Genomic DNA, 137,527 nt, shown 5'->3' with positions numbered 1-137,527 from the left:
AGGTAATCTTTCGTCTTCTTTCCTAATTTTGATTGGCTTACAAAAATTAGTGCTGATTATGGAATTCGATCTCGTCATGGAATTTTCATTCGCATTCTGGTTTTTCATTCGATGAGAATTAAAGTTCGAGTAAAACGAAGATGAGAAACGTACGATTACAAATACGGACGAATTTCTCTATTCTGTAATGCGAATGATTAATTTAGGGATTCAGTTGCAAATCAATTCTTGATCTTTTATTTTTTCCCGAGCTTTTTGTGTGTGGGCTGATTTTTTTTTTTTTTTTTTTTTTTTTTACTATGGTTTGTCGAATCTATTTGTCTGCAAAATTTTAGCTTTGACCAAAAACATGGCAATATGCAGATCCAAAAACATAGCTTAATACCAACTTTTTATGTAAAAATAAATATAATAAAATGAAAAAAAAAATGTGGTTTTAATATAAAAAGAAAACATAGAGATAAAAAAAAAAAAAAAAAAAAAAAAAAAAAAAAAAAAAAAAACAGAACAATGTGATTTGATCTGAAATACGAAGAATTTAGCGATTCGGTCGCGAAACAGGTGTGTTCTGATAGTATATCCGACTTGGGGTTTTTTTATTTGATTTTTTCACGACCTGTTCTTGCTCTTTTTCAGAAGCATCAAAACGACGCCATGATCAAGTATGGGAATTCGGAGCCCATAAAGCGATACACATTGGGAGATCTCAAAACAATCAACATTTTTGAAGAAGAAAGGAAGACCAGCGAGCTAATCCGTGCATCGAGAGCTAAAATGGAATATATATGGCCATGTGAAGAGGTTGAACCCGATATTGAGGACGGCGTGGCTGAATTAACAATACAGGAATCTCGCCCCAGGCATTATGGTCCAACTGAATCCGAAAAGCCGATTATATTGGAAACGTATTATGCGCAGGTCAATGAATCTGAGGTATGTTAAATTACATATTACATTACAGTACTTGTGTGTGTTGTGTAAAAAGTGGATGATTCCGAATATTTGATGGTGTAGAGATCGGTTATAAATACGTATATATGTTATCATATCATTTGAAGACTATATTACCACCCATTGACACAAATATATGAGGAAAAAATTAAATAAATGGACGTGATTAATGAGGCAAAACTTAAGCATACAAGCAATTGATTACAACATTTGAAAAATGAATAACCAAACGGCGCTCCAAAATATCGCATAAAAGAAACTATGCTCTAAAAAAAGATCACAGATAAGAAATATAATGATAATAAAAAAAATTAATCTCTAAAAAATATTCTCTAAAAAGATACATGATAATTAATGAATCTGAGGTATGTTAAATTACATATTGCATTACAGTACTTGTGTGTGTGTTGTGTAAAAAGTGGATGATTCCGAATATTTGATGATGATGTAGAAATCGGTTATAAATACGTATTTCATTCATTCGTTGGCGATTGAAATATAATGGTTTGTTTTGTGAATCAAACAGGGATTCCGCGTTAGCCCTTCGGTATCAAGGAGAACTCCCCTTATGTCTCGATTCGAGGCGTTCCCGGCGGATCGCGAGAGTTTGACAGCCGCCGCCTAGTACGCGATTCAAGTTCACAACAAAAACCAACAGGTTTTTTTTTCCCCGCTTATTCTTATCCCATTATATGTTAGATTTTGGTGACTCAAATGGACAAAATTGTGGTGTATTTTTCTGAATATTGTTTCCATTTATGTATATCTGATCATGTTTGATAGGGCGAAGAAGCTTTGGAGCTGAAGAGGGTTGTGAGAGCAACTGGAGTGGAAGGTGTTATGTTCTACTTGACATTGGAGGCCACGAACGGAAACTTCTACGAAACCAAAATACTATGGGCTTCTTACTATCCTGTGAAAGAAGAAAACGTCCAAATGTTTAGGCCTGCGCTGTATTATCCGAGCCTCCCTAATATCCCCTGATCCTCATATCACTGTGATTTGCTTAAAAATGTTGTGTTAAGTTGCTAGAAATGCAACTAGTTTGAACAATAAATGGAAGAATAACACAACCTTTTACTGTGGTTAACTCAAACCAAAGTTTGAGTTGTGTCCTCGTTCAGCTCCGAATCTCCGAATCGGAGAAGTATTAATTGTGCAATAATCCTCGAAACCGGTTATACCCTCATAAACCAATCCTCAACGCAATAATCTCACTCAAGGACTCTACAAGCTCTCATGCTATTCACGATAAGGACGATTAAAAATTTACAAGAATTACTCGAAAAAGAACTATAAGAGAGTTTGCTGATTCATCTGAATAAATTACGCTCTCTCTTTTAGGGTCTTCATACAATATTTATATAATTTTGTATATATAGGATAATTTATTTAAAAAAATATTTGAATGAAACAACACAAATGCAATAGGAGGGGAAAAAAAAAACAACAATAGCAACATAAATAACATCAGGTGCTTTAATTACTAATAAATGAAATGGCATTTCTTATCCCTACTTACCAAACATATTTCTAATTTACATGACACGACTTTGGTCATCAATAATGTTAAACTCTAGTCCCACTAAGATCTAAAACCCTAGTCTAATCGCAGCTTCGGATCTCCAATGCCGTGCGTTCTCAAACCCATTTGTGTAGTTTTCGAAGTCTTCGATCGTTTTATCGATTTCCGCTTTAGTGTTCATCACAAACGGTCCAAGTTGCGCAACGGTTTCACCGATTGGCTCGCCTCCCACCAAGACGAAGCGAACGGGTTTGGAGGACTTGTTCCAAGCCTCCAAACCGTTCCCGGATCCAAGAAGAAGAAGATGATGAGGTGTCACTGGCGACGACTTCAAGGTTCCAAAGACTCCTTCGCCTTCTATGACGTACACAAAGGCATTCCATGAAATTGGTATCGGTTGTCGAAGATGACTTCCTGGCTTGAGCGTGAAATCTAAGTACATCGTTGGCGTTCTTGTGTAGATCGGTGACTTGGTTCCCAAGGCTTCTCCGGCTATAACTCTAACCTTGATACCGTCTCTCGATACTTCAGCGACGTCTTTACTTAGCATTTCTTGATACCTTGGTTCAATCCTATTGATAACAATAGAATAATAGGTGTAATTGGTTATATTCTCGATTTGTAAAATTGTAGTACATACAAATATTAGTTACACGTAGTAATTATAATTTATAAAATATTCCTTCAATTGTCACATGATTACATTTTAGTCCCTAAACATTTTTTTTTCATTCACCTCCTTCAACTTTTATTTTTTATTTTCGGCCTTGTCTAAAAATTTCCATTTTTATTTTCAACAGAATTTGCACATTAGGAAACCACATTTTTATTTTCACTGTATCATTAAATCTTTCATCAAATATGTTAATAAAGTACAAATTATTTTGTAATCATATTTGTCGGGATTTTTTAATAAGATATTTAATGAAATAATATATATTAAGAGTTAGTTATGTTTGGTAATATGCAATTTGTGATTAGTATATGAACCACAAAATTTAGTGCTATAGATGCTAAAAAAACAAAAATAAATTTTTTTTGATCCGTTAAGTATGAGTAGTGCCACTTTGAAAACCGTTTTTCCAATATCCTATCTTTAGCAAAGTTATATTCTTATTTACGTTTTATTTATTTTTTTAAAAAAAAAAACCCAAAAAAACTATGTGTTGGTGCGTAGAAGATTCGTTGTTGGTATTTGGTATATTGAGCACATAGTTTTTGAAAAGTTTAAACCACATTTAGAAACATCATATCTTCTTGAATGACATAAAATAAAGTTCTAGCACATAAATTCGTTTGAAAAGTTTGAAGAACATTTATAATGTCGTTGCTATTAAGCAACTTTTTATTTTATTGTTACCCAAACTTTTGACACGTATACTACTTTGTGACATCAAGTTAACGTCATGCTTTCACTTTCTTGAATATGTACTACGTAGTTTATTTATATTCAACTAAGTTTCATAAGAATTACATAAAATTAATATTCATCTTATGGTAATTATATATATATGATTCATTTTTCCATTATAAAAAATTACTATTTTCATTCCTAAAGCGGATATATGTATAAAAGTTAAAATTAATTTCAAATTTTAGTATATATGTGTATATAATAAATATAATTATAAAAATAAAATAAACAGAAAAACTCACATTTTGTGTTTGGAAGGCAAATTAATCCATAATTGTAGACCTTTTTGTGTTCCATGAGAAGAAGGCATTTCAGAATGAACAATTCCTCTTCCTGCGGTCATCCATTGCAAATCGCCAGCTTCTATTGTTCCCTTATGTCCTTCAAAATCTTCATGCGTAATCGACCCCTAATTATTTCATTATTTATGAAAAATTAATTAATTAACAATGATATATTATATCTCTTGCCTGCCAAGCCAAACCTAATAATTCTTTCTTGTTGGCTATGTGATTGTCATGCCATATTGTATATAATTTTTTGAACATATTTATCTATTCTTATTGCATCCAATTATAAATTAGCTCTTAGCCATTAGCTCCACAAACATTTTTTATTACCATTTTACCCCTATCTACTTTATTACTTATAATGTAAAGCATGACTAAGTAGTTAGTACATGCATTATTTTCTTTGTGATATAAAGTTTAGCTAAGATAGTTTCATTTATAAGAGGGCTACACATATCATATATATAAGTTTATACCTGTAACATGTACGTCACCGTCTCAAATCCTGTTTGATAAAAATAAAATAAAAAGAGTAGTTAGAACTTAGAATATAAAATTGTTTTAAAATTTGGCCGTATAAAAAAATGAGGTAATTATTTTTAGCAAATTGAATTGATGTTCTAGAGAGACCTCTATGTGGGTGATCAGGGAACCCAGCTGGAGCAGTAACTGCAAATAATAGCACAATAATACAATAGAGGATTAAATTAAATCAAACATAAGATGAAAAATAAAGTTTTAGCAATACCAAAAAAATAAAATAATAAATAAATAAATTAGAGACCCACCTGAGAATTCATCCAAAGCAAGAAAAGGATCAAAGTATTTCAGCTCAAATCTGATGAAACCAAATGAATAAACCCATGAATTACTATTCCAAATTATATCTCATAGTCATAATTATCCATTAATCATCAATAAATATGGATGAATAGGAAATGATCATATATCTGTATTTTTTTTTTTTTTGTACCTTCCTATGCTTCTTCTAACTGTTGCCCCTAAACCTTCAAGTTGAGGCCTAGCCAAAAACTTCTTCACCACATTGCGAGGCTCATCAAAAACATGATCATCAATCACAAAATTCTCTCTCTCCGGCATTATTTCTCTTTCTTTCTTTATGTCTAAGCAATTCAACTTTGGAATCAGCTTTTGTGTCTTGCGTAGAAGTTGTGAGAAGAGAAAGCAAGATATTTGAAGGCTATATATACACGTTTTTGTGTGTGTGTGTGTGAGAGAGAGAGAAGTCATTTGTAAGGAAAAGCACTTGAAAAATAAAAAGAGAGAAATAATAAATGAAAGGTCAAAGTGTTTTAAGTGTTGGCGGCCAATAAGACCCACATGGACTTTGCTTGAGATCAGGGGATTTACATAACATACATATATATGATGTCATCATAACGTTGTGATTATGCAATGCCTTAAACTTATATAAACATTTTAGTTTAGGACAATTTTTTTTTTCAAGCCTAGCTAGCCGTTGCACTGCAATTTGCATGCCACCTTTATTTTTATTTTTATTTTTATTTTTTTTTTAAACTTTCCTATCAAGTTCAGATAACTATAAAACAATTGAAGAAAAATTTGACCCGGATAATTATCTTATAGGGAATTTTATCACAAGTTATTAAAAAAAAAAACATTTTGTCGTTTGAATTGATGGTTTATGATGAGAAGATTTTTAAATAATATCCTCCCCGTTTTATGCACCAAGATGCGAAAAACGCAATTAAGTTGAGAAAGAAGAAAGTGCTTACCAATAGTATTTGGTCTAACGAGACATATCTTCCGAATTTCATATTATCATTAGGATATAATCCAAATTTCTTGGTCATATTAATCCAAATTAACTTTTTATATTTGTCTCCCACATGATGTTATATTGATCGATTACAACTTTCAGAATTAAATGATAAACCTATATCCAACTTTTAGAATTAAATGCTGAACTGTCCCAAGTGCCATAGTGAGTATTTTTTTTTGTTGGTATGTATATTATCTTTTAGGCCACATTTCTATCTCAATAGGTCCAGGAAGTATATACCAAAGACTACTCTTTCTTTTTTTTTTCTTTTTTTTTTTTTTCTTTTTCGTATACATTTCCATTGAACTTATAAAAATGAGATAGTTAGAAAATAAATTTGTAGATATCTATGTTTTGCCACTAGAGCAGAGATATCTAGAAGAACACTCAATAGAGTAGCATAGTAACGGAGTTGTTGAATTCTTTAAAATTCATTTTGTTTTAACGCGTACAAAGAAAAAATAAAATAAAGCAGAAGAAGTTGCTCCGAAGTATACCACAATATACTTCTCCTAAACCTTTAAGAGAAAAATAAAATAACTAATATCTAATCCCATAATTAAGTGTCGCTGTATTTGATTGCCTATTCATAAAAATTGATGAAAAAAATAAAAAATCAAAGTAATGTTGTTTTGGAAGGTATTTATTTATTTTTATTTATTGATGAAAACCACATTCCAACTACATAAAAGAGGGAAAAATATTCAACAATTTCATTTTTGTCCATCAAACATACTTCACTCACTACTTTTCTTTTTGAAATAAAGTTCACAAAGTATTTGTTACCTTACAAAAAAGGGAAATGTATTGTGACCATGAAATATTATTAATGGGACGGCGTGAGTGAGGGGCGAGCAAATATAAAACCAACTACGAACAATTTTTTCTTATAAATATAATAATAAAGATTAGCTAAGCAATCGTCATCAATTTTAATGTTGGCTTAAGATAATTAGTGGCCCAATTTTTTGGTGAGTGGACCATATTGAAAATTTGAAATTGGGCCCAACAAATTCGGTGGGCCTTTTAAACACTGACATCATTAATACAAAAGCATGACGAGTGATTAAACGTAGACAACAAAAAGACAAGTGAATCCCATATCTCAAATCTTGACAAAATAATATAAAACAGATTAATGAATAAGAGGAAAACGAATAAAGAAAAGAAAGTCTAATTGACTCAAACTCTATAGCTGATTCGGCGAGAGAAGTGACGTTGTTTGTTTTAAGTTAATCTTTGCTATGAGGTAGAATAACGTGTGGAATTTTGAAGCCAATTAATTTCAATTTTCAACCTTAATATATATTACATTCTTTTTTCTTCTTCTTATGCCTTTTCTTTCATCATCATATCGTGGTGGTTTAAATTTCTCAATGATGATATATCAATTACACATGATGATGTTTGCACTTTTCATATCCTTCTTTTAAATTTAATCATGAAGTTTTCTTGTTCGTTTCAAGTTCAAGTATAGATATCATGGTCACACAAAAGTCAACCCGGATAAAATATTCAAGTTCATTATTTTCTATATCTCATTCTTCACACGCATTATAAATTTAGGCTAATTTTGCCTCATTATATATATGTATATATATATTATATATATATATATATATATATATAATATATAATATATATAAATACGCATGGAATCCTCATAAAGTGGGCATGTTATTCTATATGCTTATTCGGAAAAAAGGAAGCAATGAGCACTAAAGAGATAAGCACTTATTCTTGGGTTTCTTTTAGGGAAAAAGTTGCACAAATAACCCATCAATTTATTCAACAAATAACAAAAATAAAAATCCATATGCACTCTTCTAGAAGACGGTGTAGGAATTGCTTAGACGGGTGTACTATCTGATAAAATATAGTTTAGGCAATGAATTGATGAATAGTTAAATGGTTGTAGTACGATAAAAATAAATAAATATGCTAATGAATTGTAGATAGTATAACGGTCTTTAACTTAGGACCGTACAAAATCGAACAAAAAATCGGATAAAATCGATATTCAAATCGATCCAAAATCGATATTTAGAGCCACTTCCGATAACCGAAATTCGGATTCGGATAATCGATCCAATTTCAAAAACCGAATTTTTAGGCAAATTCATATATCGGTTATATAACCGAATTTTTTTTTTTATTTAAAAAATTAAACTCGGATCTTTAATTTTATTCAGATCTCACGATTTTGGAAAAAAAAAAAAAAAGACTTCATGACTTTTAATTTGACAAGTTCATTTGCCATTTATTTATTAAAACTAATTTATTTTAACTTTATGTCATAATAACTTGATGATGGTCAAGCTGACATGGAAGAAGAGGCTTCTCATATATCAACTCCTACTCCTATAACTACAACTTGATTATGTGATCTCACAAGGTAATGTTGTTAGTATAGTTTCAATTGTATGTTTATTTTATTATGATATTTGCATGTTTTGGTAGTTGGAGACGAGAACGTATGGATTCGTGAAGACGAGTGTCCTTTTGAATTTTACTTTTTATTCAATTTTAAACTATGGACTATTATTTTTTAGCTTTATATGACTCGTTTGTATTCGTATTTTGATCACTGTAATAGTTTTAGAACCGGATATGCATTTTAAAAACTGGATAGCCGTTTTCTTTAAACTTGATATAAAACTGGATTTGGATTAAAGAAACGTATAACCGAATATCAATTTTAGACTAAATTACACCAGATATTGGACCGAATTTTTAAAAACGAAAAATTAGGATTCGGATATAAAAATTTTAAAAACATAAGGATTCGGATTCAGCCCTATTTAACTAAGCGAAATACATTTCTTATATTTTATACCTATATGCAGATTTCAAGTTAGACTCAATCTTAGTCGCTCACAAATAAATGCAACATGAGATTTCACGCACTCAAGACAAACAATATCCTATTTTTACCTTTACAATATATTTAAGCCGCCTAAATACCGTACAACGCATTAAAAAAGACCACTGTAGATTTGTAACCAAAATAAAAATTCAATTTTTAGAATTAGCCAACGTTTGCAAACGTTTGACAAAATAGTCAAACAGTCTTGACTGTCAACTATAATTGACTGAAATACCCTTATTATTAAAGCCGATAAAATGAATAAAAATAAGACGGAAATAATTTGAAAAAATCGGCAATTAATGTCAGGTGTTATTGATTCTGACTTTCTAGGACTGCTTCAAACCAACACGCTATATTGAAGGAAATCAAAAGTTTTGTAATGTAATTTGCATAAACTTTCCAAAAATTTACAATTATTTACATATAATTTCTAGCTAATTCCAGGAACGTGCGATCGAGAGCATGGTGGCGTAAACGGATGCGGTGGTCGACGTTGCAGTTCAAAGATGCTGACAATCAGCTGGTGAGAGAGAAGAGAGAAAAAAACGTTGTAAAAAAAGGGAGAGGGAGAGATCATACCATCGTGAAAATATCAGTTTGAACGAGAGAGGGGGATAGAGTAACTAAATTCGAGTAACGGTTTCCTATAAAAATGATAATAAAATTATCATTACTTATTATGCTATATTAATAACGAATTTTGAAAAAAGGAAAAAAAATCGTGCAGTAGAGCAAAAAACGTGTAAGAGGAAAAAAATGAGATTTTGAAACACTTTAAAGAAGAACACATCAGCGTTTTAGCTATTTAAAAAAAATCTTAAACGTTGGTTAGATCGTAAACATAACGTTTGAGATAGTTTAGTTTGTTATAATTTTTTTAAAAAGCTCTAATGGGCATAATTATATCTTTATAGAGGACGATGAGCTGAATGTTCTCATTAGGATTGCTGAGACAATATCCAATGAAGATATTCAATGTAGAAAGAATAAAAAACAATCTTAACGAAAATAGAAATTTTTTAAAAAAAATCTTAAACAGATTGAATCGCACAAAAGTTGTCGGTGTCAATCAAGATGTTACAATATTCCATGATATTTTGGACATTTTTCCTAAACATATATATAAATATGAATATATTTTTTTGTCTCCTCATATAAGTAGGTAGTAGTGGGGTTCATATATTCAATATCAATCCAATATCACTACTACAATATTATTTCCTTTCGTTCATAATGGGCTACTATATATGTGAGTCAACGCACACATGCGTTTGATAGATTTTAGTGTATTTTTTTAGTGAATTGTAGATTTGAAAGAGTATTTTAGTGTTAAAGATGTAATCAAAGTAATTCAAGATGATTCAGATACGTTTGGATAACTTAGAGCGAAATAAGAAATACAGCGTCCTGTTTTGCACGATTTTGAGATTCTTTATTGATGATTTTGGATAAATTATTTCTACCATTGGATAGAACTTTCTCTTAGCTTTCCAACATATTTACTTGCAAAAATCGGACATCAGAACAAAGAGATATGACTGTTTCAAGCACGAGTACGCCCGGCAGAATCATCCTCACACCGCACGCTGCTTTTCGCGCACTAATGAGCCAGCAACATTAAAATTCGCAATTTTAGCCCGTTTTGAGCTATCGGATCCATTCCAAGGTCCTTATAGCTCCGAGAACACTTTGTAAACCTACATACGACTTAGAGCTTCTAAAAACACAAGTTACTTTATTTTAGAGTTTAGTTTTTTCTGTTTGGCTCGCCGGGAGAGAAAAAGAAACAGAGAAGAAGACCTGTTCCACCACTAGCACCACCACTAGCACCACCACGATCGAATTTAGCGTTTCTTCTATCCTCTTATTTTTTTGGAACTCCCGTTTATTATGCTTCATTTTAATTTAGTTTTCATGGTTTGATTTTTATTTTATGTTAATCTCGCCGCCATGAACTAATCCCCGAGAGGGTGATGGATTAGCTTTGCTTAAATATGGTTGTGGATTCGTATTTATTTAATTGAAGTATTTTTTTGTTCATCATGTCCATCGCTTGAATTAATATTGTGCTTAATGCTTGTTTCAGATTCATTACCTCATTCATGATTTCTAAGATTATTTAATTGTTCGAGAGAGGATTAATAATCGTGCATAAGGATTAGTTCACTATAGTACAATCCTAAGCTATAGATAGTTAGGCGACTACGAAGTCATGTGTACACTCTTGATTGTAATGTTTGTCATATTTTTAGGGTTTGAGATCAAGAGATAAAAATTCGGTATTGACATAGGCAGAGACGAGGTTAGGAATTCAAGTTAGATGCTCTCGAGAGATTAAACGATAATATTACGTGAGTGCGCTTAGTGAAGAGAGAGAGAACCAAAAAATCGTACGTAGTTGTAAGAATCCCGACCATATGAGAGATTAGTGAAGTTGTTGCACTTGCCTTTCTCATATTCGTATTTAATTTGCTTGTTTATATATTTTCTGTAATTTTAGTTGATAATCACCTTGCTATCCTTGAGTTCACTTGTTGTTAGTTAATTAAGTTTCGATTAAGCATAGCTTTCGTTGGATCAACTTTTTTACGATTATATTACTTGAGCGATTATGTGCACTTGCATATGAAAATATTGCAACAGTCACAACCATCGTCAACAGAATATTAACTTTCTATGTATGATAATTTTATATTACTATGTATTCACTTAAGAAGTTGTACAATAAATTAAGATTATTTTAGTAGTATTTTTTTCATTCTTAAATTTCTGAGCATTCATGTTTTTGACAATGCGCAAAAAGCAAGTCAACCACAACAACATGAGTGGCACAATATATGTATGGATGCCATGCCACACTCAACTATATATTTTATAATGTGGTGTTACATTAACTATGTTAATCTAGGTTAATTAAAAAATGGAATAAAAAAGGTTCTTAATGAGAGAATTTAATCCAAAGAAAAAGCCATAAATCATATATTTTAATCATATTTGTTAAAATTTAACTGACACTGAAATGACTAATTTTAAACACAAATTCAGATATTGATATTAATGCTATCAAATATATCGATTGATATGCTATAACGATTTTAACACCGATTATCAATTATATCGATGATATTTTACTAATATATCGCTTGCCGACTGATATACTCCAAATTTTAATATAGTTCGCAAATGCTAAAAATTCATGACAACATATATGCTCAATATATTACCTTCAAACCTCGACGTATAATATATTATATTGAGCTTTTCATTATTTTGCTTTTACGTATATTTTACATTTACCCTAATTTTATTGAATACCCTAATATACTCAATTGAAAAATATAACATTTTAATTGCTTTCTCACAAATAATCAATATTTCCTCAATATTAAATGTGCCAAGAAGGTATATTCAAGCATTTGCTTAAAAAAGGCCACTCATGTGCCAAGAAGGAAGTCATCAAGCTCATGACCTCGAACTGTATATACAATTTGCTCACGCCACACCGAAAAGTTGTTCATATCCAACTTATTTGCAATAATGTTGAACATAATCAGAGTGAATATCCAAGAACTTCATGCTTCCATGGAAGTCGATGAGCTAGTAGCCATACGATCTGAGGAAGAGAATCCGTTTGTGGGGAGTTTTGTATTAACTATGACCTCAAAGATTACAATGCTTAAGTGCGGTTTAATTAACTATGCATTTCTCTCACTACGTTCACTTTCCTTCGAATTTTCACTTTCCCACGCAGTTTTCGGATTCAGAACGAATCCTTAGTAAAAGGAAATGATGCAACATTACCGAACTTAAACTAACGAATTAAAAGACCAATAAAAGAAGCGCTACAAAAATGTTAAAAGCAACCAATCATATACTAATTACCAATGCTTAAGTGCGGTTTAATTACCAAGACTTACGGAAAGAAAATGATTCTTTCACCGCTTCCAAATATAACAAAGAATTTTGGTTTTCCTCTGCATTTCTCTTTACTAGGTTCATTTTCCTTCTTTTCACTTTTTCGGATTCAGAACGAATCCTTAGTTACCGAACTTAACTAACGGATTAAAAGACCGATAAAAGAAGCGCTACAAAAATGTTAAAAGCAACCAATCATATACTAATTACCAATGCTTAAGTGCGGTTTAATTACCAAGACTTACGGAAAGAAAATGATTCATTCACCGCTTCCAAATATAACAAAGAATTTTGGTTTTCCTCTGCATTTCTCTTACTAGGTTCACTTTCCTTCAACTTTTCACTTTTTCGGATTCGGAACGAATCCTTAGTTACCGAACTTAACTAACGGATTAAAAGACCAATAAAAGAAGCGCTACAAAAAAAAAATGTTAAAAGCAACCAATCATATACTAATAGTACTCCTTATATAGCAACTACCAATAATCTCGGCACGAGCAAACCCCGTGTTTGAAATGGTGGAACCGCGTGTTGTCCCTCACGACGATCTCCCGCCCCGCGATCCACGACATCATCTTGATCGCCACGTGGCAATCGGCGCAAACCCTGATGTTCTTGGCGACCCTAATCGTGGACCCCACGGGAGTGCTCAAGATCCCGAACGCGATCGCGAGCCTCTCGCTATGCCCTCTCACCAACGCCCTCTTCTGCTCCTCGTCCACGTCGTGAAGAACCTCGCTCGTGTCGGGAACGTAGCCCATTTCCCTCTCCATCCTCTCCGTCAGAACCCCCAGAGCCTCCTCGATCCGACGGTGGCTAGGGTGACACGTGTCGCCCGCCACGAAGGCGTGGACCTCGTCCCCGACCTCGATCCAACTGCACCCGGGTTTTTTCCTCAAACCCATTCTCCGCATCGAAACCCTGACCCTCGATACGTCTCTCCACTTCTTGGCCGAGGCGTAGATGTTCGACATCATCACGTGGGCCCCGACGTTCGTCGGGTCGGTCGACAGGATCTTCTCGGAGACTCGCTCGGCGAGCTCCGAGTTCTTGTGGACCCGGCAACCGAACAAGAGCGTTAGCCAAATCGTCGCGTTGGGGTTTATTTTCATTCGATCGATGAGATCGTACGCTTCTTCTAACCTCCCGGCCCGGCCGAGGAGGTCCGCCATTGCCGCGTAATGTTCCAAACCCGGGTCGGTGTTGAAATCTCGCTTCATCGACTCGAAGTAGCCCCGGGCTTCGTCGACCAAGCCCGCGTGGCTACAAGCGGTCAAAACCGCGATGAACGTCACGTAGCACGGGTTGGTTCGTCCGTCGGTTTTCATTTTCTCGAACATTTTTATGGCTTCGCTGGCGTGGCCGTTTAAAGCGTAGCCCATCACGATGGCGGTCCAAGAGACTTTGTCGGGCCGTTCGATCCGGTCGAAGATTCTCCGGGAGGTCGTTACGTCGCCGGATTTCGCGTACATGTCGATGAGCGAGCTCGCGATGAACTCGTTTCCGTCGAAGTTTGATCGGAAAGATTGGCAGTGAAGTTGCTTTCCGAGGCGGAGGGCGGTCGGGTGGGCACAGGCCGGGATGAGGCTCGAGAAAGTCACGGGCTTGGGCCTGATTTGGGCTTTCAACATTCGCCGGAAAAAGCCCAAAGCCTCGTCGGAGAGGCCATTTTGAACGCAGCCGGAGATGACCGAGTTCCAGAGGATGGCGTCCCGGCGCAGTGACGTGGCGAAGACCCGGAGGGAATATTCCGTCAGGGCTGACTTGGCGTACACGTCGACGAGGCTGCTTCGGAGGAACACGTCGGAGTCGAAGCCGTTTCGGATCGCGTACGCGTGGATTTCTTTTCCCTTCGAGGCTTGGTCGTCGTCGACGCGTTTCGACAGGATCGGAAGGACGCTCGAGAGCGTGAACGAGTCGGGTTTCAATCCGGCGATTCCCATCTCCGCGAGAAGAGAAATCTCGTTCCCTGAAGCGATCACGGTGTTCCAAGAAACAACGTCCTTGTTCGGCATCGCATCGAACACTTTCTTCACCGGGTTTCGTTCAGGCATTTCGTCGAACAGCTCGTGGGCGTTATTCCGGAACTTGGAGTACATGTTCATGAGAGCGTTGCAAGTGTAGAGATCCGAATCGAACCCGTGCCTGACGATCGAGCCGTGAACGGACTCGCCGAGCTTCCAGTCCATGATGATGGCGCAAGATTTGAGCACAGATGGGAACACATTGTGATCTGGGTATATCCGAGAAGCTCTCATTTCGATGAAGCAAGCGACGGAGCGATGATAATAGCCGTTGGAAGCGAAGGTTTTGATGATGGACTTCCATGCCAATGGCGGTGGAGGAACAGAGGAAGAAGAAGAGCGAAGGGTTTCGAAGAGAAGAAGAGAGTCTGTGAAGAGGTTCAAGTGGGAGTAGATTGAGAGGAGATAGGTGAGGTGAGAGCGCGAGTGGGATTTAGTTTTGAGTATCTGCGCGTGGAGTTGTTTGGCTTGGCGTTTTGACTTCACGGCGATGGGGTTTCTCAGGAGTGCGTTGAGCAGTTCATTCTGGCTCGAAGAACTCATCTATGCATGTGTTTGTGCTTCAAAAAGAGATATGCCATTCTAGCATATCATAAATTTTGAAAAATATTTTTCATTTGGCTAAAATACCTTGAATTGAACCAGCCAAAAAAAAAAAAAAAAAATTTACTAATGCGGTGTGCCATAAAATTAAAGTTTTATCTTTTAATTTAACTTTTGGAAATATTTAATTTTATCTTAGACTGATTTGGTTAAATAATCGATTTGAAGATAAGAATTTGTAAAATAGTTAAAGTTTGCCTAAAATTAGAGTAATAACCAAAATATGCAGTAATCAAGTTTCATAAACAAAATTAATCTTAAAATTAATATTTATATTTATGAAAGTGATAAATTGCTTATAATAATTGTAAAAAAAAATTAATCTTGCTGTAAAAAAAAAATCGACAACATAATTTTGACTACTTTGCTAAAACTTTAAAATTTGAGCTATTTTCTAATCAATTAGTTTCAAGTGGCAATTTTGTATAATTTTTCCTTCTATCTATTGTTTTTTTTTTCAAATGTATGAGACAATTGAAATAAAAACCTAAATTCATGCATTATTTCATCATATTTTACAAAATATTTGGTGGTTTAAACGTAACATAGGTTTTCATGTAAATTCGTGCGACTAATTTCCCATACTTACCTCTCTCTCACCGAGATCGAGGACGACGAAGAGCATGGCCAGAGATGAAGACATTGAGCGATGACAAGGCACTAAGGAGTGGCGGGAACACGAGAGACAAGAGAAAAAGAAAAGACGAATGGTAGAATATGATTTTCGATTAATAAAAGGACTTTTAATGGCATTTTACGAGTGAAAGTCATTAAATTAAAAGTAATTTCGTCCAACCCGGCTTGCCACGCTATTAGGCGTCAAGGTTTTAATGACGTCCGCTCATTGTAAAACTTTTTCAACTATGTGTCAATTCTTCGTTGGGTCTAAGTCTAACTAGACGGAAATGGTGTACTTTAATGGCGTTTCAAAATGAAATGCCATTGAATAACCACCCGCGGGTATTCAATGATATTCTAGTTCTATCATCGGCTATGGGCTCGAGTCTAAGAGAAACTCTCGAGAATGTTTTTTACCCTGAAATTTTCTTGTATTTTTTGAATGATAAGGAGAAAAAAAAATGTATTTCGTACCTTTCGCTCAATGAGAAAATGAGTCAGATTCTACTTCTACAGGATCAAACCTATGGCACTTAAGGAATGATGGAAAGAAAATCAAAAAAGAAGAACGCCTAATAATTTATTGGGCACTGTACGAAGTATTTGAAATACGGGAAAAAAAATACCATTCAGGCAATATCTCCAAAGGAGTTGCAAATGGATCCGCAGGTTTCGGGAATGCGGACACAGGTGGTGCATGGCTGTCGTCAGCTCGTGCCGTAAGGTGTTGGGTTAAGTCCCGCAACGAGCGCAACCCTCGGTTAATAATGCTCGGTTATCCCCCCGCCTTCCTTGTACTCCAAAATAAAAAAGTGAATACCGATTAACAGAATAAAAAGACCTGGAAACGGCTGCTAATACCCCGTAGGCTGAGGAGTAAAAGGAGGAATCCGCCCGAGGAGGGGCTCGCGTCTGATTAGCTAGGAATTTTAAACGTCATGAATACTCTCTAACGACGGTTAAAAATGATGACACTACATAATTCCATCGTGGAATTAGAATTTCACTTTAATGGTGATTTTTTTAAAAAACAAGCACTGTTTAAATCATTTTTCTAGCAATGTCATGCTCACGTCGGATTTTTTTTTTTTTTTTTAGGTTAAATTCCGTCGTTTTCTGCCTCCAAAACAATACATTTCAATTTCACAACAATTTTTCACTATTTTTGTAGTTTTGGTTATCAAAGATTTTATTTAAGTCTTCTCTCAATCCGCATGAAACCCATTTTTTTATGAAAGAAAAACAAATCCTAGAAGTTGTTTCCCGTCGCATTTTTATGTGTTTTATGAGAGAGAGAGAGAGATAGAGAGAGAGAGAGAGAAGAGAGAGAGAGAGAGAGAGAGAGAGAGAGAGAGAGAGAGAGAGAGAAGCTTTAAGACTAAATTACTTTTATTGCACCAACACACACAATGGAGATACAACTAATTAAGAGTGTGCATAGGGCACACGACTTGTTACAAATTTATGTTGGCCTTAAAAAAAAATCTAACTTGGCATAATTGATGATAATTGGAAGAAACAAAATCAATAGAAACAAAATTGGAGAATTATTATATATGGTTTTGGAGGCAAGGCGAAGGTTGTTGAATGCCCACAGCAACACCTTGGACGCTCGAACATTGAGAAATTTCGGGACCATCGGTGCCTTGGTGTTGAAGTCTAATATTGTTGAGCTCGATTTGTTTGCATGGATAGCTTCCGCTACACTTTAGAGTCACCGCCACTTTCGAGCTCGACGTCCCATAAATGCGACTGAATTTAACGTCGCGAATCTGAACATGAGACGATCCCTATAAATAATATAGGCCCGGCCAAAAAAAAAAGATTATTAATTATAAGGACGTCATATGGGTGATAATAATTTTTCATCAATACAAAATCCATAATATGAATACATTAAACGGTTACAAATATTATGATTACTGAAGATACCATTTTTTTTTAGGTGGTCCTAAAATGAGATTATAGAAACCCTATCATGTGCTTAGGAGGTTAGGACCTCCAAATCCATATTTAGATTAGAACTTAAGAGTTTCTTTCGTTCTTTATTATTTTTGTTGAGTATCTTTACAATTAAGTTCCTAATCTCTAGCATTGTGTTTGATAACTAAATAATTTTTTATACTTTAACCTTCTCACGCCAAATTAATTTTGTATTATATTTTAATCAGAGAAAGTACACACTCAATATATATTCTTACTTAAACCCTTTTTAATTTATGAATTAGATACTTTTTAACAAAAATTGTAATTTTTGTTTTCCTATCCTTAATTAAGTTAATAATTTGGCATAAGACGGTTAGCATATAAAATAAAATAAAAAAAATTGTTTAGTAAGTTATCAACACAATGCTTAAGATTAGGAACTTAATTGTACACAGATACAATTAATCAGAGAATGTACACTCAATATTCTTACATAAAACCCTATTTTCATTTATGAATAAGAAAGGTAATAAATCTTCTCTATAAATTTTAGATATTATTATCAAGCAACAATCAAGACATCAATAACTAAATAAAATAATCTTACAGTACTAAATGTAATGTACCTGGTGAGAGCAATGGTTAGATGGGCAATAATTCTGGTCAACGATGATGGGATTATTGACGTTGTCCATAGCATTATGGTCAAAGGTGAGATTATAAACTTTCCCGGGAAACTGAGAAGCCCAAGTCTTGATCCGAACCCCATTCTGAGTCCCCACGAAAGTGCAGTCCTTGACCGAGAAGTGTGCCACGTCACGCTCCCCGGGGTAGCCCCCGAGGCTCCCGATGCTGATCCCGTGGCCGGGCCCGCATCGGACACGTGTCACGTCGACGTTGGTGGAGCCGGGGCCGAAGGAGAGGCAGTCGTCGCCGGTGGAGATGACGGAGTCGGAGATGGAGAAGCCGTCGGTGTCTGCCACGTGGATTCCGTCGGTGTTTGGGCTGTCTTCGGGGGCGGTGACGTGGACGTTGCTGAGGATGACGTCACTGCACGCGAACACGGTCATGTGGAAGCTCTTGCTGTTCAGCAGCGTGACGTGGCTTATCCTCGCGTGCTTCACGAAGTCAAGCCTCAGAGACTGATCAAGAGAATATATATATATATATGAGATAAATGTATTAGGGTCCAAAATGATGTATTATTAGGGTATGGAGTAATAAATTAAGAGGGTTAAAGAATTAAATGGTACCATCATTAAAATAATTTTAGACTCTTATCGAAAGTATTAAATTTAATTTGATTATAGAAATAATATACTGATGTATAGTGTTGTTACAATTGATAAAGTAAATAATAAAAGAAAAAATATTATATTTACTTTAGAATATTTGAAAGGGACTAAAATGTAAAATAAATAAAATAAAAGTGGCCTCCAGTTAAGTACTTGTACATCCGTCCTCGTATATGTAATATGTATACTTATGTATGTATGTATGTATGTTTGTGTATTATTATGCCTTAAAAAGATTAGTTGTAATGAGAAATACTTACGTTCATCATCCGCGTTATCATAGTTTTATCTTTCATGCGAGACTTAATTAAAATATATATATATATATATATATATATATATATATATATGTATAATTACATATATAATATATTTATATATATCCTTTAAGAGTTGATATAATTTATGTGCATATATCTTATTTGATAGTCTGAGATGATATTAATTGACATTGTGTTACGAGATTATGTGTATATATATAGATGTACGTACAATATGCGTACACATTTACGACATATATCCGTATATATATATATATATATATATATATATATATATATATATATATATATACACTTCTGCATACAATATGCGTACACATAACACATGCATACTCTTGATAGTAATGAGGAATACTTATTTCGCGCTAATTAAAGGTATATATCTAAAAAAAACAATGATGTTACGGACGTGATATATTCATGCTCTTATATTATCTTTAGTATAATATAATAAATAAATATATTATTATTATAAGAACTTACAACAGGAAGTGGATTGCATTTAGGGTTTTTTTGGCACCCATTGTAAGGCCAAGCTGAGGCTCCTTGGCCGTCGAAGATTCCGCCGCCGGTGATGACCAAATTGTCCACGTATTGGAAGGAGATCCAACGCTCAGGATCGCCCCAATTAGGCCCATAATTAGGAGCCAAAATAAGGCCTTTGACAATAAATTGCATTGGACCTTGGCAATTAGTGCCCACGAGCTTAATTGGCTTCACTAAATATGTCCCATTAGGGATCAAAACTTGGCCACCACCGCTAGTCCGACAAGCCTCTGTCCACGCCTTTATAATGGCCTAGATAAAATTTAAAAAAAAAAAAAAAATCAAATTAATAAACTATGAGACTATGTACCTACGTATGGTATAGTGAAAAAAAAAAAAAAAAAAAAAAAAAAAAAAAACCTGGCTGCTATCAGTTTTTCCACCAGAAATGGCACCAAAAGTGCTGATATCGAAAAGCTTAATAGAGTGAACATTTGTGACGAGTGACAAGAATAATAAAAATAAGCACGAGTAGTTAATATTAATCAAGCTTGAACCCATGTGTGCGTTGTAAGATAAGTGGAGAGAGTGAGAGAGAAAGAGTGTAAATTATTTTTTGGGTTTGTTTAGTGGTTTGGTTGGAGAAGTTTTATTCTCTTTTATATAGGTGAATTTTTCAGGGTGAAAAGGAAGGCAATATGTAATAATGGTATAATCTTTTTTAGCCTTATTCTGCGATATACACGTTATTTGTTGTCCGAATTGTAACTGTATATAAGAGAATCTGTTTCTTCCAAATTAATAATGTATACCCGTATTTTCGTATTATTACTAGTATTGTCCTAAATATTTTATTATTATTATAGCCATTTAATAAGAGATAATTACGCATGCATGTATGGCCTCGAATATTTTGGTCAAATCATCAAAACTCTCATTTATAGATTCACTTGTTTCAGTGTGTATATTAGTGTTAGTTTCTATGATTGTCTCACTTACATGAATATAAGAAGATCAATAGGAAATCCCACGAAATGATACTTTGGAATATATCCTAACCATATATGTAAATAATTTTATGAGAATAAAGATCGCATCATATGTGACTTTTCTCATATTCCTGATCAGATACAACTTCATAAATTAAATTGATTAGTTTGTTCTATCTATGCATTTAAATTATTAGTTAGTCCTACCGTTAATGGTTTTCACTAGATATATTATATATATATATATATATATATATAATGTATATGAATTAATACACATGATTTTGCCACGTATTAAAAACTCGATTCATATGATATCCTAGTGTTGGTTTTTCTAGGGAAGTTTTAAAACCGTATTTTTTAGTTAATTTAAAAATATTTTAGAGAAATTTATGGATTATTTGACTAGTTTACTAAGATGTCAGCCTATTATTAATTTTCAAGTTTCACGTAGCTTTAAAACTTTCAAAACCCAAAAAATTTTACTTATTATTGGAGAATCTCAATGAAAACACTCTTAGAATTGAATAACTACGAATCAAACACACTCGGAAGCTAACTTCATGCGCAAGTAAACAGTACGAAGAAAATGACTCATCAATAATCACCTATTTACTATCCACTATATCAAGTAATCACCGGCTAACTCAGGTGAGAATTCCGGTTACCTTCAAGAGTAATAAGCTTCGAACAATCTTCCGAGCAAGAACCACTTTCTCTCGCACCCATTCTTTCTCTAGCTCTCTCTCTTTCTCTCAATAATGATTTACAACTTGAAAAAAGATCATGTCTTTTACAACAACTCATAGGTCCTTAAAGACTCAACTAAGCTCTTAAAAGAATTCTATTAACCAAATTTGACTAAGTCTCTGCTGATTGACGTGGCCAAATGATAAGATACAATTGACTCACAATTTGTAAACTAACATCATTTTCGTCGTATGAGTCCTCTCAGCTACAATTTATGATTCAATTTGTTTTCTTTATTTTTTTTCTGAAATTACTATATGTCAATTTATTTGAAAGTAGTAACCTACTTTAAGATAACAAACCAAAGCTGTATAGGCTTTTAGTACCATTCAAATATCACTTTTAACTGAATTTGACTAAGTCTCTGCTGACTGACGTGGCCAGATGATAAGACAATGGTTAGCTCACACTTATAATAAACAAACATCATTTTCGTTGTACGCGTCCTCTCAATTTAAATTTATAATTCAATTTCTCTTCAGGTTGTTTTATGAAATTATTATTTGTCAATGAATTTGGTAGTAGTATTAACCTACTTTAAGAAACAAAGCTGTAACATATGGTTTATATTACGTCACCAGAAATGAAGTAAAGCTGCTTTTCTCTGCTCCTCTTTTGCCTTCTTCTTCGGAGTCAGAGTTCTTCATTAGTCCTTCCTTTCGTCCCGGCGATGGAAGACCTATGTGACAAGTGGTCCGAGTTGGACATTGGTGAGGAAGATGAGGGTGATGTGCTAACTCTCGATGAGGAGGAACTTGAGAGTACCACTGTCGATCTCTCAAGATGTCTTTTGGGGAGGTTGCTAAGAACAAGATCTTTTAACCGTAATGCTCTTAAATCAGTCATGGCCGGCATCTGGAGACCCAAGGGGAAGCTCGAGATAAGTGACTACGACGGGGGAGGGTTTTGCTTCAAGTTTGAGCTTGAGTCGGATAAGAAACGAGTCTGGGAGATAGGCCCCTGGTCCTTTGACAAATCGCTGCTGGTCCTGAGCGACCCGGAACTGGATGACGGGAATGACTTCAGATTTGTGGACTTCTGGGTCCAAATACACGGAGTTCCTCTGAAGAACAGGTCGGCTAAAATGGGAGAACTGATTGGTAACAGACTTGGGCGTGTAGTTCGGATTGACAAAGATAGGAACGACCGAATAAAAGAGGAGTTCATCCGAGCCCGTGTGGCCATAGATATCAGCAAGCCGCTAGTGAAGGGGATCAATGTCATGCTCGGAGAGAAGACGTGGGTTGCGTTCAAATTTGAGAAGCTCCCGGACTTTTGCTACTCATGTGGGAGCCTGAGCCACGGGGTCACTGATTGTCAGACTAAACAAGACTCGGCAGGTGGGGCGGGAACTCTGAAATTTGGAGCGTGGCTCCGTGGGGAAGCCCCTAATAAAATCACGGGTGGCCTGAGAAGCTTCAAAGGCACGGGGTTGATGACGGCGAAGGGATGGGCGGGACCAGAGGTCTCGACGGCTAAAACCTCGTCTCCAAGACCGTCGGCCACGGCGCCACCAGAAACAGAGGAGACGGGCCGAGCTACCACGAAGGATAGCACCAAGATACGGTCGGAAGCTACAAACCCGACAAAGCCGTCTGACAGCCCAGGCCCAGTAGGGATGGAGGTGGACGATGGGGCTCCCGGCGCTAAACCCACGGCCCCCACCATGGTCGAAGACCCAGGCCCGGAGACAGGGCTGGGAGACGGGGCCTCTGTGGACGACGGGGCTCCCGGCGCTAAACCCACGGCTCCCACCATGGTCGAAGACCCAGGCCCGGAGACAGGGATGGGAGACGGGGCCTCTGAGTCGAGAGAGATCCCGACGACGGGGATGGGAAACTCTTTACCCCGGCGAAAAAGAACCAGGCCCGCCGCGAAGGTAACCCCGGCGCTGAAGACACAGGTTTTGACGCCGGAGGAAAACCAGGTGAAGGAGGCGCAGACTTTGAGGCCGGCGGCAGAACAGGTGGAGGAGAAACCCCCGGTCCCAGTCGCGAACACTGTGGCGAGCGGACCCACGAGCGAAAATCCCGGTTTTGGACCGTTGGGGAGCTCGTCTTCTTTCCCGATTCGGCTCAACAGTGGTTGTACCAACCCGGGTTCTGAGGGAATCAGGGACCCTGATAAGGGTTTGGTAGGAGATGGACCTGTTTGTTGTACTGGGAAAAAAGGAAAAAATATGGGGAAAGATGAAAGCTGCAGAGTTGGTGGCGTGGGGAATGAGAGTCTGGGTATTGGCTCATTTTCTGCGAAGGTTCACTGCATGGATAAAAGTGATGGGCAGGTCAAAAAAGGGGAGGTGGACCCGCTGGCTGACCTGGGGAATAGGGCGGGTCCCATTTTGTCTCTTTCTCCCCAGGCTAATGTGAAAGAGCGTGTGGGCCAGAGTCATTTGGCTGATGGGCCAATCGGTGTTGGACCAAACTCTTCTTTTGGGCCTAATTCTATTCAAATACCAAACTCCTCTTTTGGGCCTAATTCTATTCAAATACACACCTTGGGCCCCTCTGCCCAGGAGCCTACGAAGAAGGAAACCATTGCTCCAGACGGCAGCGCGGCGATGGGGCCCAAATCGGAGGACGGAGGACCAAAGGGCGCGGATACCAGGCTGGGAGAGCTGAGGAACAGCGAGGGTGGCTCAGTTAAAAGAAAGTCTAGTGTTCGCCTCAGAGTTGGAAATGTTAAGAGAATGGCACGTCTTTTCGAGGCTGGCGGCGAGGCGGGAAGCGGCTCGGATGGAAAGTCAAGTTCCTCCCCGGGAACCCAGCGGGAGATTGCAGCAGTGTCGGGGGTCGGGCGCGATGGTGAGAGTGGGCAAGGGAAGAGGAAAGGTTTTGAGTCAACGGGAAGCTCTGATTCTTCGGCTCTGAAGAGAGTGTTGAGACCCACGCTCGACACACAGGTATGTCCTCCTACCACCTCTCATTCTCAGTTACTTCAGCTTGATACAGGTGGTAGAGACTTATTTTCAGCTACACTAGGCCTAGGGGATAGAGACTCCTTTTCTGACACTCATGTCTTAGGGGATAGAGACTTACTTTCTGCCACACATGACCTAGGGAGGAGAGACATTTTTTCTGTTACTCGTACTTTGGAAGTTTCTAGTCCACTAGATTCGACCTTAGTTGTTACTGATGAGAGAGCGGCGCCCCTCGAGAGTGAGGGCCGCCGAACGCGATGATAGGCGTTATTTGGAACGTCCAGGGGTTGGGTAACCCCGGGACGAGGTCAGCCCTCCTTGCTCACGTTCGTGATCATAGTCCCGATTTTATCTTTCTATCGGAGACTAGACTACGGCGTGAGGGGGCTGAACGGGTGAGAGTGTTGCTGGGTTTTGAGGGTTGTATGACGGTGGACTGTCTTGGTAGGAGTGGAGGCTTGATGTTACTTTGGAAAGAACCTGTGAGATTCCTACTCGGGACTTTTTCGAGATATCACATCGAGGGAGATCTGACTAACGAGTTAGGCGAGAGTTGGAGATTTGTGGGGATCTACGGAGATCCAGTGAGCGCCCAGAGGAGACATACTTGGGAGCTTCTTCGTCGCCTCCGGAGCTCTTTCACGGGTCCTTGGTTAGTCGGGGGTGACATGAACGAAGTCGCCTCCAACGCAGAGATTAGAGGAGGTAGAGACAGAGGTCCCGGCCAGTTATCTGCTTTCAGAGAGATGATTTCGGATTGCGACATCCATGACTTAGGTTTCGAGGGAGACCCTTTCACCTGGCGCAGAGGGAGTATAGAGGAGCGCTTGGATAGATGCCTTGCGAGTCACGAGTGGAGCGATCTCTTTCCTTCGGCCACGGTTCGACACTTGAGGTTCTGGAGTTCGGACCATAGACTCATTCTTCTGCTTACAGCGGGTTTCAGAGATCGCCGGCGGAGCAGGAGGCCGACGCGTTTCTTCTTTGAGGAGTCTTGGATTGGCGAGCCTGAGTGTGACGAGCGGATCCGTAGAGCTTGGGAGTCGGGCCAGAGTGGTAATCAGAGTCCGAGCTTAGCTGATGCGATCTGTCAGTGCAGACAGAGCCTCTCCCGCTGGGGCGGAGAGAGGAACAGAGAGATCAGAGACAGGATTGAGAAGCAGAAGAAGATCGTTGAGCTTGCGGGACTATCGGGCCCGGATTTCTGCATGGAGTCCTTCAGACGGGAGGAGAGACAGCTTGACGCCTTAGTTCAGAAGGAGGAGCAGTACTGGAGACAGAGGAGCAGAGTGTCCTGGATGCGATGCGGGGATAAGAACACGAAGCTTTTTCACCGCAAGGCTTCTGCTAGGAGGAAGAGGAACGCTATCCGAGGTCTGGAGGACGATCACGGGGATTGGCACAGTGGAGACTCTGAGATAGAGAGGATCGTAGCCGGTTACTTTGGAGACATTTTCTCTTCAGCGAGGCCTTCTTCGCAGAGACTCGAGTTAGTTTTGGCGGGCGTACAGTCTAGGATCTCTGAGGCTTCGAACGCCGAGTTGGAGCGCCCTTTTGAGCCAGGGGAGGTGAAAAAGGCACTTTTCTCGATGGATGCGATCAAGGCCCCGGGAAGTGACGGCTTTCCCGCTATTTTCTACCAGAGATATTGGGACGTCGTAGGTGAATCGGTCACGAAGACCTGCCTTGGGATTCTTAACGACGGGGACGAGGTGGCCACCATTAATGATACTGTGGTCACACTTATCCCCAAAGTCAAGGACCCGAGACGAGTCAGCGACTTCAGACCGATTAGCCTGTGCAATGTGATCTATAAGATAGTGGCCAAGTGCTTGGTCAACCGTCTTAAGATTACTATGCACGACGCTATTTCCGAGTCCCAGAGCGCCTTCGTTGGTGGTAGACTGATCTTCGATAATGTCATGGTTGGTTTCGAGGCTCTCCACACGATGAAGCGGAAACGCTTCGGTAATGGTAAGTGTGCGTCTCTCAAGCTTGACATGGCGAAGGCTTTCGATAGGGTTGAGTGGGCCTTCCTGGAGTCGATGATGCTGAGACTTGGATACAGCACGCGGTGGGTGCACCTTATCATGAGATGCGTTACCTCAGTCAGCTTTGCCTTCAACATCAACGGCTCCATCCGAGGCAGTGTGACTCCTTTCAGAGGCCTCCGCCAGGGGGACCCACTCTCTCCTTTCCTTTTCCTCTTCTGCTCTGAGGGCCTCTCGAGCCTCTTTCGAGCGAGCGAGGAATCTGGACCGATTTCTGGAGTTCGGTTTCGGGATCTTCATGTTTCTCACCTTCTCTTTGCGGACGATAGCTTGGTTTTATGCCGAGCGACGCCTGACGAGTGTGAGAGGGTTACTGACATCTTACGGACTTATTCTGAGGCCTCGGGCCAGATGGTGAACTTTTAAAAGTCCGATGTTTGTTTCGGTACGGAGGTCAGCGATGAGGAGGGTGAGGCTCTGGCTCAGATCCTAGGTGTCAGGAAGACGGACTGCCATAAGCGATACCTAGGTCTTCCCGCGTTCACTGGTCGGAGGAAGGCGGAGCTTTTTGGATTTGTGAGAGACCGCGTTTGGGCTAAGATTAAGGGTTGGAATGGCCTCTCCCTCTCGCAGGCTGGCAGAGAGGTCCTCATTAAATCCGTCCTTCAGTCGATCCCCAGTTACGTGGCCTCGTGCCACAAGATCCCGCTGTGTTTGATTAGAGACATCCACTCGGCGATAGCCAGATTCTGGTGGGGGGGTGGAACGGCGACGAAGAAGATCCACTGGTGCAAGTGGGAGGACCTCACGCGTCACAAGTCAGAGGGCGGGATGGGCTTCAGAGATCTGGAGAAGTCCAACCAGGCCCTTTTGGCTAAGAGTGTCTGGAGGCTTCTCAGGAGACCGTATAGTCTGGTTGGACGTGTCTATAGACAGAGCTACTTCCCCGACGGTGATATTATGACGGCTTTCCCTGGCTCGTGTAGCTCCTCCATATGGTGCAGTCTTCTTTGGGGACGTGAGATCATTCAGTCCGGTTCGAGATGGCGGATCGGGGACGGGGAGTCTGTGTTGGTCATGGGCGACAGTTGGGTTCCGAGGGACAGACCGGCCACCTGGATTGACCCCCCCTGGATTCCCCCCGATATGCGGGTAGCTGAGCTTATGAGACCCGATGGTAGCTGGGACGTTGATCTTATCACAGCGATGTTCGGTGAGGAGGACGCTGCGGTGATCCTGAGCATTCCGTGTGGGGGCGAGAGCACTCCTGACGTGCGACGCTGGCATTTCACTGAGAACGGAGAATACTCCGTTAAGAGTGGCTTCCGTGTCGCGATGGAGAGAGCCAGTACTCCGGTCGCCAGCTCTTCAGACCCGACGGTGATGGAGAAGTGGTGGACGAAGTTCTGGCAGCTGAGAGTTCCTCCTAAGGTGAAACTCTTCTGTTGGCGAGTCTGTTTAGGCCAGATCCCGGCCAGAGCAGTCTTGGTTAAGAAGAGGATCACCTCTGACGACAGCTGCCCTGTCTGTCAGGAGGCGAGAGAGACTGTTTTCCACACTTTTTGGGGTTGCAGGTGGAGCAGGAGAGTCTGGAAAGAGGTGGGCTTCGGCCACATTCTTCCTCCCTTCAGAGACGGCGATGCTTTCGACGCTATCCTCAGAGCGACGGAGACCCTTGAGGTTCGTTTCCATGAGCTTTTCATTACCATTATTTGGGAACTTTGGAACCACAGGAACAATGTCTTGGCCGGGAGATCAGCTTGGAGCCAGCCACAGCTAGTCCAGTGGACGGTGAGCTTCCTCGAAGAGTACAGAGCGGCTACGGTTGTGGAGACTCCGACGAGTACGAGGGTGACTACGACCCCCAGATGGACCCCCCCTAGAGACGGGACCCTCTCGATTAATGTCGACGCGGCACTCGCTCGCGACCGTGGAGGCTTCGGTGTCGGTTGTATTGTCCGAAACCACACCGGAGAGGTGATCGCCTCGCATACGCTTTTCCTGGCTAGGGGGTTCTCCCCTCAGCTTGCGGAAGCGTATGCTGTCCTCCAGGGCATAGAGCTAGTTCGCAGCGTCGGTGGCAGGAGAGCGGAGATCCAGTCTGACTGCTTGGGGGTGGTGAGATTGATCGACGAGGGCGTGACGCCGGCGACAGAGCTTGGGACGATCCTGCACCGCATCTTCAGAGAGGTTAGGGAACTTGAGGTTTTTCGCATTATGCATATTTCTCGTCTTTGTAATGTTGCTGCTCATAACCTAGCTCGCTACGCGGTTAACCATCACTCGTCCTCGACCTGGCTGGGTTTAGTCCCGCCTTGTTCGGAAGAGGCCATTAGGACCGATGATCGCGAGTTGAGGTCCCGCGCGGCCTCCTAGGGCCCTGTTTGTTTGAGTTTATTTCTGTTTCTTTACCGTTGGTTTTTGTTTCACTCTATCTTTGTAACCACGGTATTCCTCCGCCATACGTGAAGGCTTTTATGATATTCCGTGGCACCGACCACGTTTCCTCAAAAAAAAAAAAAAAAAAAAAAAAAAACAAAGCTGTAGGCATTTAGAACCATTCGATAAGTTAAAAGCAGATAGTGACAAGTCAAATATCACTTTTATATTAATACAAATCATACTAAAGAATGATAGCGGTCATGTCACATAAATGTGCCGTGAATCCATGATACAACAAGCGAAAAAAAAAAAAAAAAAAAAAAGGTAGAGAAATTACTAGCTAATAAATAAATAAAAATACCCCAACAAGTACGTCTCTCGTGAGTATCAAATATAAATACAAAGACATTTCCCTAAATTACACCGTGGAAGAATGAACATAACTACAAACACCAACAAGAGGGGAAAAAAATCACCAATAGCCGGTAAAAGAAATAAAATATAGAAATAATAATAATAATAATAATTTGATGGATCAGCCATATATCATCAGAAAAAAAAAAAAAAAAAAAAAAAAAAAAAAAAAATCTCAGAACATGACGACGAGGGCTGCGAAGAGCACGGCGAGGGTGGACAAGAAGTGAAGTGCCTCGACGGTTTTGGGCTGGGCGTTGCGTTGGGCGGGCCCGGAGGCGACCCCGGGGGTCGAAGGAGCGGCTCGGTCCGAGGCGGAAGGAAGAGGTCCCTCGTTGACGTCGGCCTCGGTGAGGATCGGGTTCGGGGCCTCGGCCGGAGGAAGGTAATCGGGGGTTATGACCTGCAACAGACTCCCCGGAACGACCGGGCTCATGTAAGTCGGGACTTTGTCTCCGAGCCCCAAGCATTTGTTTCCTGGTTTTTACCACATCAAATCCATTGTAAGTTTGGTTCTAATTCATGTCACTTTTTAAAAAAAAAAAAAAAAAATGGAAAAGTTATATAAAATAACAAAAGTTACTAATTTTCAGCAAAATAGTCAAAAGTTGCGCCGTCAATTACATTTTTCGACGATTTATATAAACTCTTGATGCTTGCAAATTTTGGCTATTTATTTTACTTTTAGACAAACCTCGACTATTTTTCAAATCCGTTCATTTCATTTGGCTATTCGGCTATACTACCCTTTTTTTTTTTTGGTTGGTCTGTGAGCGTATATACAGTCCCTAAATTATTTTCTTTAGTAGCGAAATAGTTCTTTGTGTTGATTTGTAGCATTTAAATCACATAAAAGAAGTTACAGTTTTTTGCTAAAAAGCCTTGCTGATATTTCCGACATGGCTTCTATTATAAAATAGTTCTAGCTAAGACACGAAAGAGCGGGACTTCGTGTAATCCGCGTCGGATTCTCTTCTTGTATCTTATAGCAACACACTAACACTAAATTTCTAACTATAATTCCGGGTTCTATAGGTGGTCACAAAATTTATTTATTTTTTTTTGGTATTTACTTCTCTTTGACTCGAATCCACTGAGACCAAATCACTACCTTTCGAATGACAGCCAAGCTATTGAATTAGAAACTAGGTCATTACTTACTTTTGTATCTCGCCGATGTTTTAGGGAAGTCGGTGATGACACCGCTGATGTTGGCTATGCTGACATACGTGTTGATCTCCACGGTGGCGTCGGAGAAGAAGTCCCACGGCTGAGACACGAACTCGTTGCTGAAGGTTTCCACGTAAACCGGCAGGTTATGCGATTGAAGCCGAGTCACTATGTTCGTGTCACGGATCAAGTACAGCTGATTATCCGGAAACACCGAGGCCTTGGAAAGGACCACCGAAGTGGCGAACCCAGCGATGTCCTTCAAGGTGGGCTCGTCAATGTCGCGGATCTCCTCGTCGATCTTGTACACGAGCTCGTAGCCTTTGCCCTTGAATTTCTCTAGAACGTTGCTGTTAGAAGACTGAACCATGACTGTGTGAGACGTCTGGTTGTCGAACCCGGATTCTTTCAAGGCGGTCATGACTGTGTCGGTGACGCTCAAGCCTTGGCTTTCCGCGAGATAAGCGGCATTCTGAAACAGACGAGAATAATTCATATCAATTTTATCGTTATACACGATTTTTTTTATGCTTTCTTCATTGGCCAACAACTAAAGGAAACTAAATTTCGGTATTGTGGAAAGTCTCACCTCTATGCCGATCACGATGCCAGAGAGAGACGCTGTTTTCTTGGTCAAGTCCAAAAACTCCGACAATGTCGTAAAATTTCCGGCGTTGAGATTCTTTGGGTTTCGGAATATCGTGTATCGTGAAGAGGGACTTGCCAATACAGCTGCATTTAAAAGGTAACAAATGAGCACATGGCTTTATAATTTCGCAGAAAATGAGATATAGTGCACCAAATCTAAGATTGAAGTCACAGTAATTTAATATCACAACTTATTCTATACCAAGACCATGAATTAAGAAGTTGATCTCCCCCCATAAAAAGGTTATAGTTTTTTTCACTAGCCCCAAAAAAAGACTGTCGGTACATGTAGAATATAAAATATATTAGTTCCTAGGTGTACTTCGTATCATTTGACTCATCTATATTTTCGCTGAAGAGTTTAGTATCGCTCGCAGTTATCCAATTTTCTGATCTATAAATGTTAAGTTCACATTTCAGGTGAATAAGTTTGACACTAGCAGAGATGGGATTCGCTCTGATAGAGCCGAGTCTATTTTAAACAAAATTGCTAAAATGTTTAAAACAAAACCAACAAAGGTATAACTTCATGTCTCCAAACTCATTTGAAAACGTTTGTGTAGATATATACGAACGCTATCTTAGAAAAGATGTAATAAATAGGCAGGATATTAAATAGGGTAACCAAGTACTGAATAATTTGAACTTACGCTTCAAGTTTTTGATTTCTTCCCATGTCAAGTTGAATGCGTAAATTCCAGTCCCGGTCTTGATATCGGGAACAGTCATTATTCGGTCACTGTACTCAGATTGCGCAGCGTCTGTGCTATCGATCAGATTTATAGAACTCATGCAAAATGGAATCCCATCACTTGACAACTGAACTGGACAATCAAGAACATCCACGCCATCTTCGATTGCTTTAGTGTACGCTAAATCTGTACAACCAGGGTAGTCTCCGCTTGATCCGAATTTCGAGATGACCAAAGGCTTGGCTGAATCATAATAATAGCCACATAAAGAAATGAGTTAACAATGATATAACATTCCATCATACTTTGGTTAATTCAGCACCCGTAAATCAATTTCTTATATATAATAAGAGGGAAATATACCTTGTGCTGTAGCATTTTCGCCTACGTGAGCGAAACAATCTGCAGTGTAAACAGAATGTCAGAGGCTAGACAGAATTGACTGAGAGAAAGTAATGTCTTGCTTGATAATTCCCGAGCCGTAGCTTTAGTAAGACATTTTAAACAGACATTTAAAATTTTCAAATTATGCTAATTTTATTGAACTATGATGAAAAATAATTACCTATGGCCGCCGATGCGGTTATTGGGAAATCGGTGAGAACACCATCAACACTAAATTCACCATTGTCGACAAAGTTCAAGTACTCGGCAATTGGATCAAAGCTATAGTTGTAGCTTAACGGGAAGTCATTCAAAAAATTGGCTCCAAATATTTCTAATCCTTCTTTGTGAGCGTCCGAAACCAGAGAGGTATGAGGTTGCAAATATGCAGACGAATCAACAGGCCATATGTAGTCCTTAGGAACAATAATTCCAGAGGCAAAGGTCTTGATGAATGTGAGATTCTTTGAGAGAGAATCGTATGTTTGGTTTGTGGAAGGATCAGTTAGATCTCTTTGAAGAAATCGAAAGACCAGCTTTGTTGTTTTCGGAATCCTTGATTTGATGCTCCTTAAGAAACCAACCTCTGGAGATGAGATGTAATTGATAACAATTTTCCGAGATAGCGAAAGTACATAGCTTCGCATATTCAGTTTACGTTGCGTGAAGAACGCGTCGTGCTGAAAAGGATTAGAACAGAGATATCATTACAAATTAATACTCATATCCGATTCTGCCTATGAAACACGTTGTATCGGTTCATATTAAAATGTATTGTCTATCACATACCTGAACGTTCAACCATATATAAGACGCGTTCACTTGCGATGGCGAAATAACATCACCGGGAGTGAGAATCGCGAAGAAGTTGCCATCAAATTTACTGGACCGAGAATATATTCCTTGCTTAACTGTGCGGGGAATAGAACAAAACTTCAGTAAGAAAAATCAACCCAATATCTCATTTACATTCAACTTGAATTAAACATACCGATCATATAATTCACACACTCGTCACAAAAGGGACAAAAGCTACAAGACACTATTCCCTACTAGTTTTAAGCTTACCACCAACATTCGACAAATCGGAGCTGTTGAAATCGACGGAAAACCATCCTTCGGTTGAAACCCCATTCACGTCATACTTTTTATTCCCCTTGGGAAAGACAGTCGAGATATCGGTACTATTATCAAGCTTGACATCTGGTAAGCAAATTCCTATACCGTCTTTTGTTAGTTGGACATCACACCATGAGATCACATTGGGCAAGCTAACTTGCAACGATAAACTGTAGGCAGCGAAACTCGAATCGGGAAATAGCCCAGAAAATCCACCGCGGGCTATGACCAAAGGTGCTTTCCCTGCGAAGAAAAAGAAAGTTAAGAGAGATCAAAAGCCGACGAAAAAAAAAAAAAATTGTCAGAAAATTGATTTCATTTCATAACCAGATATTATGAACCCAAAACCAGAACCGTTCAAAAAAACTGTTTTTCCATTTCATGATAGAAAGGAAAAGACTCGTGAAAATCAAGCAAATTTTTTACAGAAAAATATATTCACAAGTAAAAAAAAATCATGTTGTAACAATTCCTTGTTTTTCGAAATGATCACGCCTGAGCATCAATAACAAAATCCATTTTTGTGACCGTAGACTCATAGTGAACTTTGTGTATTGATTGATAATTAATCAACGAAATCTCATAGCTTTTATCAGTTTCATTGAGGGAAAAAAAAAAAGGTTATTAAGTTATATAGCCACACGGTTATAGTGAATTGGATATAGCCCACTTTTCGTTAATTTCTTGTAAATAGTCAAGTTAACTTATTAACAGATTAGTAAAAGACTTATTTAATCCAGCCAAACATGGAAAAAAAGGTAGTTAATAGGTTAACACGTATGCAAATTGACTATTTATAAATTATTTACCAAAGGTTGTCTAATTTACAATTCCTATAGTTATAGTTTAGGTGGTCTACGTAGCCAATTTTTTGAAAAAAAAAGGGCCTAGCTAGGCGTTAAAAATGAACTCTTTTCTATATGAACAGTTTAGAAAAACAGCAGAATTCAAGCTAAGCATAGATTTCTTTCAACACTCCATTCAATTTAATGATTACATAAACGACACACACTCGAGTTTCTCATTTTAGACTCAGCCAAATAATAAAACTCAAATGCTCATAACAGCATAAATTAACCGCAGAAACAAACAAATTACTACACAATCCAGCCAAACAGAAAGAAAAAGAAAAAGAAGATCAACCCACGCAAACCTCCAAGCAAAAGGAATGAACATTTAAGCTAAAAACACGAACAAACAGAGATATATACAGAATCACAATCACACCACAGAATAACGAATTCAAGCTTCTTTCAACAGCTCGTCCTTTTCTTTCTCAGCTACCAGATTTCTAGGGTAAAAGGAACATAATCAACATTTCAAGTCGAAACCAGACCTGAGAGAGTCTTCCATGAACTCTTGGTTCCAGATCCCTGAGCAGAGACTAAAACCACAACCAAGTTAAGCAGAGCAACTAAAACCAGAGAAGAGCGTGAGCTACACATTGCCGGAGAACGAAGAAGCAAAAATTCCGGCGATTTCAGTCTTCGAAGCTCCGAACTTTCTCGGCAAAATATGCAAGGATATTCTCAGGTCTAGAGAGAGAGAGAGAGAGAATAAGAAGAAGAGCTGTGAGCTCTGAAACTTTCCAGCCTGTGGCTTTTGCCAGGATTTGTATTTATATTATTATTATTATTAAAAGTACTTATCTTTTGATTTCTGATTTATGTCCTTGAACTTTAGCGTATTGCCAGACTTGTCCTTTTAATATGTTATCTATTTCAATTTGTACGGTTCACAAGATAAATCATTATTCTATATCTAAAAAATTGACAGCGATGTTTATCTTGAATTTATTAAAGCAAGAAAATTATGTAACAACCATTTTCGATTAAAAAAAATTACGACAAATTTAGTTTCATTTAAAATTTTACTGATATGATGAATACGAAATTATTTGTCCCACTATATATATATACACATATATTATAATGATGATACCCACTTTGGGGCAGTTTGCTATGGTTTTAAATTCAGGTAGCAATGCGATAATTGAAAATTTATGGGGTGTTTCATCAAAATAATTAAAAAATTTACGGGGTGACTTTCAAATATAATGTCAGAAGCCTTACATTAAATCATTAGTAATAGACTAGTATAGAACTATAGAAGTTGTGGATTTGTGTGACGACCTGTGTGGGCTTTTTATTAATTAAAAATAATACTAATAAAGCCAAGCCGAGTCTCTTTGGTTATTACTTGAAAACGCGTTTCCCAAGATTGATTAAGCCGAGCCGTGTTTGGTTTTCTTAAACGGCTCGATTAAGCGCTGGTCAAAGCACACGGTGAGACTCTTTGTACGAAACGACGTCGTGTTTTATGTGTGCCTCAAGTCCTAGCTGTCTGTACTCTGTACATCAGTGAGAAAAAATTCCTGCAAGGAATTGTAAATCACATTTTAATCAAACCAAAATTAAATCAGTGATCATTGCAATTTTTTTTTTAAAGAGAGCTGTTATATTATTGAAGTATGCCTATCTTATTCAATTTGTCTTTCCCAATTTCTACGGCCATGGACCAAAGCATCTTTTGAATAGATATATAAGTTTAGAATTATTCCATTTTCTTAATATTATATATTGCTTGCGAGGATTAATACTAAATAGTATATTTTGTTGTTGTTAAGGGACTTTGAATGTGCTCTTGGCCTTTTAGTGCATATTTTAGTCTTAGACGCACATCTTTTGTAACGTCTTGCAACACAACAACGTGCAAATTTTAACACATTCTTATAATAATAATAATAATAATAATAATAATAATAATAGTTTGTTAGAAATCAAAATATTAATTAGATGAAGTAAAGTCTTATATGATCACCATCACGCTAAAAAATTAGAAAGGGATTATTGCAATTACACCATTAAAAAAAAAAAATCAAAGGAAAGCTTAAAAAAATGGCGTGCAAAAAAAATCAAAAAATCGTAAATCGGACCGGAACACCAATTAATTAAACCACCGGCCCGGTTTTTACGGTTTTTCTCTAATGTATCCGATCCGGTTTTTAGACTGGTCTAAAACGGTCCAATCTGGTTTGAAAATTTTAGACCGCGGTTTAAATCGGACAGGATCGGTCTATTTTAAAGTTTTATTATTTTTTAAATAATTATAAACATTTGAATTTGAATGAACTAATATAAGTTGGACATTTTAATGGATATATTTATGTTAATATATTTTTTTTATTCTTTTTGCTACTTTTTAATTAAATTTGTACCCCAAAGAAAATTATTTTAAACCGATTTAAACCGGACCGGTTTGGTTTATCTTTTTAAACGGTCCGGTTCGATAAAAAAAAAAAAATTTCAAACCGCTTAAAACGGTATGATTTTAGACCGAATCGGACCGTACACATCCTAGCTTCCAATTCAAATAAATACTAAATTAAAAAATATATTATTTTTGGAGAAACTCTGAAGTTCTAAAAATATATATTATTTTATAAACTCGGACATTTTATACGGGATAATCAATCAACGCGTAGAGATGTGATCACTCATTTGATTCATTCCGTATTGACAATTTCCATTTTATTTTGTGTTTTTTTTTCCCATTAGTTTTGGCTGATACAAGCAAACTTTAATATCCACCATAATCAGATGAGCTTGTCCACAGGGGATTCAAGCTCTTACACTTCCTTAATGGCTTGCAACTACTAGACATTGTTAGTCAATCAATGCCACATCAGCATGTCGTTGTCCTTAAGGTTCAAGCCGCGAAGCCAAGCCGACAACAATGGACGACAACTATATTGGCAGGTCCCACATAACATGGCATGACAACCTGGCATATGGACACGTGGCGTAGAGTAATTAGACGCACCATGTGACGTCAGTAAGATGCCCTGTGAGGGCCGCTTTCATCGTGGGTCCCACTCCTACTCTTTAGCCTCATGCCTAAAAAACGACATTGAAGTTTATGTCGTTTATGATGGTAGAGACGTTAATTTTTTATTTAAAAATATATATAGACTTGAAGTTACTTTTTTCGAACCGTTCAAAACTGTCTATAAATTAATATTTTTGAGTAATTTATCCCTTTTTTTTTTACTGTAAGCTGTTATTATGTTACAAAATTGTACGTAAGAGAATCATAGACTATACCAATATAGGCCACAATAATAATAAAAATGTGAAACGTTTTTATCTACTTGGACAAATTTATATGTGGAAATTGGAAAGTGTGACAAAAGTGTCCTAAAGCTTTTAGTAAGTGCTAGCCTATCTTTGTAGCTTTTACTTTCCATTTCTGAAAATAAAGCTAACTTTAATCACCAAGCATATGTCTAAATAGTCTTTAAATGTTCACATTTTAGAAAAATTTGATTGCAAAAGTTAAAAGAAGGTATTAGATTAGAAGTGAGCTAAAGTGTTTAATTATCAGTACTTTTGTAAGCATACGTGCTGCGAATTCAGACACTAACGTCAATTAATTACTCTTGTTCACGCAAAAAAAAAAAAAAAAAAAAAAAAAAAAAAACTCTAGGTCTTAATATATATAGCTCGTTTATCTTTTAAAAAAATTAATAGAAGTTGAGATATCATGGAACATAGAACTTCGTACGAGTACCGGCCGGTTATTATACAAATCACCTAATTTGCTTCATGTATATCATATGTAACACCTATAAATATTTTTTTTTATTAAAAAAAAAACGTTAAATGCAACACCTATTATGAGATGTATATAAGGCCAAGTCAAATCTTTTTAAGTACTATATATGAATCCAAAAAAAAAAAAAAACTAACGACCAATATCTGCAAAATGTCAGAATATTTACTAGTTTGAATGGATTTTTGTCGTTGATACAATATTTTCTATAATTTAACTTAGTGTTGCATCTAATGTTGATCTTTGGCAGAAGGTTCCCTATAAAAAAAATAATGTCAAATATATAATAAAATGTTTAGCTGTCACAAATGAGCATGGAAAATATAAACAAATGAAACGAATCTCATTGGTCATCCTGAATGCTTAGTAGGATTTAAGCATTTTGATATAAGAAGTTAATTATGTTGGTCCCACAAGGTTTTTTTTTATCAAAATTACTCAAAAAATACTTAATATTTATGGGATTTTTTATATTATTTTGTCATAAAATTGATAAGAGAGATATGTATCGGAAGTCGGAAGTATATTAGAAGCTCAAAGGAAAAGGTACATATTATGAAAGAGGCAAAAAAAAAAAAATGTCTTCTGTGTTTTGATGGAAATCTTCTTTGACCTCATATGTGATAGTGCTATTGCTATATTGTAGTTTTGTGCTTGACTTAGGTTGACGTAAATAACAAAGTTCCTTTGGTTCTTTAACTAGTGTTTAATTTTTCATATTATTGTTTGTATTATATTATTTACATTAGATCCGTTGAAGTCATTAGCCAATATGGGCCGGTTGGCATTTAACGTGCTGTCTCTCAAATCCAAGACGCCGCGCTTTCTTTTCCAAAAAATCAAGATTTGAACTTTTAATCTTTAGTATCATCATATCTTCTAAGATATGGAGACTTCGGTGATCTCGACTAATGCAGAACTCTCGACCTAATAAAATTTATTTTTTATCTTTATTTTCTTTTTCATGTTTTATTTTTTATTTTGATTATGTTTTAATAATTTAGACTTATTAGATCTAGCTTTTGTACCGCCGATTTTTAATCGCATGGTTTTGAATAGTTTTTCATATCTGAATCTCATATCTAAGAAATGGTTTTCTTAGTGTGTGGATCTCAGCCGGACAAGACCCTAATACTAGAATCTGCAACAGACAAAAATCGATGTTTTTGCTCGTGATTTGTGTAATAATCAGATAAAGATTGGTTACCTGTATAGACGGGATAACTCACAGATAATTTTGTTCTATTTATGATTGTTTGTGATCCATTTTTCATCTTCTTTCTTTATAATTTTTTATTCAAATAATTGGCTGCGTAAGCCACTCAATGTCTAGCAATTTAAAATTGGCCAACGTTTTGTTAATAATCCGTAAATAGCCTAGATGATGACGTGGCAGCTCATTTAATAAGGTTTTTTTTACTTATTTGCCCTTGTCTGAACGATTTTGGAAGTTTTTTTTGTAGGCAGTTTTTTTGTTTGAATTTTGAAAAAAATTCGGCAAGTTTTAATTATTCAATATTCAAAATGGCAAGTTTTAATTTCAGCAAGGTTTAATTATTCAATATTCAAAATTTCGGCAAGTTTTTAGGAAGTTTTTTTGTTTGAATTTTGAAAAAAATTTCGGCAAGTTTTAATTATTCAATATTCAAAAATGGCGAAATTATTGAAGAAGTGGATGCAGTTCAATATTCATAGTTTCCAGATTTTTCGTGCTCAAAATATTTCCAGAATTTTTATTTCAGTTCAAACATACTGTAAATATACTGTAAATAAGCTTCTTATTTACAATGAATATACTGTAAATATGTTTGTTTTTACAATTAATATACTGTAAATATGCTTCTTATTTACACTAATATACTGTAAATATGTTTTCTATGAACAGCAACAAAAAAAAAAAAAAAAAAAAAACTGTTCTTATTTAATCATGTCTGTCTCTTCCTACGCGGACCTCGGAGGTCACCGGCAGCGATGGTGACGTGACCGCCATCAAAATGGACCGGCGATGGTGACTCGTTCGCGGCTTGGATCTTGGATCGGCTCGTGGTCGCTCAACAACGCTCGTGGACGATCGGATCTGCGCTTCACAGCCATCGCCGGTCGTGATCTCCTTCGCGCGTCGCTCGCGGCTTGGATCTTGGATCGGCTTGTTGTTGCTCAACAACGCTCCTGGACGCTCGGATCTGCGCTTCCCAGCCATCGCCGGTCGCGATCTCCTTCGCGCGCGCTCTCCGACGGTCCGACGCGACTCGATCTCCGCCGTCGTCGGTCGCGGCTTCCCTCGCGTGCGTCGCCAGCCACTGCAGCTTGACCCGGTTGAGGATCTCCTTCTCAGGCGCGGCTCGAGCACGACGAGTTCTGCAGAAATCGCTGCAACAAATGCGTGAGAGGATATTATCGTTTGGCCTCCTTTTTCTTCTTTTTTTTTATGGAAATTAATGTGGGCGGTTGTGTGTGAACGCATATACACGGTTTTAAATGCTTCCTAGATTTTCGCCAGCATTAATAACGAAATTTTGTGCTGATTAATAACGAATCTGGGCGGGAAAATGAAAAGGGTAGTCTAGTCAAATTTTGGCTGTTAATAAATCATCTGGGCTATTTACCACTTATTTACAGAACGTTGGCTAAAAATAAATTGGTTATTTTCAGGAGGCTACTTAGCTTAATTACCCATTTTTATTTTCTTGTGATTTAAGTCATTGGCTATGATTCAATATATCAATTTGAGGAGTCATTTATATATAATAAAAAAAATTGTCAATATGGGCGTATAACACTTGGAAAATTGGTTTAATGAAGCGTACAGGAGTTGGTCTAGGTCAGTACTTAGCTTTTTAGTTTTGGTTTACAAGATTATTTGAGGTAACTGATTGTGTCCGAGGTCCAAAATCAGAAATAATTTGGTAGGTTGATATTCTATATTTGTTTCAACTTTTGGGTGTGTAGTATAGTGTGTGCATAGAAATAAACAGATTTTTATTGTCAAGGGTATAAAGGTCATAAAATATATTGCTGATAAAGTTGAAGTATTCTGCTTATAAGTGATATTGCTGGACCACTTAAGACTTGAGGGGTTCTCATGTTAAATTACTTGACAATTTCTAGTAAAATAATTTACTTATTATTTTATGGTTTTTTTTTAATCATAAACTTGATAGAGATGTAGAGAAAAGATACATAAATCTATAACATAGTTAATAAGGAGCAACTTTTCCTCAACTTTCATCCTGAAGCCGTCACGTTGCTAGGCGGCGACACGTGACGGTTTTTTTTTCTGTTCCTTCGGCCTTCAATTTTTTTTTTCCTTCGGCATTCAATTTTTTTTTTCCTTCGGCATTCAATTTTTTTTTTCAGTCTTCAATATTTTTTTCCCTCTCTCATCAATATATTTTGTATAATATTTTTTCTCCCTCTCTTATCAATATATTTTGTATAATTTTTTCATATATATTATAATCATAATTACTAATACTATATCAATAACATACATTATTTTGAGTATATGTTATTATATATATACATATTCTTGGAAAAATTATGTGGTATTAATATTACACGTATATTTTATATGTTATTATTTGATATATAATACACTTTTGCAATTTAACATAACAATATATATTTATTAATATAAATATAAAAAACTTTTTTTCCTTTCTATTTCTCTATATCTTTTTTTTTTTAATTTCTTTTATCAAAATTTAAGTTCAACTTTTATTTACCTAATTTTTTTTTTGTCCATGACAAATAGGAAAACATGCAGTATTTTGAAAAACTTTGAATCATAAAAGAGTTTTTTTTCCTACTTTTTGTTATTTTTTAAAAATCATTGACAAAGATTTTACTAAATTTAATTCAATACAATTAAAAGTCTTCAACTTACTCTATTTTACTTATTTTTATTTTTACTTTTTGTTTAAAAATAATAATAATTTTGCTGATTCGCGTAACGCGCGTTGTTGAAACTAGTATATAGATATACGAGAGGGCCAAAGAGATGTATGTGTTCTGAGCGGAAACTTCTTTGATCTTGTATGTGATAGTGCTATCGATATATTACAATTTTGTGCTTGACTTATGTTGACTTAAGATTTCAAAGGTCTTGGTCTTCTTACTAGTGTTTTCTTTTAAGTCGAGTTCTTATATTATTCACATATACGTTGAAGTCATTGTCCAACTCCAATAGGTCATTACTTCTGGCTTTTTAGTTTTGGTTTAAAAGATTATTTTGAGGTAATTTGACTGTGTCCAAAGTCCAATCCATGCACAAAATCAGAAATTTGGTAGGTTGATATTCTATATTTGTTTCAACTTTTAGGACAGTAAATTTCTTCTGTATGTGTATTGTAGTTTTTTATTGGGCGTGCATGAAAATAGTGAGGATTTTATTTAATTATCTTATTCTACCTAGTTCAGAAGAATCAGAACCCCTTGGGTTATTCATTGACCTTTCTGGTAAAAAAAAAAATCACCATAATTAATTATAGTTATCATTTCACGTGGGACTTTTACTTGCACTTGAAGTCCCATGTTCAATATGATGAAACCCATTTTCCTAACACTGTTTTTTTTTTATCCCTTTTTTAAGTTTGAAACCAATGAAGAGATCATTTTGCTCACAAAAGGGTTTTTTCCTCAATTTCAAAGTAAAAATGAATGCATATTGGATAGTAGCAAAGTGAAGTGAGATATAAATGCTCTCTGCTCCATATAATTGATTTTCTTTCCCTTAATTGCAAGTAATATGTGGCCCACAGTAAATTGTTTCTCATTCGTTGTCTATTGATGAGGCAATAGACCTTAGACCTTAGACCTTAGACCACATAAAGTGAATAACTTGTCCGCTTATTAAGTTTTTGCAATATTTTCTTCACAATATTTAAAAAAAAAAAAAATTATCTCACAGATTAGATCATTTGAAATATCAAATTTATAATCTAACTAACGTTTTAAGCATGTTTAAAATGTAGCCACATTTAGTGACATGACCTAATTAATCATGTAGCATTTTACATAATTGTCCTTAATATTTTCATACATTAATTTTGGTAAATGGCTAATTTACAAAATAAACGAAAACGTTGGTTAGTTCTTTAAAATTGTCACGACCCACGAGCGTCGTCACCTCGTCCGCAAGCCGCGACTCGTCAGAACCAACATCACGTATCCCGAGCATGTCATCATATAAGCAATAATATTTAAATAAAATACTCAAGGCGAATATATAATTTATTAAACGTATAATAAACGAAATACAACATTATTTAAAGTGTGAAAACGTTTAATACAAAAGTGGTTATAAAAAATCTTGGGAAATTTTTCGTTTTCCGTTTAGAACTTAGAAGTCGTATATCGACCCTTATATATATATATATATATATATATATATATATATATATGTATGTGTGTGTGTGTACATAGAAGCTCCCGACTTTACTCATATACACGGGATATTATTCTAGGTAAGGTCGATATTATACAAAATATTATATAGTAGATTACTTCCCGAGTCAAAACCCATAGCCCGGTCAAGGGATACTCGATCAATCCCAGTTCTGCCTCTCTTCGGCTTACATTGCCGCTTTGCCTTTATCTACATTACCAAGGGACATAGAACTATGAGTCGAGTGACTCAGTAAGCGAGAGTCTAACATAGAAAAGAAAAACAGTCTAATGCAGAGCATATGACGTGCGAACAAGCGTACAAGAATGCAGGATGCAGCTATCACCTAACAGTGACTAATGAGTGTGCATCCTAAAAACACTTGTCATTCTGTAAGGTTATACACTATCACTGCTATAACCCCCAGCCCGACCGGAGACCAGCTTCAGACTTCGAGCAGCAGTCATCAGCTGATCTAAGTTTTAATACTTGTCTGAGATCCGCTAGTGGTACATTCTTCGTCATGACGTCAGCGCCGCTTGTCTTTGGCATAGTGAGCTTGCGAATCGCAACCTTCACCCACTGCGCCCTGGGGCGCTCAATGCAGCTCTCGTCGAGTTTTCCAGCTAGCAATGAGCTCGCGATGCGCGACCTTCACCCATTGCTTTGAGTACTCAGCGCACGGACCGACATGGCCCGCTAAGCACAAGTCGTTGACTTGTGGATGCCACCGACACAAGCTTAATTAAATTTTGGGTACTCTGCAGCTAGCAGCATACACGTTAAACTCATATACGGAAGAGCGTAACGGGATAAACCCCGAAAGAACTTATTGTTTCTCTATTGTTTCCCTTTGATGCTCATTAAATGTTTTAAGCTGAAAGCTCGAAATGTGACTTTCAAACCTTCTACTCTCGATTGAATTCGAGAGTCTATTGCTCTTTCGTCATCTCGATTCTAACCTACTTCTTACAGTTAGAAGAGAAGTCTAACTATATACATTGTAAACGTGGCTGGTTCAAGTTAGCGTTTGAACCTAACGGGCGTACCCGAACTAAAATGTCAAGCATGAGTGGCCGAAGCCTTAACTTTCAGGTTTATTCATTTTAGAGCTTTCACCCACTCTCGTTTACAACCAAATAAATGCATAAACAAACTGGGTTATTCCCTTGATAAGTAGTTGACTTATGTATCCTCACTTACCCGGAATAGTTCAACAGAAAGCTCGACGACTTCCTGCGATGTCTTGCTTTTCACGTTCTTCGAGATACTTGACACTTGTCGAAATGTCGAAAGAACTAGCATCCGAAGTTGGAAGTCCGTTAGTTATTGGATTCGAGAATACTTGAAGAAGATATGGTTCGTTGTCGGGATTAGATTCGAGTCGGTTCGGAATTCGATAATTTAATTCATTATTCTCCGGTTTTTCGGATGTCAAACTTATTTAAGACTCGCGTACTTTCGTATCGAAAATGATACGAAATAGAATCCAACAATATAATTATGAGTCTTAAATAAATTAGTTAAACCGAATCAAAATAACCGAGAACTCCAAAGCGAATAATTAAATGAAATTCTTAAACGTTTTTAAATAAATAATAATAAATTATTTATTTAAATAAAATAATAAACTACATAATGAAATTCACGATTTAATTTCAAGAGTATTTAAATGCTACAAGCGATTAATACACTCACGAGTTAATCGAGCTTTAAGTTCGATAACTCTTTTCTCGAAAACTTCAAATTTCAGCTTCGTTGCCTTCGACTCTACCGGTTCCCGCTCGTCCGTCTAAATCTGTAATCAAGTCGCGGAATCTGATAATGAGTCCATTTCATAATTCCAAACTCATTTAAATTTCTGAAATTCAAATCCCGACATCTCGACCAAAAACCCGAACCCAATCCAAATCGGATCCATACTAACCACGACTAATATCAACAAACCGGGATTCTTAACAAAACTCAACGAGCACGGATACATACTCGATTTAACTCATCACCCAGCAATTACCAATCCAGATCAACAACCACAACTAACAATCAGCACAACCAAAATTCCTAATCGAATCACAAAAGCTTCACACGGCCGAGACAAGTTTAACACCAAAATTCGTCCAAAACAATAACTACAATTCCCACAACAATTCTCAACAACATCTGAACACCAATTAAGCTCAACAACGCCTCAGAAACAATAATCAATCCACAGAAATCAAAACCCCTAAAAATCACATCTTCAAACCCTAGTTCATCAAAATTCGGCCAAATTTCATACCAAAACAAGGAAATCCGAAATCAATCCTCAAATACAAGTCATAATCATCATCAATTGAGCTCAATAACCAAACCAAACCAAACAATTTCTCAAAATTCTCACGAAATCCAAAAACCCCCCAATTTTTGGATCTATGAACCCTAGAAATCGAAATCCAATCCAGGAAGAGAGATTCTCACTTAAAATCACAAAATTAACCTTCCTTGGTGAGCTTTCACGCCTTTCCTGGCGTTCTTTCCTGGTCCGGCATCTCGGTGGCTCACGACGACGTCTCTTCTTCCTCGGCTGGAGCGCGCGGTGGAGGGTGGGTTGTTGTCAACAGTGCCTACAAGAAGAGTAGTAGTCTTTATTTATGTACATTTGATGTAATAAAGTCTTACGAAGACTCTTGCTTGTAACTTTTGAATTATTAATATAAGTTGAAACGTTCATTCATCCTTCTTTGTCTGTTTGAAGCTTTATGATAAACTATAGTCTTTAGTCCTTAAACAAACCTAACAACAAATGAAGAGCCAAATATAGATTTGCATGAACAAACTCTTCATGGTTTGTTTAAAACAGTATATTCACAATATGAGGATCAAAGGGCTATTGATCTCAGTATGATTGTTAGGAGAATTTATGATGTCTGGTTATGGGACATTGAGAGTTGGAGAATCTATAGTTCTTCCTAGGTACCTTCTGAAGGTATTGAATTGACCAGTGCACTTCTAGAGACAGAATAAGAACAAACTATTTCACCACTTATGTCTCGAAGTCACTACGTATGAATTGCATCGTGCTTACCTCAATCCTGAAATGAGACATGTCATTTCATAGCTTACGTATTCTCACTTGAGAAAATCAGAGTTCTAGATTAACTATGTGATATAGACAAGACCTATTGGTGAAGTACTAAATTATGAAGATGTCATGAGCAACTTTGTGAAGATCTCATAGATACGGAATTCATGTACAAGATTGCTGAAATGTCATGTATATCACCTCATGCTTTGTTCCTTAGAATGTGAATAAATGAACTGGCCAGTGTCCAAATTGATTCATGACTCTTTTGGATGAAACAATGTGACTTGTTAGCTCCTCGTCAATACATTATTTCTAACTTATTCACAAGCGACAAATGAGTTAAGGAAAACTAGAAGGATAAAATGGTAATTTTGTAAATCCCATCTAGTTGATGATATTCATGAAGGGTAAACAAAGATAATATTCAATGGATCCACTCATTACAATTAAGTAGAATTCTTGAGTAGAAAATATATTCATTTGAACTGAGAGATTCATTGTCAACTCTTTAGTGGAGTCAGTTGACATTAAGCTAGAACTTGGAAAAAGTTTGTGAACTTTTGAGTCCAAGTATACTAGCTCAAGCTTTGTTTATTTGGATCCGTGAGGTTACTACCACGAGTCATTTGAGTAGGATTAGTTAAACTAGAAGCTAAGTCAAAACAAGAACTAGACAAGTTTTACGAAAATTGTCTAAAGGGTAATTTTGTCCTTTTGGATATGGGATGGTATGAATGTCAATAAATAAGTTTTTTGACATTGTCATATGATGACAAGGAATTTAAACCACACGGCCATTTCAATGTGATTGGGCCTTGAGGATTAATTTCATTTCATGGAATTTTATTTGAAAATTCTTAATGAGCTTTTCTTATGTTGTCATGAACAAATAAAGAAACATCTAGAAGCTCCTTCTAGAAGCCATAGAAACCGTCCATACCAAGAGAGAAAGAGGAATTATTTTGTGTATTGATGTATGAAGATACTTGCCAAAAGAAAAAGAGGAAACAAATTTTCTCTAGAAGAAAACATGTTGGGCGGCAACCAAGGGAGAGAACAAATGAGGAAACAAATCCAAGGACTTGAATGGTAAGGCTTGCACGTCCATATGGAAGAAAGGGAAGCAAATATTTGCTAATGAATATGTGATATTCAATAGAAAAGAAGAAACCACCTTTTGAAGGTAATCATCCTCCTATAAATACCCCACCTTATTCACAACTCACAACACACAATTTTAGAGATTGAGAGCCTCTCTCTCTCTAGCATTGTAGCCGCCCCTCTCTCTTTCTCTCTAGAATCTCTTCTTGTTCTTTGTTTTGGCACATAGGTCCTTATTAAACCTAGCATTTGTTTTAGCTCTTTGGCTCAAAGACTTGTTCTTGAGTCATCGTGTTTAAAAGTGCCCACACACTAAATCCTAACCACACTCAAAGACTCTAGTGGTAGAAACTTTTGTGGTTGCTCAACAGGTTCAAGAAGACTAGTAGTGGGAGAGGCGTGCTGCGTGGGAAGACGAACGTTTCAACTTTTCTAAGGCTTTTCAACGTTCAAGCTCCATTCGAGGTTGGTACCGAGTAAAAACTAAATGTAGTTTTAAAATTTTTTAAATTATATGTTCATGTGCTTTGTCTAGGTTGTAAAAACGTTTTACGTGTTTTAAATAAATTTTTTATATTCCGCCGCTTGCTAGAAGCGATAAATCTTTTCTTAACCCTAGATCTATTCCAACATGGGTCACGGATGATGGCGCGCGAAGAGAAGAAAGGAAAGGAGAGAGAGGTGGTTATGGTGATGATGGTGAGGCTCGACAAGGATGATGATTTGAGCTGACAATTTTTTTTCTTGTTTGTTGCAGGTGTGTGCGCACGGGAAGAGGAGAAGGAGAAGAAAAGAAAAGGAAGAAGAAATGAAGAAGAGAGAGAAGGGGGAGAGGGTGTGTGGCCGAAATTGAGCCACATAGGAGACAAGTGGCTGCTCCACAAATGGACACGTCACTCTCCAAACAGCCCCTTTCAACTTTTTCTTTCAATCCCATCCCTCGCTTTGTTGCACATTAGTCCTTTCAAAATAAAACTTCACAACTTCGTCCTTAATTAATTAAAAATATTCTTGAAAAATAACCAAAAAAATCATCATTAATTCCCGTTACCTTGAATATATCTAAGAGATTTCGGAATTTATTTTTACTCTCGAGATTTTTAAATCTCCGAGTATGTTCCGAATAATTTTATCCGGGAAAAATAAGAATATTATCGAGTTTACTCGAGTATTCTTATTCCGAAATTTCGTCGACCTTAAATATTATATTTTTTCAAGATATTTAAAATTTAAGAACGTCTCATGTAACAAGAATTTGATTTAAAATAAAACTCGTCAATTTTATTCAAATTCACAAATCGAGCGTTACAAAAGTTTATACATTACAAAAATCAAGTTTGAAATTGACAAAATTGCTAGAATGCTACGGCACTCATTATCTCATTATCTAAGGATGAAGATTCACGGGGACCAATATGGATTCTCACACGATCACTCTCGATAAAACTGATAGTCAACAATTCTTGAGCTTTTCATTCGATCATCTATGTCCATTCATTTGTCCTCGATCATCTACGTCCATTCGATCATCTATCTCCAATATTCCTCAGATTCATTTAATTTGTCTATGATTCCATAATTGTTGACCAATTGTTTATATATTTTGTTAATAATAATTTTGACTTTCCGTTCATAATCGTTGAAATTCATTACGATCATGCACGCGAGTTCAATTGCAGAACAAGCATCAACAAATTTTATAATTTATTCGCAAAAATTAACTTAAACAGGTAGAGAAATAGATCAATAAATATATGTTGAATCGTTTTACTCGTATTGAAACTCCTTAGAAAAAAATAAAATCAAATGAGAATTTGTTTCTTACATATAAGGTTTGATTTTTCCAGAGGTCTTTTCTTAATTTATCCATCTTAATTTTTTCTTACATATGAATTTTTCTATTAAGATTTTTAATGCACTAGTTTTATTTTAATTTAAGATTATATTTTTTTTTTCTTTTTTTAAGGAACGTTGAGATATTGGCACTTTTTGTGTATATTCATTTTAGTGGACCCAAAGTCTAAAGAATTTGTCTTCTATAGTTGGAGCGGATCACATGCACATGGGAAAACAATATATGTGACCCTAAAATTTATGCCTTTCTGAACATGTTGGAGTTAATAATAGCTCCATGAGTTTTTTTTTTTTTTTTTTTTTTTTCAGTGCAAAGCTCATTATACTAATTATGGCAGTAAATATAATTCAGGTAACTATGTTAAAAGTATGGCGAGTTTTTTTTACTATAATCACTTGACCCATTTTTCTTTATATTATTCATATATATATTGAGATAGCGACAATGGTATTAAGTATTAACGATTGCAACACATTTAAAAATAATTTTAGAATATTAAAACAAACAAAAACAACTTTTTGCCTTGAATTTGATCGATTTCAAATTAGTAGTGAACATGTCGTGAGATGTATTTAATCATGGAGCTCTGAATTCAAATACTCTTTTTTGGGGTTCAGTGTATCAAGCACTATTGTGTAATCATGAATAATAATCCCATATACATGACTTATTGATGTAACTTTTCTTTGTCCAGCTATCTGGAGTTTTACTAAGTATAAAAAAGTTTTTTCTTCTGATTATTAACCGAAAGAAAAAAAAAGTTGTAGTTGGTTTCATATATGTGCAAAATATTTTTCTTATGAGAAATATTATAGGTACCCACCATAAGAGAAACACACAAGTTTATAGGTTGTATTATATGTTTTATTGCTTTCTGAATTTTTTTTGTTTTTAAAGCATAAAAAACCTATGTGTGAATGTGCCTATAATATATTGAGTCTTGTATCTTGATTTATATAAATAATGTTTTTCCCTCTCCTATATATGATAGAACATCTTACGTTAGCTACATGGAGTGCCTCTCACGTTGTATCTTTGCTATTATCAAGGATGATGATGCGTATTATTAGTATTATTATTAGTATTATTATTTGTAAGAAGCAAAGTTTGAGTTGCCCACGGTAATCGACAGTTACTGATTAATAAACCTTGTACATGTTATATATATATATATTATAAATAAGGGATATAATTATGAGTAATTTAGCAAAATAGCCAATTTAAACGTTGGAAATTGCTAAATAGCAAGGTTTGGTAAATATTAAGTAAATAGCTAATTTTATATATTTACAAACGTAAATATTAAGTAAATAGTCACTGTCATATTAAGCGGTTATTTACTTAATATTTATCAAACTTTGGCTATTTCGCAATATCAAACGTTTAAATTGATTATTTTTTTAATTTTTTGTATAATTATCCATGTAATTTATCGGCTATTCATCCGTCGATATTCGACATATCAATCAAAAATATATTTGCTCGTTTTGTTTATCATTATTTATATTGTTTATATTGAGTGTTACGGACCAACTCCAAACGAAACAACCACAACTATTTGTATGGTCACACCAATTTCAAGTTTATATTATAGAGTATTGACATAACTAATTTTTGATTTTGATGTATATATTTAGCATATATATTTTATGAAATCTCTTTTCTATTGTACTTATATATGTTTCGTCACATACTCATGAATAAGCGGCTAACCCATTGATAAACAACTTATTTACAATAACATTTACGTCATTTTTTTCATGTTCACTCTTTGGTATGTCTGATGGTGATTTTTTTTTTTTTTGGTAAATCAAAAGACGAGACATAACCATCGGTAAAAACTTGCTAGCAATGTAAAGAAAACATTGTTTCTTTCTTCTTCGTAGAGATAGAGAGATAGTGGCTGTGTTTGGTATAGTTTGCTTTTTAAAAAAGTGATTTTAAAATAACTGTACTAAAAAACTGTTGTTTTAAAAAACAGATGAGTGTTTGGTAAACTATTGTAAAATAGCTGTAGCTGTTAACAAAAGCTGATTTAGTGTTTGGTAAAATATATATTAATATTTATAAGTGATAATTATTTATATAAAATGTAATTAATAATAATAATAAGATATATTTTGTTATATAAAAAATATATAAAAAATATATCAAAGTGGGTGTCTATAGAATGTAAAAAATAAATTATAAATTTTGGTGACGTCAAAAAAATTATTTGATAAAAGCATATAAAGATAATTAGAATTAAAAGTTAGTGTAAGAGAAAAAAAAAAAGTTAAGAGAGAGAAATTACAATCCAAAAACTAAATCTACGTATAAAAGCTACAAATTGTAGCTTTTGGTTTTTTAGTTAAAATATTCAAAAACACTTTTTAGCTTTTAGAAAAAGCAATTTTACCAAACACTTAAATATGATTTAACTTTTAGAAAAAACTAAAATCAAGCTTAATAAGCTGAACCAAACATAGCCACTATCATAAAAATACTAATGGATAATATTTAGCAATTGAAAAATGAAGTCTATGCCTAAACCGACTAGATAATCTAAACTCTAAAGTATGAATTTTGCGCTCCATTTTCAACCTTTGAGGCACCCGTAATTTCAATATGATCATATGTTTAAGGGCACCCGAATCTGAAATATATAATGAATGACTCGGAACTAAACATTGTTACATTCAATTAATCACAATCTACCCTATCCATACCAAGACAATTGGAAAATTAAACTATATGTGTGACAAAAATATTATGTTGGAAGTCGATTAATGCGAAATCCGAAGGACAAAAGTTATTTCGCGACAGAATATTTGTCACGCAAACTATTCTCCAAGCACTATAATTTTACATTACGCTATATGCGTTCTACCACGCAAAAATTTGCTCGTTTTACCGCTAGAAGCAATTTTATGTCGTGCAAAAAAATCATTTTCACACTTCATTGCCATGCTAGAGCTGATAATTTACGTGAATTGGAGTTTAATTTGAAAATCTCACTCTCCTTTTGCTGAAGTTGGCAACAACCCAGGCCCAATATAAAGTGAATAGGCAGTGCTTAGGCCCAAATGTCGTGTGAGAAATTAAAAAGAATAAGAGCAAAGGGACAATCCCACAAATATCATATATGTAATTATTAATTACCCTAAATTATTTTATTGGGTAGCAGTGATCCTCTTTATATAGACATGCTTTCATAAAAAGGTTTTGAACCAAAATCTTCGGGACTAACTGGGTGTGTTCTGTAAACATTTTTAATATGATTTCTATCACAATTTTATGATTGTATCATTATTTTTTTTTGGTTTAGACATAAATATATAATTGTAACATATTTTTTAGAATTGCACGAAATTTTCCATCAAAATGCGTGCAAAACATCCACGGATACAAGTGAATAACATATTAGACATAACACGAACTCAAGCTGAAATTAATCTTACAGTATATGTGTTCGATCATTTCGTGCATATTTCCAACAAGGAAATATGAAGCACATTATATTTCGAGCACTCATTTGACTCTTCTATAAACACAAAATAGTTGATAGAGAGATCCAAATAACTGCGGTTCGATGACCATGAAGAATATGACTCTTCAGCCTACATAAACAAAAGTCTAACTGAGAAAACCCAAATCATGATAGTGGATACGGCTTATCAATCTCTAATCCAATACAAAACAAAAACACCATGATAATAAAATCCTAGATCCAACAGCCAAATCATAAAATTAAATAAAAAAATATCATGACAATAAAAAAAACATATAATAAATTAAACTAATTGAATCACCCTCGTACCCAAATCGGAAACAACCAATTCCAACCCACCCAACAAGGCCTACACTGGATACCTCTTCCACATACCTGCAAAATTGGACCATGAGGACCAGGAATTGTGAGATGGATGGCAGCATCGTATCCGTGACTAGAGTCCAACGAAGAATGGAATGAAGGAGAAGCCAAAACCGAGCCAGAATCTTTAGATATGAACTTCAAATGACCAGTCTCGCAAGGTCTAACGGTGTCAAGATTCCTCGCCACCAACGATGGAATAACTTCAGCATCTCCATTGCTAAACGTCTGACGAGATCGTGAAGAACCGATGAGATTATGGTGAACTATTGATGGAAACCCATGAAATCTGGAAAGAGAAAATAGGGCTTCAACAAAATTGTCTCCCTCCCAATTTAGAGCCGACCAACATCGACGTTCATCTCCAGGGAATGGATAGATGACATACGGCAGATGTTGGACTTCGTCCTCCATTAATACGAATTTGTTTGGGCCTAAATTAATCAGTTTACTCCAAGCCTATAGACTGATATTGAGTCCCAACCCATGACGCATAGTGGGCTACGCCATTTTCAACTTAATTCTTTGGCTCAGCTCGCCAGCTTAGCTCTCCGTCTCAGCTCGTCAGCAGACTGTTTCAAATAGCTCCTAGAATCTTGGAGATCGAGGACCAATCAATCACTACTCTCAACCGCTTCGTCAATTTTGGATCATGCCACGTACGTGTCACGAGCTGATAGGAGAGGACCTATTCAACAATGACGTGCCCCCAAAATCAGTGTAACTTTCAAACTTTTCATGAGATCTATAAATAGAGACCTCCATTTGAAGATTTGGAGGAAGATGAGAGAATTCCACCTGCCATTTTATTTACAAAAAATTGGTTACGTAAACCACCTAAACTATAGGAATTGTAAATTAGCCAACCTTTGGTAAATACTTTGTAAATAGCCAACTTGCATACGTGACAACCTATTAACTACCTTTTTTTACATGTTTGGCTGAGTTAAATAAGTCTTTTATTAATCTGTTAATAAGTTAACTTGGCTATTTACTAGAAATTAACCAAATGTGGGTTATATCTCAATTCACTATAACCGTGTGGCTATATAACTTAATAACCCTTTTATTTAAGCCCTCTAATTTTCTCATATGTTCTTCATAATTCTTTTTTTTAAAAGTCGTTATTTAATATTTAATAAAAAGGCCTCGAGCCATTCTTTTATTATAATCAACTTTTATTTATTTCAATAATATTATCAAGGAAAATCGATCTCGTAACGAAAATGTGAGGCCTATTTTTCATCACAAATTGTCAAGATCGTTCTAAAGCGAATTTTCGGTTCAACAACAAAAATTTTAGAGAAAAAAATTAAGATTTTTTTTCCCAGAGGCGCAGATGTCAGGGGGAGAATTTCTAAAAAAATACATTAGCGTTTGTTATAAATAAATTTTTTTTTTCTCAAATTTTTAATAATCGGCACATATTGTCATTTGATTGAAGGAAAAAAAAAATCTACATGCACCAATCAATGAATACCTAAAAAAGTTTTAAAAGATGAGATTTTGACATCCAATTTAATTATTTATCCACATAAAATATCTCTAATCAAAATAGAGCTAAGCTTCCAATCAAATTTTGAGCTGAAATTTGTCACTATACTATATTCTTACATGAGAAACTATTTACATCAATATATATGACGGTTTATCATCAATCACCGACTTATTTTTAGTCTCTTATTACTATTTTTGCACCTCAAATCCTCAATCTTATCCACTATTACCGCTTCCAAATCCAATCACAATATATATATATATATATATATATATATATATATATATATATATATATATAGCTATTTATTTGATTGATTCACTTGAGAAGTGATCACGTGATCAACTATGATATTTTCACTTGCCTATAAAATAAAGTACAAGCAATCTTCTAGTCATATAATTGTTTGTTTACGTATCACTCTCTAAGGGTTAGTAATAAATAACCCATAGCTAGTCTTCTTAGTTAAAATAAACTACACGTTATTTTAAACCGAATTTTTTATTACTTTTTTTCTTTCAAAACTACGAGTGTCCTATACAATAAATAATTTTTATAATTATTTATCTTTGAAATCACTACGCGATTGTTCCATCTTTTTTCTTCTTCTTTTTAGATAATTTTTTGTTGTTTCAAACTTACACCTGTAGATCATACTTTTAAATATTTTTAATCTTCTGGCGGTGGACTTGAAACATTTCCTGTTAAAAAAAAAAATGTTGGGAAAACTGAAATGGATATGATCATAAGGAACAGTGAAATGATCTAAATCTTTGTCCCTATGACTGAGTGTACTTTATTTATAAACCAACTCATCATAGATATTCCCAATCCCGAAGGTGACGTCACTATCACACACGTGTACACCTTTCTATCGACACGTGTCAGTCCGTACCGTTTCCTTTCCAAGTTTCAATATATACTCATGCAAAAAGCGAACAACAAAACCCAGAACCTCATAAAATAAACGTTTTATAAACTGAAAATAAAACACAGACAGAGAGATCATCAAGTGCTCGTTTATTTAATCTTATGTTAAAAAATACAAATAATAATAATAATGGAAAAAGGAATAGAGTTCTATGCTCGAAACTTGGCGACAGACCATAATCAAGTGGTTCACATATCACTCTTCGTCGCGGTTTTGTGTATCTGCTTAATCATCGGTCACTTGCTTGAAGAGAATCGTTGGGTTAATGAGTCAATCACTGCCATTTTCTTTGTAAGTAATTATTTTATTTCATTTTAAAACTTACCATTTCAGCTTAAAATTACGATTATTGGTGTGGAGATTTCGTGAGCAAGTTGTATATTATTTATTTCGGTATTTATTTTGAGGGTATATAGGTATTTATTTAAGATTTACGAAATGTTGTTATATAGAATTTTAAACGATTTGGTTGGTTAGTTACTTATTTTTTATAGTTATTTTTTGGTGTGGGTATGATATGTAGATTTGCGTGAGAATTTTTGGTTTATTAGTTATTCGAATTATGTATTTATGTTTTAGAATCACTCAAGTATATTTCTGGATATCTGAAAATCTAATATTTAAGAGAAAAGTCGCAGAGAGATTTATGTTTTTAAGCGAAATTTTCGTCCGCGATTTTCAGAAATTCCGTTAAAATTTTCAAACCAGCATTTTTAAATTATTTTCTGAATCCCGTCGGTATTTTGATGGAAGTATTAAAAATAGAAAACGAAGGTGTTATACTTATAGTTATAGATTAATACAATCAATTCAATCTTTGAATTCAAACAATCAATGTGAGAGAAGTCAATTTTTTGATAAGTGTATTTGAACTTTTTATTTTTATTTTTATTTTTTAGATTATCGACTAATTTGATGGCTAATTAATTAATTAATTATAATAATAACAGGGATGTATAGTAGGAATTATCATATTGGTGATAAGCAAGGGAAAGAGTTCTCACTTACTCACCTTTGACGAACAGCTCTTCTTTATATACCTTCTTCCTCCGATTATCTTCAATGCCGGGTATAACTACTTAACATCACTAATTAATATTATCATTATAATTATTAAATACCAATCATGTACAATATATGTCACCTTTTTAGGTTTCAAGTCAAGAAAAAGCAGTTCTTTCAGAACTTCATAGCAATCATGCTCTTCGGCGTGGTTGGCGTTTTCATTTCGTCCTCAATCATAACAGCTGGTAATTATCACAATATTGTAGTTGATTCAATTTTTTTTTGCAGTTTTTTTTTTTTTAGAAAACAATAATCAATTTTTTTTTAATTTCCATTTTTTTAAAATTGACAAAAAATCATCTTAAAAAGTTGTTAACTGTTTTGATCAGGTAGTTGGTGGCTGTTGCCAAAGCTGGGCTTCGAAGGTTTAAATATGCGAGATTATCTGGGTATTTTCTTGTTTTAATTTCATATTTATTGTGATTATGCTGATTAATTATGTTAAAATTCGAAATCTATCATTATAACTATTTCATTTTTCAGCTATAGGAACGATATTCTCATCAACGGATACTGTCTGCACTTTGCAGGTGAGTTACTTGAGGAATAAACCCGAGCTGCCTTATTTTAAAAACATTTTTTTGAGAATACCTCGATTCTTATTTCTTGTTTTATTTTTAAAATACCTCATTTTTATATTTATTTTCCTTCTTGTTTATAGTTTTATTAGTTTTTTTTTTTAAATTAGGTAATTAGCCAACTAAAATGTTTGAGAGTGTTATATAGCCAACGTTTTGTAAATCTTAGGTAAGTAGTCATAAAGATGACTTGACATTTCTGATTTACCCTTTAATTGAAATAAAAAGATGGAGTATTTACGTCAATTGATGTGTAAATACATGGATGGACGCGATTATTTTCCTAAGATTTACGGTGTAAATTATATAACAATATGAAACTATGGACGTGATTATTTTCCTAAGATTTACGGTGTTGATTATATAACAATATGAAACTGTAAATATGATTATATGCCGAGTGAACCCATTTTTTTAACATGTCACTTTTTATTAGTTAGTTTACAGTTTCATAGAAAATATTGACAAAATAGTATGAAAAAAATAGCAAGGCATTTATGAAATGTTTTAATATTCGAGGTATTAAGAGAATCACCATCTTCAAATTGGGTATTTGTGAGACGAGCCTAGCCTAGTGTCGTTTTAGTCCATACACTAATTCTTTGAGAAATGTGTGTTTTCTTTGAATATAAAGAATTAACGTACTGATTTTTATTTAAAATGTGGAAAAGAAACTTGAATAATAATCTTACCCCAACGATCCAAAATAATCAAATTTTATTTAGTGTCGAGGTGAATTATAAGTTTATTAACTTTTTATGAAGTTAACCACTTATTTAAGTTTCTTACGCTGTATATTTCATTAAAAAAATTCGTTTATTTATTTATTTTTAAAATAACTATAATGCTGCAAGATCAATAGTTTTAGGCTTTTAGCTACTATGAAAACTCCATTCAATGTTTTAAAGACTATTTAAACTAAATACACATTTTATTTAATTTCTGATTTATGAATTCAGGTTCTTCACCAAGACGAAACACCATTGCTCTACAGCCTTGTGTTTGGTGAAGGAGTCGTGAACGACGCCACATCTGTCGTTTTGTTCAATGCAATCCAAAAAATCGACGTGAATCGGATAAGCAGTCGTATTTCTTTACACGTCATTGGAAACTTCCTATACTTATTCTCTACGAGTACTCTTCTCGGCGTCGTGGTGAGTTTCAACATTTTAAAATAAAATAATAAAAAAAAAAAATTTATATTCGATGTATAATTGAATTTATATATGTTTTGTGTTATGTTTCAGTTCGGTCTTCTCACGTCATTTGTTCTCAAGGTCCGATGTTTCGGGAGGTATGTAATAAGTTTAAAATATTTAAACGCCGAATTGTTTCGAAAGAATTTATATTAAACAATTATTAATAACATGTTTATTTTTTTAGGCACTCGAGCATTCGAGAAATTGCTTTGATGATCCTAATGGCTTATCTATCATACATGTTGGCCGAGGTGAGAACATATATTTTTATCTACATAGTACAAACCAGTGGCGTAGCCAGAATTTTCAGTCGGGAGGGGCATAAATTTTTAGGAGATGTGCAAGAAAAAATTATTAAGTGAACGAAAGATTATGTAATCTAAAGCTTAAAATGTAAGAGAGAATAAAATTAGGGGCGAATTCGATTTATCCTTCAAATCACAGAGATCTCAAGTTTATTCATTTTGATTTAATTATTTTTCCCTCTTTTGCGAGTTATTCGAATTAAGCGGAATACTCACCGTCTTCTTCTGTGGAATCCTCATGTCTCACTACGCTTGGTACAACGTGACGGAAAATTCCAGAGTCACAACAAGGCACGCGAAATAAATTATGGCAACAAAAATACAAATTAATGTCTCGAAGCATAAAACCCTAAATTTTCATGTACGTAATTTAGGCACATGTTCGCGATGATGTCTTTTGTCGCGGAAACTTTCATATTTCTCTACGTCGGAATGGACGCTCTAGATATCGAAAAGTGGAAGATGTCTAAATTAAGGTAGTAATAAATCAATTAATCTATTATTATTCTTTCTTTTGAAATTATTATAAGAAAAATTTAACTTCTTGATATCGTTTTTTTTTTTTTCTTTTCTTTTCAGTTTGGGAACTTCGCTCGCCGTGTGTAGTGTATTGGTCGCACTAACGGCGCTCGCTCGCGCTGCCTTTGTTTTCCCGTTATCGGTTCTTTCCAATTACTTCCAAAATCACCATCCTAACATCATATCATTCCGTCACATGGTTAGTGTGAGACGCTTTTCCTAAACGATGTATCGTTTTCATGTCGTTTTTCGAGTTAGAAATATGCTAATCAAGAATGTGCCATTTTCTTTTCTTTTCTTCTTTAGACGGTTATATGGTGGGCAGGATTAATGAGAGGAGCCGTATCTATCGCTTTGGCTTTCGAACAAGTTCGTGAACAACTTTGCCCTAATATTTTCTTAATTAAAACTACAAAAGTTATATTGTTTTTGTAATTTTTTTTTTCGGTTCGTGTAGTACACATTTTACGGTGTAACGTCGGATCCAATCAATGCTGCGATGCTAACGACCACCATAGTCGTCGTCCTCTTCAGCACCGTGGTAAGTATTTTAAAATAAATCAAATTAGATATATTGATAACTATAATTAGTAAACAATGTATTTTATTATTTTACTCAAATAATAAGAAAATCGTCAAAATACCAATTTAAAATGAAAAATAAAATAAAATAATATGATGTGCACATGTAACTTCCCATCCAAATTTAGATCTAAATTGTATAGAAAAAAAAAGTACCACCGGCGAAAATCTCATTTAAATATTTCGCAGGTATTCGGATATCTAACGAAGCCACTGGTAAATCATTTGCTTCCCCACCCTACAATCGATGGAATTCTCTCTCGAGAGCCGCCGAAAGACTTCAAAGACGACGCGAGATTGGCTTTGTTGTCGTTCGATGAATCTGCGTCGACGAATATCCTCCGAGCAAAAGACAGTCTCTCGATGCTGATCGAGAGCCCTATGTACACAATCCATTACTATTGGAGGAAATTCGACGACGCTTACATGAGACCTGTTTTCGGAGGCCCTCTCGCTCGCCACTCTCCGATTTGAAGTGTTAGCAACAATTTCGGGTATAAAATTAACATTTTTGACCATGCCAACTTAGTAGTTAACTAGTGTAAAATTTTTGTAAACTTATGAGAAAAATTAATGGTCTTCTTTAACTTCTTGCTTTGTTTGTAGTACTTTTTTCATGGAAGTTATTGAGGGTGTACAGAAAATGCTGTGTGTACTTTCAAATGCGCATTCAATGATATGTTTGGTGAAATATAACAAGAATTTATTAGTATTTGCCAGGTATTGTGAAAATGAAAATTATGAAAATTTTCATTAATGTCTATTTTTAAATAGCTAGCTTGTACCCAATTCATCATCTGCATTTACTTCAAGGAACTGCAAAGAAAAAACAAGTTAGGCACATAATTAAGTTAATATAAATGAACGGCAATAAAATGTGATTAAATCTAAAAATCAAACAAACCAAATGGAGTATTGCATAAAGAGAGAAAATAAAAGAAGATGAGCGTATAATTTTTTAGGTCAATCTTCTTTTGTTCCTCAAAATTGAAAACCCTACCATGGCATTCCCTCGGGACGACGAGCCCGCACTTGCTAGGAAGCTCTATGGCTTGCTTCGGGTCGATCCCCAAAAGCGAAAGCACAATTTTGTAATTACACAAACATCGGAGGTTGGCCCGGCGAATGAGAGAGCAACACTTGTCGTCCGGTGGGACCGGAGGCTCCGCGCTCACCGCCGGGAGGCAGTTTCCGAGCTCGTTCGAGTCGATGTTGCATAAGCTCTCACCTCTTCTAATTAAACACGTCAAACATATGGCTACAAATACTACACATTTAATTACATGTTTGCCATTTCCACTATAAGCCATGATTTTCTTTTTCCTTCTTTGATGACTTTGCCTTTGCTTATTGATCATTTTTTTTGTGTGTGTGTGATGAGTTGGTATTTAAAGGATTTGGTTGATCAGGGGCTTTTCTTTGTTGGTTGATTTTGGGTTTTTAGGTTTGTCATGTGGTTTACAAGTAAATGCGGAGAAATGAAATTTAAGTGAGGTTCAAAGTTCATGTTTCATAAAATAGCAATGATATATGCATATGTCTAAATTTTGACTTTGGTGGATGAGGTAGGCAAATTGAAGCCTATATTTGTTTTGTCGTATGCCATGTGATTTGTGAAATGATATAAATACCGATTTCATATGTACTTTTTTTTAATGATAACTAACCCCATTTGAATAAGAAAGAGTCTTTCCTTTAGTGAAAATAATGCAGAAAAATGCTTCTAATTTGTTTTTACTATAAAAAAACATATTAATTTAGGGTTGTTGTTGAAAATATTTTAAATTCTTAGTCACCGTAAAAGAGAATAAGAGTAAAAAAAAAAGGACCATTTTAGAGAGGGACGGAGCTAGTTGAGTGTTTAGGGGGAACTAATTTGGGAAGAAAAAAGTTTAGGGAGCTCATATGAAATTCTCTATTTTAAAATAACGATAAAAAATTGAATGACAATAAAATTCAATTAAATTTTTGTATCAGTCCTATGATGGAATGATTTAAAGAAAATCTTGATGCCGCCATATATTAATCAAGAACCTCCTCCGGCATATCTCCTTTGTCGGACAATTCCTATTGGTTTTATTTTTAATGAGATTTAGGATTTTTGTGACGGAGTTAGACAATTACAAGTTTGTGTTTTGTCCTAGAGATGAAAATTTAATTAACTTAGGTTAACTTTTAACAAAAAAATAAGTTAAAGGTTAATATTTAACCGAATTTTTAGTTAGGTTAACTAAAATTAATAGAGATTAACCGAATTATTTTAAAATATTTCAGTTAATATGTGATTTATTTAATAAATTAATATCTTTAATTTTATTATAATTAAATTAATTAGTAAATTGATATAATTAATCTTTAAAACTATTAAATTCGTAAATAAATTTTAATAAATTTAAAGTTAATAAATTAAATTTTGTTAGTAGATATTATTAGTTATAATTAAATTTAAATAAATTAATTTAATTCGAAAAATAATATATTGTATTATTTTTTATTCAATAAGTCTTATAATTTAGGTTAATCGAAAATTAACCAATTAAAATTAACTGAACGATTAATTTTAAAAGTTTAAGTTAAAATGATAAATTAAAAAATTTATTTAACCGAATTTGCATCTTTATTTGTCTCCGTAATATTTATCCTGTTGGCTCTCATAACCTTGTTAAATTGAGTATTCTTTCTTGTGCAAACAAAATACGGCTGTTAGATTTAGGGAAAAAGATTGTAGACAAATGATTGAGAGTGAAGATATTTTCTCATTAGTGAATCAATGATACAATTGTGTATATATACAAAGACTGGTGATCAGTTAGCTACAACAACTCTAACTGCCTGGGCTGACGTGGCTAACTGATATCAGATGAGTATAAATAGAGCGCGTGTATAGCACGCATGCTTATACTCTAACACTTCCCCTCAAACCCAGCGCACTTGAGCTTGTAACACGAAGCTTGTCACGCCACTCCAAAAACTGTTTGCTCGGAACTGCCTTGGTTAGCACGTCTGCAATTTGCTCTGACGGAGGAACATGTCTGACATCGATTTCCTTGGCCTGTACTTTTTCCCGTACAAAGTACAGGTCGAGTTCGATGTGTTTCGTGCGTTGATGTTGAACTGGGTTGGCAGCGAGCAAGACTGTGCTTTGGTTGTCACACCATATGACTGGTGGCTTCAGAACCGAAGCACGAAGTTCAGATAGTAGTGACTTCAACCAGGTGATTTCAGCAACTATGGCTGCGAGACTGCGATACTCAGCTTCAGTACTTGAACGTGACACTGTCTGTTGCTTCTTGGATTGCCAGGTTATGAGGTTTGTACCAAGATAGACACATAAGCCAGTTGTAGAGCGTTTGTCATCAGGATCTGACGCCCAGTCTGCATCACAGAATCCTGAAAGACTGAGATCTTCAGTTGGACGTAGAAGAAGACCATGGGTGGTTGTGCCTTTTAGGTACCTCAATATCCTTTTAACAGCTCGCCAGTGTTCATCAGTTGGGGACTGCATGAACTGACACACCTTATTGACAGAGTATGAGATTTCAGGCCGCGTGATTGTGACATATTGAAGAGCTCCAACTATTTGGCGATAAGCTTGAGGATCATCAATGGTTGTGCTTCCATACTTGCTCAGTTTTTGTCCACTAGTCATCGGTGTATGCATACTCTTGGCTGTTGACATCTTTGACTTGCGTAGCAAGTCATTGATGTACTTGGTCTGTGAGAGATGAAGACCAGATTTGGTGTGGGTAGCCTCAATGCCCAAGAAGTAGTGAATCTCACCCAGGTCTTTTAAGGCAAACGAGGCATTGAGAGAGTGGATGAGTTGTTTGATGTGAGCAGTATCATTTCCAGTAACCAGGATGTCGTCTACATATACAAGAATGAAGACTACAGTGTTTCCAGCAAATTTCATGAACAGAGAATGGTCAGATTTGGCACTTTGAAACCCAAATGAGAGGAGGGTGTGATGGAGTGTATCAAACCAGGCTCGGGGAGCCTGTTTTAGACCATATAACGCTTTGTGTAATCTGCACACTTTGTGTTCATTTCCTTTGCTGACAAAGCCTTGAGGCTGGACCATGTACACCTCCTCTGTGATTGTTCCATCAAGGAACGCATTGTTGACGTCCAACTGAGACACTTTCCAACCTCGAGAGATAGCAATAGTGAGAACAACACGCACTGTGGTTGGCTTGATAACTGGACTAAAGGTTTCACTGAAATCAAAGCCAGCCATTTGGTGAAATCCTTTAGCTACGAGACGTGCTTTGAGTCTGTTCAACGATCCATCTGAGTTTTCTTTGATTCTGAAAACCCACTTGCAGCCTATTGGATTCCTGTCTCGTGGAAGATCAACCAGAGACCAAGTGCCATTCTGAATGAGAGCATTGTACTCACACTGCATAGCTTTGTTCCAAGCCGCATCCTTGAGAGCGTCGTCTGCCGTGTCAGGCTCATGTATGGTTGTGAGGAATGCTTTAGGCTTGTGAATCCCATGTTTGGCACGTGTTATCATAGGATGAATGTTTGTGGAGGGTATACTGATAGGAGGTTGGTCAAGCCGTGTATAGGGTATTAAATTAGTGCAGGTATTCCTTGTATCTCTAGGTTGAGGGTCAGTGGGTGGTTGAGAGGTTGCTGACATTTGGCTAGTTTGTGTGTGTGAGGAAATATGTGGTTCACTGGGAATGGATGGTGTGAAGGTAGGAATGTGGTTAGGAGTGTGGGTTGGTATTATAGAGGGTGTGATTTGTACTGGTTGTTGGGTATGCTTAGGTGGAGAGAACAATGTGGTGTAAGGAAAAACTGACTCATTAAAGATGACATTTCTGGAAATAATGACTTTTCCTGATGATGTGAGACACTTATAGCCTTTATGGTTAATACTGTAGCCTAGGAAAACACATGGCTGAGACCTAAAATCTAATTTGTGTTGGTTAAAAGGTCTTAGGTTAGGGAAGCATTCACAACCAAATGACTTGAGACTCATATAATCTGGAGGAGATTTGAATAATACCTCAAGAGGACTCTTTCCTTGAAGCACCTGTGATGGAAGCCTGTTATGAAGATAAACTGCTGTCCTGTAGGCTTCATCCCAGAAGATAAGAGGCATTGAGGCACGTGCAAGTAGAGTGAGGCCATTTTCTACTATTTGTCTGTGCTTTCTTTCAGCAAGTCCATTCTGCTGGTGTGAGTGTGGACAGGATATACGATGTTGAATCCCATTTTCTGCAAGATAGGCTGTGAACGCACGGTATTCTCCACCCCAATCTGTCTGAATTGCTTTTACTTTGTGGCCAAGTTGCAACTCTACTCTTGCTTTGAATTGAAGAAAAACAGTGAAGGCCTCTGACTTGTTGTGCATGAGATACAACCAGGTGAATCTGGAATAGGTGTCTATGAAATAGATATAGTACCTATAACCATGTTTAGATATCATAGGAGAAGGACCCCACAAATCCGAATGGACAAGCTGCAATGGTGCTGTGTACACAGTCTCAGATGTGACATATGGAAAATTATGTATTTTTCCTTTGCAACAGGCATTGCAGAAAGTAATATCAGCTTTATTCATGCTTGAATTGAGTATGTTACAGTCAGTTAAGACACTCTTCACAACTTGAATTGAAGGGTGGCCTAATCTATCATGCCAAAGAGAGAGTATCAAGCTTTCTTTGGAGACATGAGGCTTGACTGAACTCCTCTGAACTTGAGCCTTTGACGCCACATTAGCTGAGTGAAACCTTGCCAACATATTTGAGGGAGACTGGAGATTATTGGGGCTGAACGAGTAGAGTCCATTGCGTTGCTTGCCTTCAAGAAGCACTCCCTGTGTTCCCTGATCCTTTACACAGCACGAGTGTGGGTGAAACTCAAAGAATACTGAGTTATCTTTAGTAAACTTTGATACACTCATTAGGTTCTTAGTGATTTGAGGCACATGTAAAATGTTCTGTAACTTGAGTGGTTTCGATTGTGAACAGCTTTGAAACACAGAACTTCCAATGTTAGAAATGGGAAGAGCCATACCATTACCAACGAGAACCTTTTCTGAACCATTGTAGCTGCTTTGAGTGTTCAAATTGGTTGAGTCTGGAGTGATGTGAGCAGTTGCACCAGAATCTGGGTACCACATCGGATCATAGGCAGTTTCTGGAGTGGCTAGATGCATTTGGTGATGAACAGGAGCCGCAAAGTGTCCATTGTTGTTGTAGCCACCAGATTGATCATAGCCATAGTTGCTTCCTTGGTTGCCATAGCCTTGAGTTTGAGTAAAGTGAGCCTGTGGTGGTGCAGAAGGACGGAAGAACTGGTTTTGCTGCTGAGGTGGTCCTGAGAAGGCTTGATCGTATCTGTGAAAGCATTTGAAGGCTGGATGACCTAGACGCCCACATATTTGACACAGAGGCCGATTGTTGTTGGTTCGTCCACGTCCGCGTCCATTTCGGCCACCACGATAGTCATTGTTGCTGTTACGACCGCCATTGTTGGAGCCGCGTCCACCATTGTTGTGACTGTTGTTGGACGAGTCTGATTGAACAGACATGAGATTCGCTGAGTGATTTGTGTCATTGACCTGATTTCGTTTCTCAATTCTCTTTTCTTGAGACAAGAGAAGAGTGATTTGTGTCATTGACCTGACTTCGACTTCAGCAACCGTGTACGGATCAGCTCTTGTTTCAATTGACGTGATGAACGAATCATACTCAGCTCCAAGACCGTCAAAGATCGCTCCAATGTGTGCATCGACAGTGAGAGTATGGCCTACAGATCCAAGAAGGTCAACAATGTTCTTGATCTTAAGTAGGTATTCGTTCATTGACAGCGAATTTTTCTTCGTGGATTCGAGATCGCCTTTCAATTGTTTGACTTTAGTCCTCGTTTGGACAGTGAAATATTGCTGAAGCGTAGACCAAATCTTGTGTGTCTCATCACATCCAATCATGCGTGTGAGAAGACTTTCAAACATGGAAGATAGAAGCCAGGACAAAAGAAGTTGATCTTGCCTCTCCCAGTCAAGAAAGGCTTGATTGATCTGACCTGAGCTTTCATCGGAGGCAGAGATGAATTTCGTTGGCTTTGAAGACTCCACGAGAAAGAGTTGGAGACTATGACCACGAATCGCAGCAGAGACTTGATGATTCCACAGCAGATAGTTGTCGTTGGTGAGCTTGATCGATAGTGAATGAGAGAACACCACTGGTCCAGATTTTGATGCCGCCATTGAAGGCGATTCTTCTCCGATCAGAGTTGGTGAGGATTCGATTTCTGGAGAGCCGAGCTCTGATACCATGTTAGATTTAGGGAAAAAGATTGTAGACAAAGGATTGAGAGTGAAGATATTTTCTCATTAGTGAATCAATGATACAATTGTGTATATATACAAAGACTGGTGATCAGTTAGCTACGACAACTCTAACTGCCTGGGCTGACGTGGCTAACTGATATCAGATGAGTATAAATAGAGCGCGTGTATAGCACGCATGCTTATACTCTAACAACGGCGACTCAATACACTTGCATGTAACTCTCTATAGATATTAAAGAGAAGCCTTAAAAAAAAATAGATTCCAATATTGACCCAAATGAATTCTTTAAAAATATATATATATATATATATATATATATATATATATATATATTGACCCAAATGAATTGAATTATTGCAATAACGATGGCCACATGAGGAATTAAATGCTTAGCTATGTAGTTCAACAGCTCAGTTGGTATTTAAATATATGTACGTATATTATACACACTATACAATTTACCCCAATTTTCATGTATGGCTTTCGTCAATTTCTCATCACTTTCATATTATATATTAATGGATGATATATCTCCATCACATGAAATTCATTGTTGTCAGTGATACGAGGGTGTGGTAGATCTTTTAAAGCACATAGCCATTTGCTTGATATTTTTATGGTCGCAGTGAATTATTTTCCATGAAAATTAGGTTTTTCACCTAAAAAGCTTTTCCCTCTTTAATTTCTGCTTCAACTCACACGCATTTCTTTTATTTATTTTGTCCATACGTTGACCGTGTTCAATAAATAAGTTATCATACATATATTATGATAACTTATTTCACTAGGAATTCCTCTCTAGTGTCTATAATATCTTTATCTTCTCATATCTAGAATCTCAATCTTAATGTATGACATTTATTATAAATTTGGATATTTCATTGCCCAAAATTATATAATTTTTGATATTTTGATACAAAACGCATCCTATCCACCAAGATTTTACAAAATTAATCTACTATTTACAAATTGTACATATTGGTATCTCAAATGTGAGTACTCATGAACGTGAAGTATTCCGTAAAATGGCCATTTAATATGGATTAAAAAACATATATGTTAATCCCAATTCACTGGTTGAAAAAAATGTAGGTTGATAAGTTTTGAATACAAAAAAAGTATGAAACAATGTTAACTTTATTTAACCTTACAAAATATAAGATCACTACTACAAATTATACTTTTATCGATACTATTTTTAACGGTGTTCATGAAAAATGACATACTTGAGATTTAATTTTTAAAAAATGGCCGAAATCTAAATAAAATGTCACGCGTGCTGAATTTTCAAACTTCACGAACTATCGCTAAAAAAAAAATAATATGGACTACTAAAGAGAAATATAAAAGTTTTGAAAATAATGTTTTTGAGCAAGCCATTTTTAGAGTTATGCCCTGCTACTAACTAGGGAAATAATTGGAATATTGACCATACGTAGTAATTATTACATATTATAAGGTTTAATCAGTCGATTAAGTAATTACTAAATTATATAAAAAAATATTATATGTTAAAATTTAAAAATGATTCTTTATAATTTGGAGAATATTTAGTATCATAAAATAAATATTTAAAAAGAATCAAATTTTGGTTGTATTTGTTTTTATTTTTTCCTTCATGAATATGGTACTTAAATTTATTAAAATGAAAATTGGTTCGGATTTTTGTTTGCACCAAATTGCTAGATGTCGTGCAAGCACGTGTATGGATTTTGTAGAAAAGCATTGTTATGGAATTGGTCGGTTGGAAGGTAATGACCTTTCGGTTTATAACGAAAGTTTAATATATTTGGTCAATGCCAATATTATTTTTACCCATTATAAATAGAAATTTATATTATTAAACTTAAAATCGTATGGACAAGTATATAATAATATATGTCCATCATTATTTAAAAAAGATACCAACCTTGATCTATAATCATACCGTATCTCAATTCATCATTTACGGGAAAATGGATACTTCATGAGTGAGCAATATATTTTTTACAATTTCAATGCCCACAAAATAGCTTAAAATTATTTTGTGAAGGATAAAATAGAAATTTAAGAAGAAAATAAAAAACTGGATGGAATAGATGTGAAAGGACCACCACCACCGTAGGTGGTCCAAGATTTATGGATACAAGTTTCAATGGTTATTATTTTTTTAAAGAGAGTTTTGATGATAAACATAAATATATATTTACATCATGCTAGAAATTTGACATGTGAAATTTTTTATTTATATATTTTTATTTATTTTTGTTTGGCGGAGCGGAGACAAGGTGTTACTCCAGATATTTATAAATTAATATACAATAATATATGATTTATCAATTATCACATCATATCTCACAGTTGTCAAATTTAGGTGCTACAAAATCATAGGCAAACATTTAATAATATTTTTACAAACTTTTATAGTGTGAATGACGATCCACTCTTTTTTATGCCCTCCCCAATTTATTCAACCGCGCTTCTTGACCAAGTTCATGTTTAGAATAATTTAACATGCCAAAAAAAAAATAAATACCAAGTAATAAAAATGTGCTAAAATATACCAGATCCAGATTCACAAAAAAAAAAAAAAAACAGAAAAAACAAATTCAGTTTACTCAAATTTAATCATCGCATATTGAATCCAAACCATGTGTCTTATAACTACGCGAAAACGGGCTATTTTTCTAAATTTTTGTTTACCGTTTAAGCAATGTCTATTACATGAAAAAATACAGTACATGTTTTTATAATTACTTGGATATTTACATGATCGCGAGTTTAGATCTATCTAATCGACCAATTTTCCGGAATAAAACAATTTACGTGGTTCTTAGTTAAACAACTATCCAAAACAAAAAGACGTCCGAAACAAAAAAATCACACAACAAAACAAAAAGGTCCAAAATCAGTTCGGAAAGAAAACAAAAAACCAAAAAAAAGCGACGTGTTCACTTCGCAAAATTGAGCTGTGTGAAACGAGTCCATATACAAGCTTACAATGCACAAACGCGTAGAGTAAAAATTAACTGCCGTGAAATACGAGTCGGTTTGTGAAAAGTACAGTGAGGCCTTTGGTTTGTTCACTTCACGTTTGAGCTTCTCTCTCTAAAACCCAAGAACCGTTTTCTCTCTCATCACTTTGCTCTTCCGCGAAGGAAAATATGGATCCTTAACAACACACCAACACCACACTCTTTCTCTCTCTAGAACGAGTATTTGTCATCTTTGTGTCTCATTGCTTCAACGCCGATATATAAATAAAGACACAATCTTTTGATTTATTTTGATCATATCTTCAGGTATGCGATTCTGGGTTTTCTTTGGCTTCACGTTATCTCAATTGGGTTCTGATGTGTTTTTCATTCCGGCCCTTAATTATATATATATGTTTATTATGATTTTGCTCTGTTTTCTGGACGACATTTTTAAGAGTCTTACTTTTTTTTTTTTTTAATTCTTTAATTGTACAGATGAATTCACATGCATGGTATTCAATCAAATTTAGATATGTTTGTTCATGCTATAAATTTATTTTTGGTAAGTTATATATATTGACGATTCCAATTAAAAGTAAATAAATAAAGGAAACAGAGATTTTGAAGGAAACAATAACTCAATCAACTTTGGACTTCAATCTCTGAATTTTATTGTATTAAATCCTTATTGATTTGGGATTCGTATCTCTAATGTTATTCTGAGACATCATTACCAAAAAAAGAAAGTTTTAATTTAGGATACGGAATTTAATGCTTCACCTTCTCAGAAGTAATTCTTAATAGAACAATTTATGCTTTATGTTATTAGATATAGGGAAAAAAAAACAGAAAAAGGAAGGACTTGCGTAAGTTTGAAGAAGTCAATCACTATTTTTTTTTTTCTTCTTCTTTTCTGGATCTGGATTCATCATATTGGTACTGATCATTGATTTTTTTTTTCTTCCTCCGGTGAAGACTAGGGGTGTAATTGTAATTTGTAGGTAAAAATGATGTCAAGTTATAGTGGTGTTCTTGTTTCTGATCAATGGCTTCAAAGCCAGTTCACACAAGTTGAGCTTCGGAGTCTCAAATCAAAAGTAAGTTTATTCCTCTAAATTATAGTCTATTTATCTAAATGTGGTTGATCAAGTAACCAAAGTTTAAATTGCCAATGTCGATGAAAAATTTGGAGAAATTTGAAATATCAAAGGCATTAAAACATTGCAATGACAATGGAATAAAAAATAGATAATGTTGTTTGGACTGAAATTGTATGAACACTTTATCTTTTTTGTATTTTTAGTTTAATTCAATGAAGAATGAAGACGGGAAATTCACGACCGAGGATTTGCCACCTGTAATGGCGAAGCTCAAGGCATTTAGAGAAATGTACTCCGAGGACGAGATCCGAGGTATTTTAGGCGACCAAGGCTCTGATTTCACCGAGGAGATAGATTTCGAAAGCTTCCTTAGAGTGAGTGATTGATTTTATTATTAGTCGACAAAAAATCACGATCATGCCATTCAATAAATGTGTAGACATTTCGGTCTTTGATTTGATTGAGTCGAAATGATTATGGGCAGGTGTACTTGAATTTACAAGGCCGAGCCGCTGAAAAATCGGGCGGTGCAAAGAACTCGTGGGCGTTTTTGAAAGCCGCTACGACCACTCTTCTTCACACAATCAGCGAATCGGAGCAAGCGTGTTACGTGGCCCACATAAATAGTTATCTCGGGGACGACCCGTTTTTGGAACAATATCTCCCGTTAGACCCGGCCACGGACGATCTATTTGACCTCGCCAAAGACGGAGTTCTTCTATGGTATTGATTGATGACAAAATTTAATTATGTTTCTACACTTCCTTTTTAGTGTATTAATTATCGGATGAAATGTGAATTGTTTGTAGCAAGCTTATAAATGTCGCGGTTCCTGGGACGATCGATGAGCGTGCTATTAACACGAAACGGGTTTTGAATCCGTGGGAAAGGAACGAGAATCATACTCTTTGCCTCAACTCGGCCAAGGCTATTGGTTGCACGGTTGTTAATATCGGTACTCAAGACTTGGTTGAAGCAAGAGTAAGTTCGTCTAAATTTTTGCCCATTTTTCTTCTTCATATAAAACTTAAATTTATGTATTTTTGAAGTTTAATATGAAGTTTTTCTGATGATTTCAGCCTCATTTGGTTCTAGGATTGATTTCCCAAATTATAAAGGTAAAACCCAAATTTGATGACTCAATAAGACAGAGAAATTTCTATTCACAGTGATTAATATGTATCAATTTTGCAGATCCAATTATTGGCAGATCTTAACCTTAAGAAAACTCCACAACTCGTCGAATTAGTCGAGGATAGCAAGGTAATTTAATCAAGTTTTTATTTTATTTTTTTTATTATGTAAATATATGAATAGAACTCAAATGAACAATTTAAACATATTCTCCGATGTATTAGGACGTTGAAGAGCTCATGAGCTTACCGCCCGACAAAGTTTTATTAAAATGGATGAACTTCCATCTCGAGAAAGCTGGCTACAAGAAACCTATCACAAACTATTCTTCCGATCTAAGGGTATTTCTTTTCCTAATTTCGTCACACCCCCATATCGATTTATGTGGAATATATAATTAGTGATAGACGATTTTGATTAATCGTGGGAAATTGTGTCCATAGGACGGGGAGGCCTATGCTTACCTGCTCAACGTTCTTGCTCCGGAGCATTGCAATCCAGCCACATTGGACACAAAAGACCCAACTGAGAGGGCAAAATTGGTTCTCGATCACGCCGAGAAAATGAAGTGCAAACGATACTTAACCCCAAAAGACATTGCCGAGGGATCATCGAATCTCAACTTGGCGTTCGTGGCACAAATATTCCACGAAAGGTCTCTCTTCATATCATCATCACTTTATCCGCAATAGTAGTACTATCTTTTTAGTTTACTTGTTGACTAAGAAAGTGTTGATTTGCTCAGAAATGGACTCTCGACGGATAATAAAAAGATATCGTACGCCGAGATGATGACGGACGACGTGCAAACGTGTAGGGACGAGAGATGTTTTCGACTTTGGATCAACAGCCTAGGAATCTCTTCTTACGTCCACAACGTGTTTGAGGACGTTAGAAATGGGTATGTATATATTTTTACATAAAAATTCGTCAATAAATACTTAGGTTAATGTCGCTAATTAATAGTGAAAAATGTAGATGGATTCTTCTAGAGGTGCTCGATAGGGTTTCTCCGGGGTCGGTCAATTGGAAACATGCGTCGAAGCCGCCAATCAAAATGCCGTTTAGAAAAGTAGAGAATTGTAATCAAGTCGTTAGAATCGGAAAACAACTAAAGTACTCATTGGTCAACGTGGCGGGAAATGACATTGTACAAGGAAATAAGAAGCTCATACTCGGTAATAATTAATCCTATTTTGTTACAATCTTGAATATTTTTACCTTTGTCCGGATGTGAGTGCAAATATACTCTAATCTTAATTTTTTGGGGACTTTTGAGCAGCTCTATTGTGGCAATTGATGAGATCCAACATCCTTCAACTTTTGAAAAACTTGAGGTCTCACTCCCAAGGAAAGGAAGTTACTGATGCCGATATTCTCCGTTGGGTTAATAAGAAAGTGAAAAGCACGGGACGAACGTCTCACATAGATAGCTTCAAGGTTCGATTATCCCCTTTTCGCTGGTGATTATAAAAATAGTAATTATGTATTTTTCTTTTAACGCGGAATTTACTCATCTCTAGGATAAGAGCCTTTCAAGCGGAATATTCTTCCTCGAGCTTCTTAGTGCGGTCGAGCCTAGAGTTGTCAATTGGAACCTCGTGTCCAAGGGCGAAAGTGGTATATGATTTAAACACACCCACACATACACATTTGAGAGTGTCACAATTTTCCCGTTAAGTGAGAGTTGATGAATTTATTTTGTTTTGATTATAGACGCCGAAAAGAGGTTAAACGCGACATACACAATCAGCGTTGCACGAAAGCTAGGTTGTTCCATCTTCTTACTGCCAGATGACATAATGGAGGTACAGTTCTTACATGTTTTATATCATTATAAATCTAACAACATACATGAAAACTTATGTCAATCAATTAAAAAAAAATAAGTAATCAAACTTTTTCTCTTTTTTTCTTTTTTGGTGACTCTTAGTTGATTGATTTTAGGTCATAGCGACCAAATACTTGATTTCGGTTTCTAGCCTCGCCGCTTATTTTGAAACAAAATTTTCTAAGCTATGAACTTTTCTTTTTTTGGGAGCAAAATGATGATCAAGCTAGTGACTTGGTAGATTATTTTAGGCATTTTAAAAAACCAATACTAATCTTTTCACGGAAGTAATCCCCTAAGAAACTCAAAACATAATTGTTAACTTAAATAAAAGCTGAAACTAGTTTGAATTCTTAAGAGTAAAGTTGATTTTTAATGATAATTTTTAAGATTATAAACAAGCTATTTAAGCTTATAATATGTTTCAAGCTATTTTGTTGTATAATATATCACCCAAAAAAAAAAATTATGCTTCTATAAAAAAATAAATAAAATGCTACAGAATTAGTTCTGAGAACTAAAATGTCACTTCACACAACAGTTTACCAGCCACAAAGTCGAGATAAAATAACGACCCGACTTGTTCAAAAGTACAGTAAAAGTCACATTTGCCGCGAGTTTAACGTTTAGTTATGCTTCTGTAAAAAAATGCTACAAAATTAGATCGAGAACTAAAATGTCACGCCCACGACAGTTTATAAGTTCGAAAGTATAGTAAAAGTCAAATTAGCCACGAGTTAAAAGTTCAAAATTATAGTAAAAGTCAAATTAGCCGCAAGTTAAACGTTTTTTTTTTTTTCGGGTCCATTAGATATATAATCTTATTTAAAGTTTTGGATTGTCATTTAACCAACTTTTAGTAAGTTTTTGGTAAATGACCATGATTAAAAATATATACGCTTAAATTGACTGAAATACTCTATAAAAACGTTGGTTATATACCTAAAATTTAATTAAAATTAACAAAACGTTGACTATTTACGTAAAATTTACAAAACGTTGGCTAATTAGTAATTCGTTTTGTTTTAATTGGTTAGTTTGCTAATTATTTGTTTTTTTTTTTCTTTTTTCTTTTTTTCAGGTGAACCACAAGATGATCCTCACATTGATGGCGAGCATTATGTTTTGGAGCCTCCAACAACCGGTCGATGACGTGGAAGCTCCGTTCTCGCCTTCGACAGACGCCAGCGTGGCCACCACGGCCTCGACTCCGGACGGGTCCATCAGCGGCGGCGAGGACGAGGTTTCGTCTTTTTGCGGAGAAGCCATCTCCAACTTGAGCCTCGACGACGCTGCCTCCGACACCACCACCGAAGCCGAGCTCTTTCCCGGGCCCGCGGTAGAACAAGAAGAAGAATAATTTCGAACTAAGAAAAAAAAAAGTTTTAATTAAAAATTTCTTAGTTCAAGAAATCAATGTGCTTTGTGAATGAGTGTTATTGTTAAAATGGAACGAAAGAGAGGGTAATAATGTTAGAGTTTGACATTGTAAAGATGAGAGGTTAGATGTTAATATAATTATTCTTTTTTTTTTATTTTATTTATTTGTAAACTTTTGCCGTTGAGTAGGCTCTTGAAGACATAAGATTTTGCTGATATCACTAAGTTTACTTACTTGTAAGGACATAAGACTGTGTGTCCTAGATTTTAATCGAAATTTCTTAGTTCAAGAACTTAATGTGCTTTGTGAATTAGTGTTATTGCCAAAATGAAACGAAAGAGAGTAATAATGTTAAGAGTTCGACATTGTCAAGATGAGACGTTAGATGTTAATATAAATATTCTTATGTATTTATTTGTTTATTTAAAGACTTAGAGAACATTTTTTTTGCTCGAGTAGCTCTTGAAGAAGTTAGATTTTGGTGTTACTTGTAACGAAATTTTGTTTCTTGGAAAATAAAAATGGGATTGGATATGGATGTCACAATTTAAGTTTGTTTTATGTTTTTATTATATAAAAATGAGACTTTACTAGAAAAAAAAGAAAAAAAAAAGAAGAAGAAGCATAAAAGCACCATAGAAATCTACTATCACAATAAAGGATAGTTAATGCTATTTTTGCAAGGATGCCTTTCTAATGGGGTTATTAGTTAATTTCAGTTAACTTGAATTGATTTTTTTTTTAATTATGTTTGAAATTTATTAGTATAAAAAATAGTTTTGCTACTATTATCTTTAGCCAAGTTTTTAATTGGTTTGCACTTAAACATGTTTTATTTTTTGATGAAAAGGGGTGAGGGCCTCGGGTAAAACCTTTCCGGTAAACCCTTTTCGGGGAATCCGGAGGAGGAAAGAGCACCCTCAATATCATTAATCAATCAATAGCTTCCGCCATAATGAGTGGTCGGATAACATCGGGAAATCCCGGCCACCAAGCATTATTCAAATTACAATTGCATCCTTAATTAGCTAAGGCATGTGCCACGTCATTTCCTGTTAGCTTACAAAAAGAAAAATTACAATTTGAAAACCGTTACAAATATTCAAAATTTCTCTCAAAATTAGTCACTATGAAGAATCTGCATTTTGACGCCGCCTGAGCTTGTTGATGACGGTTTGGCAGTCCGATTCCACTACGACGTTCTCGAAGCCCATGAAACGACATTGACTAATCCCGTAGCGGAGGGTATTCTCATGCACCACAATGCTCGTTGTCCCTCTCCACTTGCGTCGTGTTGTTCGGTATTAGTGGTAAATTTTGAGTAGCCTTGAAAGCGGCAAAATAATCACGAGCCCATCCAACAGTAAAATCCGTCGAGAGGAGGGTATTCTCATGTACCAATTTATTTATCCTCTGCCAAATACTCCACCACATAATAGCAATTTTCTCGAAATCCTTTACTTCCAAGGCATAAACTTTCTCCATACAAAAATAGTAAAACGCGGGCCAATTGTCGAGAGAATTTCTAATTTTGTAAGTACTGACCTTTCGGATATTGTCGAGGAGAGTGCAGCCCCATAACGCATGGTACGTTGTTTCCTCGGCTTTCTTACACATCGGGTAATTCTTCATATATTTCATGCCATGGCCGTTGAGATTTACCAAACGTCTTGACTTTTGGAAAGAGATTGAGCCCCAGAGTTTCTTCCACCACGGAGAGGGGCTTGGGCTCGAGGTATCCACTCTTGACAGAGTAGAGACCAGTGTCCTCGTGGCTCCAAAATATCTCGTTAGGCGTGTCGCAAAAAAAAGGCCATGGGATAGATATAATCGCCTTAGCCTCTACCTCATTGAAAGAGGTTTCGATTAGTTCCATATCCCACTGCACATTATCGGTGCGTAACTCGGCCACCATTGTGTCATCCCGGAGGGCTGATATCGATGCCCCCGTTGCATACTCGCCAAATAGATACATGCTAATAGTTATTTTCCCCAAAGAAAAGAGGCCTGTAGTTGAAGTCACATTTGTTTCGCCAAAAGCGATTGATGCCTACATAATCTGTCCCACTTTCTGAATTCTAATACGCAATCTTATTGCATTTATTGCAAAAGGTATGACGTTTCCAAATGTGGCATTTATGATAATTTTCTCTCCCCAAATGAAGTCACCTCTGTACATCTTCTTGCCACGTGGCTATGAACTCAGAATCTTTGAAAAACGACATGTCGTTGGTTACAAAACGACACGTCGTTGGTTCTCTCCTCTCTCGTACCCATTGAGAAATGCGTCTTCCAAAACAGAAACTAACTTTCGCTTCTCTCGGTGACTTCAACCCGGTAAAAATCTCCTCTTTTTTTTTTTTTTTTTTCTCTATACCTCTATCTATATAAATAGAGATTTTTGCTTTAAGTGAATTTCGCGTATTCCTGAATTCAATTTTCTCTTTTTTCCCTTAGGTTTGTGTTTCTGCTGAAAAAGCTTTGAATGAATTTTTTTTTTTTCCTTCACATAAATTTCTGAAATTGTTTGTTTTCCGAGCAAATAAAGAGCTAGATATGAACTCTTGAACACACGCATTGGAAATCGTTTCTTCAATAACTATTTTGGCGGTCGAATGTTTTCTTCTTTCGAATACAAAACTCTGTTTTCATTGTTCACTGTAACTCTTGAATTTTCCTTAGTGTGTGTGTGTGTGTGTATGTTTATTTTTTTTTCTTTTTCCTTTTAGGTCTATAGAAAATAATGTATTCCTCAGATGAAGATGAAGACGAGACTTTGCCTTCGCCGGTGGATAATTACCACTTTGAGGACGACAAGAAAGAGCCGGTTTCGCTCTCGGTTTTGCCGGTTCAGTGGACCGCGAGCTCTGAATCGGCCGATAGTGAAGCCAAGATCTTCATCCAAGGCGACGCGGACAATAAGCTGATAAAGGTTTACAAGCCGGTCGTGGCGTGGAGATTCGATCTCTCGAACGTGAAGCCCGAGATCTCTGTGCTCTTGAAGGGAAAACAACAATGGATCAAGCTCGCCAAGCCCAGGAAGAGCTACGAAGAGACGATTAGGTCCGTCTTGGTCACCGTGAATTGCCTGCATTTCGTGACGAGGAACCCCGAGTCGTCGGCGAAATCTTTGTGGGACTCGCTTTGTAAAGATTACGGGTATTCTGTTATATATACTTTTTTCGAGCTTTTTTTTTGTTTGGGATCGAGCTATGACGTTTTTTTTGTTGTATTTATTGGTGTAAAAATTTAGAGTCTGTAATTGTTTGTTTTTTTGTTCGCAGTTCGTTTGAGGTCAGGCCTTCGGAGAGTGATTTGGCGGACCATATTTCGCTGATCACCGAAGCTGTTAAAAGGGACAATGCCTTGGAAAAATCCAAGGTCTGTAATACAACACGCTGTTATCGTGATTATCTTTTCTGTGTTTGTGTTGCCACACCAAGTAACCGAAGAATCCGCATAGAAAGTTGAAGTATATTTTAATCAGTTATTCATGGCTGTCTTCAATTTGATATGTGTTCTTTTGAACAGTTTTTGGCTGACTTTCTCAAGGGAAAGCCGGGAAAGAGAAGACCCGCCGAGGTAATATCACGCTGCTTAGTATATTCTATCTTCCTTCTCATTGACTAATTTTTAGCCTTTTGTGTAAACGATCGATACTCTATGGATTTCTCAGGAAACTAAAGCTAAATCGAGGACACAATTCATAGTTAGCGATTCAGACGATGATGGGATGGGCGTCGGTGGGGAAGGGGACGAGTCGGATGAAGAAGATGAAATGTTCGATTCTGCTTGTGCTATCTGCGACAATGGCGGCGATCTTCTTTGGTATGGTCTAATTATGAGTATGTCTATTTTGTTATATGAATAAGCTTTGCTTTTGTCTTTTCGATGGATGTTGAAACAATTTAAGATAAACTCGAGTCTCATCGCCTTCATTAGAAAGTGGTAGTGTTATGAATGATTGTTTGAGAATGGATATGAACATGGATGATTTATTTTTCGGAGTTGATAAGTAATCCAATTTTTGTACGTGGCACTCTGATTTGGATAATGAATTAAACTTTGACAAAGAAGTAGTGGTCTTGTTCTTAATCTTTTTTGTTAACTTGTTTAGTCTACTTTTTTCTCCCTGATTGGAAGCAGAAACTTAAAAAGCAAACTCTCGCGAGGAATGTGAATAAAGCTTACAAAGAAAGAATACCTTTAAGATTAAGTCAAATCCCATATTGTTTACAGAGACTTTAGGAAGGGTTTTTAAAAAATTTGCATATTTTGGTAAGTGTAAAGGGAATATTGGTTTTTCTTTATATAAGTTTAAAAGGGAACATTGTTATGGAAAAACAAATTTTTTTTCTTACAATTTATTTTCCTTTTGTACTTGCTACCGTACGAACTTCTAACTTAGATGAGGCTTCTGCCAATAATTTTACGTACGACTGGTGTTGATTGTTTTTTTTTTTTTTTTTTTTTTTTTTTTTTTTTTTTTTTTTTTTTTAATATTTTTGAAAAATCCTATGTTGTGATCTGCTACAGCTGTGAAGGAAGTTGCCTTCGGTCGTTCCATCCGAGTCCGGACGAGGATGAGAACTGCGATTCTCTCGGCTTTACCGAAGAGGAAGTACAAGTATGGGTTCTTATGTGTATATTTTTACTTTCGATCACCATGTCATGATCCAAACACATATAACATTCCCACATCGTGTATTCATATCGAGTTTTATCTTATTTTTACTTTTGGTGTCTGTCTTCGGGAACTATATGGTTTCTTTCTCGATTGAACTTTGCAGGCAACACCTCTGTTCTTGTGTAAAAATTGTGAATACAAACAGCACCAGTGCTTTGCTTGTGGGAAATTGGGCTCCTCTGACAAATACTCTGGTGCTGAGGTACGAGGCTTTATATGGCGTATCCATTTTGAAGTTTCGATAGTTTCAAGACGAAGGAGTTGTGACTTGCAGACAAGGCAGTTACTTTGTTTATAATCCTAATAGTTTATATTTATTTATCGATCGATGTAGGTCTTTCAATGTGTTTCTGCAACGTGTGGCTACTTCTTTCACCCGCGTTGCATCGCAAAATTGATCCATGAGGATGATAAATGTTCCACCGAAGAGCTAGAGAAAAAGATAAAAGCTGGCGAATCGTTTACTTGCCCGGCTCACAAGTGCTGCGTTTGCAAACAAGGAGAGAACAAAAAAGATAAGGAGCTTCAATTTGCTGTTTGCAGGCGATGCCCTACAACGTATCACCGAAAATGTTTGCCAGAGTGGGTTTGTTGTCATATTTACTTCCAATTTTTTTTTTTTTTTTTTTTTTTTTTTTTTTTTTTTATACATAGCGACACGATGCTTTCTCAACGTCATATTGATACTCGAGTTTATTGTGATAGAGAGATTCCTTTTCAAAACGAAGACGATGATGAAGTTGTACCAAGGGCCTGGGAAGGTCTGCTACCGAATCGTATTCTTATATATTGCTTGTAAGTGGTTTATGTTTGCTCTTTCTTTTCACGATTTTCTAGGAAGTGGCTTGCTAAAGGGGTTTTTTTTTTTTTTTTTTTTTAATTTTTTAAATTCTTTTTTACCTTGCTTAGGAAGCATGAGATTGATGAAGACTTTGGAACTCCGAGCCGAAACCATATAATATTTCCTGGTGCTGAAGAGGAGAAGAAGAAGAAGAACACCTCTGCGAAAAGGAAAACTATAGCAGAAGGGAAAAGACCAAAGCAAGAAGATAAGAAGAGAATCGATACGATAAAGGAAAGAAAAACTGCTCAATTCAAGGACTATAAGAAGCAATTTCCTGCGCTGAAAGTTGAAGCGCGAGTGAGTTCTGGAAAAAAATTAGGTTCTGGAGATGGCAGTCTCAGGAAAGTAAAAGTAAATGCTTCGGCTAAAAAGAATCTAACGTCTCAGGGGACCAAGAGAAATAAGCAATCAATTGGTAATAAGCTCTTTGCACTTGTCTGCAAGGATTCAGAAGCAGAAGACGAAGATTCATCAGATGACGAGTTTGACAGGGCCGTAGAAGTTCCGTTAAATGCCGATTCAGAACAGCGGTATCTATTCTTCTTCCCATAACTATTTACCAAATTAGATTCTAAAATTGTCGTCTATCCTTTGAATATTCATATTCGCATATTCAAAGTCTTAATTACTCAGATCATGAGTTAGATTCCATCAACTTATAAATCCATGACTGAATCTCAGGTTTAACTCTCTTGCTATACAGGGTCATAGATATTATGAAGACTGTTGAGTCTGAAATAACTATGAAAGACATTAAAGCACGGCTCAAAGTCCCTCTTACCAATCAGTCGTCTCAGAAACAGTGCAGCGAGGAAAAAACTGTCAGCGTTATGAAGGTGGAGAACATGGTTCAGGTATATATATATATATATATCATTAAAATTTAATCGTTCAAATTTGTGACTTCTTATAACCGAGTATATTCTACTTTTATTATGTTTATGTGCAGGCTGTTAAAGCAGCCTTAGAACATTGTCAGAAAAGAGGCAATATTGAAGATGCGAAAGCTGTGTGTGGTCCAGATGTTATTAAAAACATATTGAAGTGGCGGGTAGGCTAATCTCGATTTATTTGTATATTTATTTCTATTTAGTTTTTTATTTTATTTTTATTTTGTCTGGTTTAAGGTTAAATGGCTTAGAGGCTTTTTATTTGTTCCATAAACAAGTTCTAGGATTTATGAATCATCCGCATAATGTATCTTGATTTACTTGACCTGTAAATCAGTTTGTATATTTCTCTCATTGTCAATTGTAAAGAATTCGCGCTGTATTACTGTGAAAAACTCTGCAAGATTACTGTTTCTATGCCCGGGAGTTCTACATTTTTTTTTATTGACTCGGCGGCTTGTTTTTATTTTGTTTTACTTGTAATCTCAGGGAAAGTATAAATTTTATCTCTCTCCTTTTCTGCATGGAATGCGCTACACGTCGTTTGGACGCCATTTCACAAACCCAGTTAAGCTCAAAGAGGTAATCTAGTTTCGTGGTTCTACTTCTATATGCTATCCCAGAGTCGAATCGTATTAGTATTTTACATCTTGTCATATATTTTTTTTAAAAGAAATATATGTTGTTCATAATTTAGTGTAGAACATGTTAGAAGACGCGTCTCAGATACTTCATTAACTAGGGATTCGTTAGAGTATTTCCGTATTATCCCAAGATCACATGCAGATATTTCTTGTTCTCTTCTCTTTTCTCATTCTTTGTAAATGCTGACTAGATCGGGCTTCTGGTCACAAGTGAGAGGCTTTCTCTTTCGATGACTCTGTCCATCCCATATATGCACACATTTTTCTTGCGATAAATGTTGAAGCTTTCACAATGTCGTCTTTAATTTGTTTTGATTTCGTGTTGGGAGGAGGCGAGGAACTCTTATGACTCCTCTATTTTGTGGACGTACTATTTTTGACTGCAACATTTTTTTTGTTCTACTCCGTTTGCTTTTATCTCCCTTAATTGATATCTGTTATAATTATTGATTCTCACTCATTCATGTTAAAATTAATTATCATTTTGCTCTAGTTAAAGTAATGTTGAATTACTGCATTGAATCCTTATCCTTAATCCATGATGATTTGGGTTGCAGATTGCCGATAAACTACAATGGTATGCAAAAGATGGTGACATGGTAAGATTTAGTTATTCATTCCTTTTATGTATGTATAATTATTATTATTATTATTATTTTACTGTAAGGTCTATTCTTATATTTCATTTGGCTTCATCAGATTAACAAACAATCTCGTTTTCATTGATTTATTATAGAATCTTCAATGCAATGAGACCATACTTCCAACAATCGTTAAGATGAAAAAAAAAAAAAAATCTTCTGAACTTCTGAAACATTTTTAAGTTTGGTATATTCGCATTTATTAATGATTTGTAAAAATACATTTTTTAATCCAGAATGCTATCTCCAACCATTTAAAATAGAAATACAAACTGATATATCCACATCTAAATGCTGTTTTTTTTTGTGTTGTTATGTCGATGACTAGACAGTCATTAGCTTTGACCTTTCAGCATTTGCTTTTTGACATTTTTTCGTCATCCTTTGTATCGATAAACAGGTGGTGGATTTCTGTTGTGGCTCTAATGATTTCAGCGTTTTTATGGAGAAGAAGCTTAGGGAGCTCGGGAAAAAGTGTTCATATAAAAACTACGATATTATTCCGACAGGGGTAATATTCTTTCGTTTTCCATCTAACTTTTATTTATAAACAGAACACATATAATCTCTTTCAACTGCCATTTTTCTAACACTTCTTGATGTTGAACTTTCACTCGGTGGGGTTTTTTTTTTTTTTTTTTTTTTTTTTTTCAACTGGCCCGGTTGCGTTTTGTTTGTTTTTATTCTCTGCTCTATAGTTGTACCTCAAGATACACCCGTTTGGTTGATAGATTGGAGAGGAGATAATGTATAAATATTTCGTAATTTGCAGAACGATTTCAACTTTGAGAAGAGAGACTGGGGGACCGTCGATCCGAGAGAGTTACCGAACGGGTCAAAACTGGTAAAGAGAAAAGAAAAAAAAGTCTAAATAGTTTCTATCGGAAGCCGTGATCATATTGTACTATTCTTGAGGCACTCAGATACTTTCGACATTGTATTGTATATCAGATCATGGGGTTGAATCCTCCTTTCGGGATAAAAGGAGCCAAGGCAAACGTTTTCATTGATAAGGCTCTCCAGTTTAAACCAAAGCTTATTATACTTATCGTGCCAGAAGAAACTGAAAGGTACTTAGCTTCCAGTCCCCCACAACTCTCTCCTGGATAATCATAATTTATTTTTTTGTTTCGTAATCTTTTTTATTAAGCTGACTCTTATTTTTTTTATTTAATTTACTAGGTTAGATGAGAAGGAAACTCCGTACGATCTCATTTGGGAGGATAGAGAAATGTTGGCTGGCAAGGTAGAGAAACTTATTCCTTTTTCCTGAGCTCTCTCTCTCTCTCTCTCTCTCTCTCTCTCTCTCTCTCTTATATATATGTATGTATATATTACCTTTTTTCTTCCTTTTTCAGTCATTTTATTTGCCTGGATCGACGGACGTTAACGAAAGAACAATGGCGCAATGGAATTATAGAGCGCCTCCGCTCTATCTATGGAGCAGAAAAGATTGGACCAACACACACAAAAGGATAGCCGAAAAGCACGGACATATCTCCAAGCTACGACGAGATAAGGCCATCATGGAGAGATCTGACCATCGGATCGACAGCGACGACGATGATTACGCCGATATGGACGAAGATGACATCGTTTTGCCAGAGTCAGACCACCCGAAAGGCCGCGAACCCGAAAGAAAAGGCAGAGAAAGCCCGCCTCAGACCGGAGGTCACGGGAAGAATAAGCCGATCGATAAAAGCTTGTCAAGGAAGAGGGCAAATAGCCAGCGCAACCAGGGCTGGCAAAAAAACAAAAGAAAAGGAATGGATTTAGTGCCAACAGAGCAGAATTACGACAGCTTTAGAGATCTCCATAGTCCGAGAACAAGAATATCGCCTCCTTATACAGTTCCACCGGAGCAGAATCACAACAGCGTCAGAGATTTTCGTAGCCCGAGAGTAATATCGCCTCCTTATTCGGTGGAGCAGAATTACGACGACGATGACGTCAGAGATTTCCATAGCCCGAGAGTATTGCCTCATTATACGTCCGGCGGCCCGAGCAACACTGACCACCGCGACGAGCCTTACGAACCCGGTTCTCCGTCGCAGATTGCGGGCAGAAGGTTCGGCGACGAAGCTCATCAGCGTTACACATCATTCGAGCCCGAGATCACGAACCTTACTACGAGGCAGCCGAGAATCGAGACAGAAGATTTCCCGTCATCGTCGATGTCCGCTCGAGCTCCATCGCAGGATTATCTCCCGGGTCGTCGCGGCGGCGGCGGCAGACAGAGAACGCCGCCGATCCATTCTTCCCTCGAGAGCGAAATCCCACCGTCGGATCGCGCGTGGCACCGATCGTCGCCGCAGCTGCCGCCGATGGCTTCGTTTTACGATGACGCGATCCCGCCGTCGGATCGCAGCGGACACCACCGGTTGCCGATCTCTGTCGTCTACGAGAGCGGAGGGCCGGTGGTGGGCCCGCCTGGGGTGATGTGGCCCACCGGCCGGGCCGAGATGATGCACCGGACGAGCATCAGCGCGTGGGGTTCCGAACCGACGAGAATGTATGGTGGGGACAGGAGGTTCGAACCGGGCCCGGGCGGCGCGGGCCCGCCACCGTTGGCCTATCCTCCGGGCTCGTACCCGGGCCACGGCTCGGGTGGGTGGTTGGACCATCGTCCTCCGGGCTTTTAGACTCGAGCCAGTCCTTTTTTGGTAAATCCAATCCAATGCTTTTTTTTTTTTTTTTTTTTGGTAGTATCTGCAAACACAAGACCATTGTGAAGAATGACTTGGACTAGACCCTAGCATTTTGAATCAGCCTTGTGTTTTTTTTTTTTTTGTGGAAATGGAGATATTGGGCTAGTAGCTTCGGTTTTTCGCTTCTAGTACTTAGTGAAAGACTGTCTCTTTGTCATTTGCTAGACTAGCATTTTAAATTAGCCTTGTGTTTTTGTGGAAATGGTGATATTTGGCTAGTAGCTTTGTTTTTTGCTTCTAGCGCTTGGTGAAAGATTGTGTCTTTGTCATTTGCTGGACGTGTTTTTAATTTCGTTGGTTTCTGTTAGGGTTGGAGACATGTGATTAAAGCTTGTTAATTATTTTTTTTGGTTGGAAAGTAGAGCATCTTATTCTTACTTATCTTTTCTGTGAGTGGGACTAGAAAGAGGACTTTTTTTTTCTTCTTTAAATGCGACATCGTTATAGCTGTACAGTTATAACAGATATAATACTATAATCCTACAATAGAACCACCCATTTTATATCATTAAATATTGTCTGATAGTAATGAACGTACGAGTCTTATGACTTATTAGCTCTGATATAAGTAAAGGAGAGAAAGACATGTACAATGTATATTGTACGGAACTCCAAGAACGTATTTTCGCCGTTTTTTTTTAGATACTACTTAATTACTGCATTTATTATGACACATATTGTTATGATTTTTGAGTACATGGAGGGATGAACACAAAAAAATAAAAGTGCAGAAAAGTCAATTGTTTGTTATTATTATTATTTTTTGCTGTAAATGTCATACGGATCAAATCCTTCTTTGTGAGATCGTCTCAATGGTGTCCACACATTCCTCTGCGAAGCTGAATATTGTAAAATCAAACCTTTGCAAACTTTACACGTGGCAGGGGTTTCCCCAAGTGAAGTTAGTGAACCACCACCAAACCACAGTATTATCATTATTTTTTTCCAAAAAAGGCCGCAACAAAATATCACAAGCCTTCTTAATCACTCTACTTAAGAAAATATCACAACCACCACTATGGCATAGAGTAGACAATCAAGAAAATAAAAAAATGGAATCTGAGATCAAGTGCTTCGTCAAGGTATGGTTGACCGCCATAGCAAGCCTAGTGTATTGCTATTACATAGCATCGAGAATTCCTAAAGGAATACCGAGGCTCTTCTCCATCGTCCCAGTCATTTACCTCTTCATAACTCTCCCATGGAATCTCAACTCTTTCCACCTTGGTGGGCCCACAATCTTCTTCATCGTTTGGCTCGGCAACTTCAAGCTCATCCTCTTCGCCTTCGACAAACCTCCTCTGATCTCTCCTCTCCCAAACAACCTTTTCCACTTCATCTCCATAGCTTGCCTTCCCATCAAGGTCTCCACAAAGAAACAACCAAACCCATCTCCGAATCCGGTTAAAGACTCGATCTTTACGAGTTCCGACACAAACCCATCTCAAAACACACGAAATCAGAGAGACCCATCTCCGAATACGGTAAAAGACTCGGTCTTTACGAATTCCGACACAAACCCATCGCCGGATTCCGCGAAAGGCTCGATCTTTACGAAATCCGACGAAAACCCACCTGAGAAGACCCGAAATCAGAGCGACCCGAAACGCCACGTTTCGGGGGCGATCTCGTGGCCGGTCAAGGTTGTGATCATGGGCTTGGTTATAAGGGCTTACGAGTTCAGGCCGTATCTCAACTCGTACGTGACTCTGGCGCTGTATTGCACGCACATGTATTTGGGGGTAGAGCTGGTCTTGGCTCTCTGCGCTCTACCGGCTCGGGCCCTCTTCGGCTTCGAGCTCGAGCCCCAATTCAACGAGCCGTACTTGACCACCTCGCTCCAAGACTTTTGGAGCCGGAGGTGGAACCTCATGGTCTCGGCGCTCCTGAGGCCCATCGCCTATGAGCCGGCGAGGAATCTCTCGGCTCCCTTATTGGGCCCGAGGTGGGCCCAAGCTATCGGGTCCATATGGGCCTTCACCGTCTCGGGCCTGGCCCACGAGGGGGTGTACTACTACTTCACTCGGGCCCGGCCCACTTGGGAGGTGACGTCGTTCTTCGTCTTGCACGGGGTTTGCACGGCGGCCGAGGTGGCGGTGAAGAGGAGAGTGGGACGGGACGGGTGGCGGCCGAGCGGGGCGGTCTCGGGAGCGTTGGCTTTGGGGTTTTTGGTGGTGACTGGGGATTGGTTGTTTTTCCCACAGCTGTTGAGGAATGGGGTGCATGAGAAGGGCATTGGAGAGTATGCCATGATGGTTGATTTTTGCAAGAAAATGTTGCATAATGTTGGCTGACAAATGAATAGGCTAGGTGGTGATTCAAATATTGTGATTTTTCTGTTTGTTTTATGACACATTTTTTTATGATAATTTTGTTTTGCCACTCCTACTTAGTGACCAATAATTCACGTATTTGAAAAGAGAGCTGTATACGCCTTAAAATAATCAAGACAGCTATACTCTTTTTGTTCAATCATGAACTCAAGAATCTCATTCTTCTTTTTGTTTCCGGTCTCACAATCACAATTGCACTTGTTCTTGTATAGCCATGATGATCTTAGGCCCTGAGTGAACAACCGGACACACCACAATTCTACCGTTAAATTCTCATATACCAATGTTTGCGTTAAATGAAAAGCTCTTATTCGTCTAGCTGCTAAATATAGTACATGTGTTCGCTTAGTCTTTCTTAGATTGTCCAATGCATACATCTCCTCTTAAGCAGGTTTTTGGTTAGTTGTGTAGCTATTGTTATCTTTTCCAATGCACTTGCCGTACAAAGATGGAGACAAAAGGGCACTATACGAAGAGGTATCGAACATAAATGCTCAAAGGAAGTTACGCAATTTCGAATATAGAAAGGGGTGCAAGATATCGACACCAATTTATCGAAGATACGATCCCGATCTTCATCATACAGAGGAATCAAATAGATTGATTCAGTGAGTTGCTCGTAATCAAAATGATTGATCCAAAGAGATGGAGCCTATACGGCTATACTCATACAATCATAGAGGTATCAAGAGAGAGAGAGACCATATTGTCAGAGAGGAATTTAAAAGCAAACCGGAGATGGAGACGAGATGTCTCAAACAAATTATTCAGCGAGATGGAGCCTATACTCATACTATCTATCACTCGAAACCCAACTCTTCAGGAGCTCTCTATCATTGGGTTATCCCTTTTCGTCATTTCATTTTTTTTTTCTTCTAATACTCGAAATAACATTTCATATTTTGGTTTATACGATTTTTTGTCATTTTATATTTTAACTGTCTTCATTAATTTTTTTTTTTAAAATAAGACTATTACATCAAACCAAATATAAAATAAGAAAGTACATTAATTGTTTTTTCTCTATTATTTTATGTCGTATAAGGTTTAGATTTTAAACGACAGGTTAGTTCTTTACAAGAAACGACAACAGCTTTGGGACGACTACTAAAAATCCACGTAATGACAAAAAAAAAAAATCCAAATTCCTCGGTTTTAGAAGAAAAAAAAATATCACTTTTTTTCGAAAAAGTAAACCCGCTCAACTAAGTACCAACTAAACTCTGCAAATGATCCAACAATTGAATTTTTTCTATAATAATTGGCATCATTAAATATTTTAATTTTGTTTTAAAAAAAATATATATTTTAATTCTAAAACCCTAAAAAAGCCCTTTTTATTTATTTTCAATTTTATATTATTTCTCTCCCCTCCTTAAGACAGAGAGAGAGAGACTGTAGTGGAGTGAAGATAGCAGTGAGAGAGCGAACCCACAATGTCGGCGACGACGACGACGACCCTTCAGCTCCGACGAGTCAACGACCTCTTCTCCGCCGCGACTTCTTCTTCTTCCTCTCCCTCGTCTCGCCGTGCCGTTCTTCCTCTGCTCCACCAGAGGAAAAATGCTCTTCTTCGGACGCGTCGTTGCCACGTGGCGGTGAACTGTTCTTTCGCTCCAATGGAGACCGCGAAGATTAAGGTTGTGGGCGTTGGTGGCGGTGGAAATAACGCCGTTAATCGAATGATTGGAAGTGGTTTACAGGTTCGTTTTTTTAAGGGATTTTTTTTTTCGAGCTCTTAAAAGCTTCGAATTTTTCATTTTGTTTGTTTGTTTGTAGTCATATAGGGGGGTTTTTTTTTTTTTTTTCCTTGGCTCATATGTGTTCAATGTCCTTTTTTGACACGGACATAAAATTAGACCTAGTTTTAGCAATTTGGTTGTTTTTTATTTTATTTTTTATTATTAGAACTTTTCTTGTTTGTAAGAATGTTCTTAGGTATGCGTATTAGAGCATCAAAATATTATCTCACTGAATTTTATTTTTACTTTTTATTTAGTGCTCTGAATAGTTTGGGTAATTTGGGTTTTTGTTCATTGATGTTTTGAGTTACAAATAAAAAAAAAACTAGAAATTTAGGTGAGAATGGGATAGAAGATTTGGTTTGTTTTATAACAAAAAAAAAATGTGCTTCGTTTCAATTGCATTTCTACAAGATTTCGCTCAACGGAAATTTTCCTATTTGGGTATTTTCTAAAGGCTTCGTATACTATAGTATTTTTGTTTCTCACTTGATTCCCCACGGCATAATGATGTTGATGGTTTTGAGAACAGGGTGTCGATTTTTACGCCATAAACACCGATTCTCAAGCGCTCATACACTCGTCCGCCGAGAACCCGCTTCAAATCGGAGAGCTTCTTACTCGTGGACTAGGTTAGTTCCACTACTTATATATATACAAGGACGGAGCTAAACATATATTTTAGAGGGGCTAGATGTAATATCTTTTTTTAGGGGCGCTAATCTTTAATAATTAAAAAAATGCTATTTGAGAGGGGTCTTAAGCCCCTTGAAGTCCTACGCTAACTCCGTCTTAATGTGACGGAGCTAGAAATAGATTTTAGGGGGGGCTAGATGTAATATCCTTTTTTAGGACGGCTAGACGTAATAATATCTTATTTTAGGAGGGGCTAATATTAATTCTTAAAGTCCCCTCTACTCCTAAGCTAACGCCGTCCAAAGGCGGAGCTGCCTTGGGGCAATGGTGGTCCAATTCCCCCCCTCGAACTTTTAAAAATTTCAATTTTTACCCTAAATTTTTATAATTTTAGCCCAAATTTATATATTTTTTTTAAATTTGCCCCCCCTCCCTGCATTGGAATTTCTAGCTCCGCCACTGACGCCGCCCATATATACATATACATATATGTGTGTAATATAATTCTTGAATTAGATGTGTATTAGTCTCGAAAAATTCAACGGCTAGTTTTGGTTTAGGTACGGGAGGGAATCCACTTTTGGGGGAACAGGCGGCGGAGGAGTCGAAGGAGGCGATTGCGAATTCGCTTTTGGGGTCGGATTTGGTGTTCATAACGGCGGGCATGGGAGGAGGGACGGGGTCGGGGGCGGCTCCGGTGGTGGCTCAGATAGCCAAAGAAGCCGGATATTTGACCGTCGGAGTCGTCACTTACCCTTTCAGCTTCGAAGGCCGCAAGAGATCGCTCCAGGTTTGTGTCTTCATAAGCATGTCTCCACCGAACACGAATCACTAATATTATCGAGAAACTCGGTTCGCAATTCGAGGGTTGAGAGCCAATCGCTCCGATTACACTACTAAAGAAAATTAAATGAGAATAATTCTTCTCGTAAGCCTAGTTATCCAATTTGTGACTTATATATACTTAGATATATCTAAATAAATAACTTTTTAAAAAAATAAATTAAATGTATCTTGGTCTAGTGGTAAGGGCGCTTCTCGGGACCTAGTCAGTCCCGGGTTCGATTCTTGGAACCATTTAATTTCATATCGATTTTAGACGGGCACCATGGCTATCCAAAAAATAAAATAATAGGTGAATTACTGATTTACTCTTCTGGGTCTAACAGCTTCTTATACGATAAGCCCAAAAATTGTTTTTTTTTTCATCCTAATACCGATCACATTAAAGCCGATTTCGTACATGATTTGTTTGGATAAAAAAGAAGGGGTGAGTTTATGGTAATAGGGACTACGCTAGTCTATAACTGTGAGGTTCATACGACAATTTTCATTTTTTCATTTTCTTTTGTTTGGGTGGTGTTAGGCTCTAGAGGCTATCGAGAAGCTTCAGAAGAACGTGGACACGCTCATAGTGATTCCAAATGATCGTCTTCTTGATATCGCCGATGAGCAGACGCCTCTTCAAGACGCTTTTCTTCTCGCCGACGATGTTCTTCGTCAAGGAGTCCAAGGAATTTCAGACATTATCACAGTGAGTCATTGAAAATTATACAATATAACCAGCACATGAAACTAATTAATAAGCAAAATAGCCGAAACTCAACTTATTTTAAACTGCCAATAAAAGTATTGACCCTCTTATAGTCTTATGTATAAGCAATTTACCACTGTAAAAAAAAAAATATTGACGCTGGTACTTACTTTTTAAATTTTTTTTTTTGGATTTGTTTCAATTGGCTATTTAGCTAGAACATGTGTTTTTATTTTGGTTAGCTTTGCGTTTCTGATACTAAAGTGCCCTCAATGCTTGTTTTTGAAGATACCCGGACTGGTTAACGTGGATTTCGCCGATGTGAAAGCTGTAATGAAAGACTCGGGAACGGCGATGCTTGGCGTGGGAGTTTCTTCGAGCAAAAACCGAGCGGAAGAAGCTGCGGAGCAAGCCACATTGGCTCCTCTAATCGGGTCTTCGATTCAGTCAGCCACCGGAGTTGTGTACAATATAACCGGAGGAAAAGACATAACCCTTCAAGAAGTCAACAGAGTGTCCCAGGTAATTAGACCGAAAACTGAGTAAAACATTGTATAATAAATTATATAGTTGCGCCCCGAATAATGATCGGTAATATCACTTTTTCAACCCGTGTTTTAAGAATTGACCGAACAGCTCACAGAAGTTATACATTTGTGTCGATTTTGAAGTCACAGCTGACTTTATTGTTGGGTTTCAAATTTTGAAATTGGATTCAAAATGTAGTCAGACAAAAATCTTCTAGTTTAAAATGATAATAGTGATTTCGTCCACCTTCAGTTGAAAACAAAAGAACTGAACTGATAAAATTTGTAGTAGTGTATATTTTCGATGATCTCTTTTTGTTTTTGTTTTAAATTCGATGGGCAAAGTGACAGAACCACCACAAACCAGGGGCTAAATAGTGTTTAGACTGAATTTTGAAATGTTTGTCGGCTAAATTGTTTGAGCTCGTTGAAGCAACAAAAATAATTTCGGCCATTTTTACTTGGAACCAAAAGAACTTATCTGATACAATTTTATCGATGCTTTTTTATATTCAGGGGGACAAATGTACAATTTATTATGTTCTTTGTATTTCTTATCATTATTTCATGTGATATAATCTGTTATGGTATTATTCACAGGTTGTGACGAGCTTGGCCGATCCATCTGCGAACATTATATTCGGAGCAGTGGTGGACGACCGATATAACGGAGAGATTCACGTGACTATCATCGCCACCGGTTTCTCTCAGTCCTTCCAGAAGAACCTTTTGACGGACCCACGAGCCGCCAAACTCGTCGAGAAAATCGCCGGTAGCCAAGAAAACAAAGTCCCTCTGAGTTCATCGTCTTCTTCTTCGACCGGCCAGTCCAGGCAATCTACACGGAGGCTTTTCTTTTAGATTCAGTTTTCGTCTTGTCGATTGTTTTGTCTTCAGAATCTTGTGAGAACTTGTAACGAAATCGAAGTTCAACCTTAATTTGAGCTGTTACTATGCTTTTTTTTTTTGGTGGTGAATGTGATAGTGCAAATATGTCAAAACAATGGGTTTACTCGGATGGCAAAATTGACAAATGAGGCTCTTAACTTCGGCTACCAAGTCTTCAGACTTTTTTTTTGGAAACTTGATTCTATTTTTAAGTGTTATACAATTAATATCTAATATAGACAAAATGTAATGTAAGGATATTATAGGCCGATAATATACAGATAAGTAAATGATCTCGACTAATTAATTATGAGTATGTATCATAACTTTGGTTGAAAATGAATAAATTTTGCAAATAGACTGAAATTGTAAAAGAGAACTAGTTTCGAGACTTGAATTAACCAGAACTAAATTGTTGGTATTATTCGAGTATAAATATAAAATAAAAATAAACTGTTTGTATAATTTAGGAAGTACGCTGTCAAGCCTACATTAGAAAAGTTACAGTCAAAAGGAGATAAATTAACAGATTACAACTATTGATTTCCATGGGCATATTTACATATTATTTGTCAGAGTTGGTCTACATCACAAAAATAAATTCAATTCAGACTTGGGAGTGAATGAGAAAACACTCTGACCAAAAAACTCAGACATAGCCGAGAGAAGTTGACCGGCGTCCATATCCTCTTTCCAAGCCTGAGCGAGAATGGACCTTCCCGGTTGACCCCCGAAATCTCTCCTCGCCAACTGTTCCGTCGACAGCTGGCGAGGCATCGATGACATGCCGGGATGGGCGGGTCCCGCGATTCCGGTCGGGAATCCGGCGGCCGCCACTTGCATCGAGTTCATCGCTCCTCCTTCGGTCGCTAACCTCTTCAGAGGTGGTTGCTGCATCAAGTTGTCCGAGCTTGCTTTTCGTTTATCTTAATTGCAAAAAAAAAAAAAAAAAAAAAAAACCAAGTATGAGATAGAGATACAAACGGAATTTTTTTTTATAGCACAAATAGTCCCTGAACTATCATCTTGAGTTGCATTTTAGTCTTTGAATTAATTTAATGACTTGATTTTGTAAGAGTCTTTGAAATTTTCTGAGACAGATGTAAAAAAATAAACACCTAAACAACTTGCAACATGTTTACTTTTTTTTTTTTTTTTTAAAATAACAAATCTTAACCCTAAAAACCCAAAGTCGTTCGACTTTTATTTCGTATTTCCGTGACTAAATTTTGATTTCAACAGTCTGTTGGATCTATTTATTAAGTGTTACGCACTAATTAAAATCTTAAATAGGCTTTTGAGCTTGAAAAAGAAAAAGAAAAAGATGGTGTAATACTTGTCATCAGTGTTGCTATCTTTCGGGTGCTCTTCAAAACCGGGCGAGATGGCGGTGAAAACAAACTTCGGTACTTCTTCAATTTCTCGTGCACGCACTGCCCGGCTGCGCACTGAAAGGTATACATAGATTTTGTTGGGTTTTGGAGCCATTTTAATGGCGAAAGGTAAGCAAGTAATTTGGGATTAAAGAATGTGATTAATTACCAACAAGGCGCCGTGTACACGCCAAGCTTCGTGCCTCTTCATCTCGTTCTTTTGCTTCTCGAATTGCATTTCGGGTAGAAGAAGTTGCATATACGGCTCAAGATTCGGAAGTATAAGTAGACGAACCTGGTCATAGTCGGGAACATAAAAAAGAATTAGTGACATCTATAAAGATGTTCAGAGGGTTGAAATCATAATTATTTATTTCTTAACCAAAAAAACTTGGACACACCAAAATTAACCGAATTTTTACGAAATTTTGGACCGAAAAATTTAAGGTCGAGGTCAACTGAGGCTGACCTTTTTATCAGCTTTAGTGACATCTAAGCTAAAGCTTCAACTATAAAAGGAGTTTCATTTTACAAGTAAAGTGATGGTAAAAAAAAGATTTGGAAAGAATTTTTACCATGCTCGGACCTATGGCTGCTAGTCCTTGGATTGCACCGTAATGCTGAGGTAATGTTCTTGTTGGGTCCAAGAAAGCTTGAAGAAGAGTCCTTGTCACGCGTGGCTGAAGATTTGAATATATATGCCCAAATCTGTAAATCATAGAAAGGAACTGATTGAAATTGAAGTACATATTTTGCACGTGTTTTCAAAACTTCAAATAATAGCAAAATGCAAATGTTTACCTATGGCAAATTGAAGCGACTATGTTTGCGGTGAAGTTTCTAAGCTCCCAGTGATTATCAGAAATTCTGTTACCAAGTCTTTTCGCGACGAGGCAGGTAATAATGGACGGCAACATTTGGTGAAGCTGAAATATATATTTTAATAAATAAATAAAATAAATTGAGGATGAAATGAAACGGCATCAAGTGCTTACATATGGTTCGATATGAATGTGTGGATTTTGAAGCAGTCTTCGAGCAACTCGCATCAGCGCAAACAAGAGCGACAAATTATTCAAATTCCTTGTAACCTGTAATTATAAAACATACCAAAAAAAAAAAAAAAAAAAAAAATCAACTAAGCATCGAAAAAGCTAATTTTAAGAAAAAAGAAAAAAAAGAAATTCGATTGAGAAGAGAAGAGAATCCACCTCGTCGGAGATAAAGCAAACGAAATAAGGAACTAAAGAATGAAGCCCTGAGTCCGTTCCCAGACTCGCCAGCACTTGTTTGAAGAGGACAGAGCTTGACTTGTTCATGGTAATTGAAGTCGCCTTTTCGTAGTATAGCTTCAGAGGAAATCACATATATCATCAATACTTGTCTCGGTATTAAGAAGAAATCAATAAATTAATGAGAGAGAGAGAGAGAGAAGAAAATAAACACCTGAATTTCCTTCGATAATACATGCTTAGCAGGTAATTTAACCTCGATAGAAAACCCATCTTCTTTCCCCTCCGTTTTTCTCCTCTCCGAAGATACTGCAAGTGTGACACACATTTAAATTGATTTATTTAAAAAATAAATAATTATAAAATAGAAAATAGAGGGACCATATAAACACTGCATATAGAATTATGGCTTTACCTTCCGTCGGAGAATTTTCTGGAATCGCGGGACTGACACCTTCGATCGCTAGCCAGTGAGAAACAACCGAAACATCGAGCGGTGCTTTTGGTAAAGGTGTTTCAATTACCTGCGTAAAAAACCCGGCTATGAAGAAGATCGGGTCATGAAAAGTAATTGAATCGAATTTATCATAATGAGACACCGATAATATCAGCAATGGACTCTTACGTCTTTGAACTCCACATCCTTGTCGTCAACGTAGAATAAATCCTTGTGCCCCGCGGCTCTCTTGAGCCGAAGAGAATCTCCCGAGGCAAAGCCATACAGAGGCTAAAAATATAGCAGCAAAATCCCAAAGTTAAAAAAAGAAAGAAAAAAAAAACACCCTCCCAAAATATCATTCTTCTTGTGAGGAAAGATCCGTCTGAGCTAATGGGAATCGCTCTTGAGAACTTCGAAACTGAAAGAAATGTTAATCAAATCATTTGAAAAAAATTACCTCCACATTTCTTAATTTAATCGCGCTATCGACATCGTTCGTCGTTAGAGTGGTTCGCCTCGAGTGTCGCATACATTTAATTGCCTCCTACACAAAAAATAAAAACTTTAATCATACGGAACCTATTTTGAACAAAATACAAACATTACTTTTCTTTCGAAACAGTACAATCCGTAACTTCAAAATCAAAACTAATAAAAAAGCATGTCTTTTTACGCTAACTCGATCGGATTTGGAAAAAAATGAGTGCAATAGTACTCTCTCAGTCTTAAGTTGAGCTCAGTTTAAACTAAGTTCTAACCTTAGCTTGGTCAAATCCACCATGGTCAAACTAATCTAAGCTTCAGTATCTATCACGTGGCTATCAATCCCAGCAAAGTTATCAAAACCTAACTATATGAACAGACAGGAATTTGAAAAAATAAAAAGAAACGATTACTTGAATCTCTAAGCCTTTCAAAACTAGACTAAAGCTATGTCTTTCCCTAATTCAATAATCGATTGAAAAAAAATAAAAATGATGAGCCGAACCTGCATTATCTCGCGGACTCGGTATTCGACATCGGGAGCGAAAGCCATGGAAACATCAGGCGACAAGTTCGTGACACCAATGCTCTGCGCAATTACTTCGATCGCTTCCTTTGGAACGATGCTATTCATTTTCGTCTTTTTTCTACTTTCCAATTTAATTTAGGAATTTACTTTCTTCACTTCGAGCTCATAATCGTAATAATCGAGTAGAGAATTTCAGGACCTTGGAAATTGAATTTCTTTTTTTAAGGTTTTACAGTGAATTTGGGACGACGATCGGGGAAGAGGAAGAAGAAGAAGAAGAACTGGGCTTGACTTTGTTGGCTCATCAAGTGAATGGGCTTTGACTATCACTGAATTAATTGGGCCTTCAATGAAGAGTTTAGTGTCGTTTGTTTTAGATTCCTGCTGTCGTTTTTCTGGATGTTATGTCATTTGTTAGAATGCAACACTAAAAAACAAGGGCTATTTTGTTAACTAGCCCAATCAACCTACTAATATTAAGAGAATAGCCAAAATTTTATTTAATTAAGGGAATAGCCCATATTTTGTACACTACCTAAATTACCTTTGGAATCTCACTCACCCAACCCAACTTCACACTCTCTCTCTCTCATGATGTCGTCTACGCGTCGGCCGGCGACGAACGACACGTCTCCGCAGCTTCCGGAGGCGCCGGCCACATCGAATGCGACTCAAAAGATTCTGTCGCCTCTGCCGCCGCAAACGACGGTGACGGTCGACTCGCCGCCTCCACCGACTCAAACGACGATGCTGGTAGATTTTCCGCCTCGCGTTTTACGCAGCGATCGAGCCTCCGACAGAGTATCTGGCGATGATTAGAGGTTTTCTAGGGTTTTCTGTTTTAAATTGTGGCTCGGGTTCGCTGGTGGTGGAAAAGAAGAAGAGGATTCGCCGATTTTGTTGATTCACTTTAAATTCGCGAATCAGTTAATTTAATTAATTGACTGTTGAGTTAGGTTAATTAATTAACTTATTGGTTAAATATTAGCTTAGCTTCTGATTTTTTTTGTGAGTAAAGTTAATTTACTTAATGATTGAATTAGAAATTAGGTTAATTAATTGAATGCTTTGAATATCAATTGACTTAAGTTCTTATTTTTGTAAATTTTTTGTGAATTTCAAATCCTTATGAATCAGTTAATTAATTAACCTAACCCACTCCAATACGTTAATTAATTAACTGATTCGCGAAGGAAACGAGAGCATTATAATCTGAGCAAAAAATATGGGCTATCTGCTTAGTAAAATGAAACTTGGACTATTATCTCAATAAGAATAGCAAATTTGACTAGTTACAACAAATTTCACAAAAACAAAATAGGAATTGATAAAAAAAAGGGGCCAACCGTCTCTAAATCTCATTTATTTAAGGAGTAAATTACGTTAATCAATCACGTTTCCATGATGTACCTATTTTTTTTTTTTTTATCCAATTCCTATTCCATACTCGTTAAACCTTGTCCTAATTTTTTGTGATCTTTTACTCGTGTCACTTTGGTTTTCCAAACTCGTCGAAGTGATCGGAATGTAAAACTGACACTATTTTGTTTGTCCCTATTTTGAGAATGGTAGGCTTCTAAACCAGTTTGGTGTTTCTTTTTAATTTAATTTAATTTATTTAAGAATATCCCAAATTTAACACATGAAAATGGACATTGATTAAGATTAAAACATGGATGAAACATAAATGTGTATTGCTAAAATTAAGACTATCGTATCCATTTTCGCTAGGACCTTGCATGCCAAGTCATTAACGTGTCGAATAGAGATAAATTAGCAACACTAAACTCGGAATATTATTTTGATAACAAACACAAAACTCAGAATATTATTTTGACAAAAAACTCAATAGTACAAAGTATGGTTTACAAAGCCCACCACAAAATGAAAAATCGAATTATGTTAAAAGCTAAAATGAAACTTTTACGGCCGTCGGTTTTCTCGAATACTCACACCGGCTGTCATTTCCCGAATTTCAATTCGTATTTTGTCCTTTTCGGCGGCCATCGCTTATGAAGGCTATGCAACTAGTTCGTTAAGAAACAAAACGAAAGCTTATAATGCGATAAAAAAAAAAACATCAAGAAGTAAAAAAGAAGATACATTTTCACTCCCAACAATGTAAATACTACAACAAACACAAGTTTTACAGAAAGAGCATTTATTTACCACTACTATGACTCTTTGACAAGTGGTAAAAAAAAAGAAGAAGAAAGATCAAGAAATAGGGTTATAAAGAACACAAGAAGATCACACAATTCAAACATCCGAAACGAAATCACAAACGCCGAACAGTTTGATACATGCAAACACTCGAATACCCCGAAGTACGAAGAGAATTACAGGCCGACGGAGAGGCGATCCAAGCCGGGGTTTTTTTTTTTTTTTTTTTTTTTAAATTTTTTTTATGTTGTAATTTCTACAAGTATTTGACGAGAAGAAATATGATAGCAACGAGAGCGACGATCCCGAACACAGATAACAGCATGCACATGCACGAACACCCACCCTTAACACGCTTGTTTAGCATCGCCAAGTTCTTCGACACTCTCTGAGAGAATCACGTGTGAGCCAAAAAAGAGCATATCATGGTTCATTGTACAAATGGTTTGATAATTTTTTTTGAAGAATATTAGAGACGTGAAATGCAAGTTTGAAACTAGACCTAAACGAGAAACCTCGTGATAATTTTTCCCCTAAGCTAATATTTTAACTATTGATTTTGTAGCATTTTAGTCCTATTGTAATGAGAAATATAACAAAGTAGCCAAGTTTTCCTTTTCCACTGAACTAGCCACATGGATGTGGTGAGTGCACATTAAATAACTACATTTTTTTTTATTTGGGACATTAAATGGCTAAATAACTATAATGTCCTTGAAGAAATATGTCGGCAGTGAAATATTATTACCCGTAGCTTCGAGTCTGTAGCATCCACACGGTAGTCCAAGTCGTCCTGCAAAATCCGATCATCTAAGAGATTAACAAGGGGAAGACATGATTTTTTTTTTAATCTTTTGATATATGCTACACAAACTGGTTAATCATCTAAAGACAAAAAAGAGATAATATATATATATATATAAAAAAAACATACGATGAGTCTGGTGTGTAGATCCAATTCTTCATTCACCGCAAGTGCAATGTGTTTTGTGCTAAGCACAGTCTCCTCCAGCCTCTCGAGGCCTTCGTCTTGTTCTGTTTACAAAGCCACACTCGCTTTAAATATCCATTAAGAAAATGTGACCGGACCATTGAAAATAAAGCAATTTTTTAAGATCTCAGGGTGTGATGAGTACTTATTTATAATAATTAGCACTTAGTTACGCAGTGATTTCAGAATAGCAAATTATGCGATAGTCCATAGATAGAAGCTAGAAAAAATCATTTCGGGTTAGGAAGAAAGAGAGATTGAAGGAACGTAACCTTAGGCTTTTGGGAGAATTTTGGGTCTCGAAAACCCTGTTGACCATGTAATTTCTCTTGTTTCACCGAAGAATATTATTACCAGCTTCACCCATTTTAAATGATAGAAAGTAGGTATAAACGAAATACAAAGACAGTTTCCAGACATTCAAGAAGTCCACTCTTTCCCAAAATCGAATTTTTTCCTTGCCCCACAATTATGCTATGATTCAGTATTCACATGCCCTTTGTTCTAACTGCTCTACATTCGACCTCTCTACATATATACTGATTATTCTGTGTCCTTTATTCCTTAAATCCTAACAAATACCTAAGATTCTTTTATCTTTATGCTCAAAAGAATCTGTATGAAGTGACTTGCCTTTCATGACCTGTCGCTGAAGACCGATAACGCCGGAGTTGTCCAAGCCGGCCGCTCTGCTCGTTGCATCGGCGGGCTTAATTTCGGGGCCGAGAAGGCTATCCCTGTTTGCGAAATTCGACATGTTCAACGCCGAAGCCATCTGGTTGACTTTTGAGTTCAAATTCCCAATCATGTCCTTACGGCGATTCATCTCTTTCTCTGATCTGTGGATAGGAATTCACAGACTCATTTTTCCATATAGCTAATCAACATTCATTTACATATGCAACTCACAGCACATACATAAATATATATATATCAAATTCATAATAATTAAGCCAAGAGATTCGTTAAACAGCCAACCTATTGTAAATTCTAAGTAAATAGCCATAATGAGTTTTATCTGCCCTTGTGTTCCACGTTACTTTTAGTAAGTTTTATAGGGTATTTATGTCAATTTAGGCTTGTAAATAACATTTCGTGGCCATTTACTAAAAGCTTAAAAAGTTGGCTAAATGGCAAAATACAATATTTCATACGGCTATATATGAAATATATCTACTGGACCCTATATATATACATTTACGAAGTTTGTGAGTTTAATAAGTTAAATGAAAACTTGACAAAAAAACTAGAAAACTTACATGGGTTGTTTACCGGGAAGCTTCAACAAAAGGGACTGTAAGCTATCGAGTCTAGTCCCTAGAATCGTGATCTTCCTCCTTATAGCCGAGGAATGGCGTTGATTCTCCGGTCCCGCCAGAGAAGCTCGTTCCGATATCATGCCGTTGATATCATCCGCGAGTTTTTGCGCTTCATTGTATTCTTTCATCCACGAATCCCCCGAAGACCCCATTGACCTAAAACGTAAACACATATGACATTGTTAGACTAACGATGAACATTCGAGATTAACTAAAGTCTTGAACTTACGGATATGGACTCGATTTTACTTAATAACCGTTCTCGATCATCAGTAAAATTCAGAACAACTGTAACTTTTCACTAAATTAACAGGCAAAATAAACTAGAATGTAAATTAAAGAGATAAATGTTTAGCGATTAATAAACACCTTAAGGTTGATTAACGATAAACTTAAAACTGAGAGGAGGATTAAAATCGACTTTTACAATGCAGGGTATGAATGAAGCATTTCAATAAATGAGGTATGAACACAAAAGAATAACCGAATTCGATCCTTGTTGAAGTGTCAATAGATCAAACTGTTTTGAGCGTACTTTACTTAACATACGACTATAATTCAAGCTTAATTCAACTATAAACCAAAGCTGACTCTTAATTCCAAACACTTTAATGGCCTGAATTAGGTAGCGAATGATTCCATTCCTTCTACAGAGTTCGGAAATTTTTAACGAATTGATCCAGGAAAATAGAGGAATCATATGAACCCATTTTTTTAAAATTCCCGATGTAAATAAAAAAAGAGCATGAAATAATCTGAAAAGAAACGGAATTGAAGGATCGCGAAGAATCGGAATCATTTACCTGACTCAGAGATAGCCCGAACTGAGATTTGATCGGTGAATTGGGGAAAAAAATGACAATCGGTGCGTGGTCGTTCAAGAGGGGTTTTCAAAGGAATTGAATTTCTTGTATTTGTCTCTGTGTCTGTAAACAAAATTGATTTGGTTTTTGTGTAGATTATAAATTTCTTTATTTATTTAATTTTTTTTTATTTGAGACGAAGTCCGGAACAAACAGAGCCAAGCCAAGCACAAAAGCAGCTTCGTAGTCGCGTCTCTTTATTTTTTATTTATAAAGTATAGATACAATAATAATAAATAAAAAAATGTCCGGTCACAACGATGTCGTTTCTGTTATCTATCTTCTCTTACACTATTTTTTTTTATATTTTTTTTAATTTACTTTATAGAAGATAATTAATTTCTATTTAGCTAACAATTTAGCCCCGAGAAAGATACCAGTATATATTTTTTGTATATATATATATATATATATATATATATATATATATATATATATTTTATACTGAAGAGCTGTTGCATAAGAGAGGTCGACCAAAGTATATAAGGAAGGTTGTTTATTGAAGACAAATCATATCAATCGAAAAAAATGATGATTATTAGATAAAGTTGAGGATAACATGACAACATTTATTCTTTTATCTTTCTTTTGTCTGGTTGTGTATGATTTAATTGGAAGCTGACATATAAATATGGTCCACCCTAAAAATGAGTTTATAATATGATTGCCAAAAACAGTGGTCAAGCATTATTAATTAACTAAAAATTCATTGTTCCAGTAACATAATAAACACATAGGAGTCAAAACTTAAAAAAACACCAAGAGGTCTCATAGGTGTTTCAAAAAAAAAAAAAAATGTCTCACCACTCAAATAAGGGGTCTCAATTTGGCACCAAAAGTAAAAATTACAAAACATGAATTGCCAAAACATTTAAAACTGAAAACAGTCCATAATAAATAGGCATCATCATCATCGGGTGCTAAACAAAATGGACAAGCATTTATCGGGAAGATTTCTCCCCGGAGTAAAATTTATTTAGTTTTTTTTTTCGACATTCTCAAAGTAAAAAAAAAAAAAAAAAATTCAGGCTTTGTTCAGCGATGCCCCGACTTTGGCAAGGTCTTGAAGAGCCTTCGAGATTTGTTCCTCGCTCAGACCTTCCAATCGGATACCCCTCTCGACACCCATGTCTGTGTGAACACAAAAAGAAATTGATACCGGGACTAGATACAGAGACACAGTTTATATAATTAACGAGTTCTATCACAAAGATTCTCGGTTTTAAAGAATTGTTCTAACTTCTAGTGCAAGGAAAATAATACGTGAATCGTGGACTCTTTGATAATAATCTCACTGCTCGACTATTTCACGAAACAGAAAGAAAAAAACCCGACATAATTCGTATTCTATTGCAAAGATTCTCGGATTAAAAAAAAGGTTGTTCTGACTTCTAACGCGAGGAAGATAATATGAGAAGAAAATAATAGTTGACTCTTTGATAATAATCTCACTGCTCGACTATTTTATATAAAAAAAAGCCCGAGAAATATTCATGCTGTCAATTTAAGAGCAAGACATGAATATCACTGTCGATTTATAAGCCAGTCTGAAAAAAAAACCATCTCAATCCCGATATCTAAACCCGAGCTTTAATGGTCTTTTTCGATGGTCGTATTTCGTAATGCATGTTCTATGTCTATGCCAACAATTAGTTTTCCAAAAAACAATATTAGAAACAGAGAATCAGTACACACTAAGCATAGCACATAAACAATGCATTTGTGGCCACATATAAACCTTAACAGTTTGTCAACTTCATAGATACAATTTCTTTGTACAGTCTTTTTTTTATTTTTCAACAGAACAGTAATCTGATGCATGCACAGAGCCAATAATCAGATTTCTATATACTTCTAAAGAACTATAAACAAAGATTGTAACCTCTCTAGTTGTTTTTCCATTCATTCATATAATCATCGAGACAATGACACAAGCTTAACAACAAAATATTAAGTGATCCTTTTGAGAACTTATAATAGGCCAATCAAAGTAGAAGCGATAAATCAAAAGCTTAAATAGAAAGCGGTGAAAGAACCCACTTTGACTCTCGACACCAAAAAAAAAAAAAAAACCGCTCAGGTTTGCAGAACCAATCCTATCCATATAATCAAGATAATAAATCTCTTTACTCAATCATCACGAGGAAACAAAGAGTTTAACCTTCAATTTTCGTACGAACATAAGGAAAAATAGAGCATTTGAAACCCACTCAGCAATGGAAAGAAACCGAGTTCGCAGAACCAAGCCTGTCCATATAATGGACATAATTTTTTATTTCTTTTTTTATAATCGTGGTGTCCAGGTTAACCCGACATAATAAATCTCTTTACTCAGATCATCACGAGGAAACAAAGATTACAACCTTCAATTTTTCATCCTAACATTAAGCAAAAATAGAGCATTTGAAACTTCACTCAGGTATGGAAAGAAACCAAGTTCTCAGAACCAAGCCTATCCATATAATCAACATGATAAATCTCTTTACTCAGATCATCAAAACGAAACAAAGATTATAACCTTCAAATTTCGTACCAACATAAAGGAAAAAAAAAAGAAGAAAAATTACCATATCTAGCCCATAACTGAGGCTCAACACCGCTACATTCTCTGATCAAGATTGGTAATTTAGGGTTCAGCGTTTTCAGATCCGTGTAATTCTTTTCCACGAACGCTCTATACACAATCAAACATTTACATCAAAATCAATTATACGAAAACAGAAAAACTCAAGCTACTTTGAATTCTTCTGATCAAATTCAAAACAACTACAAACCAAACAAAAAAAAGTTCACACTGGATTTCGTACGATATAAAAAAAAAAACGATGAAGAAAAAAAAAACCTGGTTGTTGAGCTCGCTGGTGAGGTTTGGCAGAGAAGAATCCGAAGCTCCTTCAAGCTCTTCGATAATTGCCCTCTCCAAGCCATTTTTATCTCTGAAATAACCGTGAATTGAAGCTCGGAGAAATTAATAGAAAAGGGAAAGAGGGTTTGAGTGACGAAAGCGTTTCTTTGTGTTGCTTTTTATCTGCAGTAAAGCCCTCCTATTTTATACTATTTCACATTCCAGTCCTTAATTTATAATAAATGCCATCCAAGTTCCAACCCATTAAATTCTCTAGAGAAAAAAAGAAAACAGTTACTTTTCGAGTTGTCTTAATAATTTTATTAAATTAAAGATATGAACAGTAGGCTGATCTAAATGTAAGCTATTGAAGCAAAAGAAAAGTATGTTTTTTCTTCCATTCCAATCAAAACTCGACTTTTGTAATTTTGGTTGGGTTTCATTTAAAACTAGATTTTTGTTGTGGGTGTACTGTTTTATTTTTCTTTTATTCTTAAAATAAAATAGATTTAATTTGAGTAAATAGTACCAAAATAGAAATTTTGTTTCGATTCGGCCACCACTTTTAAAATGAAACATTCTGTTTTAGTTTGTATATGAATTATAATTTGGACGTAAAATACAATATATACCAACATTTTGTAAGATCTTATTTTCGTTTTCGCTGTGATAATACTATTTTAAGGCTAGTATGTATATTTATTTTAAAAAATATATGTTAATTTCTTAATTTCACAATTCATGTGTGTAAAACATAAATTTGAGGTAGTATAGTAAACACAAAGGTATTAAATATTAATTGTGTAAAAATCTCAACTTTGACTATGCAAATAAAGTGTAGAAACGGTTCAAAACCAAAAGCCCCAAAACATAATAACGGTAAAAAGGGAATAAAATTGAAATAGAGTTTCCTTTTGCAAAAACCTCAAACTAAGTGAAAAAAAAATAAGAAAAGAAGTGAACTAAATTTAATACACAGTGGAGCTTCGTCGAAAGTCTCGGAGAGAGCGAGAGAGAGAGAGAGAGAGCGAGCGAGTCGCAGATTCAGACTCACCGAGTCTTAGAGAGAGAGAGAGTGAGAGAGAGAGAGAGAGATTGAGATGTCAGACCTAGACAGGCAAATAGAACAGTTGAAGAAATGCGAGCCATTGAAGGAATCGGAGGTCAAAGCTCTGTGCCTCAAAGCAATGGAAATTCTCGTCGAAGAGAGCAATGTCCAGCGAGTCGACGCTCCTGTGACCGTTAGTCATCTCTCTCTCTTTCTCTCTCACACATTCTCGCTCTGCAATTCACAAATTGTGCTTTCGAAGTATTGATTTTAAGCTGTTTTAGGGTTTGGTATCAGTTTCGCTCCGTCGTATCAGTAACTATCATTTGAAAATATACGTATTTCTTTTAATTCAAAGAAAGTTGATTTTCACGAGTAAAATAGATATTTTTGGGGATTTAGCTTGTGTTTCAGTTTCTGTTTAGGAAATGTTTTTCCTTTATAGGGTATGAGATTTTGGAATGAGAAAATGGACGCGTACATATACAGGGTTTTTAGTCATTCTGAAGAAAATTGATTAGTCTCTGAAAGTACGTACATTTAGCAGTTTTCGCTGTGGTGTTGTGTTTCTTAGGTTCGATTCGCTATCTGGATTCCATTATTGGCATGCTTTTTTTTTGTTGTTGCCTAAGTTGGCATTCAAGGATGACGGTTATAGCTTGTTGAATTATTCAGAAACAAGTAGTTAAACTCGTGGTGGTTTGTACTGGAAAAAAACTTGTTTTCTTTGTTTATTAGTATAGGACATGTGTTCGTTACCGATAGTTCTAGTTTACTGTTCTTGGAGGAGTTCGGGAACCTTTTTCCTTGCTGGTCTTTTGTAGCGAAATGCGCCGACCGAGTTGTATTGATTCGTTGTGGGTCAATGAAGTTATGTGGCTGTAAAACGAAGTTGGAACATGTTTTTTTACTATAGGAATATATGCATCCACAATAAAATGGTCAATGGAATTTTGAAGCTTTATTTATGTAAAGTTGTGGTAGACACTTATTCTAGTAGTTGAGCTGGATTGGATCTTGTTCTTTCCTTTAACAGATATGTGGAGACATTCACGGTCAGTTTTATGACATGAAAGAGCTTTTCAAAGTAGGAGGTGAATGCCCAAAGACGAATTACTTGTTCCTTGGAGACTTTGTTGACAGAGGATTCTACTCTGTTGAGACGTTTCTACTTCTACTCGCTCTAAAGGTGATAATCTAGTTTTACTATTCGCAAAGCGCAGTTAGAACCTTGCCATATTCATTTGCTTTCGATATGACTGCATTCCTTCAAGAGCTTTTTTACATGTTTACTTGTAAAGAGTTCACGTTTTTAGGACAGTGTTTTTGTTCTTTAACTTGATTGATTTGTGGTACTCTTGCGATGCATGCCATTTGATTCGGACCATGTCGACACTACACGAAGTCAAAACTCGTTCTTATGATTGTCCACTACTTGTTTGCATCTGAAATTGTCTTAATCTAAACATAAGTATGGATTTTCTTTACATGTTCACTAACCTTTTCATATAAGATCATTTTGCATCCAGGTAAGATATCCGGATCGAATAACTCTCATTAGAGGGAACCACGAGAGCCGTCAAATTACGCAGGTTAAACTTCTTCCACTCGAGTCTCGGTCTTCGTTATCTAGCATCCAAGATATTTATTACTAACAATATATGAACAGGTATATGGATTTTATGACGAGTGCCTTCGAAAATACGGTTCTGTGAATGTGTGGAGATATTGCACTGATATCTTCGACTACCTCAGGTTTGTTATAAATTCTGTCTTTCACTTATAAAGTACTATGGTTCGCTTGTAAACATTTATATATATATATATATATATATATATATATATTTTAATTTTTTGATTTTTCTGCTGTATTCGTTCCCACATTTTCCTCCAAAATAAAACAGTGTCAGTTAGGTCTAATTTCCAGATTGAGGTGGTGAAGGCAGAGAATTCATAGCTTTTAAGGTCCAATTATATGAATTAAAAAAAAGTACTTTACATAAGGGTTTTGCTCAGCGCTCCTATTGCTTTCTAAGTAAACGTTAAATTACGCCTTTATCCCTCCTTTTTGTCTGTCGTGGCATTTGAATAATGTTTAGATGTGGCATATCACAGTCTTTCAGCTCTCATAGAGAACAAGGTCTTCAGTGTCCACGGCGGACTTTCCCCGGCCATTTCAACCTTGGATCAGGTCAGGAATTAATTCCTTTCATATTGGGTCTCACTTCCGTTCTATACTGTAATTTACCAAAATGCCATTGCCATCACAGATACGCACCATTGATCGGAAGCAAGAAGTACCGCACGATGGTGCCATGTGTGACCTTCTATGGTCCGATCCAGAGGACATTGTCGACGGTTGGGGTTTGAGTCCCCGCGGTGCCGGTTTCCTATTCGGTGGCAGCGTAGTTTCGTCGTTTAACCACTCTAACAGCATCGATTATATTTGCCGTGCCCATCAGTTGGTGATGGAAGGGTATAAATGGATGTTCAATAATCAGATTGTTACGGTATGGTCAGCTCCAAACTACTGCTACAGGTAATACAATATATTCCCTCGCCCATCTAGAGTTTGAAATTATCGCTCATATTTCTCTCTGTGTGTGTGTTGTAGATGCGGTAATGTAGCTGCGATTCTTGAACTCGATGAGAATCTCAACAAGCAATTCCGAGTGTTCGATGCTGCTCCACAGGTTTGTCTTAACATTTACTATTAAAATATCAATGCAAAACATGATTGGTCCATATATATTTTTAATTTCTAGGCTTTTAGTGCAAATAGTCCCTGAACTATTATGCTAGTCCATAAATAATTTTATTTATTATCGACTAACTTTTGATCTGGGTACGATTTTAGTTAGTTTCAATTCTATATATATCAACTATATGTTGTAAGATGTATCAACTATATATACACACACTAACTTAAAAAACTTTTTAATTTTTTTATATTAAGATCTCATCATAAAAACATAAAATAAAAAAAAACAATTTTGAATTGTTAGAGAAAGATTGTGTTTTTTTGGAATTTTATAAAATTATAAACAAATTATATAAGTTTGTAAATATTTTTAAGTTGTTCAGGTATTTGGATTTCATTGATAATGCTTACTATTTTTATGAAGAGGACTAAAAATCTACAAAAATGAATAGTTCTCGGGGACCATTCCGCTCATAAAATTAGTTTAGGAACCGAAATGCCAAACACATAATAGTTCAGGGACTGTTTGTGATAAAAAAAAACTTAATCCTTTCTTATCTACTTGGGCATCCCAAACACGATCTGCTATAATTTTGTGTGTATTTTGCTGATTTGATGAAATGTGAGTTTGAAAATTGTGCCTGGAATTTTTAGGAATCAAGAGGAGCACCAGCCAAAAGACCTGCCCCGGACTACTTCTTATGAGTTCGATTCGGTATAGAGTTCACTATTTGCTTTGGCCAAAAAGCCTCCAATTGTTTGGGTGATGTTGTACAACGAATGGTTGAAGATCGTTTCACTTGAAACCCGGAGGGAATTTCTGGGGGGAGAACAGACTTCTCAAATCTCTGCTCCTTCGCGATAGTCAGCTCGGATGATCGGTTTGAAATAATGGGAATTTCTTCTTCTTATTATCTCTCTGCGTTTGTACCAAATCTTTCTGATTATTTGTCTTGTAAAAGTTGTGTGCAACTATACAGTCTCTCTCTCAGTGTCTTTTATGTGGTAAATTTTGACAAAGTGAAACATTGTTTTTTACTTCAGTACAGAAGAGGTTGGATTGGATTCGGGAGCATATAGGGAAAAAGTAAAAGAAAGAAAAAAAAAAGAAAAAAGGGAAAGCACTATTCATATTGAGTGTCTGTGTGTGTGGGCGTTTGTTTTTTTCCTCTTTCCATTTTGCCAATTTTTTCTTTTATCAGACATTTTGCGAATTAATGCTCATTCATAGTCTTTTTCATGTCTTCCATTTCTCACTCAAGCTTATATCTATTATTTTTACTCCCCTCAAATTGACGTCAAAAGATTCACGCTTTCTCTGTTTTAGTCTCTGTTACGTGTCTCGATTTCTTATATATTGTTTAAACTTTAAACGTATGCGAATATACAAGCTAAAGATTCTTACATAAACGTGTAAAATATATATACATGACAACGTAGTATAAACTATAACTATAACGTCATATCTCTGTAATACTAAAACTAATGGATAAAACTCCAAAAGCTCAGACCAAAAAACTGCAATTATTTTCAATCATCTTTATCCATAGTTAATAAAAAGCTTTTAAATAATAGAGGAAAAAAAACTAATATCTTTCACCAAACCAATTAATTTCCCACATGATAGCTGGTTCTTCTTCTTCGTCTTCTTCCAAGTTTTTTTTAGCATAATTCAACAGTTTCATGAGATGGGTTTCTTCTCAAGCTTGATATCATCTTCAAATACTGTGTCTTTATTACTCATCTCACTTCTTCTTCTCTCTTCACTATCAACAACGATCCAAAAAGACCAAGGCTTTTTCTCTGTTCTGATATCCGACAACGGTCTTAATTTCGCCAAGGAACTGATCGTTCAGAAAGCAGTCTCTTCAATAATCCCCCTCCAGCTTCCTCAGATCGAGAAACGCGTGGCAGTCCCACTGATCGGTGACGTGGAAGTTGTTCTGTCGGAGGTCACAATCAACAGCGTTGACGTGACTCGCTCTTTTGTGGAGAGTGGAGAGACCGGTCTGGTCTTGGTTGTTCCTAATGCCACTGCAGAGCTGAGCATGAATTGGAGCTATGTGTATAGTTCTTGGTTTGTTGAGGTTTCTGATTATGGAACTGCTTCGGTTGAGGTAAATATTTAATTTATTTTTAAAAAAAATTTATTATAATTTTTTTGGGGTGAATATTTCTAATGGGTTTGTCTTGAACTTTGTGTTGGATTTAGGATATGGCTTTTTTTTTTCCTTGAGTTGTTTTTAAGCGAAATTCCCCACAAAAAAACAAGGTTTGTTCTTGAGATAGGATTTGTGAAGAATGCTTTTTGTCCAATAAAGGGTTTAGATCACTTGAATATTGTTTGAGATTGATGGTATTGAAGCAGAAGAGTTCATCTTCTTTGATTAGTTAGTCTCACTAAAAAACAAAGATAGAATCAGCTATAAATCCAAGTGAATTGAGTTAGTGAGTCCAATTCAAATAGTAAAAAAAAAAAAAAAAATCCAATCTTTGTCATGATTACTATGACTTAAGGTTAGCCTTTTCTCAAAGGTCATTTTGTTTTTCAGGTTCAAGGTCTGAGTGTGGGTGTGAGTTTGGGCTTGGAGGACGACGGAGGAGCTCTGAAACTGTCGGTTTTGGACTCGGGTTGCTATGTTAAGACTCTGCACATAAAGCTAGACGGTGGATCGTCTTGGTTTTACCAATGGTAAACAAATTTCACCTCAACCAAACCGATCAATTTTTTCTTTTCTTTTCGTTAAGGTGGAGAATCGAACCAAGAATTTTCAGTCCTTATCATCAATCGAATCGGATCACTGTTCGAACCCCAAGATTCTATTTTATCATCAAAATCCGACTCAATCGATGAATAGGCCTCTTTACTGTGATTAGAATTTATGATACTTTAGATTTATTTGCAATCTCATCAAACATGTCGAAGAAAAGAGTTCATTGTTATGTTAATTTATTCATTTTTTCCTTCCCATTTTTTTACATGGTCTCGAAATAGGTTCGTCGATTATTTTCAAGACCTAATAGTGTCTCGGGTTGAAGACGTAATTACGAAGAAGATTAAAGAATCAGTGTTTCGGCTCGACTCGGTCTTGCAGTCGCTCCCAAGGCAAATCCCGATATACGACAACGCTGCCATGAACGTCACGTTCGTCGAAAACCCTATCTTGACCAATTCGTCCATCGAATTCGACATCGACGGCTCGTTCGTGGCCACGGAGGATTCCGTTCCTAGATACTACCATGACTACATAGGACCACTCGACATGCTCGCCCCCTCAGATTTCTCTCTCAAAATGGTCGAGATTTCTTTACACGAGAAGATCTTCGATTCGGCGTCCTCGGTCTTGTTTAATGTAAGTTTTTCATTCCCCTTATATGCAGTTGAATTCAAGGCTTAAAGATTGCACAGATATAGTGGGAAAATTGGTTTTCGGTGAACATCGGCTCGCGAAAAGCCATTAATTTGTTTTCTTCTGTTTTTCGTTGAATTCCTGCAAAAACCAGCTAATTTCGGGAGATTATTTATTTTTTTTAAGGATTTTTCAAGAATTATCAGTAACTATATTCCATGGTAATTCTAATTCAACAAAATATCTGGAATTTTGGCGAAAAAAGAAAACCTCGGGAAATAAATCTTGTAATTTTCCTCATCGGTCGCCGACATTTCTGTAAAATGGAACCTTGGGCAACCACCAGAACTTCAACCCTTGGATGAATTGATGATGATCTCGGGCTTATTTTATTTATTTATTTTTAAATCCTTTTCAATTTCTATAGGCGGGTTATTTTCGCTGGACCTTCGACGGAGTAGAAGACGAGTCCTACTTGAACACTGCTAAATGGAAATACATAGTCCCTAAGCTGTACAAAGAGTATCCAAATGAGGCCATGAATCTCAATGTCTCCTTATCTTCTCCGCCGATCATCAGTGTCTCCGATAACGGCATCGGCGTCGCGATTCGCTCGGACGTCATCGTCAGTGTTTTGGACAAAGGCGAGGCTGTCCCGGTCTTGTGCGTATCGTTGGTTCGTCTCTCTTCTCATTCGATAACAAAAAAAAACAAAATAACTATTTCAATGTCATGAGCCTTGAATTTCTACAGGAGATATCAGCTTCATGCTCTCCGGAAATGGAGGGGAATAAACTCATGGGAACGCTCGAGCTGATAGACTTCGAGATGAGTTTGCAGTGGAGCAAAGTCGGAAATCTTCACATGCATTTACTTCAGGTTCGTCCCGTAATATCAACATAAAAAAAAGATATTACTAATGAATCTGATTTGTTTAAATCTGATGCAGACTCTTGTGTCGACGATCCTGAAAAGAATCGCAGTGCCTTATGCGAACGTGTATATACGAAAAGGGCTTCCGTTGCCGATGCTCAGCGGTTTCACGCTTCGCAATGCCGAGATCTCTTTCGCAGGTTCAAAGCTTGTAATTTGCAGCGATGTTTTTTATGTCGAACAACAATTTGAATCACTCACAAAATATGTGCTTTAGAACCAATGTAAATGTAAATACCAAAAAAGTACACAAACATGTTGAATAAATGCAATAAAATGTAATTGCAAGAAGCAAAAACACCTCTAAACTAAATTCTCACTAACACGAGCACTTAGCAATTGGATGCCATACTTTTGAACTCTCACTCTTTTGGACACACTTTTTAGGCACTCTCATCTTAAGGACCTAAGGTCCTATTTATAATTGCTGAGAGATAATTGATTTAGTAATTTAGGCTTAAACCGAATCTCAGAAATATATAGATCTGTCTTCCGATATCTAGATACATCGAAAGTATCCATAACACATGGCTTTTTTTCAGCGTACTTGGTATTTGACTTTTTCACTCTTGTTGACCTTCTAATTAAGTTGCTTGCTTCACAACTTGGCTCTAGAGCTCTCCGACATTTCTTTTATAAACCCCATTTTTCTGGGCTATGAATATCATATTCATTGAAAGCTTTTGAGCTCTGTCATAGTCATCATCCCCATCTTATTAACTCGATGTATATGAAAATTACTTTGCTAGTGATGTTTATTATGATAGTTGATACATATAAAAGAAGTGGAAAAATTCGACTACTACTCGTTTGATGAGAATTGACTGATTTCATGAGAGTTCGAGTCAGATTGTGACGGCGAGTCTGATGTCTCCGTAGGGGCATGTGTTTCTTGCGGATAAAGGACTGGCTTCGGAGGCATTTCGAGGTTTTCGAAATCTCCCTCAAGCATCTCTATGACTCGACTCATCGAAGGACGATCACAGGGCTTTAGTTGTATACACCACAAGGCTACGATGATCATCTTCTTGATCAGCTTCGATTCCTCTTCTGTGGCATTTTCTATCTCTACGCTGTGCCCTTGATCGAATCGGTCGTATATCCACAGAGGTAAGTAAGCCTCGCTCGATCTCTTGGCCTCAGAGTTTACATTTCTCCTCCGATTCGCCATTTCCATCAACATCAGACCGAAGCTATAGACGTCGGATTTGTGGGAGACTCCGCCGATATTTTTGTAGAATAGCTCTGGGGCGATATACCCAAACGTTCCTATAAGCCCGGTCACTCTGACGGTGTTGTTATCCAATGGGCACAAACGGGCCAACCCAAAATCCGAAACCTTTGGGACAAAGCCCTCGTCGAGAAGTATGTTGTGAGGCTTGATGTCGAAGTGAAGGATTTGCTTGTCGCATCCTCTGTGAAGGTACGCTATTCCTCGCGCTATCCCTAGCGATATCTCGAATATTTCCTTGTGATCCAACGCGATTGGCGTTCCCGCTTGTTTAGAGAATATGAGTTTATCGAGAGACCCGTTGGCCATGAACTCGTACACAAGAGCCCTCTTCGAGCCCTCGAAGCAGAAGCCAATGAGTCGAACCACGTTGAAGTGTCGAATCCTTCCGATCGTGTCGACTTCGTTTATGAAGTCTTGTCCGCTCGACTTTGACGAACCGCCCAACATCTTGATGGCCACAAATCGCCCGCTGCGAAGCTTTCCTTTGTAGACGGAGCCGAACCCTCCTTTGCCTAGCTCGGTCTTGAAGCCTTGGGTCATCTTTTTGACCTCTGAGAAGGAGTACCTTATGGGCATGAGGTCGCTGTTGTCTCGGAGGAATTCTTCGATGCCCTCATAAACCGACAAACGACTTCTTTTCCATTTATAGATAATCAAAGCAATCACAAATAAAATCCCGATCACTGTTCTCGGAACTAAGGGACCCACTGTAAAGAAAGAAAACTAAAAAATGTCATACACTAACAAAAGCCTTTATATGTAAGTCAGTATGTGTACCGTAGACAAGATCTTTCCCACTTTGATTGTAAAGCTCTTAATTAAGTTTTATTTCATAGCTCGAGTCCTTACCAACATATATGTATCTAGGGTGTTGAACGTACAAGAAGTCTGCATAGATAATTAACAAAAAAAAGAAAAGAAAACAGAACAAGAAGAGTCAATCAATGATAGTGAAAAATTACCGAGTTTCGAAGTTTCATAGAATATCGACTATATATGTTTCAAGAATAAAAAACAATACCTGCTGCTTTAGTTAACAGGGCTCGTGCATATTCTCTAGCGGCTGCCATGATTTCAAAAGAAAGAAGAAGTCGTATTAAAGCTAAAGTAATTGTTATATATCAAGTAATTTAAATAAAGTACGAGTTCAACAAGCTTTCGAATCTAGTTTCGGAAAACTACTTACAGCAGTACTTATTTTCACACACTCTGAGTTGTTGGCAATAAGGTTCGTTGGAGTCTTTGTCGATGTAACAAAAATCGTCTCCGGGCCCTTGGATGCTCAGAAGCCACGAGGCCTCAAAGCCGCTCAGAAACTCCATGTGGATATCCGCGTAGGAGGAAATCTTCTCGTGATTAGTTTCTCCGGTCTTGTCGTTTATCGTCGTTCGGGGCGATATGAGAGCTATGTTGTACACTTGGCAAGACTCTTCGAGATCCGAAAACCTCAAGTCGTTACCGTACATGACGTATGAGTAACTTTCATTGTCGTTTTTTACCGAACAATGAGACATGTCGATGTAAGCAGAGTTATTCACCGGATTCACACAACTCACAAACACCGTTGTCACCGTGATCCGTTTCTGAATACCCATTTTCCAATTCTCTCTAAACCTTTTGAACTTGATGTACGATGAATACGGGTCCAAGTCATTACTGGTACGAAAGCCAGGGATCGTCGAGCAATTACCCTCAGTGACGCTCGAATCCACGAATCTAATTGTGTAGTTGTCGTAGTTGATCGACTTGACATATAACGGGCGCAGATCACCGGGCATGTTGGAGAATGGGAAATAATTTATGTACCCGATGTTCGCTACCGTGCGATTATTAATATCGCACGAGAGCTCGTGATGTGGTTGTCCACAGTCTGGCGGGTCGGTTTTGAGCCTGAAAGGAAAGGTTATGTTGTGGATATCGCCGCACGATGAAGAACAGTTTCGGAGGCGGCTAGGAATTCCGTTATGTTCGCAAGAGATTAGGGTGTTTTCATGGAAGAAGATGGTCATGATGAGAACAAGAAGGGTTGTGATTGAAAGTGGGGGTTTTTCCATTTTTTTTTTAATTTTTTTTTTATTTTTTTTGTGGTGTTGGAGAGGAACAACAGAGCTTCAAACATAATATACACTCATGTCAGTAACGCTTCAAAATTAGTCAACTGATTGGGAAGACAGTAAAAGGGAAAAAAATAAAAAAGGGGTCTTGATTCCACATTAAATTTGATTACGCGTTCCCTTTTTCTATTTTACAAAAAATTTCCACGACTATATGTTTGTTTGACTACGTTTCCTTGACTAGTTCCTTCAAATTATCGGTTTTAAAGCTTCAGAGTAAAATTTCCATAGAAAAGATAGATGTGGGTCACTCGCAAATTTGTCCACAATTCACACTGCTTTATTTCTCAGTACTCCTCTAACAATAATTTTCAATAATTCTAAATGCATCTCCTAAACATCAAATACAATGTGACTGTCAAAGTCTTCGGTTTATGAAAAAGAGTACATATCCACACACTGTTTAAAGTTGCAGAACAAAGTTGATTTATTTTTTAGCATTATTAGAGAGACGCGGTTTGATCGACGACCTTGACCGGGAAAGCTGTGATAAAGATAAAACATGGAGGGTCTACTGTTTTCAACTCATGAAAGTCCAGATAACCTTACTATTCTCTAAAGTAGTATATAAGTATTGGTCTTGAAAGCAAAAGAGAACTACATTTTTTAAGTTTGAACCTTTTTCCAAGTGATACGCCAACCAAAGTTTTGTACAATATAGTCTAAGACCTACCTAACCCAAACTGCAGAAAAAAGAGATTAACTAGCTCATTTTCTTACCAAGATTCTACTACTACTGCCAAAAAATAAAAATCATGGAATTATTATACTACTCTTCTCTTTTCCTTTTGTGTTTTGCGATGTCGCTTAGTCTTGCAGGGCGCGGGGAATGCGAAGAATATCGTCATGGCTGCAGAGAATCAAGTTGCGGGCTTTTTGAGCCGGTGATTCGATTCCCGTTCCGTCTCAAAGATAGACAACCAGAGCACTGTGGATTCCCCGGCTTCGAACTCTCGTGCGGCGCAAGAAACGAAACGATACTCAATACGCCCGTTACGCCTTTGATAGTACGCGGAATTTCTTACTCTTTGCAAAAAGTAATGGTTGATCCCCAAAGCGACTGCTTGAAGACGAAGGTATTGGATCTCGTGAATCTATCCCGATTCGCCAACGTGTCGTCATCGATCAATCATTTTTCTTTCGAGGACAAGTATCCCAAAGACTACGGGTACTATACGCTGTTGAAGTGCGCTCGAGATGATCCGTGCTCCGCCGAAATGGCTCCCTCGGATTATCAGATCGAAATGTTTACCTTTTTTTTGCAGTGTTACAAGGTCCAAGACATTGATGTACAGATTCCATCTTCGATCCAACTGTTCACATATGGTTCTTCGTTTGCGTTGACATGGTCTGATCCGGATTGTAGAGTTTGTGAGGCAAATTTGAAGGGATGTCGACTGAAAGAAGTTGGATCTCGTCGTGGCAAAATAACCGAATGTTTCGACTTAGTTCCAAAAAAAGGCAAGGTCACTATATTCTTATTTTTTGCACATATAATATGCATTGGGAGAATTTAGCTAGAGGTCCTTAGGACCTTAAATTTAGACAGAGAATTGTTGAGTTTGTGTTATTTTTCAATTTTCATTATTTCATTTTATTGATGTTTTTTTTTCTTCTTAATAAGTACAACTTTACTCTTGAAAGTATTTGCTAATTTATTTATTTATTTTTTCATTTTCAGGGAAATCCAAAATTTCTTCAGCAGCAGTATTTAATATAGGTGACTAAATTTCACATGGTCATATTTTTTATTTATTTAATAAAAGAAGTATACTTGGATTTTCACTCCAAAATTGACTTGGATTGCTCTGTGTTTGCAGTTGGGACTTTAGGTTCAATAATTTTATTTTCGCTAGTAGCTGCTTCTTCGATTTATCTCTACACTTCCAACAAAAATGATAAAGAGATTCGACTTCAGATTAAAAAGTTTTTGGAGGATTATATTGCACTTAGACCCTCGAGATATTCTTACGCTGAAATCAAAAAGGTCACAAGCAATTTCAAGGACAAACTTGGCCAAGGCGCGCACGGAATGGTCTTCAAAGGGAAGCTCTCAAACGACGTCCTCGTAGCAGTGAAGATGCTAAATGACGCAACGAAAGAAGGAGAGGATTTCGTGAATGAAGTCTCGACAATGGGCCAAATACACCACGTCAACGTAGTTCGCTTGGTCGGCTATTGCGCCGAGGGGTTCAAAAGAGCCCTTGTTTACGAATTCTTACCAAACGAATCGCTCGACAAGCACATATCATCATCGGGCGGAGCAAACTCATCCTTTGGTTGGGAAAAGTTGCGAGACATTGCTCTCGGAATATCCAAGGGAATCGAGTATCTCCACCAAGGCTGTGATCAAAGGATCCTTCATTTCGACATCAAGCCAAGCAACATTTTGCTCGACCGTGACTTTAAGCCAAAGATATCCGATTTCGGCCTAGCAAAGTTGTGCGCCAAGGATCAAAGCGTAGTCTCGATGAGCGCGGCGAGAGGGACATATGGGTACATCGCCCCCGAAGTGATTTCTAGAAACTTCGGAAACGTGTCCCACAAGTCAGATGTTTACAGCTTCGGAATGTTGTTGCTCGAAATGGTCGGAGGAAGAAAACAAATCACTGACAACATGGAGAGTAACGTAAAAATGGATATGTACTACCCGGAATGGATTCATAACATCTTGGAAGGAGGAGAAGATTTGCGCATACAAGTTGAGGAAGAGAACGACGCTAAAATCACGAAGAGGCTTGCGATCGTTGGGCTTTGGTGCATCCAATGGCACCCGATGGGCCGTCCCGATATGAAAGCCGTAGTCCAAATGTTGGAGGGAACGGAGGATCCAACGTTGCCGCCAAATCCTTTTGCCTCGATGACAAGTTTGTCCACGACAACTTCGACGATTGCGATGAGACGTATGAAGATAGAGTTGGAAGCTATTGCTGAATGAGAATAAAAAAAAAAACTTGGATCAATTGTTAGTTCCATGTACATCATATACATATTAGCTTGATTTTGGAAATGGAATTTTGTGACCGATGGGATTGAGAAACGGTAATTATAAGCATATTAGTCGAGCACATGTTTTTTTTTTTTTTTTTTTTTTTAATAATTTATAAAATATTTTCACTTTTAGTTGGAGAAATTGGTTCCTTTGGAAATCCTTACTAAACATTATATACACATTACCTTATTGATGCAATTTTTTGAACCGCAAACTTCTCATTTCCAAATCACTAAAATATTTTATCATATAAGGAAAGGCTATATATATATACATATATTTTATAAACAAGGAAACGAATAATATAGATTACATATGTGGGTGGAAATTATACTCGCAATAGATAATAAGATTTGGGCAAACAAATATTTTGCAGTGAGATGCAAGTTATCATAATAGTGGTACTTGTTATAGAAATACAATTCATTATCAATTATTGAATTTCAAAAATTTCATTATAACGAATTTTTTGAAGATACTTAATATTGGAAACGTAAATGATGATTTTTTTTTCAAACTAATCATAAAATAGGGGTCATTAGGTAAATAGACACATTTACAGTTTGACATTGTTAAATAGCCAATGCTTCGTAAAACCGAAATAAATAGTCACTTTCATATATTTACAGACGTAAATCTTAGAGAAATAGCCACTTCAATTTATTATTCCACGTCATCTTTATAGGTATTTACCTAAAATTTACGAAACGTTGACTATATAACAATTCCAATCATTTTAATTGACTATTTACCTAATTTTTTTTGTAAAAATAGTGTCTCCAAGAAATAATATTTTTATAAAGTTTTAGACATTCATTTTTCTTTATATTTTATTCATTAAAATAAGATTTTATAACAAACTAAGCCACTTGACAAGTTAAAATTTAATTTTAGTTAAAAATTGTTATTTTAAAAAAGACCTAAAATAGTCACTATTTTAAAAATGTTGCTAACTACTAATTGCAAACATGAGTTTTGCTAAATAACTAAGATTTTGTTAAGATTGATAAACAGCCATTAACATAAGTTGTGGAAGATCAAATATCCAAAATACCCTTCATTAAACATTTTCTAATTAAAATAAACAAAAATTTAGCGATATAAGCCACGTAAACATAAGTGTTTGCGTTTTAACCAACGTTTTGTAAATTTTTCGTAAAAACTGTTGGAAATATTTCATAAATAACCATATTTACTAGAAATTTACTATGCGTTTTTATTTTATTTGTATAACGTAAATAGATTTATGTGGCTATTTAAAAAAAATTAACGAGACGTTGGCTATTTCAAAATTCTAACTTTTCATATGGCTAGATAGCCACTGGTTGACCATGACCACATTAAATGACCATTTTCATATCTTTCTCTATATCTTTCTCTCTCATAAGACCACATTGACGCAACCACATGACGAATATCCCACACAGATCGTCGACGCCGAACACCATTGACGAGCCGGACTAAAATGTGGTAGCATTGTTAATATCTTTAAATTTTAGAGAATAATGATTAATTTCAGTAAATAAAAAAAATATTATTTGAAAAATTAACCAAAATAAAAAATTGACGAGTAAATGAGATTATTTAGATTCAACAAAATCTTGTATCAAATTAACCAAAATAAATAAATGACATGTTACGAAAAAAAATTCTCATATTCAATAGTAATATATGTCAAATTAACCAAAATAAACAAATGTTGGATTACGAAAAAAAAATCTCATATTCAACAATAATATATGTCAAATTAACCAAAATAAACAAATGGCTTACGAAAAAAGAGATCTCATATTCAACAATAATATATATATATATATATATATATATATATATATATATATATATATATATATATATATATATCAAATTAACCAAAATATGACCAAATTTTAGAAACCTAAGGAAATTTGAAATTGAGAGTTTTACCTAGATATTGAATTCCAACGAGCTTCGTTTGGCGAGGTTGAGATCAGCCACCACCGCCGTGATGGAGGAGGAGGATCGATGGGTTTCAGAGTGGTGGAGTCTCTGATCGGATCCCAGCTAGGACTCGAAGTCGCAGCAAACGTTCTCGATCGAACTCACGACCCCAATCAACGGCCTCTCATCAAAGAAATGGCATCGGATCTTGTCCGGATCACAAGCCCTAACATTCCGAAATAAACAGCAAAGAACAATTGGTTGTTGAGATGATGATTGTATGAGAGAGAGAGAGATAATGAGATATGCATGTTCACGTGTAGGGTTTTAATGGAGAATCAATAATTGATTTTTCATTAATTTTTTTTTTTTTTTTTTTTTACTAAAATGGCAAAACCGGAAGTAAATATTTGGTTTGGTTGTCACATTACCAAAATTGTCTATTTAGACAAAAATCTCAAAATGTTGGTTAATTTATAATATCAATGACTTAATTTTTGTAATTTCCCATATTATTGTGGGTTAGCGAATATATAGTACGATATGTATTTCCTTTCTTTGTAGATTATAGCGCTCTAATCAAATCGTTATGTTTCTAAGTTTAGAAGATCTGAATCGATCTTTTCATTAAAATTGGTACATATGTATTAAAGATAGCGATCATCAAAATCGAATTTTCATTGAATTCTTTCCATGACCATAGAATTGACCGCTATATATAACACCTTAGATTAACCGAACAAATAGCACATAATTTCTCAAAGCGATATTCTCAGTTCTAGCGAAAGAATAAATCATGGCCAACTCCAGAGCTTTTGCCTTTCTCCTCCTCGCTCTTTTCGTTTTCTCTTGCTCAGGTCACTGTCAATATATTTATATATATGTATTATATATGTATATAATATACACAATATCTTGTTTTTTTCTTTACGTGCGTTCGCGTACTATTAACATGCATGAATAAAAGAGGCCATGCTATTCTTTTGAAATAATATCTCAGACATATACACAATTGTTTTGGCACTATTTTTGGCGTAGTTGTACTACTCTGATATATCTCTTTTTCTTATTTTATTATTTTTTTGTATTTTAGTCGTCAAATTTTTTGTTTCAGGAATTTTAGTTCCTCTAGAAAATGTCGTTCACATTTTTATATTCGAAACGTGCAAATTTATTTTATATTTGAGCAAAAAAAAGTCAAAAGTTCAGTGTATGTATATATACCAAAAGTTCAGAAATCTAAACCAATTGAGGCTAATATGTTTAAAAAAAAAACACTATTTGACACACATAAAAAACATTATTAATATACTTATGGATCTTAGTACAGATATATTTATAGATATATTAATCACATAATATATAACACGGTTTAAAAGATTGATCATTTGCTGATGAATATTTTGTGATGACTGACATACACAGAGGAATGTTATGCGAAGCATCAGTGTTGCAAGAGCTATCCACACGTGCTTCACTTGTGCCCTGACGGGAAATCAGACTACACGTCACCAACGATGAACAAGCCTTGCTATGATTTCTGTCTCGGTTGCCCCGGAAGCGTCTGCAAAACCGAAGGCAAACTTGTGTGCCATTGTCGATGTTAATTAAGCATCGCATATTTTGTTTTAATAAAAGATTCCTATATGATATCATCATATCGTTTTGTACCCGTTATTTTACGTCTATTTTGATTCTTAATGGTCTGAAATATGATATTAAATGATGGGTTGTAATAATAAGTGATTTTTTCCATTTACATATTATTCCAATTCTGCAAATCATGGATATCTCTTTATGTGACTTTATTTTATAATTATAATTATAATGCGGAGACGAAAGAATGAACACATAAATACACTATCATCTGCTGGAAAAAATAGACTTCTGACAAGTATTTCGAGCTATTATATTTAGGGTAACCAATTTCAAACATAATTTTAAAAATAGATATCTTTATTGGAAAAGTATGTCACCGTATCAATCGAAATTTTAAAGAGCATAAGTTCCCAGATTATGCAGTATGACAAATTTTAAGATGAACATCGCCAAAATATAGTAAAAAAAAAAAAAAGAAGAGAACATTTACCGAAACAGTCTTTTGAGATCTGAGGATCACTCAGAGGCCTCATCAAGGACAAGTCGATTCACTTCCCTTTTTCGCTCCAGAATCGTAGTACTGAAATCCCTCTTCGTTCCTCTCCTGTTTAAGAAATTAGAAATATAGAAAAATTAGATACCCTAAAAATACCTAATTACTTGAATGGAAACAATCTACAGTATCACCGTGACCAAAAACTCGATCGAGAGAACAATCCAAAAAAGGGAAAAGAGATTTGAGAGTACGCATTTGACGATTCAGCTTGATTAAACATAGCTCAGAGAATTTCCAGCTAAAAAAAAGAGAGCTTGATAAAGAGAGAAAGATTGTGAAGAGAGAGCAATCCTTGCTGAGGAAAGAGAAATCGGCCACCGCAGTTTTCGATTTTCGGGACCATATATAGACAAAAAAAATGGCCACCTACATTACATTTCAATCTTTGGTTCCATTTATACATTATTCCAATTCTGCAAATGTTGGATGTCTCTTTATGTGATTTTATTTTATAGTTATAATACTAATTAAGACGAAAGAATGAATACTTAATTATACTAGGAATCACAAGAATGAACACGTAATTAAAGAACGCTTAGATACTTTAGTTCTATTTTTGGAATACTCTAGTTACTTGGGTGTGAGTCAAATTTATCTTCAACTATTTCGGGGGAGAGTTGGTTTGCTTATTATATCACTGAACTATCGTATCTACTTGTCAAGATGTGTTAAAATTGCAACATTTTTTTAGTGGGAAAAAATACTTTCGAAGTTTTTTTTTTTCTGATGTCTTTCGAGCTATTACAAGTAAAGAAATAGTCCACTAGTGTTTTCAACTCTAGGTTGGACACTGTCTCAATTAACGACATGTCTCATTTAATACTCACATACTGTCGTTGATTAGGCATGCGTCGTAACACTCTAGTCGTTTATTAGGCATGCGTCGTAACACTCTAGTCGTTTATTAGGCATGCGTCGTAACACTCTAGTTCCATGCACAGAGAGAGAGAGAGAGAGAGAGAGAGAGAGAGAGAGAGAGAGAGAGAGAGAGAGAGAGAGAGAGAGAGAGAGATAGATAGAGAGAGAGAGAGATAGAGAGAGAGAGAGAGAGAGAGAGAGAGAGATTAACCAGCTCATTTTCTTACCAAGATTCTACTACTGCAAGCCCGTCGGTTCAAAAGGCTAGCTATCACACAAGTATATAGTCTAGTTCTACGTTATAAATTAGTATGTTATAAAAGTTACTATCAATACATATATCTACATTGAAATTTCTACTTGGGCCCTAAAAAAATCATTCTTTAACGAACGAAATAATTTCTGTTAAACAGGAAAGAGTGATTTAAGTGTTTTATCCAATAAAACTGTTTTCACACACACACACACACACACACACACACACACACACACATATAAATACGATTTTAACTCATTTTTATATTATTCTAAAAGGGCCGACCCAAACTCCCTAATCTACATTCTACAGATCTTATCAACCACCTTTTTAAATTTATTCCCAGCTGCTCTATTTTGAGCAGTAATGGGAAATAACTAAAACCAATCATTTACAAGATGTATAGCACGATCTACATGTATTTTTTTTGTTTGTTTATTCAGTCATAATAGTCATTTTGAATCAAGCTAATCTCGGTAGAGTCATCGTCGGACATTGCCGTTGACCATGTAGTACTTGTGCACCCAGAATCCTCCACCGTCGTAGCCCTAATCTCATGTGGATACAAACAAGGCTTCGGAGGCATTTCTAGGCTATCGAACTCGCCTTCGAGCATCTCAATGACTTTGTTCATCGAGGGACGATCCGACGGCTTCAATTGTATGCACCACAACGCCACGATGATCATCTTCTCCATCGTCCTCAATTCGTCTTCAGACATATCATCGTTTCCGTCCACGCGTACGCGTTTCCCTTTGCTGAATTGCTCGTGTATCCATAGAGGAAAGTACGTCGCGTCCGAATCGTCTGTCCCGTCCACGTAAGTGTTTTTCTTCCGGCTTGCCATCTCCATCAACAACATTCCGAAACTGTACACGTCAGCTTTGTAAGACACTCCTCCGATATTTTTGTAGAATAGCTCGGGGGCGATGTACCCTATCGTCCCTCTCGCGGCGGTCAAGGCCACTATGCTGTTATCCAGAGGGCACAGCCTGGCCAGCCCGAAATCCGAAACCCTAGCCCTGAAATCAGAGACGGAGCCAGAAATGTAAATTAGGAGAGCTAACATGCAAAATTTGAAACTACAAAGAAAAAAAAAATTAGAAATGAGAAAAAAAAAGTGTAATTTTTTTTGTAGGGGGTATAGTCCCCCCCGGGCCTATTATGGCTCTGTCCCTGCCTGAAATCCCCGTCGAGAAGAATATTATGCGGTTTTATGTCAAAATGCAAGATTTGCATGTCGCATCCGCGGTGGAGGTACTCAATCCCCCGAGCGACCCCGAGAGAGATCTCGAATCTCTGCTCGCAGCTCAATGAAGGGTGGTTCGAAGAATCGGACGATTCTCCGGACAAAATGTACTTGTCGAGCGAGCCGTTGGGCATGAAGTCGAACACGAGAGCGCGTTTTGAACCCTCGACGCAGAATCCGACGAGTTGGACGACGTTGACGTGGTGAATCCTCCCGATCGTCGCGACTTCGTTGATGAAGTCTTGCCAGTTTGCGGGGCCTTTGGATTTTCCCAAGACCTTGATCGCTACGAGGTGTCCGCTCCGGAGTTTTCCCTTGTACACGGATCCGAACCCTCCTTCGCCGAGCTTTTCCTTGAAGCACTTTGTCATTTTCTTGATATCGGAGTAGGAGTACTTTATTGGCGCGAGGTTGTGGTGTCTCTGGAGAAATCTTTCGATCTCCTCGTACATCGATAAATTCCTTCTCCGCCATTTGTAGATGAAAAGGCCAACCAAGAATATAATTCCGGCCATCGTTCTGGGTGCTATAGCCGCCACTGCATGCAAAAAAAAATTAAAAAGGAAACGTCAATTATTTACCCTCGAATTTGACAGAATATCTCAATCACATTCTCAGTATGACACACAAGCCTCCCTAGTTAGCCTTTTATAACATAAAAATATCTCATGTTTGACACTAGAATCTCATTAAAAAAAAAAAAACTTTTAATTGACAAGGTATAAAAGTCAGTTTGTAGAGATACTAAAACATAAGGGTTTATTTAATATTTGAAAATTGGTTGGATGTGAATAGATTTGTAATATAGTATCAAACGATGGGGGTGATATTGTGATCATATTAAGCAAAAAACTCGGAGTCTATAATTGATATTTTCAGACAAAAAAGAACAAATGCATATACTTACAAAACATTAAACACATTTTTAAAGATATATTTTTTGACCAAAGGAAATTTAACGAAGAGTAAAGTAAGCATAATTTTTTTTTCTTCTTTAAAAAGTAAGGTCCAACAGGAATAGTCAAGGGTGTAGGGACATAATTTGCAATAGCATCACGAGAAATAACTAAATTCTAAAACTCAGAGGGAATCAGGGAACCATGTTCCTCTCTTGGTCCCACTAATCTGAAACTCATGTGGATTTACTAAAAAAAGAAAAAAAAAAAAAAAAGAGAAAGAAAAAGAAAATGAAAACTCACCGATGTATTTATATCCTCCTTTGATGGCAATGTACACTGCAGTACAATAATAAAATAAAAAGGAACGAATATCACAAATTATGACAATATTAATTATTTAAAAAAAAAAAATTATCATCATCAAATAGTTCAAAAATCTTACGCTGAAGATAGGCCAGGAACGTATGAAATGGATCTGCATAATTACCATGAAAATAAAAAAAAAATATTAATTTCTCAACAAAAAAAAAGTAATAAGTTTTAAAATAATAAAAATATATCTTACGACATCCAAAGTCAACTCTGTAATCTATGAATTGGCAGCCAGTCAAACAAGAAACCTTCTTCCGATTCTTATCGTCAAGATAGCAAAGCCGATCTCCGATCTTATCAAAGCTCTGAACCCACGAAAGCTCAAACCCGCGAACCATCGCGTCGTAAATCTCGCCGGAGCTGATCGGCGTCGAGCGATTATGAATCTCTCCCAAAGAGACGAGCGACATTTGTTGGACGCAACACGACGCGTCAAAATCCGACGGCCCAAACTCATCTCCCATAAGATAATAGTAAGAAAATCGACTCTCTTTCGACGAACAATTCCCGCTAAATTTACACGGACTCAGTACATACTTCGACGAATTCACCGCCTTTTCGCAGCCGAAGAGAATCACAGTCTGCGAAATCACGCGAGTGGTTTTAAACGTCGCTTTCGGATTCCCCGACATGGAAGCCTGTCTCAGAAACCCTAACCTGACTTCTGTCTCGTAGATGTACGGATCCCAGTCGAGGAAGAACTGGCTCGATCGGGACAAGGTGTTTCCGGGGACCGAAGAGCAGTTTGTTCCGCCGTGAATTTGGGGATCGACGATACGAATCGTGTAGTTTTCATAATTGATCGATCGTACGACGAATCGTTTTGGGGTGTCGTATTGGACGGAGTGTTCGTCGGAGAAGAATGAGAGGACTAGAGTGAGGTTGTTTTCGCAGGTGAGATTGTATCGGAGATCGCCGCAGTTTATATGATCGGTTGTGAGTCTGAAAGGTGAGCTTATATTTCGGATTTCGCCGCAAGAGGAAGAGCAGAGAGTTGGTTTTAGAGTCGGTTTCGTTGCAGTGACGTGGATGATCGTGATCAGAAGAAGAAGTAATGATAACGGAATTAATTTGGGATTTGAATTGTGGAAGTTTTGATCGCCATTGATCTTCATGTTATCAGAGAGAGAGAGAAAGATAGATAGATTTTTAGTGGTTCTCTTCTCTTGTTAGTTTGGTTAGTTCATGGTCTTTTTTCCATTCTTGTGAAAGAAAAAAAAAAGTCAACTTAAAGAGTGTTACTTTCTTTATTTTAAAGAATTTAACATTGAACGAATTTTTTTTGTGTCGTTTTTCTATCAACTATTTGTTGCGCGAGAGAGAAAGAAATGTAGATTTTAATAGTTAACGAAAGCTTTTATTGATCAAAGTCTCCAAAAGGGGACTTGCTTTTGGCTTTGCTTTCTTTTTTGTTTTTTTTTTTTTTTTTTTGTTTTTTTACTTCTTCTCACTTTGATTTTAGTGGTTCTCTTATTAGTTTGGTTTGGTTCAATTTTTTTTTTTTTTTTTTTTTTTTCATTCTCGTGAAAGAAAAATAAAGTCAACCAGTATTACACTTATCTTTTTTAATTTTATCGAGTATTTGATCGAGCAGATTCTGTCACGTTCGATCCACTATTCGCGGTAATTATTTTTACAGGCTGCCCAGTTTGTATGTAGATTCACGGTGGTGATAAATATTGTTTGTATGTGTGTGTAGATTCGATTGCTTCTATTGTATATTGCTCAGTTCACGAAATTTTTGTTCGTGTGAAAAAGAATTAGTCAACGGAAACAGACTCAAAGTCTCCAAAAGGGCACTTGCTTTTGGCATAACTATTTTGTTTTTCTTTCGAGTGACGTATAAAATATTTGAACCAACAAATCTTGTTAAGTTCTATCAGTAATCGTTTCCGATGACCCAAAATTTTGACGTTTATAGAAAATGAATTTTTTTTTTATTAAAGTCGGAACTTCCGTGCGTGCTATTGGAAGTACATAGTCTCATCAAAATTCAAAGGAAAACTGAGAAAAAAAAAATTACAAATATCATTAATGACAGTCAAGATGATCCATCAATTATTTTTGTGGAATTTACTATTACAAGTTGCCCAGTTGGAATTTTGAAGTAATGGATTTTACATCTAAGGCTCAGATTTAATTAAAAAAAAAATCAAACCTGCGGAAACCATTTCTTTCCTATACGTTAGTTAACCATTATCGATATGTGTCAGAATTCTTCCGTGAGATAATTTGAGCAAACAGAAAGTCCTTCCGTACCAACAGTCAAGATGATCTATCAATTACTTTTGTGGAATAATTTACTATTACAAGTTGCCCAGTTGGAATTTTGAAGTAAGAGAATTTAATTCAAAACTCTTTCCAAAGACCATTTTATCATTATTAAATTCAGCCATAGCTGTCAAAAACAAGTTTTCTTTCCTTTTCAATATATAAATATTTAATTAGTTCACATCTCGTCCATATCTACACAATAATGCATGAATCCGCATTAGCGCATTAATTGTAGTATTCACACTGCCCATTCTTTCATAAACATCACTGAAAAATGTCAAACACGGAATATTAATAGGGTGATATAGTTTCAACTTACTCGTCCATATATGAGCAATTTCTATTTCATTTTATTAAATTTATTATACAGCTAGCAGAGGATGAGCAGTATCCGAAGCTTGAAGCTGATTGCTACTCTTTCCTTGATTATTTTCACAACATCAAATTCGGAGCGCAAATCCGAACAGAATAATAATAATAATACTATATGCAAGGAATCAAGGTGTGGGAAAAACGGCCCGGCGATAAGATTCCCATTCCGGCTAAAAAACGACAGAGAGAAGCAAGAAAACGACACGTGCGGTGGCTATCCAGGGTTTGACCTAATCTGCATCGGAGATGCGACGGCGATTTATCTTCCGTTGCGACCGAGTCCACCGAACAAGAATTTATTCGTCAGCGAAATCGACTATCGGACGCAGCGGATCTCGATCTTCAACCCCGCCGAATGCTCCGTTGACCGGAAAAGTCAAACCGCGCCGGGTTTTTTCGAAACCCTAAAGATCTCGCCTTTCGAGTTCGACTACGAGTTCGGGTACACGCTCTTCGAGTGTCCCTCTTCGCACGTCTTCCAAGGGATCGGTCAGATTTGCAAGCTCGCCGCCAATGACACGAGCCGCGAATCCTACGTGGCGATGATGCCATCGACCTTGGACTTTGTCCAGAGCTTGCCGGATTTGGTTTCGTGTTCGATGATGTACGAAGTTCCTTCGTACACGAACGGTGCTATCGATTTGCGAGTCGAGACCACGGGTTACCCGTTGATCAAGTGGTCCGAGCCGGATTGTCGACGCTGCGAAGTGAAAGGCGAGAGGTGTCGATTGAGCGGGCCCGGAACGGAATGTTTCGATATCTCCGGGAAAAGAAAAGGTACCCAAACGAGAAATTTAGTTCTTAATTTTTACAAGTCTAAGTTGATGTTCTATGTGTGTATTTGCAGGAAGGTCAAACATGTACTCTTTTATGATTGCAGGTGAGTTTTCTATATCCATGAAAGTAGTTACCAACTTACCACATGGTTGGTTAGGTTGATGCTTGGGATTTAATTGAGTATACTTTTTTTTTTTTTTTTTTTTGTGTAGGAATAAGTATAGGGGTAACTTTTTTAATAGCTGCGATTTTATATTTTTATACGGCGGACAAGAACGATAAGGAAAATCGAAGGAGGATTGAAAAGTTTTTGGAGGATTACAAGGCTTGCAATCCGTCGAGATACACTTACGCCGATATCAAGAAGATCACGAGCAGATTCAAGGAAAAATTGGGCGAAGGAGCGTACGGGACGGTGTTCAAGGGAAAGCTTTCGAATGAAGTGTTTGTCGCGGTAAAGATCTTAAATGGCACTTTCAAAGGGAACAGAGACGAGTTCATCAATGAAGTCTCGACGATGGGTCACATTCACCACGTCAACGTGGTTCGCTTGGTTGGATTTTGCGCCGACGGGTTCAACCGAGCCCTAGTTTACGAGTTCTTGCCCAACGATTCGTTGGAAAAGTACATATCGTCGGAAGCCAAAAGAGAAAATCGCTCGCTAAGTTGGGAAAAGTTACAAGATATAGCGTTAGGGATAGCCACGGGGATCGAGTATCTTCACCAAGGTTGCGACCAAAGAATCCTTCATTTCGACATCAAACCGCACAATGTCTTGTTGGACCAAAATTTCAACCCCAAAATCGCCGATTTTGGTATGGCGAAATTGTGTCCAAAAGATCAAAGCTTTGTTTCGATGACCGCAGTGAGAGGGACTTTGGGTTACATCGCGCCCGAAGTCTTCTCTAGAAATTTCGGAAACGTGTCGTACAAATCCGATGTCTATAGTTTCGGTATATTGTTGCTTGAAATGGTCGGGGGGCGAAAAAATACTAATTCGGCCGAGGAGGGTAATAATTCCGAACAAATTTACTATCCGGAGTGGATCTACAACCTTCTAGAAGAAGGCGAAGATTTTCGGATCCATATTGAAGAAGAGTGTGACGCGACAATAGCGAAAAAACTTGCGATTGTAGGGCTTTGGTGCATCCAATGGCATCCGGTTAGCCGACCCACAATGAAAGTCGCAGTTCAAATGCTCGAAGGAAAAGAAGAGTTAACAATGTCGCCAAATCCTTTTGCCTCATCGTCTCCATCAGAATCAGATATTAAGGTTTCGGCAAAGCCGTTGGCACTTGAGCTAGAAACTATTGTTGAATGAACCCAAGATTAATTGATTCAATTTGTGTTGTTTTACCTAATAACTTTTCTTTAATTGTATCAATTATTGTGCTGAGAAATTTGTTGGAAATCACCTTTTTTTTTCAACCCATAAGGATTTTAGACTTTTAAATCACTCACTAGAGTTTCTAAAAAAAGATACTAAGCTAACTTGCAAACATAATTTAGTACCATTATTTTTTTCTCTTTGTACCAACATAAAAAAATTAAAACTCTTCCTAACAACCCTATAGTACATTTAACCAACCTCTAAACATCTAGCTTGTGTGACACTATCTCCGGCCGTGAGATTTCTTCTTGCGTGAGAACATTGTTCAATCATCCGAGCATTCATCTCTATTATTTAATTTTTACAAATTTTTTTTGTAATTTAAGTTTAAATGTTCAATATAATCATGATATATATATATATATATATATATATATATATATATATATATATATAAATGGAAAATAGTAAAAAAAAAAAAAAGAAGAAGAGAAATCTATACATTTAACAACAAATTTTCATGTGTATTAAATAATGCAATGCTGGTAAGAGATGTCTAGGAAATATAATATTAGCCTTTTTTATTATTTATATTTATATAAATATTAAAATCCGTCTAAAAAACAAACTCTGTTTGGCTACAAGCGATCAAGGAATACTTCAAGTGGCCGGGTGGCTACTATAATAAATTGGTAGGTGTGAATCAGAAAAAAAACAATTAAAATTTAATAATTGGATTGCAATTGGAATTTGTGTGGAGAGAGGTACTTCTGAAACATATTCATGTGCATTTGCTTGGAGCATTCCTCCACTTTAATTATTATTTTTTTTGCTTATAAAATATATTTTTCAAATTAGAAAAATTATTAGAAATTGTGGAAAATCAGGAAAATCGATGAAACCGTAAATCGGATTGGACCACTGATTTTTAGAGTAACAGTCCAATTTTAAACGGTTTAAAATTTCACCAGTATAGTTCGATTTCCTTATAAATGAAACTATAAACATTAAACAAAGTCATATAGGACCAAAAAAAAACTTGTTAAAAATTGTAAACATAAAAGAAATGATTATTTTTAATTTGAAAGTTATTATTTTCGCGATTAGTTTCAAAAAATCACTATTGTTACCTTAAAGGAAAAGGTACTTCCGTTTTGGATGGTTGTGGACAAGGAGGGATTCGAATCCCCGACACTATGCTTCGTAGCCACATGCTCTAATCCTCCGCGATTTTCATTTTTTTATTGATAATATATTATGCATTTAACATTAATGTTGAGGCCAAAATATTTTGTGAAAATTGTATATGCTAGTGTATTTTTGAAACTTATCGAAAGAATAACGTTCTTAAAGTTTTTATCATGAAAACAATAGTATTTTTAAAGTTCTTGTCACAAAAATGCTGTTTTTAAATTTGTAAACAATAATTTTTTTTCATGTTTATAAATAGTTTTTTAAGATGTGTTTGTCGTCTGGGCTTTTCTTATTAATTTATTTATTTTTTACTATTTACAGTTTGATTTATAAAGAAAATTATACCAAATAACTTTTTACAGATTGATATATATATATATATATATATATATATATATATATATAAATTTCATTTTCTAGACCCGAAAGTAATGAAAATATCTCAATTAGATCCACTACTTAAAAAATATCTAAAATTTGACTTTTGTACTAATTTTGGACGAAAATACCCTCAATTCAAATATACACTAGCTCTCTCCCATCTCTTTCACTCTCACTCTCTCACTTTCTCTCTCTAGCTCTCTCCAAAATTCCGACGCCCACCACACCATTCCGACGCCAAAGACACAAATCCGACCTCCACCACCTCAAATCCGACGCCCACCACATCAAATCCGACCGAAACCACCACAAATCCGACCTCCACCACACCACTTCAAGGTCTCAAGCTCTCAAAGTGCCATAACCAAAAATGACAAAAAAAAGTTAGTTTTTTTTTTCTTTCATGGTTTGATTAGTGTAGGATTGATAGAATACAAGATTTTACTGCTTATTAGTTATTTTAGGTTGATTTCAATGGGATTTGGAGATAAACATATTTAAAAAAAACTGAAAATTTCCGATGAAAACCATCGGAATCCATCGGATTAGGTCGGAATTGGTCGGAGAGGTCGGAAAGGATCGGAATTGGTCGGAAAGGGTCGGAATGGGCCTGAAACTGCTGGATTTTACGCTTGAATTTCATCGAAATTTGTACATGAATTTCATCCGAAACGGTCGGATTTCATCGGAAATAACGTCAAATTCCGGAAAGTTTATCCTACATCTACCAACTTTATTTATTCTACACAAACTATATCACTAAAGCTATAAAAGATGAATGAAGAAGCATACTTACCCATTTTGAAGGAATTCAACCAATTGGATACGTGAAATGATGAGAAAATGAGAGAGAATGAGAGATTTTCAATAAGTAGTGAATGAACTTTTTGTTATTAGTAGTGTTATATGGTCTTGCAAGGGTATTTTCGTCCAAAATTGGTACAAAGTTCAATTTTGGATATTTTTTAAGTAGTGGATCTAATTGAGATATTTTCATTACTTTCGGGTCTAGAAAATGAAATTTCTCTATATATATATTGTTAAAGAATTTAGAAAATACTAAATAAAAAATATTATAATTTAAAATACTATTCTTTCAAGAAAAATTTGTTGCAGTTAGCCAATTTTTTTTAGATATGTTTAAGTTTCTAGTTAAAGTTTTATTTTATAAATAAAATAGTCCATCAAATCAAAGTAAATTAATTAACTATTTAGATTAATTTAATTTATTTCACTGTTTTTCTATTGTCTAATTACCTCAGTTTTACGTCAATAAGGTTTCGAAACTACGTAAACCCAACAGTTCCTAATTCAACTAAAATGTAAAGATGTATATGGGGTGAATTATAGATACATAACTTAAATGTCAACTTGTCTTTGCTCATGTTTTTATCTCTACACGGATTTTACCCATTTTCTTTTTAGCCTTTTTAACACCCACTCTTTAGGACAAGGTATTATTTTAGTGATAAATATAAAAATAAGGGCTAAATGGGAGTTTTATTTATTTATTTATTTTACTTTGATACGTATTGAGGATGAGAGTTATCTCTTCTCTTTTGTATTCCGAGATAACTTAGTCTGCAAGTTATCTGTTTTATTTGTTTTAATTGTAAACGATGTCGTTTCTTTTATTTTGGGCTTACTCACAAACGGTGTCGTTTCACTGTGTGAGTTAGTTATGATTTTACTGTTTGGCTGTTATAAAAGTCTTATTTGTTCTGTAATTCATTTTAGATCAGATCAATACAATTCTTTCTTTTCTCTCTCGATGTTTGTCTTTACAATCTAGAGTTCTTGATTGTAATATGGTATCAGAGCTCCGCTACTCAAATTCTCAGAATCAAGATCTCTAGGGTTTCCTCTGCTATCCTGCGTCTCGCTTCAATCCTTGCTCTGCATCAATGGAGTCCTATGAAGCCACGCCAACATCGGGGAATACTGTCGTCACTGGAGGATCGAATTGTAGATCCGAAATCGATGATCCTACAGGATTGTTCTACATCCACCACTCTGATTCTCCAGGAGTTATCTTAGTTTCTCAACTCCTCAATGGCGACAACTACGTCTCGTGGTCAAGATCTACGAAGATCGCCTTGTCGGTGAAGAATAAACTCGGATTCATTGATGGATCGATTGCCAAGCCTGAAATTTCCGATGCCGTCCTCTACAACGCCTGAAATCGCAACAACATCATTGTTCTCTCATGGATTCTGAACTCAGTATCGAAAGAAATCTCCTCAAGCATCTTGTTTGGAGATGCTGCTTTCGAAGTCTGGAAAGATCTTGAAGAACGCTATCAGCAATCGAACTTGCCGAGGATTTTCCAATTGAAGAGAGAGCTGATGAATACGATCCAAGAATCAAAGAGTGTTGGTGTGTATTTCACGAAACTCAAAGGTGTTTGGGAAGAATTGTGCAATTTTCGACCTAACTGTTCATGTGGAAAGTGCACCTGTGGTGTAGTGAAAGATCTCAATGCCTTTTTTCAACACGAATGCGTGATACAATTCCTCATGGGATTGAATGAGACTTTCACTCATACTCGTGGTCAAGTCCTATTGATGGATCCAATTCCTCCAATCAACAAAGTCTTCGCCATGGTATCACAAGAGGAGAAACAAAGATTTGTGGGGATTGACTTTCTTGGAGGAACTGATCAATCAAACTCGATGGCGATGGTGGTGAAAGATGTTCAAAAGAAAGGATCCAAGAAAGATCGACCTCTCTGCACTCATTGCAAAATGTTGGGGCACACAATTGACAAGTGCTACAAACTTCAAGGATATCCACCTGGATACAAGCCAAGAGTCAAAGGACAAGCGAACGCGTCAGAAGGAATGGATCAAGAACATCTGACAGGATCCACAACTATCCTCAGTGATCAGCAAATCCATCAGATGATTCAGCACCTCTCCAATCAACTGTCCTCCACTCACACCTCCGGAGGAGCCTTGAACAACACAGGAGGATCGAATGACATCAACACCATCTCTTTCAGGACATGTATCACTAACAGTGTGGTTTATGCAAATAATAATGATTATCTGAAATTTTCCTGGCTTATAGACTCAGGCGCATCTAGAC

At 36.4% G+C, this 137,527-nt stretch overlaps 19 protein-coding genes and 1 pseudogene across 21 annotated transcripts in view; 10 read left to right on the top strand and 10 right to left on the bottom strand.

The window, feature by feature from the left end:
- The window catches only part of LOC149398670 (uncharacterized), a 2,149-nt gene extending 125 nt beyond the window's left edge, over window positions 1-2,024 (top strand). The window contains exons 1-4 of the mRNA XM_089615661.1: window positions 1-2; window positions 637-933; window positions 1,478-1,609; window positions 1,735-2,024. The exon at window positions 1-2 is cut by the window's left edge and continues 125 nt beyond it. Of these exons, the coding sequence (XP_089471787.1) occupies window positions 655-933; window positions 1,478-1,576 (378 nt within the window). The 5' untranslated portion in view covers window positions 1-2; window positions 637-654 and the 3' untranslated portion in view covers window positions 1,577-1,609; window positions 1,735-2,024. The remainder of the gene's footprint in view (window positions 3-636; window positions 934-1,477; window positions 1,610-1,734) is intronic.
- A 330-nt stretch (window positions 2,025-2,354) lies between these two features.
- On the bottom strand, window positions 2,355-5,419 carry LOC149398669 (RmlC-like cupins superfamily protein). Its single transcript, XM_089615794.1, has 6 exons — window positions 5,154-5,419; window positions 4,969-5,018; window positions 4,811-4,849; window positions 4,657-4,685; window positions 4,133-4,299; window positions 2,355-3,048 (listed from the first exon to the last, which is right to left on the bottom strand). Exons 1-6 carry the CDS (start codon window positions 5,279-5,281, stop codon window positions 2,544-2,546), a joined length of 918 nt encoding a protein of 305 aa, XP_089471920.1. The 5' UTR covers window positions 5,282-5,419; the 3' UTR covers window positions 2,355-2,543.
- A 7,568-nt stretch (window positions 5,420-12,987) lies between these two features.
- On the bottom strand, window positions 12,988-15,358 carry LOC149398668 (Tetratricopeptide repeat (TPR)-like superfamily protein). Its single transcript, XM_089615350.1, has one exon. The coding sequence runs from the start codon at window positions 15,333-15,335 to the stop codon at window positions 13,245-13,247; it is 2,091 nt and encodes a 696-aa protein (XP_089471476.1). The 5' UTR covers window positions 15,336-15,358; the 3' UTR covers window positions 12,988-13,244.
- A 3,192-nt stretch (window positions 15,359-18,550) lies between these two features.
- Window positions 18,551-20,562, bottom strand: LOC149398667 (exopolygalacturonase pseudogene; annotated as a pseudogene).
- An 8,672-nt stretch (window positions 20,563-29,234) lies between these two features.
- Window positions 29,235-35,056, bottom strand: LOC149398666 (glycerophosphodiester phosphodiesterase GDPDL4-like). The gene is made up of 9 exons (XM_089614995.1): window positions 34,797-35,056; window positions 33,410-33,703; window positions 33,131-33,252; window positions 32,523-33,021; window positions 32,321-32,359; window positions 31,916-32,200; window positions 31,207-31,349; window positions 30,609-31,089; window positions 29,235-29,924 (listed from the first exon to the last, which is right to left on the bottom strand). Exons 1-9 carry the CDS (start codon window positions 34,903-34,905, stop codon window positions 29,623-29,625), a joined length of 2,274 nt encoding a protein of 757 aa, XP_089471121.1. The 5' UTR covers window positions 34,906-35,056; the 3' UTR covers window positions 29,235-29,622.
- A 20,762-nt stretch (window positions 35,057-55,818) lies between these two features.
- Window positions 55,819-60,659, top strand: NHX3 (Na+/H+ (sodium hydrogen) exchanger 3). Its single transcript, XM_089615750.1, has 14 exons — window positions 55,819-56,050; window positions 56,710-56,828; window positions 56,912-57,009; window positions 57,154-57,213; window positions 57,308-57,354; window positions 58,362-58,556; window positions 58,650-58,696; window positions 58,786-58,852; window positions 59,097-59,197; window positions 59,281-59,382; window positions 59,486-59,624; window positions 59,732-59,794; window positions 59,883-59,966; window positions 60,197-60,659. The coding sequence occupies exons 1-14, from the start codon at window positions 55,889-55,891 to the stop codon at window positions 60,479-60,481; spliced, it is 1,569 nt and encodes a 522-aa protein (XP_089471876.1). The 5' UTR covers window positions 55,819-55,888; the 3' UTR covers window positions 60,482-60,659.
- A 156-nt stretch (window positions 60,660-60,815) lies between these two features.
- Window positions 60,816-61,317, bottom strand: LOC149398664 (putative lipid-transfer protein DIR1). The gene is made up of 2 exons (XM_089614639.1): window positions 61,008-61,317; window positions 60,816-60,823 (listed from the first exon to the last, which is right to left on the bottom strand). Exons 1-2 carry the CDS (start codon window positions 61,315-61,317, stop codon window positions 60,816-60,818), a joined length of 318 nt encoding a protein of 105 aa, XP_089470765.1.
- A 9,031-nt stretch (window positions 61,318-70,348) lies between these two features.
- LOC149398663 (fimbrin-1-like) lies at window positions 70,349-75,935 on the top strand. Of its 2 annotated transcripts, none has more exons than XM_089615202.1 (15): window positions 70,349-70,598; window positions 71,255-71,371; window positions 71,578-71,748; window positions 71,859-72,097; window positions 72,184-72,355; window positions 72,454-72,492; window positions 72,569-72,637; window positions 72,733-72,849; window positions 72,952-73,163; window positions 73,254-73,409; window positions 73,487-73,686; window positions 73,791-73,948; window positions 74,032-74,128; window positions 74,225-74,316; window positions 75,421-75,935. In XM_089615202.1, exons 2-15 carry the CDS (start codon window positions 71,282-71,284, stop codon window positions 75,697-75,699), a joined length of 2,091 nt encoding a protein of 696 aa, XP_089471328.1. In that variant the 5' UTR covers window positions 70,349-70,598; window positions 71,255-71,281; the 3' UTR covers window positions 75,700-75,935. The 2 variants fall into 2 exon arrangements, with proteins under 2 accessions (XP_089471328.1, XP_089471327.1); XM_089615201.1 differs by having other exon boundaries at window positions 70,350-70,598; window positions 71,250-71,371.
- A 2,085-nt stretch (window positions 75,936-78,020) lies between these two features.
- On the top strand, window positions 78,021-86,492 carry LOC149398662 (protein ENHANCED DOWNY MILDEW 2-like). 2 transcript variants are annotated; one of them, XM_089614794.1, is made up of 19 exons: window positions 78,021-78,057; window positions 78,450-78,879; window positions 79,005-79,101; window positions 79,252-79,302; window positions 79,397-79,548; window positions 80,257-80,347; window positions 80,511-80,609; window positions 80,742-80,989; window positions 81,113-81,202; window positions 81,317-81,781; window positions 81,955-82,105; window positions 82,201-82,302; window positions 82,631-82,723; window positions 83,343-83,384; window positions 83,827-83,937; window positions 84,199-84,270; window positions 84,378-84,496; window positions 84,609-84,672; window positions 84,785-86,492. In XM_089614794.1, exons 2-19 carry the CDS (start codon window positions 78,464-78,466, stop codon window positions 86,066-86,068), a joined length of 3,747 nt encoding a protein of 1,248 aa, XP_089470920.1. In that variant the 5' UTR covers window positions 78,021-78,057; window positions 78,450-78,463; the 3' UTR covers window positions 86,069-86,492. The 2 variants fall into 2 exon arrangements, with proteins under 2 accessions (XP_089470920.1, XP_089470919.1); XM_089614793.1 differs by lacking the exon at window positions 78,021-78,057 and adding an exon at window positions 78,139-78,177.
- Window positions 86,493-87,075: 583 nt separating this feature from the next.
- Window positions 87,076-88,661, top strand: LOC149398661 (putative long-chain-alcohol O-fatty-acyltransferase 1). Its single transcript, XM_089614287.1, has one exon. The coding sequence runs from the start codon at window positions 87,187-87,189 to the stop codon at window positions 88,426-88,428; it is 1,242 nt and encodes a 413-aa protein (XP_089470413.1). The 5' UTR covers window positions 87,076-87,186; the 3' UTR covers window positions 88,429-88,661.
- Window positions 88,662-89,825: 1,164 nt separating this feature from the next.
- Window positions 89,826-93,866, top strand: FTSZ1-1 (homolog of bacterial cytokinesis Z-ring protein FTSZ 1-1). The gene is made up of 6 exons (XM_089615719.1): window positions 89,826-90,170; window positions 90,742-90,841; window positions 91,406-91,635; window positions 92,212-92,379; window positions 92,668-92,901; window positions 93,507-93,866. Exons 1-6 carry the CDS (start codon window positions 89,904-89,906, stop codon window positions 93,765-93,767), a joined length of 1,260 nt encoding a protein of 419 aa, XP_089471845.1. The 5' UTR covers window positions 89,826-89,903; the 3' UTR covers window positions 93,768-93,866.
- A 371-nt stretch (window positions 93,867-94,237) lies between these two features.
- On the bottom strand, window positions 94,238-98,105 carry LOC149398659 (transcription initiation factor TFIID subunit 6-like). Its single transcript, XM_089615815.1, has 12 exons — window positions 97,827-98,105; window positions 97,296-97,382; window positions 97,025-97,126; window positions 96,815-96,923; window positions 96,614-96,708; window positions 96,379-96,516; window positions 96,163-96,258; window positions 95,969-96,093; window positions 95,743-95,875; window positions 95,337-95,462; window positions 95,131-95,242; window positions 94,238-94,720 (listed from the first exon to the last, which is right to left on the bottom strand). The coding sequence occupies exons 1-12, from the start codon at window positions 97,953-97,955 to the stop codon at window positions 94,383-94,385; spliced, it is 1,590 nt and encodes a 529-aa protein (XP_089471941.1). The 5' UTR covers window positions 97,956-98,105; the 3' UTR covers window positions 94,238-94,382.
- A 1,833-nt stretch (window positions 98,106-99,938) lies between these two features.
- Window positions 99,939-103,372, bottom strand: LOC149398658 (syntaxin-52-like). The gene is made up of 6 exons (XM_089615497.1): window positions 103,127-103,372; window positions 102,264-102,479; window positions 101,638-101,843; window positions 100,948-101,048; window positions 100,762-100,806; window positions 99,939-100,401 (listed from the first exon to the last, which is right to left on the bottom strand). The coding sequence occupies exons 2-6, from the start codon at window positions 102,473-102,475 to the stop codon at window positions 100,270-100,272; spliced, it is 696 nt and encodes a 231-aa protein (XP_089471623.1). The 5' UTR covers window positions 102,476-102,479; window positions 103,127-103,372; the 3' UTR covers window positions 99,939-100,269.
- A 621-nt stretch (window positions 103,373-103,993) lies between these two features.
- Window positions 103,994-106,201, bottom strand: LOC149398657 (NADH-ubiquinone oxidoreductase B8 subunit). The gene is made up of 3 exons (XM_089614081.1): window positions 106,029-106,201; window positions 105,754-105,860; window positions 103,994-104,317 (listed from the first exon to the last, which is right to left on the bottom strand). Exons 1-3 carry the CDS (start codon window positions 106,112-106,114, stop codon window positions 104,211-104,213), a joined length of 300 nt encoding a protein of 99 aa, XP_089470207.1. The 5' UTR covers window positions 106,115-106,201; the 3' UTR covers window positions 103,994-104,210.
- A 764-nt stretch (window positions 106,202-106,965) lies between these two features.
- PPX2 (protein phosphatase X 2) lies at window positions 106,966-110,981 on the top strand. Its single transcript, XM_089614983.1, has 8 exons — window positions 106,966-107,272; window positions 108,116-108,268; window positions 108,609-108,671; window positions 108,749-108,834; window positions 109,195-109,270; window positions 109,350-109,618; window positions 109,694-109,772; window positions 110,435-110,981. The coding sequence occupies exons 1-8, from the start codon at window positions 107,132-107,134 to the stop codon at window positions 110,483-110,485; spliced, it is 918 nt and encodes a 305-aa protein (XP_089471109.1). The 5' UTR covers window positions 106,966-107,131; the 3' UTR covers window positions 110,486-110,981.
- Window positions 110,982-111,366: 385 nt separating this feature from the next.
- Window positions 111,367-114,386, top strand: LOC149398655 (putative BPI/LBP family protein At1g04970). The gene is made up of 6 exons (XM_089614933.1): window positions 111,367-111,897; window positions 112,333-112,472; window positions 112,776-113,133; window positions 113,558-113,806; window positions 113,884-114,009; window positions 114,080-114,386. The coding sequence occupies exons 1-6, from the start codon at window positions 111,469-111,471 to the stop codon at window positions 114,278-114,280; spliced, it is 1,503 nt and encodes a 500-aa protein (XP_089471059.1). The 5' UTR covers window positions 111,367-111,468; the 3' UTR covers window positions 114,281-114,386.
- A 479-nt stretch (window positions 114,387-114,865) lies between these two features.
- LOC149398654 (LEAF RUST 10 DISEASE-RESISTANCE LOCUS RECEPTOR-LIKE PROTEIN KINASE-like 2.1) lies at window positions 114,866-117,457 on the bottom strand. The gene is made up of 4 exons (XM_089614930.1): window positions 116,484-117,457; window positions 116,319-116,360; window positions 116,147-116,185; window positions 114,866-116,004 (listed from the first exon to the last, which is right to left on the bottom strand). The coding sequence occupies exons 1-4, from the start codon at window positions 117,349-117,351 to the stop codon at window positions 114,866-114,868; spliced, it is 2,088 nt and encodes a 695-aa protein (XP_089471056.1). The 5' UTR covers window positions 117,352-117,457.
- A 214-nt stretch (window positions 117,458-117,671) lies between these two features.
- Window positions 117,672-120,466, top strand: LOC149398653 (rust resistance kinase Lr10-like). Its single transcript, XM_089614932.1, has 3 exons — window positions 117,672-118,872; window positions 119,093-119,131; window positions 119,232-120,466. The coding sequence occupies exons 1-3, from the start codon at window positions 118,167-118,169 to the stop codon at window positions 120,347-120,349; spliced, it is 1,863 nt and encodes a 620-aa protein (XP_089471058.1). The 5' UTR covers window positions 117,672-118,166; the 3' UTR covers window positions 120,350-120,466.
- Window positions 120,467-125,815: 5,349 nt separating this feature from the next.
- LOC149398652 (LEAF RUST 10 DISEASE-RESISTANCE LOCUS RECEPTOR-LIKE PROTEIN KINASE-like 2.5) lies at window positions 125,816-129,282 on the bottom strand. The gene is made up of 5 exons (XM_089614934.1): window positions 128,306-129,282; window positions 128,183-128,215; window positions 128,041-128,076; window positions 126,773-127,379; window positions 125,816-126,614 (listed from the first exon to the last, which is right to left on the bottom strand). Exons 1-5 carry the CDS (start codon window positions 129,225-129,227, stop codon window positions 126,032-126,034), a joined length of 2,181 nt encoding a protein of 726 aa, XP_089471060.1. The 5' UTR covers window positions 129,228-129,282; the 3' UTR covers window positions 125,816-126,031.
- A 1,447-nt stretch (window positions 129,283-130,729) lies between these two features.
- Window positions 130,730-132,946, top strand: LOC149398651 (rust resistance kinase Lr10-like). The gene is made up of 3 exons (XM_089614931.1): window positions 130,730-131,535; window positions 131,606-131,638; window positions 131,748-132,946. Exons 1-3 carry the CDS (start codon window positions 130,767-130,769, stop codon window positions 132,854-132,856), a joined length of 1,911 nt encoding a protein of 636 aa, XP_089471057.1. The 5' UTR covers window positions 130,730-130,766; the 3' UTR covers window positions 132,857-132,946.
- Window positions 132,947-137,527: the final 4,581 nt, after the last annotated feature.

Source organism: Urtica dioica, chromosome 5 (genome assembly GCF_054948205.1).
Source record: "Urtica dioica subsp. dioica isolate 48M chromosome 5, U.dioica_male_clone48M_v1_H2, whole genome shotgun sequence".
Classification (NCBI taxonomy): Eukaryota; Viridiplantae; Streptophyta; class Magnoliopsida; order Rosales; family Urticaceae; genus Urtica; species Urtica dioica.
This window is presented reverse-complemented; position numbering and strand designations above follow the sequence as displayed.

What these genes read in the sequence shown, in the direction of transcription:
- LOC149398658 (XM_089615497.1), bottom strand. Translation starts at nt 102,475, where the DNA reads ATGGGGTCTTCGGGGGATTCGTGGATGAAAGAATACAATGAAGCGCAA. An exon ending in TCAGCGACAGGTCATGAAAG is followed by an intron (nt 101,049 to 101,637) that starts GCAAGTCACTTC and finishes CTTTGTAAACAG; the next exon opens with AACAAGACGAAGGCCTCGAG. An exon ending in CTACAGACTCGAAGCTACGG is followed by an intron (nt 100,402 to 100,761) that starts GTAATAATATTT and finishes TGATTCTCTCAG; the next exon opens with AGAGTGTCGAAGAACTTGGC.
- LOC149398666 (XM_089614995.1), bottom strand. Translation starts at nt 34,905, where the DNA reads ATGTGTAGCTCACGCTCTTCTCTGGTTTTAGTTGCTCTGCTTAACTTG. An exon ending in ATATATGGTTGAACGTTCAG is followed by an intron (nt 33,022 to 33,130) that starts GTATGTGATAGA and finishes AATCCTTTTCAG; the next exon opens with CACGACGCGTTCTTCACGCA. An exon ending in AGAAATCAAAAACTTGAAGC is followed by an intron (nt 31,350 to 31,915) that starts GTAAGTTCAAAT and finishes TTTTAAATGCAG; the next exon opens with CTGTATTGGCAAGTCCCTCT.
- LOC149398669 (XM_089615794.1), bottom strand. Translation starts at nt 5,281, where the DNA reads ATGCCGGAGAGAGAGAATTTTGTGATTGATGATCATGTTTTTGATGAG. An exon ending in TGCTTTGGATGAATTCTCAG is followed by an intron (nt 4,850 to 4,968) that starts GTGGGTCTCTAA and finishes TATTATTTGCAG; the next exon opens with TTACTGCTCCAGCTGGGTTC. An exon ending in CCCTGATCACCCACATAGAG is followed by an intron (nt 4,686 to 4,810) that starts GTCTCTCTAGAA and finishes TTTATCAAACAG; the next exon opens with GATTTGAGACGGTGACGTAC.
- LOC149398662 (XM_089614794.1), top strand. Translation starts at nt 78,464, where the DNA reads ATGTATTCCTCAGATGAAGATGAAGACGAGACTTTGCCTTCGCCGGTG. An exon ending in AGGTGGAGAACATGGTTCAG is followed by an intron (nt 82,106 to 82,200) that starts GTATATATATAT and finishes GTTTATGTGCAG; the next exon opens with GCTGTTAAAGCAGCCTTAGA. An exon ending in GTGCCAGAAGAAACTGAAAG is followed by an intron (nt 84,497 to 84,608) that starts GTACTTAGCTTC and finishes TTAATTTACTAG; the next exon opens with GTTAGATGAGAAGGAAACTC.
- LOC149398655 (XM_089614933.1), top strand. Translation starts at nt 111,469, where the DNA reads ATGGGTTTCTTCTCAAGCTTGATATCATCTTCAAATACTGTGTCTTTA. An exon ending in ATGGAACTGCTTCGGTTGAG is followed by an intron (nt 111,898 to 112,332) that starts GTAAATATTTAA and finishes TTTGTTTTTCAG; the next exon opens with GTTCAAGGTCTGAGTGTGGG. An exon ending in TTCACATGCATTTACTTCAG is followed by an intron (nt 114,010 to 114,079) that starts GTTCGTCCCGTA and finishes AATCTGATGCAG; the next exon opens with ACTCTTGTGTCGACGATCCT.
- LOC149398651 (XM_089614931.1), top strand. Translation starts at nt 130,767, where the DNA reads ATGAGCAGTATCCGAAGCTTGAAGCTGATTGCTACTCTTTCCTTGATT. An exon ending in TATCTCCGGGAAAAGAAAAG is followed by an intron (nt 131,536 to 131,605) that starts GTACCCAAACGA and finishes GTGTATTTGCAG; the next exon opens with GAAGGTCAAACATGTACTCT. An exon ending in GTACTCTTTTATGATTGCAG is followed by an intron (nt 131,639 to 131,747) that starts GTGAGTTTTCTA and finishes TTTTTTGTGTAG; the next exon opens with GAATAAGTATAGGGGTAACT.
- LOC149398652 (XM_089614934.1), bottom strand. Translation starts at nt 129,227, where the DNA reads ATGAAGATCAATGGCGATCAAAACTTCCACAATTCAAATCCCAAATTA. An exon ending in AGGAGGATATAAATACATCG is followed by an intron (nt 127,380 to 128,040) that starts GTGAGTTTTCAT and finishes TTTTGCATGCAG; the next exon opens with TGGCGGCTATAGCACCCAGA. An exon ending in CTTCTCGACGGGGATTTCAG is followed by an intron (nt 126,615 to 126,772) that starts GCAGGGACAGAG and finishes CTCTGATTTCAG; the next exon opens with GGCTAGGGTTTCGGATTTCG.
- LOC149398653 (XM_089614932.1), top strand. Translation starts at nt 118,167, where the DNA reads ATGGAATTATTATACTACTCTTCTCTTTTCCTTTTGTGTTTTGCGATG. An exon ending in CGACTTAGTTCCAAAAAAAG is followed by an intron (nt 118,873 to 119,092) that starts GCAAGGTCACTA and finishes TTTCATTTTCAG; the next exon opens with GGAAATCCAAAATTTCTTCA. An exon ending in AGCAGCAGTATTTAATATAG is followed by an intron (nt 119,132 to 119,231) that starts GTGACTAAATTT and finishes CTGTGTTTGCAG; the next exon opens with TTGGGACTTTAGGTTCAATA.
- LOC149398659 (XM_089615815.1), bottom strand. Translation starts at nt 97,955, where the DNA reads ATGAATAGCATCGTTCCAAAGGAAGCGATCGAAGTAATTGCGCAGAGC. An exon ending in GTCGCTTCAATTTGCCATAG is followed by an intron (nt 95,876 to 95,968) that starts GTAAACATTTGC and finishes TATGATTTACAG; the next exon opens with ATTTGGGCATATATATTCAA. An exon ending in GTGTACACGGCGCCTTGTTG is followed by an intron (nt 95,243 to 95,336) that starts GTAATTAATCAC and finishes TATACCTTTCAG; the next exon opens with TGCGCAGCCGGGCAGTGCGT.
- LOC149398661 (XM_089614287.1), top strand. Translation starts at nt 87,187, where the DNA reads ATGGAATCTGAGATCAAGTGCTTCGTCAAGGTATGGTTGACCGCCATA.
- NHX3 (XM_089615750.1), top strand. Translation starts at nt 55,889, where the DNA reads ATGGAAAAAGGAATAGAGTTCTATGCTCGAAACTTGGCGACAGACCAT. An exon ending in AAGGTCCGATGTTTCGGGAG is followed by an intron (nt 58,697 to 58,785) that starts GTATGTAATAAG and finishes TTATTTTTTTAG; the next exon opens with GCACTCGAGCATTCGAGAAA. An exon ending in TCGTCCTCTTCAGCACCGTG is followed by an intron (nt 59,967 to 60,196) that starts GTAAGTATTTTA and finishes AATATTTCGCAG; the next exon opens with GTATTCGGATATCTAACGAA.
- PPX2 (XM_089614983.1), top strand. Translation starts at nt 107,132, where the DNA reads ATGTCAGACCTAGACAGGCAAATAGAACAGTTGAAGAAATGCGAGCCA. An exon ending in GCTCCAAACTACTGCTACAG is followed by an intron (nt 109,619 to 109,693) that starts GTAATACAATAT and finishes TGTGTGTTGTAG; the next exon opens with ATGCGGTAATGTAGCTGCGA. An exon ending in TGTTCGATGCTGCTCCACAG is followed by an intron (nt 109,773 to 110,434) that starts GTTTGTCTTAAC and finishes TGGAATTTTTAG; the next exon opens with GAATCAAGAGGAGCACCAGC.
- LOC149398654 (XM_089614930.1), bottom strand. Translation starts at nt 117,351, where the DNA reads ATGGAAAAACCCCCACTTTCAATCACAACCCTTCTTGTTCTCATCATG. An exon ending in GTGTGAAAATAAGTACTGCT is followed by an intron (nt 116,361 to 116,483) that starts GTAAGTAGTTTT and finishes AAATCATGGCAG; the next exon opens with CCGCTAGAGAATATGCACGA. An exon ending in CCTGTTAACTAAAGCAGCAG is followed by an intron (nt 116,186 to 116,318) that starts GTATTGTTTTTT and finishes TTATCTATGCAG; the next exon opens with ACTTCTTGTACGTTCAACAC.
- LOC149398664 (XM_089614639.1), bottom strand. Translation starts at nt 61,317, where the DNA reads ATGGCTTATAGTGGAAATGGCAAACATGTAATTAAATGTGTAGTATTT.
- FTSZ1-1 (XM_089615719.1), top strand. Translation starts at nt 89,904, where the DNA reads ATGTCGGCGACGACGACGACGACCCTTCAGCTCCGACGAGTCAACGAC. An exon ending in TGATTGGAAGTGGTTTACAG is followed by an intron (nt 90,171 to 90,741) that starts GTTCGTTTTTTT and finishes TTTTGAGAACAG; the next exon opens with GGTGTCGATTTTTACGCCAT. An exon ending in AAGTCAACAGAGTGTCCCAG is followed by an intron (nt 92,902 to 93,506) that starts GTAATTAGACCG and finishes TATTATTCACAG; the next exon opens with GTTGTGACGAGCTTGGCCGA.
- LOC149398657 (XM_089614081.1), bottom strand. Translation starts at nt 106,114, where the DNA reads ATGGCTTGGAGAGGGCAATTATCGAAGAGCTTGAAGGAGCTTCGGATT. An exon ending in CCAGCGAGCTCAACAACCAG is followed by an intron (nt 105,861 to 106,028) that starts GTTTTTTTTTTC and finishes GATTGTGTATAG; the next exon opens with AGCGTTCGTGGAAAAGAATT. An exon ending in TCAGTTATGGGCTAGATATG is followed by an intron (nt 104,318 to 105,753) that starts GTAATTTTTCTT and finishes GTGTTCACACAG; the next exon opens with ACATGGGTGTCGAGAGGGGT.
- LOC149398668 (XM_089615350.1), bottom strand. Translation starts at nt 15,335, where the DNA reads ATGAGTTCTTCGAGCCAGAATGAACTGCTCAACGCACTCCTGAGAAAC.
- LOC149398663 (XM_089615202.1), top strand. Translation starts at nt 71,282, where the DNA reads ATGATGTCAAGTTATAGTGGTGTTCTTGTTTCTGATCAATGGCTTCAA. An exon ending in AATTAGTCGAGGATAGCAAG is followed by an intron (nt 72,638 to 72,732) that starts GTAATTTAATCA and finishes CCGATGTATTAG; the next exon opens with GACGTTGAAGAGCTCATGAG. An exon ending in ACTATTCTTCCGATCTAAGG is followed by an intron (nt 72,850 to 72,951) that starts GTATTTCTTTTC and finishes TTGTGTCCATAG; the next exon opens with GACGGGGAGGCCTATGCTTA.